Source organism: Neomonachus schauinslandi, chromosome 12, assembly GCF_002201575.2.
Source record: "Neomonachus schauinslandi chromosome 12, ASM220157v2, whole genome shotgun sequence".
Classification (NCBI taxonomy): domain Eukaryota; kingdom Metazoa; phylum Chordata; class Mammalia; order Carnivora; family Phocidae; genus Neomonachus; species Neomonachus schauinslandi.
Genome location: NC_058414.1, coordinates 52,813,533 through 52,957,711, shown reverse-complemented (window position 1 = coordinate 52,957,711; position 144,179 = coordinate 52,813,533). Strand labels below are relative to the sequence as shown.

At 38.0% G+C, this 144,179-nt stretch overlaps 2 protein-coding genes across 2 annotated transcripts in view; both read right to left on the bottom strand.

Moving 5' to 3' along the window:
- Positions 1–2,228, bottom strand: part of DNAH11 (dynein axonemal heavy chain 11) — a 329,965-nt gene extending 327,737 nt beyond the window's left edge. The window contains 2 exon segments of the mRNA XM_021689842.2: positions 344–487; positions 1,887–2,228. Of these exon segments, the coding sequence (XP_021545517.1) occupies positions 344–487; positions 1,887–2,228 (486 nt within the window).
- A 22,561-nt stretch (positions 2,229–24,789) lies between these two features.
- On the bottom strand, positions 24,790–111,969 carry SP4 (Sp4 transcription factor). Its single transcript, XM_021689663.2, has 5 exons — positions 111,843–111,969; positions 109,781–111,335; positions 67,614–67,842; positions 59,937–60,136; positions 24,790–28,260 (listed from the first exon to the last, which is right to left on the bottom strand). Exons 1-5 carry the CDS (start codon positions 111,912–111,914, stop codon positions 28,013–28,015), a joined length of 2,304 nt encoding a protein of 767 aa, XP_021545338.1. The 5' UTR covers positions 111,915–111,969; the 3' UTR covers positions 24,790–28,012.
- Between the last annotated feature and the right edge of the window lie 32,210 nt (positions 111,970–144,179).

The following is a 144,179-nucleotide window of genomic DNA, read 5'->3' as shown; positions in this document are numbered from 1 at the left end:
GACACAGAAACTAAGGGAAATCTGAAAAACTTATAATACTCATTTCCAAAGTGTCAGTTTGTCTCTAATCAACGTGAAATCTAAAACTACAGCTAATTACAAAAGCCTATTCAAGCTGCTTTTTACTTCTGTTATTTAGAAACAGAGAAGAAGGATGATCCTACAAATTACCGTCCGTTGAATATCAGCACCAGTATCATCTCATTTCAGGAACAGTCTGTTATCACATTCCATCTACTTGGCTAAAGAGACTACTGGCTTCTACAGTTTTTTAATAGCCAGAGTTTTTCTGAATAATGCCAAGCGTCATAGAGATAAAGACTCAAATATTAAAGACTAGCACCTCATCTAGGAAAGCAGTTACATGTCCAAATGATGACGCAGTTAACTCTCCAAATAAAACCGTCTGAGAAAAATCATTTACTCCAATGTTTTCGGTAATCTTCTTGGCAATATAAACAAGTTTATGTTTTGCATCTCTTGGAATCTGAAACAAGAGCAAGATAATTAGTTTAAGTTCACAGTATAGTTTCCATGTTAACAAACAGGATTTGCTGTATCTAACTTGTAGCTCCATCGCTAGAAAAAGAAAAAACCCTGGCATCTTGCCTACCTTTATAAATAAGGTAGTTCTGCTTCCCTTCCCCCCTTTCTACAAAATGTATACAGTTTTCTTTGTTCTTTTATAATGCTAATTTAATGGCATTATTGGTGTGGAAGTATTGCCTTTAAAGGGCATGTCAGTTACCCAAGATCATTACATCCCATAACATCTAGTAATTAAAAACAAATTCAAGGAGAATTTAGAAGTTCTCTATCTCAGGAAAGGTTTAATCCTTTTTTAATCTTTTTGTTGTTGTTGTTTGGAAATAAGCCAAACTGAAATGAAGACCAGGCACAGGAGGTTAATTTTTATTTCTATTCTCAAGATAAAGTGGTTAATGAAGATATTCTACCATTTCCACAACTACTGCGTTATTTCTTCAGATATAATCATTTAACTTGGGTAATATTGGAGTTAAGTGTCCTACTTCCTTGACAAATTTTTTAATTAGTTATAACTGCAAAAGTAGGAGAACAAAAAATTTCAAAACTCAAAATCCTAAGGCAGACTCCTGTTCTCTGGGATTCCATTTCCCAACTATTAAAGTGACCACATCTAGTGATGATGAAAAACACTTGTATAACATTACACTGAGGCACGGTACAACACTGAAGACTGTAAATCATGTTCCAAACTTTTCACTTAAAAAAAAAAAAACTGAATACAAATGCTGTACTTGTGATACCTTAACCTTCAAGCGGAGGAGCAGTCTAAATTTTTTTTAAAAATTTTAAAAAAGGGGGGGGGGAAGGAAGGAAGGAGGGCAAAGAAAAAGGGAAAAAGATGGAAAGAAAAAAAAAATTTACCATGGTTGCTAAATACCATGTATGCGCAGACTGCCCGGGGAACTCCTTTAAGGACTATTTTACTCGAGATGAAATGTGACAAAGCAGTCAGAATGAGGACAGAACCAATTATTCAGACTCTGCTAAACATTTTTTAAAGACAGGCCCCCAGACTGATCCAAGAGCGACTGAAACGGAAGTTATCGGGAACCGAGAACCCACCTTGCACCTAAGGCCCAGGCAGCTAAAGAAAGCACAGCTTTTCCTCCTTTATCCCGGTCGAACAAGCCGACCTTCTAGAAAACTAAACTACAGCTGCTTAACTGCAGAGTGGGCGCACGTGGGGGATTTTGCAGACTCCAGGGCAAGAGCTCCAAAGAGAGTTTTTTAAAGCGCCCGAGTGCGTGCCCCACGGGAATCCAAGAAGGCGCGACTGGTCTGTCCCCGCTATGCAGGGCAGGCGGCGAGAACGGGTCCCTTTGCCTGCCGCCCCTTACCTCCCGGGAGACCGCGAGCGGCCCTGCGGTGGCGACTCTGAACACAAGGCAGGCGGGGCTAGGGCTCTCCAGGAACTCCCCCAGCACCTGCCGGTGGTCCTCGCTCTCCAAATACTGGCTCCATTTCTCCGCCGGGAGCCCCAGCATCAGCTCCAGGCGGTCGCCGAGAAAGCGCACCCGCGCGTCTCGGGCGAAACTCCGCACTCTTCTGGCAGCCGCCGCCTCCTCCTCTTCCTCCTCTTCCTCCTCCAGCTCCATCACGCCCGCCACCTCCAGGCCAGCGACCGAGGTTAGGCGAAGGCCCGGGACTTCTGGAAAGCGGCGCGCCTCCGGGGCAGCCATCCCGCAGGTCCGACAGGATGCGGGACCGGTCGGCTCCACGCACTCGCCCCTGCCCAACCTGGGGTGGGCGAGGACGCCTCTTCCCTCCCACACGCGTCGCGAGAGGCGCCCACCTCCTCCGGCGATTGCAAGCAGCGTGGCCCCTCTCCCCCACCTGCTGCTACTTGGCTTGAGGGCTTTGCTCGCAGTGCGAGACCTGCGGGCGGAGGCGCTGGCGGGAGAGGAGCTGCGCGTCCTGTTTCCCGGGAGACGGCGTCCCCGCCCCAGCCTGCTGAGGGCGGAGTCAGCGCCGGGGGTGGGGCCTTCGGGCTCCGGGCTCCGAACCCCGCGGGAGAAAGGGCCTGTCCTCTGTGGGTCTGAGCCGCTGGGTGGGGGCCGCCGCTTCCGCCCTCCGGCTGCTTGGCCTACTGGATATTCCATGAGGCTCCCAGCAAGCGAGAGTAACAGCCCAGCATTGATTAATCTTGGCTTAAGAGTGCTGTCTGGTGCCGAGCTCCATGCTAAATCCTTCACCTTGATTATTTCATATAATCCCTAAAAAGTCAGGGCTCCAACTGGTCAGCTTGTTTTATGGGCAAGGGAACTGAGTCACAAAGTGGCTGCCTAACAAGGAGAAAGTGGAACAGGAATTCAGGCCCAGCGCTACGGGCTTTTATTCACCTTGCTGAAGGTTGTCCAAATATTACCAGAAAAGAGCTAACCGGGCAATGCAACTTTCCCGGTTGTGGAAATAGAAGATCTAGGTATTCAAAGTCCTGATTCTGATCCTCACCGGCCGCTTAACTAGAATGTTAATATGCCCAATAAGGAAATGCATACCGCTCTTTGTACACTACAACGTAGTACTTAGAATTATCACGCAATCCAAGAGTAAAAGGTTTGGGGAGAAAAGTTCCAGATTAAAGACAGTCTCCGTGATATTGCAATGGGATTTCAGTATGGCCTATTAATGACATCTGTTGAGACTATTAAGGAAACTCCGATGACTGAAGTAGCCAGAATTTTGAGGGGGGTTCCTCAAACTAAACTTTTTTTAATGGGTCCCCTTTACTTGTTCATTTCAAAATAAAATCTTAAAACCCCAATTCTCTCATAGTAGCTCTGAAGGAGGGTTGCCCTCAATAATCCATTATAATAACTGATTATTGATAAATAGTTATTTCTAGCAAGATTTGAAGCCTCAATAATTTCTCTTTTTGGGGATCTGAGTCTGATGACAATCTGTAAGCTTTTCTAGTGACATGATCAGATTCTTGAATTAACACAGGCTCCTGGAAAGCCTTTATAACAACTTCAGGCCATCAAGGGTGCTGGGTATGGGCCACAGCAATCCTTGATCCTCCAGTGGCTAGGGTGCAAGTCTGGGAATCACAGCAAACACCTTACAATGGGCTTCTTCATCTCTACTCTCACCCCTGCAGTCCAGCTTTGCATCCCCTACCCCAGAGAAACAGAAATTCTGTAAATAAGAGTTGACTTAAATTAAAAGTGAAAACCCACTTTCAGATTCAGGGAAAAAAACAAAACTCGATTACAGTGCTAATATTAAAGTACAAATTTCAAGAAGTTAAATAACTCAATACAGAGAATGAAGACATGTCAAAGATATACTCAACTCATTATTGAGGGAACAAAATGGTGAAGTTGTTCCACAGGGAATTAGAGAAAAAGATTTCTCGTCCGTGGAGGAAGACTGTTAGATTACTAGGTTAGATACAATACTCCTTAATGTCCTTCAGAACACTATAACATTAACTTTTGTTTGGGGGCTTTTTAAAAAATAATTTGATTTTAGAAATATTTAAATCTGTAATGAACAAAAATCTGTAAATAAAAATATAACTTCATAGAGTTCAGATCTGTAATCAGTAGTAAATAGTGAGTCAATGATCTCAGGGTCTTTAGATCAAGCCCCACCGGGTTCCACGGAGTCTGCTTAAGATTCTCTCTCCCTCTTCCTCGGCCCCCACCCCTCAAATAAACAAATAAATCTTAAAAAAAAAAAAAAAAGAGTCAAAAGAGGTACATTTCCATAGATAATTAAGTAATCTTCTGGTTAAATGATGTTCCAATGTGACACTGAAAAGACAGGCTGCCTTTCCTTTACCTTCTTCCCAAGTTTTGAATAATTTTTCTTAATAATAGCTAACATTTATCAAGTACCAACCAATCAAGGGCTATGTACTGTGCTGAGTTCATTTATTTGCTCCACAAATATTTATTGAATGCCTTCTAAGTGCTAAACACTGTTCTAGGTGCTGAGAATAAAACAGACTAAGTTCTTGCTCTCATATCAGTGGTATAAACTAGAGTTATATTGGCTAGACGAGAACTATTCCACCAGTATTGAGTATGTGACCTTGATCAGCTACCTACCTTCCTAGGGGTCTCAGTTTCGTCATCTAAAATAGGAATAATAAAATGGCAGATTTGATGATTTTTCAGTAAACATCTCCTTCCCCCACCTTCATGACTGAGTATACTTTTCGGTTCCTTTCAAGTTGTATTTGGCCACATGACTTGCTTTGGCCAATGGGATGTTAGCAGACATGACACAAAGGCTTGAAATGCGTTTGCATGGTGGGGCTTGCCCCCTTGTGCCCCTGCCATTGTCATGAGCAGAACATCCTCAGCTAGTTCTCTGGTGCAAGGAACCAACTTGGACCCAATTTGAGCTCAGAGGCAAGTCCAGCTAAACCTGCTCTCAATCAATCTACCCTTGGTCAACTTACAGATACAGGAACGATAATAAATGATAATTGTTTTAAGCGTCATAATTGTGGGAGGTTCATTATGTAGCAATAGCATGGCAAGAGTCAATGAGGGGGTTGTCCTGAGAATTAACTCAGTTTAAATATATAGAAAGCATGAGCACTTAGGTCAGTGCCTGGTACACTTAAACATTACAAAGAGTTTATCATTAATTAGGGAGTGCAAAACATGAGAAACTGAACAAGCAAAGGTGGAATATGTTTATTACGTCAGATAATGATAGGTTCTAAGAAGAAAAGCAAAGGAGAGGCAAGAGTTGGGAAGGACAATGCTAATTAGTATCAATGCTCAAGAAAGCAGAAATTTAAGTGAGGAAGTGAGCCATGGATTCTGGGAGAAGACTGTTCCAGGTAGAGGAAAAAGCAAATAGAATCATAGAGATGATGCTTGGTTTTTAGAGAAACAGCAAGACCAGTAAGAAGGAAAATAGTAGCAGATGAGGATAAAGAAGAAACATGTTGGGGCGCCTGGGTGGCTCAGTTGGTTGTGTCCGACTCTTGATTTCGGCTCAGGTCATGATCTCAGGGTTGTGAGATTGAGCCCCTTGGTGGTCCCACATCAGGCTCCACATGGGCACGGAGTCTGCTTAAGATTCTCTCTCTCTCCCTCTGTCCTTCTACCCCCGCCCCTGCTCCCTCTCTAAAAAAAAAAACTAAAAAGAAGAAGGAGAAGGAGAAGGAGAAGAAGAAACATGTGACCAAATCATGTAGGGCAATGGTGATGGCTGGGTTTTTCTTAAAATGAGATGGTGTGGTAGAACTGTCCCCACCGTCCACTCACCCTTTATTCCTTCAGGTAATAGAACACTTACCCCATTCCAGGTTTTAATGGAACTCATGGTCACCCAACTGGAAATTTCACTTCCTAGTTTCTCTTGTAACTAATAGAAAGTGAAAGTTACGAGGTACAACTCATGTGTCATGTTCTTAAAAAGAATCTGCCAACCCTCCATTTCTTTTGTCTCTCCAGCTTGCTCACTAGTATCTGAACATGGTATACTGAGTCATATTCATTCACACAAATGATCCTTAAGCATATGAAAAGATGCTCAACCTCCCTCACAAAAGAAAAATACAAGTTCAAACTATAGTACAATACTATATTTTTTTTTGGTTACTAGCTTTAAGATTGACATATTCTTGGTATGAGTAGGGAAACAGGCACTCACATCACTCCTGGGAATTCAAAATGATACAATCCCAGAGAATTAGTCAGTTTCTAGAAAAATTATCTATGCATTTGCCCTTTGACCCAGCAATCTTTCCTCCAGGAATCTATATACAAAGCTAGTTATCACAGCACTACATTTTAAGTAGAAAAGACTAGAAGCTACCTAAATGCCCAGGAATAGTTGACTGGTTAAATAAACTACAGAACATCCAAATAATGGAGTAATATGCAGCTACAAAAAGAATGAGGATACCTCTATACGCTTTAGTGGAATGATTTCCAAGACATATTTTCTTTTTTTTTTTTTTTAAGATTTATTTATTTATTTGAGAGAGAGAGCAAGAGATCACGAGTGGGAGGAGCTGAGGGAAAGGGAAAGAGAGAATCTCAAGCAGACTCCCCACTGAGCATGGAGCCCGACTCGGGGCTTGATCTCACAATCCTGAGATCATGACCTGAGCAAAAACCAAGAGTCAGAGGCTTAACTGACTGAGCCACCCAGGAGCCCTTCCAAGATATATTAAGTGAAATATGAAAGGGAGAGAAAAATGTGTATGTTTTGCCACAATTCATCTATGAAAGTGGAGATGGTACATCCCTGCTCTCCCCACAGTATTTGTTTATGTGAAAATATAATTACCACAGGGGCGCCTGGGTGGCTCAGGCATTAAGCGTCTGCCTTCGGCTCAGGTCATGATCCCAGGGTCCTGGGATCCAGCCCCACATCAGGCTCCCTGCTTAGCGGGAAGCCTGCTTCTCCCTCTCCCACTCCCCCTGCTTGTGTTCCCTCTCTGGCTCTGTCTCTCTCTGTCAAATAAATAAAGAACATCTTGAAGAAAAAAAAAAAAGAAAAAAAAATATAATTACCACAATGGGAGAATAAGCCAAAAAACTTTTTAAATGTTTACACATGAGAAAGGGTGGAAAAAACAGGGACAGAAGCTAGACTTCTGAAAATATACACCATTTTCTATAGTTAATGGGACTCATGTAAATATTTTACACATTAAAAAATAAGTTTAAACTTAAACCTTGAAAATAAAAAAAAACAATGAACCAAATGAACTTACCTAATTATTGAGTTCTTGTCATAACCATACAGAGAGGAACTATTTCAAGTGATTTTAAAATAGTAATTAGCATATCCCTAAAAAGATAAAACCTAAGAACAAAAAGAAGTACACAAGATAAAATAAAAATGATATAAACAAATCATTTTAAATTGTTTTCAGTAAGTATGTTGCTAGTAATAGTATGGGTAATATTACTGTAAAAATGACTGTGCATTGTGAGTACAAAGCTGCCATAGACTGGATTCTTAGATAAATAGATTCTAAGACTCTGTGGAATTTGCATGCAGATCATTTACTAGGGCGTGTGCTCAGGAAAAAAAAATACCTGTAAGGGAATAGAAGCAGCAGGACTGGGCAGAGGGAGCAGTTGAATTGTCAGGCAGTTGCAAGAGAAGCTTTGGTTGATCCCATGGGGAGCTTTTTTTTTTTTTTTTTTAGATTTATTTATTTATTTGAGAGAGAGAGAGTAGAGGGTGGGGGTCAGAGAGAGAGGGAGAGAAGCAGACTTCCTGCTGAGCACAGAGCTCAATGCGCAGCTCAGTCCCATGAGCCTAAGATCATGACCTGAGCCAAAATCAAGGGTTGGATACCTAACCAACCGAACTACCCAGGCACCCCCCATGGGGAGCTCTTTTTTTTTTTTTTTGAGAGAAAGAGAGACAAAACATAAGTGGGGAGGAAGGGCAGAGGGAGAGGGAGAAGCAGGCTCCCCACTGAGCAGGGAGCTCAACACAGGGCTCTATCGCAGGGCCCCGGGATCATGACTTGAGCTGAAGGCAGACGCTTAACCAACTGAGCCCCCCAGGCACTGCCCCCCCCCCCCCCCCCACCACCACGGGGAGCTCTTAAACTGGCTCTTTAGAGATGTCCCAGATTGAGGCAAGAGAACCACACCTTTGTAGCCCCATATTGTACGGGGAGGAGGTATAATCTTGGCCAAGTCAACATCCTCTGGCTGAGGGCAATTCCTGGGGAAATTCTCAGCATGATGCTTCAACAGGACTCTCACCAAATGTTTTTAGTAAGAATTCTGCCATGTCCATAGAAAAAAGCCTATGAGTGGGTGGGTACACATTCCCCTTGTATCTGTCTCTATATTCTTAAAATGAGATTATTATTGATGGAACAAATAAGTAAATAAATAAGTACCCTCTCTTGACCCTCCACAAATAATTAATTAAGTGATCAATCAACACCCCTTCTGTCCAGAACATGTAGCCTAATTCCCCTCTCCTTGAAGGTAAGACTGGATTTAGTCACTCTTCTATTGAATGGAATATGGCAGAAAGACCTAAAGGTGAAGCAGACATTGAAAAATACTTTCTGGCAAATCAGCTCCATCGTAAACACAAACTAACGTTATAGGAATTTGAAGCTTGGGGTGCCCTAAGCGTAACCATAGCAACAATAAATCTCAAACCAGGTCAATCACACACACCATAACAGAGATGAAGAATGCTTATAAGTGCATCAGAAGACTCAACACATCTGAGCAAAGAATCAGTAAACTTGAAGATAGGTCAATATAAATTACCCAAAATGAAACATGAAGAGAAAAGAGTATAAAAAGGAGGACTGGGCGCCTGGGTGGCTTAGTTGATTAAGCATCCAGCTCTTGATTTTGGCTCAGGTCATAATCTCAGGATCCTGGGATGGAGCCCCACATTGGGCCCTGCACTCATTGGGAGTCCGCTTAAGGATTCTCTCCCTCTGCCTCTCTCTTAAATAAATAAATAAATCTTAACCTCCCCCCCCCCAAAAAGAGGACAGACATCCAAAAGCTGTGGGCCATTATCAAAGAGTCTCAAACATGTAGTGGGAATCGCAGAAAAAGAGAGAGAATGAGGTCAAATAAATATGTTTTAAATCATGGCTGAAACTTATTTTTCAAAATTAATGAACAATACCAACCACAGTGGCAGGAAACTCAGAGAACACCAAGCAGAATAGATACCAAACAAAGCAAAACAAAACAAACAAAATCCCACATACACACCTAGGCATATACTATTCAAACTGTTTTAAACAAAAGATAAAAAGAGAAATCTTAGAGGCAACCAGAGGGGGAAAATACACACGTGGTATAAAGGAAAGAAGTACAACAGATTTATTTTCAAGCCATAAGATAGTGGAGTGACATCTTAAAGGACAGGGGAGAAAAAAGAGTTAAATCAGATTTCTATAGCTGGCAACAATATCTTTCTAAAATGAAGGAGAAATAAAAAACTTTCTCCGATAAACAAAAACCAAGAGGATTCATTATCAGCAGATCTTCACTACAGGAAGGTGGCAGAACAAGATAGACGAAACCTGGCTTTCAGGATCAATTGATGGAGCAGCGCTGCTCATCCTTCTGGACTTCCCTCATGGCTTTGAACTTCTACAAAAAAGAGAAATAACTTTTTTTTTTTTTTACTGTATTTGGGTCTCTGTTAAAGCATTTTAGCCTATATTCTAATTTGTACAGATGAGAGCCAGCTAGGCGGTTCTTTAAGCAAAAGAGTGACATGATCTCAGGGCGCCTGGGTGGCTCAGTCATTAAGCGTCTGCCTTCGGCTCAGGTCATGATCTCAGGATCCTGGGATTGAGTCCTACATTGGGCTCCCCGCTCAGTGGGGAGCCTGCTTCTCCCTCTGCCTCCCTCTCCCTGTCTCTGATGAATAAATACATAAAATCTTTTTTAAAAAATTAAAAGGATGATTCTAGCTGTTTGCTGTGATGATACAATAAAGAATCAGGATTACAGCAATAACCCAGATGAGGGATATTGGTGGTGATATTTAGTAGTGGAAGTGGTGAGAAGTTATGAGAAGTGGTTAGATTTTTGAGTATCAAGGTGAAGCCAACAGGATTTCTTGAAAATTTGGATGTGGAATATATGAAAAGAAATAATTATGGATTAATAGAATTTTTTTTTTGTCTGAGAAGATGAGAGATGGATTTGAGATGTGCTGAGATAAAGAAGCCCGGAGATAAAACACATTTGAGGAAGGAAACCAGAAGACTGGCTTTGGACATGTTAAATGTGGGATGTCTAATAAATGTCCCACTGGAGATAATGAAATGTCAGTTGGATATATAGTCTAGGTTCAGGGGAGAGGTGAAGCTAGAGAAATAAACTTTAGAATTATTGGCATAGAGATAATATTTAAAGTTATGAGACTGGGGAACCTGGGTAGTTCAGTCAGTTGAGCATCTGACTCTTGGTTTTGGCTTAGGTCATGATCTCAGGGTCACAGGATCGAACCCTGGGTCAAGCTCCATGTCCAGCAGGGAGTCTACTTCAGATTCTCTCCCTCTGCCCCTCCCCACACTCGCTCTTGTGCTTTCTCTCTCTCTAAAATAAACAAATAAATCATTGACAAATAAATAACGTTATGAGACTAGAGGATATCACCTGGGGTTATCTGAGGAACAAACCCCGGGACTGAGGAGGAACCAGCAAAGGAGACTGAGAAGGAGAATCTAACAATGTAAGAGTAAAACCTACAGAAAGCAGAGTTTTAGGAGCCAAGACAGAAAAAAAAAATGTTTCCAGAAAAAGGGAGTAGCCAACTGTACAAAATGTTTCTGAGAGGTTGAGGTGAAGACTGAGAATCAGCTGTTGGACTTAGTCACACAAACGGGTCATTAAAGACCTTGAAAAGAGGTTTGTCAAAAGAGTGGTAAAGTCAAAAACCTGGTTGGAATGAGTTTAAAAGAGAATGGAAGAAGAAAATTTGGAGACAGTGAGTATGGAAAACTCTGTTTAGGAGAAGCAGAGAAACGGAGTAGGAAGTAGGTGTGGGAAGAATTTTCTTTTTCTAGATGTTTTCTTGTTTTCTAAATATATCAATGCATTTTTTTTCCTGATGAGAATGGTATAATAGAAAGGGAAAAGTTGCTGATGCTGGAGAGAAAAGGAAAGGATTGCTGTCTTTGAGCAGGTAAGTAGAGGATGGATTCTAGCTTTAAACAGGGGTTTGCCTTAAAGAGTAACACAGAGATTTCATCCACAGAAGCAGAAGAAAAGGCAGACGTAGCCTGATACATGTAGGGACAGGAATTGATAGAGGTTGTCTTCTGATTGTGCCTATCTTCTGATGAAGTAGGAGCAAAGTCGTTATTGGAGAATGGCAAATAGGGAGGAGGTGTTCAAGGTTTGAGATCAGTGAAGGTGTGAAAGAGTGGCTCGGGAGACTGGAAAAGTGAATAAACTATCCAAGTATAGAGGGTTTGCAGAGCAGCACTGAAGGCCCACTTGAGTTTAACTGGTATCAGTTTGGGGGTTTTTCTTCAGCCATATTCAGCTGCATGGTTTGTGAAACTAAGTTGGCTGGACTTAATCTTAATTGGTTGGTTTTTGCCAGGATAGTTTGATGAAGGAGACTGGGGCAGGACAGTTGAGGGTGTATGGAAATTAGTCATTAATATTTTACTACGAATGCAGTATCACCTTATATCTGTTAGAAAGTCTATTGTAAAAAAGACAAGATAACAAGTATTTGGGAGAATGTGCAGGAAGGAGAATCCTTGGGCGCTGTTGGTGGGAATGTAAATTGATGCAGCCACTATGGAAAACAGTATGGAAGTTCCTCAGAAAATTAAAAATAGAACCACCATATGATCCTGAAATCCTACTTCTGGGTATATATCTGAAGGAAATGCAACCACCGTCTCACTATCTTGAAGAGATATCTGCACCCTCATGTTCACTGCAGCATTATTCACAGTAGCCAAGACATGGAAACAACCTAAATGTCCATCTATGGATGAATGGAAAAAAAATCTCAGATGTATATATATATTTATAAACACACACACACACACACACACACAGAAGGAAATCCTGCCTTCTGAGACAACATGAATAGACCACGAGGGCATTATGCTGAGTGAAATAAGTCAGACAGAGAAAGATAAATACTGTATAATACCACTTGAATGTAGAATCTAAAAAAGCTGAACGCATAGAAATGGAGAGTCGAATAGTGATTACCAGGGCTGGGGGTTGGGAGATATGACGAGATGTGGTCAAAGGGTATAAATTTCCACTTATAAGATGAATCAGTTCGGGCGCCTGGGTGGCTCAGTTGGTTAAGCGACTGCCTTCGGCTCAGGTCATGATCCTGGAGTCCCGGGATCGAGTCCCACGTCGGGCTCCTTGCTCGGCGGGGAGTCTACTTCTCCCTCTGCCCTTCCCCCCTCTCATGCTCTCTCTCTCTAATAAATAAATAAATAAATCTTAAAAAAAAAAAAGATGAATCAGTTCTGAGGATTGGGCATGATGAGCATGGTTAACAATACTGTGTTGTAATCCTGGGCTAAGAGAGTAGATCTTAAATGTTCTCACCACACCTAAAACAACAACAAAAAAGGTAATTATGTGAGGTGCTGGAGGTGTTATCTAACCTTGTTGTGGTAATCATTTCACAATACATACGTGTATCAAACCATGACATTGTACATCTTAAACTTACACAATGTTATGTGTCAATAAAGGTGGAAAAACTATTTTATTATGGTACCTAAGCTGAGTAAGGCGAGAAATGAGGGGTGATGGGGCAGTAAAAAGGTAACAGAATCAATGGATTCTGATGGGGAGAAACATGAATAACTTGCCTAAAGCGTGTAAATATTCAGTTTCTCCTCTGGGAAAGTAGGATTTCTGCTAAATACGTCCAAGGATGAATTCAGACTTAGCCTTCAGGACCAGCCTCATAAGTAATAGTATGCGACTATTTTCAGTGTCTCAAAAAGTTCTCCTCTACTGTTTGCTAATGCCCTAAATCCCCTCAACCCATTTGCTCCAATCACACAATCATTCTGTGAGGGTAAGTGATCCAATTTCACAACTTTTTTCAAGCGTGATGAATAGAGTATTTAAAAGAGCAGGAGGATACCCAACAAATGAAGGAGAAAAGAGTGTCCTGAGGAGAAGAGTAGAGGAGAATGACAGTGAAAATGAAAAACAATTTAACGATCCCGTCACAAGCGATATGTCAGGGAGGATGCCTCACTTCCAACTGCAGTTAACCAAAACCCCAGCTGGTAGTGGCACATAATAAGGACATTTGTAACCTCACAGAAGTCTCATTGTAGTGACGTCGTTGGTTGGTTAGTTCAGGGACTCAGGGATGAGACTTTGCTCGTCACTCTTTTCTGTGGTCTCCAACAGGTCAGTGATTCTCCTAGCACACTGCTAGGTGGCAACTGGGCTTTTTAGCACTCCGTGTAGGTGACAATATCCAAAGGAAAGCAAAGGGAACATCTTCATTTCTGAGTGGAGAAAACTTTCCAGAGTCTCCCAGAAGACTTCCCTTTACATCAAATCAGCTAGAATTACATCTCATGCCCACGTCTCAACCTTGCACTTCTCAAGGGAAATGAGAACTCCTCAGTTAGTTTAGCTAATGAAGATCTAACTCCAGTCTCCTCTCAAGGATTTGGCCACTAGGAGGAGCCTGAGCAAAATCTGGGTTCTGTTGGCGAGGTAAAAGGGAAAAGTAAGTGTCCGTTTGGTAGTTAACCAAGAGAGGTATTGAAGGTGTTTTTTTTCCTCAGAAGCCACTAATCACCTAAAACATCATGAGAAATACCACCTTACGCTAACACAGTTTCTCATGAATTACAGAGATGTTATCACCTTTTTTTTTTTAAGTGCAGCTAAACATTTAATGAAATTAATTCTTCTAGAATTCCTTGACTGAGGCCATCTTAAGATTTTGGAAGGAGAAAAAGAAAAACAGGGTAAAACTGAGAAAACCATGCAATTTGAGGAATTCTATTATCTGGGTTTTCAGAGATATCGCAACATTAAAACAAGCTGGTGAGAGAAAACTCTAACAGGGAGCTGCCGTCTCAGCCCTAACATATGTAACATAGGCATAGAGAATGGTGACTCGTGGGTGAAGAGACATGCAAATCAGACAGGAACAGAAACTCATACAGTCAAGATCATTCAAAGCAGATCTAAACCAACAGTTCAGGGCGCCTGGGTGGCTCAGTCGTTGGGCGTCTGCCTTCGGCTCAGGTCACGATCCCAGGGTCCTGGGTTGGGTCCCACGTCGGGCTCCCTGCTCCGCTGGAAGCCTGCTTCTCCCTCTCCCACTCCCCCTGCTTGTGTTCCTGCTCTTGCTGTGTCTCTCTCTGTCAAATAAATAAATATAATCTTAAAAAAAAAAAACCAACAGTTTATTTTCTTACCACTGTTGGGTTTGATTGAAAAAAAAAAACAAAAACACAAAACCACTTAAGGCATCTTTCCAGAATATAAGCCTGAAAATAAGAGCTAAAGGCAGAAATAACAGTAGAAAACAAAAGGATTTACAGAAAGAATAATTTCATAATACTTAGAAAATACTGAGTTGTACTGGAAATGACTGACAAAAGCAAGTGAGGAAGCAAACAAGAACCACAAGTCTCTCAGGAGAGGAAATCCTCACCCAGTACTTGGTGTAATCTCTTCCTGTACCATTGATCATGCGCTCCACTTGACATTATAGTTATCTGTGGAGGTTTCTTATTTTTTTTCTTGTTAGCAACTAAGCCCTTTGAGGGCAGGAACTATCAGGGAGGGGCCATTTATTAATTTATTTTATCCCTTACAGCATCTAGCATAGACCTTCTAGCAATACTATTGTTCAAATATTTGTTGACTTGAAACAAGCCCTTCAAAAAAAAAAAAAGCCAGCAAAGGGAGGACTTCTGTTCCCTAAGAAATTTTAGTCAGAGAAAACGTTAGTCTTTGAAGAAAAAAATAAATCTGTAAAAAGAGATTAATTCAATTACAGGTGATCAGAACAAGAAAGCAGCTTTATGTGAGGAGCACTAGTTCCAGAGGAGGAAGAAGATTTAGAGATTAAATAAGCTCATCAAAAGAATATGAAAGGCAGTGAAGTTGCAGGGGGTATAAACACAATTATTTCTGAATATCTTCTAAATCATATTAAACATTATTATTTCTATTCCTGTTAGTTAATCTTTCCTTGAAAACAGAATAAGGAGAAAGCCCCGAGAAAGTGCTCAGCTTAGGGCGCAGGTGGGAATTAAATGAAGATTGGTGATCCCTCCCGGCGTGGAGGCAGCAGACATGTATTAATTAAGCCTTACGCTCAAGTTTAGCGCTCAGCAGTTTACAAAGCCCTCTCATATAAGATATCCTATTTAGTGGAGAGAGATTTAAGGAGGAGAGCACTGTGCTTAGGTCAGATAAATCTCCTTTTTCTTTTCATATTTACATTGCTGATGTACCTAAGGTTTGTAATGTTGCTGAGGTTTCTCTCTGAACCAGTAAGCAATTGTTTGCTTTTCTCCCTAAATAAATATTTATATTCCTAATAGGTTAGTAGTGAATTGTTCCAGGATACAGAATTCCTCGTAAAACTAGAATATTCCCAAATCTCCAAGGATGGTCATGCCCTCTTAAAGTGCCCAAATTTTGCCAGCACCAAAAAGCCCCTATCACTTTCCCAGCAATTCCTGCCTCTTACAAAAAGGGCATCCTCTGTGACTCTCCAAGGGTTGCTGGGACAGGTTAGAGTTCATAAAGTGTTCTTCCAGGTCACACCAGCAGCCCCTTTCTCAGCCACCCAAGCCCTTCGTTTCCCATGTAAACAATGGTGCAAATACAGCAACCCCCCACCGTGAAGCTCAGTACTTTTGTCCTGAAATGGTCAATAAAACTGCCATTGGCAAGATCAAGGTCTTCGAGAAGAAAGGGGGTGGATGAGAGCAGAAGGCAAATCACAAACATAGCTTCAAGTGTATTTCATCAATTGTGTGGTGCATATGTTTTCACGTCTCTGAAATTGGGGTGTGTGAATTTGTGGACTGCCGAGAACCATGTCTGTTGTTATTAGTGCCCCTACCATCCATCTGCAGCAAAGCTTGCAGAGAAATTCCTGGAGATAAAAGTGAAGCCTTCTTTTATAGAATGCTGCATCATTGATGCTGTTAATGTCACAGAAAATGATATTGGTTGAAAATTCATGATTCTTGGTGTATTAGTTATCTATGGCTGCAAAACAACTCCCCAGTGTAGCAGCTCGAAACAACAAACACTTGTTAGCTCATGCAGTTCCTGTTGGTCAAGAATCTGAAAGGAGTTTAGCTGGGTGCTGCGGCTCAGAGTCTCTCATGAGGTGTAGTCAAGATGGCGTCGGGGCCGGTAGTCATCTGAATGCTTGACTGTGCTGGAAGATCCACTTCAGGCTCACTTACATGGCGGTTGTCCAGAGGTCTCAGTTCCTGACAGTGTGGGCCCCTCCCTAGGGCTGCTTACAACATGGCAGCTGGTTTCCTCTGAAGTGAATAATCCAAGAGAAAAACTAAGAAGGAAGCCACAGTGATTTTCTATGTCCCAGTCTTGGAAGCCCCACACTGTCACATCCACTTTAGTCTGTTCATTAGAAGCAAGTCACAGAGTCCAGCCCACACTCAAGGGGAGGGAAGTAGGCTCCATTTACTGAAGGAAGGAATATCAAAGAATTTATGGACATAGTTTTAAAACTACCACTCTTGGGCACAAACGTGATTGAAAAGTGAGTCCCTGCATATGAAGAAACTTTCATTTAGATTCTTTATTTTTTTTTAAAGACTTAATTTTTTAAAGTAATTTCTACACCAAATGTGGGACTCGCACTCGCAACCCTGAGAACGAGAGTCACATGCTCCACAGACAGATCCAGCCAGGAGCCCCTCATTGAGATTCTTAAAGTATGTACAGGAGTGATATATGAGAAAATATCTAAATAGTCTAAGAGAGCTCTTTCATAAGTGTCAAATGAAACTTCTAAGTCATATTAAAGCATTGTGTTGTAGTGTTATTGGCAGGGATTTTTTGTGATATATAAATTAATATACATAAAATAACCGATGTGTCTCAGATTCAAGATAGTTAACAGGCTTTTAAAAACCAGTGAAAATAAAGTTTAGGAAGCAATCGCCTTTGTTGCTGTAACAAACCCTTTCTCTGACTTGCCTTTTAAAATTATTTAAGTCGTCATAACCCCCAGAAGCTCTATCTTACACAAATATTACAGCAAGTTTTTAAATCAGTCTTATCTTTAAGTGAAATGACTTTTCCACTTGCATTCCTCTTTGATTTTCATGTGTCTTAGTAAAATGCTTATGTAACTGCTTGAGCTTTTTCATGAATTCAGCAATTAAAAGGATAATTTTGGGACTGGGTTTTCTATCCATACATTTAAAGTTCGGAGGATAAATGCACTGTCCAGGGCTCACATTCAGTGGTATAGCCACAATGGTTATTAAGAAATTGAGATAATTCCACACCAAGAAGTACATAGGCACTATGGTTCCTGATCCCTCTCTTACCGTCCCATGACCTCCCTAGGATCCAGCAACCGAAAGAGTACTGCCTGGCACCAAGGGGTCGGGTAGGGGTATGGGGGATGGAGGGACAGGAGGGACTCTGGAACCTTCCTCCATTACTATGTCTAGCATCTTTTCTGACTGATGCATGCTGTGCTGTGACTGTTATAAATACTTGGACCATCAAACCAGTACCTATGGTAATGAGAACCAATAATTACTTTTGTATTTGTGTTTAAGAGGAATGCACTGAACTTGGAACAGGGTAATTCTTAGTCTGACATCTAAATATGTCTGAATTTTAATTCGATGTTGTAGATCCCTGAAAACAAAGCACTGTCCTCTGGATTCACTAGCTGGATGTACTTTAGGTCAAATTATAGCTCAGCTACAAAAAATTAAAGCAGGAGGGTTACTTGATGTTTTTACAGATCATAATTATTTTGGAAGTATTCTGAACAAAGCCAGAGTTTAAAAACATCTTATAATTTTCTAAGTAAGAGATATAAGTACTTAAATCATAAATCTGACCAGCATTTCTATTAGAATGCAATATATAAACTCAAGACGAATATTTTATTTGAATATATTCTTTGGTGATTCTCAGCTCTTTTCTCATACCAATAATTCCTTAGAGAATCTTTCAAGATCATGGATTCAAATAAGGATAATATTTAAAAGAAAATAAATATTTAAAAAACATTTTACAAACAAGGTAACACTTCTCCTAAACATACAGAAAATGTATTTTATATCTGCAAAATGGCCAATTTAATAAAAATTCTTTAGGTAGGTTTGCCCTTCCCCCCCATTTTTTAATAGATTTTATCCCTAAGAAATCTCTACATCTAATGTGGGGCTTGAAGCCACAACGGTAAGATTAAGAGTTGCACACTTCACTGACTGAGCCAGCCAGATGCCCCCTTTTCCTTTTTTTATGTCAAAGTCTACATTTACAATCTGATGCAAGGATAAAAGTAAAATAAAAGGACTTGGTGGACATACTTACAAAGAATTTTAATACAAATTGGCATCCCCACTGTTCTGAAAAACAAAACAAACAAGAAAACATATGAAGAACTGAGGCTCTTTCATAGGTCCCAAAACCCCTTTCTAGTCATGATTTATTCCATAAAAGTGAGGATTAAAATAAGGTTATATATTATCATCAGAAGAGGGCTTATTTTTTCTCACAATCTTTTTGTCCACATAATTATAGAAAGTGAGAGTAAGCAGCTATAATACAAAACCACAGGAACTTATAAATTTACTTCTGACTTCTGACTGTATTTAGAAATAGACATGATGCTTCACCAAACATGCATGCACACACACACATTTTGTATATACATATATAAATTCGACAAAGAATAAGCTGACATAAAGGGAGCTTCAAAGATGTCAAACAGTTAAGTTACAGTTGTAACCATTTACAATATTCCTGAACTGAGGTGGAATCTTTTTTCCAGTTAGCTTATTGTTTGCCTTCAAATTATTTTCCTCAACATGTTTTCCAAACTTGTTAGGGTGACCAAACTCTTGGAAGCCATGATGCCCTTTACATAGCACCATGAATTACTGATGTACTTAATTCTAGCATAAAATTATACAAGCTGGGAACGATTTTACCAGCAGAAGATATAACCTTTATAATGGCTCTCACATCTCAAAAATGATACTACTACCAATAAAATATTTATTAAACCACATTTCATAGCAAGATAATAAATAACACAATTTGAGCCAAGCCAACCATCTAGAAATGCATGATTCAAAGACAGATGGGTGATTGAGACAACTGCTTATGCTTAATTTCTTCCTCTTCCCTGTAATTTGCTTTTTTTCTGATCTTTGCTTCCAGGGTCTGATTTCTTGGCTGACTCTGACTTGAAACCTGTTCATCTTAACCTGGCCCAACATGATCTGAACCTTGGCTCCTCCCTGAAGATGCAGGCTATTTTAATACACTCCCATTTCTGCAAGTGCTGCCAGCAGGTCCCTAGGATTGTGGCAAGAGGATCTTGAGGTGCTCTAGAAATCTAGCTGAGGTACGGATCCAACGAGACAGGGTTAGTGCAGAAAAGACGAATAGCATTCCTTGTGCCTGAACGTGGCATGCAATAGGTGCTCAATAAAGTACTGGCTGATTGGAAAAAGCATCTCCAAAAGTCAGCTTGGGAATGGAAGGGGCAAGTCAGAATTAAGAACAGGATCTGAAGTCAAGGTAAGACAGTAAAAGAACAAGGCAGGGGAAATGGAGAGCAGGAAATAGCCCGAGGTGCCCCCTGAGCCTGGCAGGACACTAAGCCAGTTTGGACAATTTATTTATCTATATCCTATCTTATTCCACAAATAATCTGAACAGCTAAGTGAAAGTAGCTTGGAGCTCATAAATGTAGAGCATCCTATTATTCTTTTTCTGAGTCAAGTCTGAAATGTAGTTGTCTAGGATAGAAAACCTTTGGACACCAAATTGCACATTTTCTTTTTGTGGCTGTAATTTGGTAGGGAGCTGAAAACACAGGAGTACTTTTGCCCTGTAAGCTCGGATTCATTTTGTCTATTTAATAAACGTAGGGAATGATTTTAAATATAGAGCATTTTCCATACATGTCTACAAAATGGTTATTGAATACATGGGCAGCTGCTTTTGTTTTTCACTAATTGGTTCGCTTCTGTTCACTTGTTTGGTTGTCTGCTATCACTTTGGAGGTAGGCAAATTGTAGTTGGAATTAACATTTTAAAATTAGGAAAAAACTAGGGGTGTCTGACTCTTAGTTTCGGCTCAGGACACGGTCTCAGGGTCGTGGGATCGAGCCCCACGTCAGGCTCTGTGCTCAGCAGGGAGTCTGCTTCTCTCTCTCTGCCCCTCTCCCCGCTCGCTCTTTTTCTCTCAAATAAATTAATAAATCTTAAAATTAGGAAAAAACGACTTGAAACTTTAATTTTGTTTACATTGGGAAAACATGACTATCCTCTAATTTTGAGATAGAGCATCCCAAACTAGCTCATAGGCAGACAGTTTGAGAAAAATATACAATTGAATCAAGAAATTCCCACTGAGGGGCACCTGGGTGGCTGAGTCATTAAGTGTTTGCCTTCGGCCCAGGTCATGATGCCTGGGTCCTGTGATCAAGCCCCGCATCGGGCTCCCTCCTCAGCAGGAAGCCTTCTTCTACCTCTCCCACTCCCCCTGCTTGTGTTCCTGCTCTTGCTGTCTCTGTCAAATAAATAAAATCTTAAAAAAAAAAAGAAATCCCACTGAATTTTTTCCCTCTTTCCTTTGTGGGATATTGAGAATTAACTTTATAACATATTATTGTCCACTTCCAAAGCTTTTCAGTATTGGTCCAACTGAGAAATAGTCCATGTCCCCTCCCCCACCTTTTGGATTAATTTATAATTAACGATAACTTCTATTGAACACTATCGTCTCAGGGGCTTGGTACAATTACCTTATTTGATCCTTTAACAGATCTGTGAGGTATTATCCCCATTGTGCAAAGGAGGAAAAGAGGATGCAGAAAGGTTAGTTTGCCCAAGGTGGTGCAGCGAGTAAGCGGCCAAAGCGGGAATGAAGCCCACGCCCGTCTGGCTCCCAGTTGGTGATCTCTGGAGCACAGGGCTTTGCTAGGACCAGGGTCATCAACCCACTTGATTGTCAACAGGCCTTTACACTCGGGCCCTGCAGGATGCTGCTGTTCTGACGTGTCTTCTCTCTCTCCTGCTACCTTTTGGCCCCTCTGGACTGCCGTGCTTTCGCCACAGTCCAATCTTAGGGTTCATCCCTCCGGCTGGAGTCCTCTTCCCCCAACTTCTCCTCACATGCTCATTTGCAAGACTCGCTTCCTCACTTGGTTTTGCTCTGACATCACTTCAGGAAGGCTTTGCTGACTACCCTAGTTACAACTGCAGCCTTAGCGCTCCTCACCTTTATTCTGCTGGTCCTCCCTCACCCTTACCACTCTGCAATATGTGTGGTCTCCAGGAGGGCGGTGATAGGGCTTCTGGTTGCTCTTGGTCTCTCTCTGCCACCGGCATTAGTGCCTGGCACAAAGTAGACAACATGGGTTCAACGAGTGGAGACTCAAAAACTTAACCTATTAGCCTTTGCTATTGTTAAGTCGTATAGCAAATTAATGTTCAGAAATACGGGGACTAGATAAAAAGGTAGGTTCATGGAAACTGTTGGTGCAAATCTTCATATAGCATTCATTTTAGGCCATGTGTGTGCGTTTAGGCCTAACTGTAATTTCTTATGGTTTTTCCTAAAGCATCTTTAAAAACAAAAGTTTTATTCTGAAGTTTTAACTTTTTTTTTTAAAAAAGATTTTATTAGCGAGAGAGCGTGCGCACAAGCAGGGGGAGCAGCAGGCAGAGGGAGAAGCAGGCTCCCTGCTGAGCAGGGAGCCCGACGTGGGACTCGATCCCAGGACCCCGGGATCATGACCTGAGCTGAAGGCGGACGCTTAACCATCTGAGCCACCCAGGCATTCCTGAAGTTTTAACTTCTTAATCCAACCCAAATGTTATATCTCTACAATGTTACACATAGCATAATCTATATACATGTACTTTTTATTAAAATATAGGGAACATCGGGACACCTGGGTGGGGCAGTCGGCTCAGGTCATGACCTCAGGGTTGTGGGACTGAGCCCCAGGTCGGGCTCCACGCTCAGCATGGAGTCTGCTTAAGTTTTTCTCTCCTTCTCCCTCTGCCCCTGCTCTTTAATAAATAAATAAACCTTTTAAAGTATATATAGAGAACAAAAAACCCCTATGAATTATGTTTACATTGAACAAAAATTTTAAACAGCGCCAGCTATGCAATGACAGTATTGTTAATTGGGGAAAACCCAGCTACTGTTTCCCTGAATAAAATTTTTTATTATGGTACTTTGTTTTGGAATATTTCACACATAAGGTTACATGAAAATTTTGCTTGACTGTCACCCAATTTTCCTGGTTGACTTCACTAAGCAATGTACAATGTACTTAAGGCTTCAGTATCTGCACTTGATTGTGGGCAGAATAGTGATACATGATTTATCATAAAACTACCTTTTCTGTTTAAAGAGAACAGATTTTTACGTCTGTATGGTCTAGTACATGTACTGCTAATTCAAATCCTTATTGTAAATAGTTGCACTGTATGTACATGCATACTTAAATTGCTTTTCTGGGCCAAAGTATTACAAGCAGCATATATATATTTTTAAATACATGAAAACTTGGGGGTATTATTAAAATTCTGAAATCTAGTAACCTAATCCAATTGGAACATTTTTTCTTCCTGGAGAAATTATCCAAACTATTACCTTAGACAAAAATAGAGGTTTACAAGATCTATCCTCTTTCCTCTCTTCCCCTCTCCTTTTATTTGTACTTGAGATTACTCGCAGGTATCCAAAAATAAATTATTTCATTGCCACCTATTAGGAGGAACACAGCCCAAGATGCTAATTAGCAAATCTGAAAAGAATGAAAATACGTACCTTAAAAATCCTGCTACACAATTACAAGTTGGTTGTGTGTATATCAAACAGATATTATTGCTTGGGTAATAAATACAGTTAACACGATTCAGATGTATTCAAGAATAAACTTTCGCGTTTCTTGCACACACCTTAAGTCTCTGCACCCCTTAAGCATGTGAACTTTTTTTTTTTTTTTTAAAGATTTTATTTATTTGACAGAGAGAGACACAGCGAGAGAGGGAACACAAGCAGGGGGAGTGGGAGAGGGAGAAGCAGGCCTCCCGCTGAGCAGGGAGCCCGATGCGGGGCTCGAACCCAGGACCCTGGGATCATGACCTGAGCCGAAGGCAGACGCTTAACGACTGAGCCACCCAGGCGCCCCAAGCATGTGAACTTTTAAATACTAAACAAATGATACTATCTCTTTCCCTGCCTTGAGGTTATCCTCCCCAACAGCACTGTGAACCACACCATATTATAGTACGGTCTTGCTCTCAGCACTGCTTCAACTTCCCCAGCTTATTATACTCATGTCCACAATCTAGGAGAAAGTAAAAAGCATTACTTTCGTGGTCTTTTCTTTCACTCAGTCTTGTTCATAGTTATGTGGCTGAAGTTCCTAGAAGTCCCAAGAATCAAACTGGTACAATCATATTAATAATTTAAAAAACACAACAAAATTTTAATTCTCTTTCATTATCACCTCTTTTATGTAGTATCCTGAAGCTTCCAAATGTGAATTTTTCTGGTAATTCTATCATCTTTCGTCTTGATATCAATTTTTTGAAAAATTTCTTAATGGTCTTGTTTGGCAGAATAGCATAATTTAACTGTTTCTCGATTCAGTCATTGTTATGAACACATATTACACGACACGGAGTTCTGACATAAACATAACGTTTACCTTCGGGCTTTCCTGTACAAGGCAATCTCCCCACACACTATTTAGCTCCTGATTACTATAGATGTAAAAAGACTCTGTGGAATCTTCTATCAGTGAGTCAGTGTACTTCCCCTGCTGCATAACATCCCCAGCCCCTCGTGTGGCTGTATCATCTAATCTGGCCTGGGCTTAGAAATCTGATAACTAAAGTTGTTACAATAATGTATTCATTACGTTAGCAAGGTTCTTCATGGTATTTGCTGGGTTCTCCCCTGAGGAAAAGACAACAGCTTTTGCTTACAGATTTTGTGGCATTTATGTGGCACACTCTGCTTCTCAGTGTTTCTGTGAGCTTAAATATTTTAATTATGTTTTCATTTTTAGCTCTTCCTACAATGTCCTAACATTTATTGCTTAAAAATATTTAAGTAAAAAATGTCCCTAAATCGGGGCGCCTGGGTGGCTCAGTTGGTTAAGCGACTGCCTTCGGCTCAGGTCATGATCCTGGAGTCCCGGGATCGAGTCCCACATCAGGCTCCCTGCTCGGCAGGGAGTCTGTTTCTCCCTCTGACCCTCCTCCCTCTCATGCTCTCTGTCTCTCATTCTCTCTCACTCAAATAAATAAATAAAATCTTTAAAAAAAAAAAAAAAAAAAAAAAAAGTCCCTAAATCAAATTTTAATTTCCATAAATGTCTAGAGCAATGGCTATACAAATTAACATGAAATCTGCATTGGTGTTCTTTGGCAGTATGTTCAGAGAAATGGTGACCAGATCTTAATACCAGGAATTATGAAGAGTTGCCAATACATTTTCTAGTGAGAAGCATTTACTTCCTAGTGTTCATCGTGATAAGAAGGTTGATACTTCAAATAATTTATTGCTGCTTTATAGTATACATAATTAAATGAAGAAACATGTTAAACTCAAGGGAATTTTTAATAGTTACTTGCAATTGTTATTGCAGGCAACAACTTGTACATGATTTTATTTCCAAATCCACAAAAAACAAATTTTATACAAATCAGCACTGTAAAAATGTCAATTACAGCCCCAGAGGCTTTGCTGGCAGAATAATTGTCTAAATTCTAGGATATGGGGAACAGGTTTTTTCTGGATTCATCCTTTTTTTTTTTCATTTTCATTTTTTTTACAAAAAAAATTTACAAGTGAAATGTTACTACAAAACTTTTTATAAGGAATTTTTGTAAAACATTTACATTTTACCATCAACTATTTGTTTTAAAATCATTATGTAGATTTAATACCCTATGCTGCACATCAATTTATGTGGGATGACAACTTAGTGACATGCATAAAAAAACACCACAAGGCATTAAAATGAAGACTTAAATACAAATATTGTTGCAATAAAACAGTTATAAAATTGAAAAATAGGACCTAAACATCATGCTTATCTAAGTTTGACAAATTAACTTTTTCTCCTAGATTACACACTTTTATTACTGCTCTCATGAGTGTGATAAATAATGACTTAACATCAAGTTCTAATGTAATCAGCAACACATACACAAACCTAACCAAAGAAAGTATACTGTAAGAAAAAACTATTCTAACACTGGAGTTCTACCATGATAAATACATATCTTTGCACTGATAATTACAATAAAGAAAAGTTTTATAACGGTGGCAAAGGGAATGAACAGTGAAATGCCATTAAATATGACTCTACTGCACATCTGTGCCCTATTACTTATAACAGCTATATCCCACTGAGTCAAATAAAGGACACTGAAATTTACGATTCTTATAAGACAGAAAAGTGGATTCAGAATGGTATGCAGAACAGACTGTCAAAATATTTCTAATTTCAGTGGTGAAATGTGCACCTGCTAACACAAATTAATATATTTTATATGCTATAAAGCTATCCAGATTCAGTTTGTTAAATTTATAATAGGCCTCATTGTTGATTAAAAAATAACTTCCATTTCTGATGAGCATACACAGGTATGCATTAAAACTGGTTCATGGAATAACGGTGCAGAGAGCTCATACTTGGTATTAACAACAACAAAAAGTGTCACTTTGAGGAAACATGATTCAAACGTTAGGAAAGTTTCTTTGCATAAAAAAATTTATAGCACTGATTGTGTAGCATAATGATAGATAAAATATATATTTGATGTTTCAGCTCCTATATAATAAAATTAAAATTAACACTACCAAATGCTCCTCTGTACCAAACAAAACAACAAACTGATTCTGATGTTTTAAAGCCAGATACATCAGTTGTTAAGAGTACATTAAATAAAATATACAAAACAATTTACAAAATCCAACTAAAATTAAAGACTTTGTTACAAGTCTACAAAAGCTTTAAGAAACTTGAAATTTATAACCACAGTGTAAAAATTTTTTTTCCTTTAATCTCAAAGCTTTTTTATACAAACTGAAAGCACAAAAGACCTTCAGTTTTATATAACGCTACAAAGGGCTGGCCTAAAGTGTACATAGTGTAAACAGTGATCATTACAGTATTTCTCCTTCATCAAAAATACAAGAAACATTACAATTTTGGAAGAGAATTCGCATGAGTAGTACTTTTCCTGAAATAATAGAGAATGCACAAGAAAACACGTACCTTTATTCAAACGGTTCCCAAACAAATGTTAATAAACCAGGCAGTTAAAAATTTTAGTTTTCCAATTGTCAATTCCAATTCCATTAATGTTTCCACGTAAATACACTTTTAAAGTAAGAGATATCTTACTAATACGTAAGCTGTTGGTATAATCCAAATTTTTTTCATGAGACTTTTGGCCATCTTTCCTATAAGATCCTTGCATAAACAATAAAATACAATTTTTTCCTTTAGTCACTTATTTGAACATTATTCTGATTTTTAAAAAATAACCTGCTTCGTAATATCACATTGTTATATATTTGTTAGGCTGTCTTTTTAGGGAAAATTCAGTTATCGGCATAACATAAAGACATTTCTATGTTATAAATTCGTAACCAGCCTTCTAACAGAGTTCTAGAAATAAATGAGATTGGCTAAATTTTAGTAGAGAGGAAAACGGAATTTGTAATGTAGTTAAAAGATAATTTTCTGCTGGCCTTAAAAAAAGGTGTGATAATTCCTTCTTTGGCTACCAAGTCAAAGCATAAAGAATTCTGCACATTGTCAACATAAATCATATTTACAGAATATGAAACTACAGAATGATTTATACTCTATGCAAATATTTCCACTATAAACATTTAAAATGAATTTTGTGGTTTAACCTAGGGTTAGGAATATAATCAATCCTAACTTCAAAACCTTACATGTTAAGTTGCCTCATTTTACTTTTCTGAAGCTATTATGAGTTTTGTTTTAACCACCCTCCCCACCCCAGTATTTTTCTAAGGTCTCAATCTAAAATTTAACCTAAAGTTTAGCTCTAAGTTCCTCTTGTGTCTCCAAATGGAGAAAGTAATTGGACTTCACTGATTGTCTGCATACACACTACTATAATGTAGTGGTAATAAAGATCTGAGCTGCATCTCAGATTACTTTTTTGGAACTTACTCTAATTCAAATGTTGAAGAATTTCTAACATTTAGAAAAGACGGCCAAAACTATTTTCAGTTGACTTTCCAAAAACAAGCTAAGGAAATAAAGTATTATCCCTATCATTAGTTAACTGTTTTCTGTGCTACAGGGGGGGGGAAAAAACCTACATAAAAATATTACTGACTGAATTTGTAACAAAGTACTTCCAAAGAAAACAAGTCCAATTAAGGTCCAGCCTGCAAACACTGAGGTCTGTCTTTTTAAACATATTAACACATAATGTTAAGAGAGGGGGAAGATTCAGTTTAAGGATTATGTGATCTATTTCCAAATAACTACAACTTATAGTATGGAGGAAATACTTTTCTGTTTCTAGTATATCAGTTTGCTTTTTGTATTTTTAAAAATTCAACATTTTATGTGTTGACCCAAAATCTTGGAATACTTAAAGAAGCCAAGAATGAAAACATGATTTCCTACTCTGTAATCCACTTGACCAGCCCATTTCCAGATTTTCAAAGGTGTGTAAACTTAAGTGCAGCACTAGAGGTCTCTGTTATAAATAACTTTTCAGAATTCTTCCATGTTGGTTGAAACATTGGGAGTTGCTGGGTTTGAATCTTGAGAAATGGCTGCAACTGTGACAATTCTTGGGGAGCCAAGCACCTCTGTAACAGATGAGTCCAGTTCTCCCGAGGTAACAATGGCAAGAGCTGTCCCACCACCTTTCTTATTCTGGTGCGTTTTCACATGTTTGGAGAGATGATCACTCCGCATAAACCTTTTGGAACATTCTGGGCATTCAAATCTCTTTTCACCTAAACAAAAAAAATAGTAAATGAAGTCATACACATTTTATTTAAATGAAATTATAATTTTAAATAATTTCTCTTCGGATCATACTTTGCTTTTGTTTAACTTTTGACTAGTTGCAAAATACCTTCTTTCTGTTTTTATTTGAAAATGCCATCAAACAAGGGGCACCTGGGTGGCACAGTCAGTTAAGTGTCCACTCTTGGCTCCGGCTCAGGTCATGATATCAGGGTTTCTCTCTCCCTTTCCCCACTGTGCTCCCTGCTCTCTCTCTCTCAAATAAATAAATCTTAAAAAAATTAAAAATAAATAAAATGCTATCAAACAAGCAGTGCAGTATAGAAGAGCATGTGATGGGGAATAAATGACCTGAGTTAAAGTCCTGATTCTACTAAGGCCTGGAAGTAAAGGCTGGAGCAAGTTAAGTACCACTCAGTTTCCCCATCTACGATACTAGGGGATTTCTAACAGATGATCCCAAAAATCTCTTCCAGGTATAATAATATATAATGTTCGAGGCTTATGTCCACTCTTCCTTAAAAACTACTGTCTCCAGGGCACCTGGGTGGCTCAGCTGGTTAAGCGACTGCCTTCAGCTCAGGTCATGATCCCGGAGTCCTGGGATCGAGTCCCACATCGGGCTCCCTGCTCAGCGGGGAGTCTGCTTCTCCCTCTGATCCTACCCCCTCTTGTGCTCTCTCACTCTCTCAAATAAATAAAATAAAATCTTAAAACAAAACAAAAAACAAGCTATTGTCTCCATTTTAAGTATAATACCTAGAGGCATAAACTATCTTAGAACTACTTAAAATAAAATCAGTTAACAATTTAATACTGTACCAAGTTTCTTCACAAGGCAAAAACAAGTTGGGCAAATACTCCATTTCAGATTTAACAGAGTTCTGAGGTGTCACAGAATAAGGCGGTTAGGTTCTTGTATACAAATTGATCCTTAAATATGCTCTCCTTAAGATGTAAGATAATTCCACTGGAACTAACTACTTCGCTATTTTGGAATAAAAACTAAATGTTAACTAAAAAGAAAAAATGCATTTCACTTCTGTGTGTAACGGGTGGAGTGCACAAAAGTTTGGTTAAGTGGTATACCATCATGTTCACAACAGATCAACCATTAGCTTTAGTCCTTCCCTCTAAAACTTGTTACTTAAGGGAAAGAAATGTTTTCCATCTAATACTAGAATTTGAATCCTAAGAAAATTGAGTTTGGCTGACTTCTTTTCTTAGCCCTACTTTTGACTTATCAGTAGAAAATCTATAGGCTCAACTTTGTATCAGATAATCCCCTCTTCGTGTTTGCTTTTATTTTAAAAAAATTACACTGACAGTATTTCATTAAACTTTTCTTTTTCAGTCTTGAAAAATTAAATGAAAGGATAAATATATGGTTTAAGCAAAATTCTCAAAAACATTTGCGCATTTTCTGAATGCTGATACTTAGACAAGGGCAAAAAATGATTAAATGAGGGTTTTAAGGTTAAGATAATCTTGAATTCCTCCAACCTTTCAAGTCTCCCATTTTATTACAAAAGAAAAATTCACAGCTTACAAATTTTAAAGTTAAAAGAAATCTTAAAGATCTTATTTTACATTTTTCATTTTATAAATGAGTAAGCTGAGGCTCAGAAATTAATTAATCTTGGGAATCATACAACTTATTAATATCACAGCGGGATTCAAGGCACTGTACTTGTGGTTTGGGCTTTTTATTCTAATCATCAAAGTGCAATTATAGACCTCCTTTCTTTATAGCAACAATGGCCAGGTGGGCGCCGTGGCTTAGTTGGTTAAAGCGCCTGTCTAGCAACAATGGCCAGGAATAATCAGAAAAAAATCAGGTGGTGATGGCTCGAAGACACATCATTTAGTAAGCACTGAATCAACTGGATGATCAACCTGCACATAGTAGCTGTTTAGTAAGTCTTCGTTAGCTGTGATGCTCATGAACTCAATCATTCTGAACAAATATTTGTGCAACATCTACAATGTACCAGGCACCAGTGATACAAAAATGAACAAGTGAGAGTCTGACACTTTAAGAGGATTCTATTATCTTGTGATAGTCATTTGCAACCATGTGGAGCTATCAGTACCAATTAAGAAATTTAAGTCCCAGCCAATCTAGTGGCAAACTGTGTGGGATATCATGGTGACAGGGTGTGTATGTGGACCTTTTAGTCTGTCTATTCCTAACTGATGTGGGTGTCAATTAATTTTAAGCAATAAAAGCTGGCTAGAGGGGCGCCTGGGTGGCTCAGTCGTTAAGCGTCTGCCTTCGGCTCAGGTCGTGATCCCAGGGTCCTGGGATCGAGCCCCGCGTCAGGCTCCCTGCTCCGCGGGAAGCCTGCTTCTCCCTCTCCCACCCGCCCTGCTTGTGTTCCTTCTCTCGCTATCTCTGTCAAATAAATAAATCTTTAAAAAAAAAAAAAAAAAGATGGCTAGAATCTTAAATTAAGTAAATTACATTGCACAATTAAACTAACATTATGGAAATGACATTTCAGTTTGCTACCCTTTTCCACAAAGAAGTGTGTTTTCTTTTTTAAGATTTTATTTATTTATTTGAGACAGAGAGAATGAGATACAGAGAGCATGAGAGAGAGGAGGGTCAGAGGGAGAAGCAGACTCCCTGCCGAGCAGGGAGCCCCATGCGGGACTCGATCCCGGGACTCCAGGATCATGACCTGAGCCGAAGGCAGTCGCTTAACCAACTGAGCCACCCAGGCGCCCAAAGAAGTGTGTTTTCTGTAGTGTCAGACAATTTCTAAATTTCTTACTGTTAGCAAACATTATTATCCTTTATCTCAAGGAGGTCAGAATTCTTATACTAATAGAGTATCTTCCTTATATTTATAATTATCTTAATTATTTTATAATTATTCTCAGGTTAATACTTCCGTAATTAGTATAACTAATTATTGAAACTTGGTATTAGTTACTTATGATAAGCAAGAATGGCCATGCCTTAATCCTTGGAATTTGTGAATACGTTTTATTACATGGCAAAGGGATGTAATGCAGATTTCAGGTGTTAATACAGAGAGATTATTCTGATTTATCTGAGTGGGCCCAATCTAATCACATGAGCTCTTAAAAGCTGAGTTTTCTTCAGCTGGAGTCAGAGCTGCAGCAGGAAAAATCAGAGAGATTAGAACTGAAAGGGACTTGACCTGCTATTGCTGGGAGGGTGCCACATGGAGAATATGACAAAGAATATGGACAGCTTCCAGGAGCAAACAACAGCCCCCAGGTGAAGGCCAGCAAGGAAACAGGGACCTGTGTCCTACAACAGCAAAAACAATTTGGTTGACAGTGTCGATGAGTTTGGAAGCAGATTCTCCCCTAGAGCCTTTGATAAGGAATAGCCCAGCTGATACCTTGATTTTGACTTTGTGAGATGCTAGGTGGAGGACCCAGGCCAAGCCTACTCAGATTTCTGACTTAAAGAAATTGTGATATAATAAATGTGTGTTCTTTTAAGCTGTTAAATTTGAGATAGTTTGTTATTGTTATGGCAGCAACAGAAAACTAAGAGATATATAAGCTATAATCTTGAAAAAAGTAAGGCCTAATAAGGAAATAAATGATAAATGATCTATCACATGATCCAAAATCTGTGAAGTATTTTCATTACAAGTATCCAAAGCATGTCAAGGACAAATCCCAAATTTTACTTCTGTAAGAAAATATCAAGAACATAACCCAAACAATTTTGGTTTAATAAACTGAGTATAGAAAAAAAGAACTGCTTGGGGTGCCTGGGTGGCACAGTCAGTTAAGCGTCTGACTCTTGATCTGAGCTCAAGTCGTGATCTCAGCGTTGTGGGATTGAGGCCCAAGCTGGGCTCTGTGCTCAACGCGGAGTCTGCTTGAGATTCTCTCCCTCTCCCTTTGTCCCTCCCACTCATGCTTTCTCTCCTTCTCTCTCTCTAAAATAAATAAATAAATAAATAAATGAATAAATAAATCTTTAAGAAAAAGAAAAGAGAATTGCTACTTTGACCTAGGTTATCAAGAGAATGCCATGTTGTATTACATGACTGTTAAAATACAGTAGTCCTGAGGCGCCCTGGGTGGCTCAGTCGTTAGGCGTCTGCCTACCGCTCAGGTCATGATTCCGGGGTCCTGGGATCGAGCCCCGCATCCGGCTCCCTGCTCCGCGAGAAGCGTGCTTCTCTCTCTCCCACCCCCCTGCTTGTGTTCCCTCTCTCTCTGTGTCTCTGTCAAACAAATAAATAAAATCTTTAAAAATAAATAAAATATAGTAGTCTTTTAAAAGGACGTAAATAGAAGACTCATATTTAGAAACTATTTTAGATTACTTCCTAGCATAATATTAAGAGTAATTTCTCTCAGAAAAGCTGAGATTGTCAGTGGAATCACAGATTTGAATAAATGCAATAAATGAGATCTTTTAAGCTTTATTTGAAGTACCATCAAGAGCCAACTATCTTGCTGTCACAGTTCTGCCTGTAATCTGGTTTTCAACATGTTGCCCTCAAATAAAGCTAATACAATGTATAAAACATACCTTATGAATTAATGTTATTTCTGTTTGTCATGGTAACATATTTATAAATTAAAATTAATTTTTAATATATTTATAATTAAAACATACAAACTAAAATTAATTTCAGGAGCAAGCTAAATGACTGTATTAATTTCCCTGGGTTTTTTTTTTTTTAAGAAAGTAACACAAATTGGGTGGCTTCTAACAACAGATATTTATTCTCTCACAGTTCTGTATGCTAGATGTCCAAAATGAAGGTGTCAGTAGGACAATGCTCCCACCAGACTCTAGAGAAGAATCTTTCCATGCCTCATCCTAGCTTTGGTGACTTCTGGGCAATCCTTGGCATTCAGTGGCTTGCAGCTGCATCTCTCCAATCTCTGCCTCTGTCTTCACATAGCCTTTCCCCATGTCTCTGTGTCTTCTTCCCTTCTTACAGAGGTATCAGCCATTGGATTTAGGGCCCACAGGTCCTAAATTTTAGGCACTAGGCATGGTAAGACCTCATCTTTAATTTTATCTGCAAAAAACCTATTTCCAAATAAAGTCATATTCATCAGGGATTAGGACTTTGAACATCTCTAAGAGACACAATTCAACTCACTACACAGGAACACTTTTAAATATCTCGCATTTGTTACAGCTAAGTAAAAAACATACCCCTTGGCTCATGAATAACTTTCACCAAATATCCATGTGTAGTATATACAGGTGACCTTGGAACAACAAGGGGTTAGAAGCACTGACCCCCTATATCTGCAGCACAGTTGAAAATTTGTGTGTAACTTTTCACTGCCCCAAAACTTAACTACTAAATAGCCTATTGTTGACTGGAAGCCTTACCAACAGCACAGTTAATTAACACATACTTTGTGTTACATATATTATATACTATATTCTAACAATAAAGTAAATCAGAGGAAAGGAAACATAACTAAGAAAATCATAAGGAAGAGAAAATGCATTTGCAGTACTTTATTTAAAAAAAAAACAAACAAATCCACGTATTAGTGGACCTGAACAGTTCAAACCTGTGCTGTTCAAGGGTCAACTATACAATTTTTAAGTAACAATAACAACTTTTATAATCCACATTAAATAATTTTTTTTATTTGTTCTAAGAAGCCTAGTTACTCAAACTGTGAGGCTTGTTGGATCCCTCAAACCCTCCCCTCCAACACCTTCAACTTATTAGTCTCTCCTGGACACTCTTCTTATACCTACCCAGCCTAGAATATCTAAATGAATCTTCTCACGAGTACCCTCAATTCTATCTTTACCTGTGGATAAAAGTAAATTAAAAGGGGGAGCAATGATAATTTCCAAGAAGTTACATGGCTTATATTCTTGACGTAGAAGAAATGGGAGTAAAGGGAGATTGAGTGGGAAGGACAATGGACATAAGACTTAAATATTTTTAAGTAATCTCCACCCAACACAAAGCTCAAATTTACAACCCCAAGATCAAGAGTCACATACTCCACCAACTGAGCTAGCTAGCCAGGTGCCCCAACAAAATTTAGATAATTATTAAAATAATGAGGAATCTGACCAAAAAAATAAGAATGCAATGCTATTCTGATTGATGGGCTGAGATGTGAGACTATGACTTTATAGGGACATCAATTTGCATAATGAGTAATTTTTCATTTACTTCTTAAGCAATTATCTATTTGAATACACAAATCATTTGATCAATTTTATCACAAATGCTTTTTAAAAGTAATCTTATCTACTCTAGTAGTTTTAACTATGATCTATAAAATGGATAATGGCATCAAGATTCAGATTCCTAAATCAAACTGTGAATTCCACATCTCTTAGATGTGCCATACACATCATTCAATGTGTCACAAACAAAATTCACCACTGTTTATTAAAGGAAAATGGCTGAATCTTGATTAGAACAGCAAATTTTATGGTATTTTAACTTCCCTAATTCCATTTTAAATTCCCCAGAAGCCTAGCAGCTACCAAAGGGAGAACAGAGCTGGAACTCTTTCAAAACCTCATTTCCAAGGAAATGATAATGGGATCTGTCTGTGGTTCTTCAGAAGACCTCACTTAAAAACCTACTGTATTGACCCTGACTTGGAGACAGCCCAATGTAAAAAGTCTTTTTCCAGGGATGGAAAGGAATGTGTGTTTGTCTAAAACAATTGTAGGTAAGTGTTTTAACTTCATGGAATCCCAGGGCAATGGATAATACTTGGGACAAACAATAAAAAGACTTAACAAAAAGCTTAAAAGGAAAAACTGGGAGATAAAAATATCCATAGTGGCTCTGAAAAGTGCTGGCATACTCCCTGGAATCTAGATGCAATATACATGCTTTAAAGCTGTGAGCATGCTCAGGAAAGACCTGAGAAGGCCCAAACTCTCATGTGTGCTTAACTGTTGAGGGTCTGCATAGGCAGGAAGTGAAAGCTAAGGCAAAGTTGTCAATTGAGGGCTGAAGGGCATTCCAACATACACACAAAACCTCTCAGCAAGAGAGAGATATTTATTGATCCAAGATATTTAAGAATATCTGCGGAATATTTACGAATATTTGCAGAAAGGATAGCTGAATACTTCTCAAATCGATGAAAAACATTAATGTGCACATCCAAGAAGCTCAATAAACCCCAAGTAGGTTAAATGCAATGAGATTAACACTGAGACATATCATAAACTGCTTAAAGTCAAAACCAAAGAGAATCTACAAAACAGCAAGAAAAATGATGCATCACCTACAAGGGATTGTAAAAAAATAATAACTTATTTTTTATTGGAGTTCATAGAGGCCAGAGGCAGTGGGATGATACCAGATGAAAGGAAAATCTTGTCAACCAAGAATTCTACATACAGCAAAACTATCTTTCAAAAATGAGCATGGGGTGGGGGGGGTTACCTCGGTGGTTCAGTCAGTTGGGTGTTTGACTCTTGATTTTGGCTCAGATCATGATCTCAGGGTCATGGGATCAAGCCCTGCATTGGGCTTCTCACTCAGCAGGGAGTCTGCTAGAGATTCTCTCTCTCCTTCTGCCCCTACCCCAGCATGCTCCCTCTCTCATAGAAATAAATCTTTTAAAGAGATGAAGAGAAATTCAGACATTTCCAGATTAATAAAAACTGAAAGAATTTATTGCTAGCAGATTTGCACCTAGATTATTTTAAGATGTGAATTGTAATCCCCAAAGCAGGCAACCACTAAGAAAATAAAATATTATATTAGTATTATAGAGAAATCACAAGGGGATTAAAATAACACACAAGGAATATTTAACACCAAATGCCAATAACAGAGGAATACAGGAACAAAAAAGAAGATACGTAGAAAATAAATACCAAAATGGCATTAAGTCCTCATCAGTAATTGTATTAAATGTGAATGTATTAACTGTGAATGTATTAATTCCTTCCAATTAAAAGGAAGAGGCTGCCAGAAAGAATTACAGAAAAATATGATCCAACTATACACTATCTAAAAGAGGTTCACTTTAAACTCAGACATGAATAGGCTAAAAGTAAAGGATGGAAAAAAGATACAGCATGCAAAAGAGAGCTGAAATAGTTGTATTAATAACAGACCAATATGATAAAAAGTTACTACAGACAAAGACACTTTACAATGATAAAAGACTCACTCCATCAAGAAGATATAGCAATTATAAATATATATGCACCTAACAACAGAGCCCCAAAACAAACAACCATGAGAAACAGAACAGACAACTGAAGAAAGGTAGACAATTCTACAATATACTTATCCTTCTCCTGTAGTCTCCATTTCAACTGGAAGCAGTTATCACTGGTACCTATTATCTCTTTTCTCACATTTAATAATCACCAAGTCCTGTCAATTTTATTACACAATCATTTCTTGACCTGGTCCCACATACTCTTAAAACTTTAAAAAAGAAAAAAAAACTTTTGTTCTAGTTAGGATCTTGTCAACAATAGCTACTGTCTTTGGCTAAATGGTCTCAAAATTATTCCCTATAAATCTATTCTTCCTACATATACCAAATGGTCTAAAATAAAAAGATGACCAAGCTGATTAACTGCTGAAAACTTTCAGTGGTTCCCATTTCCTAAGGCTGTGAAAAAAACAAAGTTAAATAGTTTATAAATTACAATGGTAACTAACCTCTGCCTATTTTTTTTTTTTTTTTAAATCTATTGTCACAAATATTATGGTTCCAAACACTGAACTGCTTGCAGGTCCTCACATATGATACTTTCGTTTTTCGTAGGAATTGGATTCTTGTTCAGGATAAAAATCTTGACTCTGCTCTACCTACCAGCCATGTAACTTTGGGCAATTTCTCTCTCCAATTCTCAGTTTCTTCATTTCTATTTTTTATTTTTTACTTTTTAAAAAGATTTTATTTATTTATTTGACAGAGAGAGACACAGCGAGAGAGGAAACACAAGCAGGGGGAGTGGGAGAGGGAGAAACAGGCGTCCCGCCAAGCAGGGAGCCCGATGTGGGGCTCGATCCCAGGACCCTGGGACCATGACCTGAGCCAAAGGCAGACACTTAATGAATGAGCCACTCAGGTGCCCCAGTTTCTACATTTTTAACTAGGAATAACAGGGATACCTATTTTGTGTTACTGTTCAAAGGATTAAATGAGAAAATGAATGAAAAAGAGCATTTAGAAAAATCCCCACACAATGAAAGCCCTCAGAAATGTTATCTGTGACTGTTATTGCCTGTCTGAATTTGTTTACTCTACTAATCCAATGGCTCATTCTGACTCATCACTAATCACTCAACTTAGTTCAAGAACTAAGTTTGGGCCTTAGTAAAGAAATCAATTGGGGCGCCTGGGTGGCTCAGTCGGTTAAGCGGCTGCCTTCGGCTCAGGTCATGATCCTGGAGTACCGAGATCGAGTCCCGCATCGGGCTCCCTGCTCAGCGGGGAGTCTGCTTCTCCCTCTGACCCTCCCCTCTCTCATGCTCTCTGTCTCATTCTCTCTCTCAAATAAATAAATAAAATCTTTAAAAAAAAAAAAAATCAATTAACCTCCTAAAACTTCAGTTTAGTCCTTATTTACAAAATGAAGGGCTGCACAAAATCATTTTTAGGTATTCCTCTGGCTCTAAATACTATCATTCTTGGAAGAGTTAAGAGACGTGCTGTATGTTACTGAGGCATATGTATGAGGCTGAAAAGAAAATGGTTTTGGATTCTCAAAAAAAAAAAAAAAAAAAAGAAAGAAAAGTCTCTCTCCCTTTTTACATTAGAATTTCTCAAAAATGAGTTTGTCTCCCACTTTAAAACCTTATGTTTTCATTTATACGAAGTAAAATTATTCTTTTTGGGACACAGCTCTATGAGTTTTGACAAATATATTAAATCATTTAGTCATCACCAAAATAAAAATATGCAAGTTGCTATGACTTTCAAAAATTCCTTCACGATGCCTCTAGTTGAATTCTTTTCTCCCTTATGCCCTAGAAAACAATAATCTATTCTCTGTCTCTATGGTTTTTATTTTTTCATATATTGTCATACATAAATGGAATCATACAATAGGTAGACTTTTGACGCTGGGATCATTCACTTAACAACGCATCTGAATTTCATCACTGTGGTTGTGTATATTAATAATTCATTCCTCTACGTTGAAGAGCAATACTCTGTTGTATGTATCTATATGTTGGTTCACCAACTGGCCCTGTACACAAAGGGTAAGGAGAAAACAAAAGAGGCAGACCATTCCACATTGGTAGGTGGCAATTTTAACTTATAAGAAAAAGGAAACTTATGAGGCTTGTTTTGGATGGCCACCAGACGAATATGTCTCTACATCCACCTGCCAAATCTTAAAAGTTTACAAAGAGGTCTTAACTGGGTTCAGTCATATATACTGTCCAGATGGTTTCAACATCTTTCTCTCTCAAGGCTACATCCTTCTAACAGCTCCCATTATGGGAACAGTGGGCAGAAAGTATATTCTAAGGACAGGGGAGGGGGTGAGAAGCCTCTGATTACCCAGGTCCAACCTGCAGGTCAACCAGCAGTTAAGTTTGTTGGATTACCTCCTCCAGCAATATACCACAGTTCTTTAGCCATTCAACCAGTTGAAGAATATATGGGTTGTTTCCAATTTGGGGTGATTAAATAAAATGTGCTATATATATATTCATTGCTTTTTGTGTGAACATACTTTTTATTTCTTTGGGGTGAATACTCAAGAGTGGATTGCTAGATCATAGCCTAAGTATATGTTTAACTTTTACAAGAAAATTCCAAAATGTTTTCCAAAAACGCTGTGCCATTTTGCATTCCACCAGCTTGGCATTCTTGCCGGTTCTTCTAATTGTCAGGATTTTGGTGTCCTTGTTTTTAATTTTAGCCATTTTAATAGATGTGTACTGGTATTTCGTTGCAATTTTAATTTGCATTCCTCAAATAAAGATGATACATGTTTTCATGTGCTTGTCAGATGTACATCCTCTTCAGTGAAATGTCCAAATCCTTTGCCAATTTTTTAAAAATTGGGTTGTTTACGAATTGTTGAGTTTTGAGAATTCTTTATAGATTCTGGATGAAAGTACATTGTCAGATATGTTTTTGAAATGTTTTCTGTCTCTGTCTTATGTTTTCATTTTCTTAACAGAATCTTTAACAGAGCAAAAGTTTATAGTTTTTATCAAGTCCAATATATCAGTTCTTCTTTTATGGATTGTGCTTTTGGTGTTGTATTAAAAACTCTAACATACCCAAGGTCACAAAGATTGTTATATTTTATTAAAAAAGTTTTATACTTTCAGGTTTTAGTCTGAGTAATTTTGAGTCAGTTTTTGTAAAAGATATGAGGTATGTAGCTCAAAGTTCTTTTCTTGCATGTGGCTGTCCAATTCTTCCAAACCATTTATTGAAAATAATTTCCCCAAACAATTATTTTTGCATGATATGTGTGTGGGTTCATTTCTGAATTCTCTATTTGGTCTTATCTATGTGTCCTTTTTTTCACCAAAACCTCATAGCATTGAAATACTGTAGCTTTATAGGAAATCTTAAAATCAATGTCAATCGGCTGACTTTTTGTATTTCTTTCAAAACTGTTTTGACACCCTAATTGCTTTGCCTTTCATATAAATTTAGATCAGCTTACTAATATCTACAAAATACTGCTGTAATTTTGAGAAGAACTGCACTGGATTTGTATATATATCTGGGAGAACTGACATCAAAACAATATTGGGCCATGGAATCCACTAACATGGTATATGTCTACATGAATGTAAATCATCTTCAATTCTCTCATCAATATTTAGTTTTCAGTATACATATCTTGCATATATTTTGTCAGAGTTACAGCAAAGTGTTTTACTCTTTTCACCTTATTAAAAATGACAGTATTTATTAAGCTACTTGTATCCAGTTGTTCATTGCTAGTACGCAGTAAGACAATTCACTGTGTATATTAACCTTGTAATCTTACCAAACACTTATTAGTACAAACAGCTTTCTTGTAGATGCCAGGGTGTTTCTAAATAGACAACCAGGTTGTCTGCAAATAAAGACACTTATTGCTTTCTTTAGAATCTGTGTTGTCTTTTTTTTTTTGCTTTATTGCACTAGGTAGGACTTCCATACCAGTGTGAAGAGAGTGATAAAAATCAGTCATCTTGAGGCACCTGGGAAGCTCAGCTGGTTATGTGTTGAACCCTTGATCTCAACTCAGGTCTTGATCTCAGGGTTGTGACATCAAGCTGTGTATTGGCTCCATGCCAACTTAAAAAACAAAAAACAAAAAACAGACATCTTTGCCTTGTTCCTGACCCTATGGATAAGTATTAGGTCCTTCATCAGTAAGTATGATGCTAACTGTAGTATTTTAACAAATGCCCTTTACTTGGTTAAGGACATAACCTTCAATTCTTAGTTATGTGAGAATTTTTATCAAACTGAATGCAGATTTTCCCAAATACTTTTTGTATATATATTTAAGTAATTATGTGATTTTTTTTCCTTCTCTTGTTCGTATGATAAATTACATCAACCGATTGATTTTGGAATGTTCAGACTTCCATTCCTGGAATAAAAACAACTCAGTCATGATAAATTATTCTTTTAATATATTACTGGACTTGGTATGCTATTTTGTTGGGGATTTTGAAATTTGTATTTTTGAGGATACTGATCTGTTAAGTTTTTTTCTTTTTCCCTAGGAATGTCTTTGTCTGGCTTTGGTATCATGGTAATGAAGGCCTCATAAAATAGTTAACAAGCGTTCCTTCATTTATTCTCTAAAAAAGATTGTGCAGAATTGCTATCATTTATTACTTAATAAAGAATTTTCCAATAATTCGATCTGAGCCTAGAGTTTTCTTTGTTGAAAGTTTTTCGCTAAAATTCAATTTCTTTAATAGATATAGTACTATTCGTGTTATCTATTTCTTCTTGAGCAAGTATTGGTCAATTTTGTCTTTTAAGGAGCTGGTCCATTTCACCTAAGCTCTCTAATTCAGAGTGTAGAGTTATTCATAGCATTCCTTTATTATTATATTGTCTAAAGGGGCTCTAGTGATATCCCCCTCTTCCATTCCTGGCATTGATTGATAAATTTTCTTGGCCAGTCTAGCTAAAGACTTATTAATTCTATCTTTTCGAAGAAAAACAGATTTTGGTTTGACTGATTTTCTCTATTAGATCATTTGTCTATTTTCAATTTCACTTATTTTTCCTATTTATTGCTTCCTAACTTCCTGTTTTGGGTTTAATTTGTTTGTTTTCCAGTATTTAAGGTAGAAACTTATTCTACTTAAGAATTACTGACTAAGGGATGCCTGGGTGCCTCAGTTGGTTAAGTGTCTGCCTTTGGCTTAGGTCATAATCCCAGGGTCCTGGGACTGAGTCCTGCATTGGGCTCCTTGCTCAGTGGGGAACCTGCTTCTCCCTCTCCTGCTGCTCCCCCTGCTTGTGTGCTCTCTCTCTCTCTCCCCCTGGCAAATAAATAAAATCTTAAAAAAATAATTATTGACTAAAACCTTTGTTACTAATAAAAGCACTTACTGCCATAAATTCCAAGCACTGTTATACCTACATCCCACAAATTTTGATATGTATTTTCATTCAGTTGAAAATATATTTTCTAATCTCCCTCAAGATATCTTCTTGACCCAGAGGGTTAATCAGAAATGTGGTGATTAATTTCCAAAATACGGAATTCTCAGTTTTTTTTGTTACTGACTTCTAGTTTAATTCTATTGAATGATCTGAGAATATACTTTGTTAAGGTGTAACTTATGGCACAGAACAAAAGTTCGAGAATGTTCTATGTATTTATGAAAAAAATTAAGTATTCTGTTGCAATTGGCTTGAGTAGTCTATGAATGTCAATTAGGGTAAACTGATAATGTTCTAAACCCTTTCTACTTTTCTACTTGTATCAATCACTAAGAAACTGTGGATTGCTTTATTTTACCTTTTAGTTCTGTCAGTTCTTGCTTTATATATTTTAGAGCTCTGTTGTTAGGTGCCTATTACATTCAGAATTGTTACCCCTTCATGTAAGGTGAGCCATTCCATCATTATAGAATGTCTTGTCATATCTAGTACTTTTCATTGTTTTATGAAGTCTATTTTGCCTGTTATATTAATATAGCAACTTTGGTTTTCTTTTATTAGTCTTTGTATGGCATGTATGTTTTTTTTTTCCTTTTTAATTTATCCATATAATATTTAAAGTGGGCTTTTTGTACACAATATATAATCTGGTGTTTTTTTAATGCAATTCAACAACCTATATCTTCTAATTGTTAGGTTTAGACCATTAACATTATATAATTACTGATTTGTTTAGATTTAAGTCTATTATTTTGTTGTCTGTTTTCCATTTGTCCTCTGTTTTTTTCATTTTTGTTTTTCCCTTCTCTCCTTTCTTTTGGATTATCTGAATATTTTTTAGCATACTATTTTAATTTATTCCCCTTTCCCCCCTGAATCTCTGTATTTTTGGTAATTGATAAAGGGATTACAATATACATAGCTAACTTTTCACAATACATATATACTGTGTTCTATATTTTCACCTGAAAACAAAGCAGCTTTAAAACCATACAGGTTTCTTTACCCTCCCCACTTTTTTTTATATTTTATATTCACATACATTGAAAATCCACCACTACTAAAATTTTTACTTTAAAAAACGTATTTTTTAAAAACTTAAGCAGAGGATTAACAGCCTGCTATATTTACCCAGGTATTTACCATTTATTTTGTTCTTCCGTATTAAATTCCCAATTTCCCACTGGTATCATTTCCCTTCAGCCTAAAAAACTTCTTTAGCATTTCTTTTGTGGAGTAGATCTGATGACAAGAAATTCTTAGTTTCTCTTCATCTGAAAATCCCTTTGTTTTGCCTTTCTTATTGAGGACACTCACTGGATATAAAATGCTGAGCTGGCAATTCTTTTCCTTTTCTGTCCTCCATAGTTTCTGAAGAGAAATGATTCATCATTCAAATTTGTATTCCTCTATACATAATGTGTCATTATCTTTAGGCTCCTTTCCAAATTTTTTCTTTACCTTTAATTTTTAGCAGACTGATTTTCATGTATCTGGGCATGACTTCCTGTCAATTCCTGTATGGGATTCAATAAACTTCTTAAATCCATAATTTACACCTAATATAGGAAGTCTCAGCCATTATTTTGTGAAATATTTTTCTACATCGATCTTTTCCTCCTTTTCTTCTGGACTCAAATGACACTAATTTTTTAAGTTCCACAGTTCCCTGAGACCCAGTTAATGTTTTCCTCCTGATCATTTTCTTCTTTGGTCTTCAGACTGTATAATTTCTAGTGATCGGTCTTCAACTTCAGTGACCCTTCTATTATCTCTATTTGCTCTTGAGCACACATAAGGAATTCTTAACTTTGCAATGATGCATTTTTTTTTTCAGTTCCAAGATTGCCATTTAGTTCATTTTTAGAGTCTCAATTTTGCTTCTGAAAATTTCTGCCTTTCTTTTTATTTCAAACATGTTTACCTTTACTCCATGGCTGATGGTTATAATAGCTGCTTTATAGTCACTGGTTGATAATTCCAACATGTGGATCATCCTGACACAGTCAGATTTACTTGGGTTCATAGTATGTTGAATAATTTTGGGTTGTATCCTAGATATTTTGGATATTATGTTGTGGTGACTCTGGGTTCTGTTAAAGAATCCTCTGGGAAATGTTAAGTTTTTGTTTTAGCAGGTAATTGACCCATTCAGTTTCATACTAGTTCTATCTTGCCTTCTTTGGGGATGAGTTCCAATATTAATTCATTTTCAAGGACTCTGTTATGTTTATGTCTGCTCAGCATATGCTGGCAATCAGGTGATGGTTTATAAGATAGTTGAGTTCTTGAAGCCTTTACTATGGTTCTTTGGGTCTGTTCTGTGCCTGTGCAGCTCAGGAATGAGCCCTGTATTTTTGTTCCGTTAATGAAATTAGGGATCACCTTTTACAGATCTCTGCAAAATTTTCCTCATGCTTTCTCAACCTCCAGGTATCCCTTCTTGGTTCCTCTGGCCAGAAAGAATTCTTGAGGCTTCCTATACCATTCTGCACATACATATGACTGCCATAACCGTTAGAGTAAAATGGCAAGAGAAAAATAATAGTGATTCCCTCACATTCAATGGAAAAGAAGGTTCTGGTTCCTTTGGCCAGAGATATGGGTATTTTCTCAGGTTTTTAGGTGTCTCTGCTGCCACTACTGCAGTGGAAAGTACAAAGAGGGCTGGCCTTAGAGCAAAGGGGCCTCTTTTCTCAGTCCTCTGGCTGGATATATATGGTGTTTACACCTGTTATTCAGGGCCCACAGGGTCAATGCTAGGAGACAAAGGAGGAAAAAAATCCTGTGAAACTCACTTGTGTTATACAATGTTATACAAGTTTTGATTGCATCAAATTTCTGCAGACTAGAACAGAGATTATTAAGAGGATATATCTAAAGAGAGCCAATCTGTCTTCGGTAGAATTATGTAGACGTCTCAGACTCAAAATGGTGAGAGGGAGATGTAAAACATATAATAGTAAATTAAAGTCTGTACATGGATTATTAATCCTATCAAAAAATTGGGTCGGAATATTTGATGATTTGTATCCACAGAAATATGGTCCCACAGTTTATTACTGTATTTTGGTAATTAGGTATCTTGCAGCATAATTCACAGTGTCCCTGCCCAATTGTCTAAAATGAAAGTCGCCAGTTCATAAAGCTTTCTCCTTTACTTAAACATAGTTATCAATCATCATCATCAACTTGAATAAAAGCCAAGGACCACTGCACAATTCAGGAAAGCCTATAACTTCAGGAAAAAGCAAGGTACAGAGAAAAAAATTACCTTGGAAGAAACATAAGTATTAAGAAAAAATATCTAGCTGGAAAACTCAAGAGATTTTCAGTGAGCTCCCGCATCTCTACAATGAGAAGAGTATGCTATAAAAAAGGAAACAACAGAAAGCACTCTTGGAAATTAAGAAAAAGTTCAAAAGAAATATCTGAATATAAAGTTAAGAAATCTCACAGAAAATAAAAAAAGTAAAAAGACAAAAAAAAAAGAAAAGCTGTAAGATATAAAAAAAATCAATATAAGCAGTTCAACTTACACAAAGTAAGACTGCAAAAAGAATAGAGAATAAAAAAGGGAGAATGGGGAGGTAGGAAGGGGTTGGGGGAGAAAGAGTTGAAGAGCCCAACCAGTTTGCACAATAAATGAAAAACTATGTAACATACATAATTATGAAATCAACAGAACATAAAGATTAACAGAAGCTCTTATGGTTAAAACAAAAAAAAACCCCAAGAGTATGTCAAATGGACAGAGGAGGCAATCTAAAACAACTTCCAAATGGCCAAAGATGGAACAATTTGAGCAAGAAAATAATGACAATATTGAACTGTAACCCCCAAAATAAAATACTCATGGGACCATAATGGATTATAAATAAATGATTAAATAAACAAATAATTGGGGAAGAAGGTATAAATCTTCCCTGCACAAGAATCAAAACTAAAAACTGTACAAGCAAAGAGGGAAACAGAAAATGACCTTTAAAACAACAAGGTAATTGCTGTAGGCAGGATAACAATGAGGAACGCTAAAAGGGAAACATTAGAATTATCTTTACAGAGAAACAGGATATTTGCATAGACTCAAAGAATCCACCCTCTCCACCCTGCCCCACACATTTACTAATCACAGTGGTTGTTTTACAGTACATCCATAAATTCCTTGCCACTCCTCCCTCCAAGAGGTGGAGCTTACTTCACTGCCCCTTTAGTGTAGACTGGACCTTACTGACTTGCTTCTAATAAACAGTGTATGGAAAGAAAAAAATCAATAACTTCAGTGGTGATACCTGGCACACATTATCTTAACCAATTCACCAGCAGTAAGACACACTACATTGTCTACTTCCTAATATGATGAAATGAAGAAGGGCAATGGTGTCTGTGATATTCTTCCTAACAATTCATAATGTCAGTCTAATCATGAGAAAATAAACCCAAATTGAAGGATATTCTACAAAGTACCTAACTTTCAAAACTGCCAAGGTAAGAAAAAACAAACAAAACCAATAACAACAAAAAGAATAAGTAAAAAAAAGAGTAAGGCAATTTCAGATTACAGGAGACTAAACAGCCATGATTAATAAATGCAATGTGGTATTCTGGATTGAATCCTGGAAGAGAAAAAGTATTATTTGTGGAAAAGTCAATAATTTAATTACTAGTATTATACCAATGTTAACTTCTTAGTTTTCATAAATTATGTGGATATGGAAGAGGTGTAGTATTAGAGGAAGCTGTGTGAAAGGGATAGATGAACCCTCTATACTATCTTTACAACTTCTTCTGTAAATGTAAAATTATTTCAAAGTAAAAATATAAATAAATAAGTTCTTAAAAGTTGACAGGGGAAAATTAGGTCACCTACAAAAAATGAAGAAATGGACTTCATATTAGTAAAAGAGCTGCAAGAAAATTATAGAGCACTGCCACTAATATTTTGAGTATCATTTTCAACCTAAGATTCTGTATTAGCCAAGCCATCTACTAAGTTGGAAAGCAATATAAGGCCACTTTCAGACCAATTTACTTCCTAGAGCTTTACTGTAGGAAGTATTTCAGAATGTTTTCCAGCAAACAAATAAACCAAGAAAAATGAAGGCAGGAGATCTTGAGAACAGTGGATCAAAACCAATACAGCAGGGAAGAGAAGTCTCAAGATTATACCTATGCAGCAGCCTTAGAAAAGAATCAGACTGATTAGAAAGCTGGAACCTCCAAAGAAAAGGAAAAATTGGATGAAGCTGTTTTTATTCCTTAAAAGGCGAAATAACAAAAGGAGGTGATAAAGTTAGCCAATGCAAGGGGGAAAAAGGCAATTAGAAACTTCAAGAAAAAAGAGGAAAGGATATGTAATCACACTCATTACATCAGAGTCATATTGTAATTACTGTTTATTGGTTTTCCATTTTAAGAACTAAGCTACTAGGGTGCCTAGGTGGCTCAGTCAGTTAAGGGTCCGCCTTCGGCTCAGGTCATATCTCCGGGGCGAGTCTGGGATCAAGCCCCAGCCCTGAAGAGAAGCGGGGCTCCCTGCTCAGCAGGCAGTCTGCTTCTCTCTCTCCCTCTGCCCCTCCGTCCCCCCCCACCCCCCCACCCCCGCCCATGCTCTCTTTCTCAAATAAAATCTTAAAATAAAAAAGAACTAAGCCACTAAAAAAAAGGAACAGTGCTTATTGGAGAGAAAGTAAACATTTTAACATCAAGAGAAAGAGAAGAGAGATAGTAAAATTTATCTAATTCTCGAGAAGTTAAGAGGTGAAACAATATGGAATGAAGGACATACATGCTAATATCTGTACCACAGAGTGGTGAGTCAAGAGATAGTGTTAGGCCTGCACTCAGTTAAAAAAATCTGAATGTTGTCAGATGGTGTAAATTGAGGTAAATTCTTAATTTGCAACGCAGGAAGTCAAGAGATAGTGTCTACTATTGATAGATCAGTAACAATAAGCATATTTAGCTATATAACAATCATCACAGGAAGAACACAAATGCAAAAAGTTACAAAATTAAATATGGTTCTCTTGGGTATTAAAACAAGGGATGGGGCAAAGAGTCCCCTAAATATTTATAAATGACATATCTAAAATATATAAAGAATTCTTAAAATTTAACATCAAAAAAAAATCTGATTTAAAAAATGGGCAGAGGACAAGAATAGACATTTTCCCAAAGACAACATACAAATGGCCAACAGATACATGAAAAGATGCTCAGTATCACTAATCATCAAGGAAATGCAGATCGAAACTCCAATGAGTTATCACCTCACAACTGTCAGAATGACTGGCATCAAAAAGACAAAAAATAATTCTTGGTTAGGATGCAGAAAAAAGGGAATCCTCGTGCACTGTTGGAGGGAATGTAAACTGGTGTAGCCACCGTGGAATATAATATGGAGGTTCCTTAACAAACTAAAATAGAAATAACATACAATGCAGTAATTCCTCTTCTGGGAAGAAACGGAACATTAACTTGAAAAGACATACGCTCCCCTACATTTACTACAGCATTATTTACAATAGCCAAGATCTGGAAACAACCCAAGTGTCCACTGACAGATAAATGAATAAAGAAGATGTGGTATAGACTGACAATGGAATATTACTCAACTAAAAAAGGAATGAAATCTTGCCTTTTGCAAAAGATGGATGAAACTAAAGGACATTACACTAAGTGAAGTAAGTTAGCCCAAAGACAAATACCATAGGATTTCACTTATATGTGCAATCTAAAGAACAAAACAAAACAGAAACAGAATCATAAATCCAGAAAACAAACTGGTATTTGCCAGAAGAAGTGGGGTGGAGAGAAATAGGTGAAGGGGAGGCAAAATAAGTGAAGGGGATTAAAAGGCACAAACTTACAGTTATAAAATAAATAAGTCACAGGAATGTTAAAGTATAGAACAGAGAATACAGTCATAACTGTACAGTGACAGACAGTAACTACTTATTGTGGTGAGCATTTCATAATGTATACAAATGACAGATCACTGTGTTGTACACCTGAAACTAATATACAATGTCAACTATACGTCAAATAAAAAAATTAATTTTAAAAAGCAAGCCCCTTAACATTGTAACCTCTATGATTTAAATTTTTTTGTATATTTTATTTTTTGAAGTAAACTCAACATGGGGCTTGAATTCATGACCCTGAGATTAAGAGTCCTGTGCTCTACTGAATGAGCCAGCCAGGTGCCCCAATGATTTGATTTTTAAATACCAGGTACATGTATCACTTGGAAATTCAAAAAAATTTTTTTTCTCAAAAGCAAAAAAATTGGCATTATTTTCAAAAGTGAATAAAAATAATTCATATCTTCATTCACAGTAGGTACTGAGTTTTTACTCAGTGTAGTGGTTGGCCTTTAAATAAAACATCATTCTTGCAATGAATGGCCAAGGCTTTCAATTTAACATTTAAATGCTTAATCAATACTTATTTGTTTCAAAAGATACTGTTTCCTATTCTCTTCAAAAATTTTAATAAATACTTAGAAGTTACTGTATTCAGTCACTAGAAGTAATTTAAGTATACTGGTATTAAGCTTAACAGTTTTCAACGTAATATGTTTAATTACACAATTTTGTGTATGATGTATTCAAGATGTTTGAAACACTGAAAGTAAGCTTAAAATACATTCAATTCTGAATTATTCCAGCTTGTAGAAGATTATAATGGTGTTAATCATTAAAAAAAAAAGAAAATATGCCTTCAAATCATTAGTAATTTGATTTTGAAGTATATGTGTATATAAATCCTTGGATAAATTTGTTTTGTGTATCTCTATGAGTGTGGACAGGTGATAAGAGAGACTTTAGAGTCTCATATTTCTCAAATAAAATGATGAAATCACTATGTGAGTTTCCAAATCAAAGAAAGTGGCAATTTTTCCTGTCTTCCTTAACTTGTCCCACTGCTAATCCAAAGTGGAAATACTGCATCCTAACATACTGACATAAACAGCAGAATATTTTTTTTAAAACAGACATCAATACTGTTATGGGATTAATCACACTATATTTGCCAATATCAATGGTGAGGTGGCATTATTAGAAGCCCCAATGCAATACCATAAGGAAACCTTTTAAAACTTAAAAAAAAAACCCAAAAAACTAAAATTCTTAGTTTTAGTATTATGCTAACTCAGGACTTCAGCCAGTATACTAAGACTCATTTGCCTATTAATTTATTTACATATCAAACTAAACTTTTAATAAATTTAACATCTATTTTTTGTTTTCTGAGACAATTTTCTGATCTGTAAAATGAAGCTAATTATCTACCTCACAGTGTTGTTAGAATTAAAGGAGATAATTTATTTGAAACATGTAATGCATAGTAGCTGATCAATACATGTCAATTCTATTTCCTCTTCTATCCCACATGTACCTTGGTATAAGTTAAAGGTTAAAGTCTAATTAGAAAATTTATCTCAGGGGAGGAGCAAGATGGCGGAGGAGCAGGAGACCAAAATTTCGTCTGGTCCCAGGAACTCAGCTAGATAGGTATCAAACCATTCAGAACACCTACAAACTCAACAGGAGAGTGAAGAAAAGAATAGGAGCCACTCTGAACAGAAAAGCGACCAGTTTCTGGAAGGTAGGACGATCGGAGAAGTGAATCCGAGGCGATATTCAGGAAGACAGACGGTGGGGGGAGGGAGCCTCCAGCTACTGGCAAGTGACAGAGCAGCAGAGCACAAAATCGGAACTTTTAGAAGTTTGCTCTACTGAGGGACGTCGCTCCAGTGGCTGAGGGGGGGGGGGGGGGTGGAACATTCCCCGGGACAGTGTGGTCTCAGGACCCTCAGGGTCACAGAAAGACCGGGGGTGCCTGAGTGTGGCAGAGCTCCCAGGTATCGGAGTGGGGAAGCCGGCTGCAAAGACGGAGCCAAGGCGCGAGCTCTCAGCTCGGGGTTGCCATAAACTGTGATCCACGGCACAGTCGGGCCACTGCTCTTCCAGCAGGGACCCAACAAGCAGCAGATCTGGGGAGACTCCCCTGGGAGGAGCAGCGAGGGAGCGCTATGTAGGAATCTGCTGGGTTTGGAGACTCCAAACGGGGTCATGTGCCAGAGACAGAAACACTCAGTCACAGGCCAGGTGAGCATGGAGTGCCACCAGAGACCAGGGAGACAGGAGTGATGGACTGCTTTTCTCTAGGGGCACACTGAGGAGTGGGGCCCGGAGCTGTCGTCTCCTCCGGGACCAGAGATTGGGAGGCCACCATTTTCACTCTCGTCCTCCAAAGCTGTACAGAAAGCTTTCAGGGAACAAAAGCTACTGAGAGCAAACCCGAGCAGATTACTTAGCCTGGCCCCTGGCAAGGGCAATGCAATTCCGACTCCAGCAAAGACATTAGAGAATCACTGCAACAGGCCCCTCCCTCAGAAGATCAGCAAAAATATCCAGCCAAGACCAAATTTACCGATCAATGAGAATGGCAAAATCCTAGCACTAGGGGAATATAGCACACAGAATTCATGGCTTTTTCCCCATGATGCCTTAGTCTTTCAAAGTGAATTTTAAAAATTTTCTTTTTCTGTATTTTTTTAGTTGAATTTTTCTTCTTTCCTTTTTCAACCATCTTATCAATTCCTTTTTAAAAATCTTTAATTTTTCATTTTTACAGTCATATCTCTTCATTGTATTCAACCTTACTTTTTGTATATATGTAAGTTTTTCTTTCTTTAAAATTGTGGGATACAGTTTCTTCTAACAGACCAAAATATACCCTAAATCTAGTGTATGACGTTGTCCTAGTCTCCTGCCTGATCACATTCTTTTTTAAAAAAAAGTTTGTTTTTTTTTTAAAGATTTTATTTATTTATTAGAGAGAGAGAAACAGCATGAGAGGGGAGAGGGTCAGAGGGAGAAGCAGGCTCCCCACTGCGCCGGGAGCCTGATGTGGGACTCGATGCCAGGACTCCAGAATCATGACCTGAGCCAAAGGCAGTTGCTTAACCAACTGAGCCACACAGGAGCCCCTCTCTTTTTAAAATTTTTTTTCTTTTTTCAACTTCTTATCAATTCCTTTTCTAAATTCCTTTTAATTTTCATCTTTACAGTCATATTCCATCTCTTTATCGTATTTACCCTTATTTTTGTATATATGTAAAAGTTTTTCTTTCTTTAAAATTTTGGGAGGCAATTTCTTCTAACAAACCAAACTACACCGAAAATCTAGTGTGTGGCTCTGTTCTATTCACCAGCCGATCATATTCTCTCTTTTTTTTTCCCCCTTTCTTCCCCCAACGCCCTGTTTCGGGTCTCTTCTGATTTGTTTAGTGTATATTTTTCTGGGGTTGTTGTTACCCTTTTAGCATTTTTTTTTTGCATTTTGTTCTCTCATTCATATATTCCCTTCTGGATAAAATGACAAGATGGAAAAACTCACCTCAAAGAAAAGAATAAGAGGCAGTACCAACTGCCCAGGACATAATCAATACAGACATTAGTAAGATGTCGGAAATAGAGTTCAGAATAACGATTATAAAGATACTAGCTGGGCTTGAAAAAAGTATAGAAGACACTAGAGAATCCCGATCTGGAGAAATAAAAGAACTAAAATCTAACCAAGTCAAAATCAAAAAGGCTATTAATGCGGTGCAATCAGACATGGAGGCTCTAACTGCTAGGATAAATGAGGTAGAAGAGAGAATTAGTGATACAGAAGACCAAATGACGGAGAATAAAGAAGCTGAGAAAAAGAGAGATAAACTACTGGATCACGAGGGGAGAATTCGAGAGATAAATGACACCATAAAGCAAAACAACATTAGAATAACTGGGATCCCAAAAGAAGAAGAAAGAAGAGAGAGGGGCAGAAGGTATATTGGAACAAATCACAGCAGAGAACTTTCCTAATTTGGGGAAGGAAACAGGCATCAAAATCCAGGAGGCACAGAGAACAACCCTCAAAATCAATAAAAATAGGTCAACAACCCGACATCTAACAGTAAAACTTACGAGTCTCAGAGACAAAGAGAAAATCCTGAAAGCAGCTCAGGACAAGAGGTCGGTAACCTACAACATTAGAAACATTAGATTGGCAGCAGACCTATCCACAGAGACCTGGCAGGCCAGAAAGGACTGCCAGGATATATTCAGAGCACTAAATGAGAAAAATATGCAGCCAAGAATACTATATCCAGCTAGGCTGTCATTGAAAATAGAAGGAGAGATAAAAAAGCTTCCAGGACAAACAAAAACTAAAAGAATTTACGAACACGAAACCAGCCCTACAAGAAATATTGAAAGGGGTCCTCTAAGCAAAGAAAGAGCCTAAAAGTAACACAGACCAGAAAGGGACAGAGACAATATACAGTAATAGTCACCTTACAGGCAATACAATGGCACTAAATTCCTATCTTTCAATAGTTACCCTAAATGTAAATGGGCTAAATGCCCCAATCAAAAGACACAGGCTATCAGATTGGATAAAAAAACAAGACCCATCAATATGCTGTCTGCAAGAGACGCATTTTAGACGCAAAGACACCTCCAGATTGAAAGGGAAGGGGTGGAAAACCATTTACTATGCTAATGGACATCAAAAGAAAGCTGGGGTAGCAATCCTTATATCAGACAAATTACATTTTAAACCAAAGACTATAATAAGAGATGAGGAAGGACACTATATCCTACTTAAAGGGTCTATCCAACAAGAAGATATGACAATTGTAAATATCTATGCCCCGAACATGGGAGCAGCCAATTATATAAGCCAATTAATAACAAAAGCAAAGAAACACATTGACAGTAATACAATAATAGTAGGGGACTTTAACACGCCCCACACACAAATGGACAGATCATCTAAGCAAAAGATCAACAAGGAAATAAAGGCTTTAAATGACACACTGGACCAGACGGACTTCACAGATATATTCAGAACATTCCATTCCAAAGCAACAGAATACACATTCTTCTCTAGTGCACATGGAACATTCTCCAGAATAGATCACATCCTGGGTCACAAATCAGGTCTCAAACAGTACCAAAAGATTGGGATCATTCCCTGCATATTTTTGGACCACAATGCTTTGAACTAGAATTCAGTCATAAGAGGAAAGTCGGAAAGAACTCAAACACATGGAGGCTAAAGAGCATCCTACTAAAGAATGAATGGGTCAACCAGGAAATTAAAGAAAAATTAAAAAAAATTCATGGAAACCAATGAAAATGAAAACACAACTGCTCAAAATCTTTGGGATGCAGCAAAGGTGGTCCTAAGAGGAGAGTATATAGCAATACAAGCCTTTCTCAAGAAACAAGAAAGGTCTCATATACACAACCTAACCCTACACCTAAAGGAGCTGGAGAAAGAACAGCAAATAAAGCCTAAACCCAGCAGAAGAGAAGTAATAAAGATCAGAGCAGAAATCAATGAAATAGAAACCAAAAGAATAGTAGAACAGATCAACAAAACTAGGAGCTGGTTCTTTGAAAGAATTAATAAAATTGATAAACCCCTGGCCAGACTTATCAAAAAGAAAAGAGAAATGACCCAAATCAACAAAATCATGAATGAAAAAGGAGAGATCACAACACCAAAGAAATACAAACAATTATAAGAACATATTATGAGCAACTATATGCCAACAAATTAGATAATCTGGAAGAAATGGATGCATTCCTAGAGATGTATCAACTACTAAAACTGAACCAGGAAGAAATAGAAAACCTGAACAGACTAAGGAAATTGAAGCAGTCATCAAAAATTTCCCAACAAAAGCCCAGGGCCAGATGGCTTCCCAGGGGAATTCTACCAAACATTTAAAGAGGAATTAATACCTATTCTTCTTTTTTTTTTTTTTAAAGATTTTATTTATTTATTCATGAGAGAGAGAGAGAGAGAGAGAGAGGCAGAGGCAGAGGGAGAAGCAGGCTCCCCGCGGAGCAGGGAGCCCGATGCGGGACACGATCCCAGGACCCTGGGATCATGACCTGAGCCGAAGGCAGACGCCTAACCGACTGAGCCACCCAGGTGTCCCATCTTTTTTTTTTTTTTTTTTTAAAGATTTTATTTATTTATTTGAGACAGAGAGAATGAGAGAGACACAGAGCACATGAGAGGGGGGAGGGTCAGAGGGAGAAGCAGGCTCCCTGCTGAGCAGGGAGCCCGATGCGGGACTCGATCCCGGGACTCCAGGATCATGACCTGAGCCGAAGGCAGTCGCTCAACCAACTGAGCCACCCAGGCGCCCAATATCTATTCTTCTAAAGCTGTTTCAAAGAACAGAAATCGAAGGAAAACTTCCAAACTCATTTTATGAGGCCAGCATTACCTTGATCCCAAAACCAGACAAAGACCCCATGAAAAAGGAGAACTACAGACCAATATCCCTGATGAACATGGATGCAAAAATTCTCACCAAAATGCTAGCTAATAGGATCCAACAGTACATTAGAAAGATTATTCACCATGACCAAGTGGGATTTAACATCTGCAAATCAATCAATGTGAAAGAATACATTAAAAAAAGAAAGAAAAAGAACCATATGATCCTCTCAATAGATGCAGAAAAAGCACTTGACAAAGTACAGCATCCTTTCTGGATTAAAACTCTTCACAGTGTAGGGAGAGAGGATACATACCTCAGTATCATAAAAGCCATCTATGAAAAACCCACAGTGAATATCATACTCAATGGGGAAAAACTGAGAGCTTTTCCCCTAAGGTCAGGAACACAGCAGGGATGTCCACTATCACTACTGCTGTTCAACATAGTACTAGAAGTCCTAGCCACAGCAATCAGACCACAAAAAGAAATAAAAGGCATCCGAGTCAGCAAAGAAGAAGTCAAACTCTCACCCTTTGCAGATGATATGATACTTTATGTGGAAAACCCAAAAGACTCCACCCCTAAACTGCTAGAGCTCATACAGAATTCAGCAAAGTGGCAGGATATAAAATCAATGCACAGAAATCAGTTGCATTTCAATACACCAACAACAAGACAGAAGAAAGAAAAATTAAGGAGTCGATCCCATTTACAACTGCACCCAGAACCATAAGATACCTAGGAATAAATCTAACCAAAGAGGCAAAGGATCTATACTCAGAAAACTATAGAATACTCATGAAAGAAAATGAGGAAGACACAAAGAAATGGAAGAACGTTCCATGCTCATGGACTGGAAGAACAAATACTGTGAAAATGTCAATGCTACCTAGAGCAATGTACACATTTAGTGCAATCTCTATCAAAATACCATCAACTTTTTTCAAAGAAACGGAACAAATAATCCTAAAATTTGTATGGAATCAGAAAACACCCCGAATAGCCAGAGGAATGTTGAAGAAAAGCAAAGCTGGCGGCATCACAATTCCGGACTTCAAGCTCTATTATAAAGCTGTAATCATCAAGACAGTATGGTACTGGCACAAATACAGACACATAGATCAATGGAACAGAATAGAGGGCTCAGAAATGGACCCTCAACTCTACGGTCAACTACTCTTCAACAAAGCAGGAAATAATGTCCAGTGGAAAAAAGACAGTCTCGTCAACAAATGGTGTTGGGAAAACTGGACAGCCACATGCAGAAGAATGAAACTGGACCATTTCCTTACACCACACACAAAAATAGACTCAAAAGGAATGAAAGACCTAAATGGGAGACAGGAATCCATCAAAATCCTTGAAGAGAACATAGGCAGCAAACTCTGACCTAAGCTGCAGCAACTTCTTCCTAGAAACATCGCCAAAGGCAAGGGAAGCAAGGGTAAAAATGAACTATTGGGACTTCAACAAGATAAAAAGCTTTTGCATAGCAAAGGAAACAATCAACAAAACCAAAAGACAACCGACAGAATGGGAGAAGATATTTGCAAATGACATATCAGATAAAGGACTAGTATCCAAAATCTATAAAGAACTTATCAAACTCAACACCCAAAGAACAAATGATCCAATCAAGAAATGGGCAGAAGACATGAACAGACATTTTTCCAAGAAGACATCCAAATGGCCAACAGACACATGAAAAACTGCTCAACGTCGCTCGGCATCAGGGAACTCCAAATCAAAACCTCAATGAGATACCACCTCACACTAGTCAAAATGGCTAAAATTAACAAGCCAAGAAAAGACAGATGTTGGAGAGGATATGGAGAAAGGGGAACCCTCCTACACTGTTGGTGGGAATGCAAACTGGTGCAGCCACTCCGGAAAACAGTATGGAGGTTCCTCAAAAAGTTGAGAAGAGAGCTACCGGGCACCTGGGTGGCTCAGTTTGTTAAGCGACTGCCTTCGGCTCAGGTCATGATCCTGGAGTCCCAGGATCGAGTCCCGCATCGGGCTCCCTGCTCGGTAGGGAATCTGCTTCTCCCTCTGACCCTCCCCCCTCTCATGCTCTATCTCATTCTCTCTCAAATGAATAAATAAAATCTTAAAAAAAAAAAAAAGAAAAGAAAAGAGAACTACCCTATGACCCAGCAATTGCACTACTAGGTATTTACCCCAAAGATACAAATGTAATAATCCGAAGGGGCACATGTACCCCAATGTTTATAGCAGCAATGTCCACAATAGCCAAACTATGGAAAGAGCCTAGATGTCCATCAACAGATGAATGGATAAAGAAGATGTGGTATATATATATATATATATATATATACACACACACACACACACAATGGAATATTATGCAGCCATCAAAAAAATGAAATCTTGGGGGGTGCCTGGGTGGCTCAGTCATTAAGTGTCTGCCTTTGGCTCAGGTCATGATCCTGGGGTCCTGGGACTGAGCCCCACATTGGGCTCCCTGCTCCGCGGGAAGCCTGCTTCTCCCTCTCCCACTCCCCTGTTTGTGTTCCTACTCTCGCTATCTCTCTGTCAAATAAATAAATAAAATCTTATAAAAATTAAAAGAAAATGAAATCTTGCCATTTGCAATGATGTGGATGGAACTAGAGGGTATTATGCTAAAAAAAATAAGTCAATAAAGACAAGTATCATATGATCTCACTGATAAGAGGAATTTGAGAAACAAGACAGAGGATCATAGGGGAAGGGAGGGAAAAACGAAACCAGATGAAACCGGAGAGGGAGACAAACCATAAGAGACTCTTAATCTCAGGAAACAAACTGAGGCTTGCTGGAGTGGAGCATGGTGGGAGGGATGGGGTGGCTGGGTGATGGACACTGGGGAGGATAGGTACTAATGGTGAGCGCTGTGGATTGTGTAAGACTGATGAATCACAGACCTGTACCCCTGAAACAAATAATACATTATACGTTAATTTAAAAAAAGGAAATTTATCCAAATTATTAATCTATTCAACAATTAAATACTGAAACCCAAATGTATATCAGACACGTTCTAAGTAGAAGGTAGTTGTTCTATGTAAAACTTAGAAAAAGAGACGAAACTTACAAAAAAGAAAACTTTAAAGCCATTAGAAGAAAATGTTTTTAAAAACTTTATGATCTTGAGGGGCACCTGGGGGATCAGTTGGTTAAGCATCTGCCTTCAGCTCAGGTCATGATCTTAGGGTCCCGGGATCTAGCCCCGAGTCAGGCTCCCTGCTCGTGCTCTTGCCTGCACACATTCTTTCTCTCTCTAAATAAATAAATAAAATCTTTAAAAAAAAAAAAAAAAAACTACTTTATGATCTTGGGGTAAGAGAGGATTTCATTAAAAATAAGAAAAGCAAAGGATAAGAAAACATATCTGACTAAAAAAAATGTACAAATTCCATGTGGCAAAAAATAGCAAAAAGACTAGCAATATAGGGGGAAATTACAACATGTAAATCAGTAAGAAAAAGGAAAACAACCCAAAAGAAAAGTGAGCAAGGAAATAATCAACAGAAAAAAAATATATAAATGACCAATAAACATGAAAAGATGCTTTATCTCATGGATAACCAGGAAAACTGCTACTTTAAAAAATGAGAAACCATTTTAGAGTTACAAAAACTTTTTTTTTTAAGCAATGCGCATGTTTTCATTTATTTGTTTTTTAAAGTAGGTTCCACACCCAACGTGGGGCTTGAACTCACCACCGTAAGAGTTCCATGCTCTACCGACTGAGTCAGCCGGGTACCCCAGACAACAATTTTCAAAGCTAACACTACTGAGTATTGGTGAACACACAGCAAACTGGAAACTCTCAGTCATTGCTAGTGAGGCAGAGGTGGTAACAGTCATTTTAGAGATTCTTTAGCAATTATCTAGCAAAACACATAAATTCTCTGTGATCCAATAGTTCTACTTCACATACATGTTCACTGTATGTTCACAGCAGCAAAGTTTGTGATAGCAAAAAGCCTAATGATAATTTAAGCAGTAGAGGGAATGGATTAATACAGTATGGTAGAGTCATGTAATAGCATACCATATAGCAGTAAAAAAGTACTACAAACATGTATATATTCATTTATACACACATATATGAACTCAGATCTTAAAATACAATGGTAAGTGAAATTATACTGTATCATTTTGGTAAAATTTCATAACACATAAAATAATATTTTACACATATGTCTATGAACCATATATGTAAGAGTATTAAAAACTGTACTAAAAACTTACACTTTAAATTCATGGTAGCTATTTTCTTTGAGAGGACAAATATAATGTCAACTTTGTATAATTTGCCTTATCAAAAAATAACACATAGATTAACAGCTCTCAGTTCTAAGTGAGAGGTATATATTTGCTATATTAATCTTATACTTTAGTCAATTTTCTAAATTATTAAAAAACCCCAAAGCTAATAAAGGTCACCAATAACATTATAATTCAACTCTCTTAACCTTTTTAAATACTGACAAAAACAAATATATGTGAATTCAACCTGCTAATACAAGATAAGCAAATGGAAATGAATATAATTCATGTTACATAATTATGCTGATAAACCTTACAAAAAGTAGAATAAAATATATCTCAGAAATGTAAAAAAATTTGATCTTAAACATCTTTCATATAATCACTAAAGTGAATTGTCTTTAATTTGTATATTTCCAATTTGATAGCTAAACTATCCTACAATTTTCATTTAAACACTAAAAAATAAGTAAAATGTACAAGCCCTAAAATAAAACAACTAACCTGTATGGGTTCTTCTATGTCTCTGAAGCTCATCACTCCTTGTGAATCTTTTGCCACAAAACATCCAGTTGCATACAAAAGGTCTTTCTCCAGTATGCCAGCGAAGATGTGCTCGTAGGTGAGATGTTTTGCCATAAACTTTTCCACATCCTTCAATATGACAGATATGCTGTTTCTTTTTTCCTGGTTCATTACTGCCTCTAACAAAAACAAAAACCAAACGTTAATTACACTCCCAAACACCAAGCTTGTAATTATGGCAAAAAAATAAAAGGGAATCAAGGTTCTTAAATGATGCATTTCTGAATGGGTTTTTAAAATCATGATGCTACAACTGTAGTTCAAAATCAGAAAATTTTCAATTAAAAGAAGAGTTATGTACTAAACTCAAAACTGCTATGAAAACATGTTTATCCCACAGAGTTCATGTTCTACCATGGACTTCATGTTCCTTCCCTAATAGGCTCTGCCCTTGCGGGGAAAAAAAAAACTCTAAGCTTTTCAAGACACTTGAAAATTCTTCTCTAAATACTCAAATGGTAATCCCCATTTAAAAAAGTAAGGTTCAGAGTTTCACTTCCAGCAAGCCTGAAGAGCTTCATGGGCCTACTCCCCAGTGAAAATTATTAAAAAACAAACAAAACAAACAATGAATCATGAAACACTACATCAAAAACTAACGATGTAATGTATGGTGATTAACACAACATAATAAAGAAAAAAAATTTTAAAAATTTAAAAAATAAAATAAAAAACAAACAAAACAAATACCATATACAATCTCTGGAAATGGTTCTATGAACATACAGCACATAAATAAATAAATACTCAAGAAAATAAGAGTAAGAATAGTGAGGGTCTGTAGTAATTGAACCAAAACCCAACCCTCTCTGAGCCCTCTGTCCCGTCACCTCCTCCGACATAGAAACACTCTAGACTGGTGCAGCCAAGAGCAGGGTTCCCTTTTCTCACCTCCCAGTTGGAGGGTTATCTCCCCAGGAAGGGGCAAGATGTCAGAACTTCTCATTCTACTCCCAGTTATCTGTTGCTAAGGCTAAGTTCCAGGCAAGTATGGCTGACAGGTAGGGAACTCTGTTCTCCACCAAACCCAACTCCTGAGACCTCGGCTCTGCCTTGGATAGGGCACAATGAGAATAGTGCAGTACAGATAATCCTTGACTCAGCTCATTTTTAGTGTATACAGTAGAACTACCAAGTCAGCAGAGGCAAGTCAAGAAAACCCGAGGCTACTGCTGCTCGCTTGCCACCACTCAGCTCCTAGAGCAGGGATGCCGCTCAGAGAGAAATGTGCCACTATCCCAACCCCAAGTTCAGGAGCCATGACAAAGAGATCTTGGCCAGGGAGAGAGCACAGCATAAAACAGAACTCCACATCTCTTCCCAAAGGAACTGAATTCATGTGCAAACAAAGTGTGAAAAAGTTTGAGCCTAAGGGCGCTCACAGCCAAGACTGTTGCAAAACACAAATGGGAGGAGACTAATAGATATGTTGGAGAAATAGGCAAAACTATAGGCTGACTAGGGTGTCAGAAAGAAGGGAGAAAAGAGGCAGCTGGGAGTGGCCCTCCAGAGTCAGAATAAATCTCAAACACAGACCTGTTGATCTAGTCCTTAAGAAGAATCTGAATAGATCAGTCTGTAGAGTAATATGTTACAGGGCACTGTGGAAAACAATAGAGCCATCAGCTGACAGTGGAGTTTAAAAGCTGGGTGTGGTCAGGGACAGGACAGTCAGAGATCCCTCCCAAACCATGTCATCCAGGGTCACTAAGCATACCCAATTCTGCATCCATTGAGGAGCAACATGCTTCATGGGGGTGGGGGGGGGGCGGTAGGGAGCATTCACCAAAATAACCCAGCCAGTCACTAAATAAGCAAACAAACAGTAATAATAAGCCAGGGGTCGGGAAAGGCAGGGGAGGCAGTACAAAGTTGCTACAATATATTAAACCAAACAGTTTCCAACCAAAAGTATGAGACATGCCAAAAGTAAAAGAGGGGAATATGACCCATACACTAAAAAAAAAGCAAGTGAAACTATGACAGCAAACAGATTTAACAAGACTTCAAAGTAGCCATTAATAAATATGTTTAAAGAACTAAAGGACACCATGATAGAAAAAGCAAAGTATAATGACAATGTCACATCAAATGGAGAATATCAATGAAGAGTTACAAATTATTAAAAAAAAAAAAAGGGAAACTGTGGAGACGAGAAGTACAAGTGAAATGAAAAATTTACTAGGGGGACTCAAAAGAAGAAGAAATAGCAAAATTCAACATAGATCCATAGAGATTATGCAATCCAAAAACAGATAAGAAAAAGAACAAAGGAAAATGAACAGGGTGCCTCAGAAATGTGGGACACCAAAGTAATGAGTGAGGGGCACGGAGAGGAGAGGAGGGGAGGGGAGAGGGGGAAGAGAGAATGCAGCAGAAAAAATATTCAAAGAAATAGCGACTGCCTTCGCCTCAGGTCATGATCTCAGGGTCCTGGGATCGAGCCCCGCATCGGGCTCCCTGCTCGGCGGGAAGCCTGCTTCTCCCTCTCCCACTCCCCCTGCTTGTGTTCCCGCATGTGGATCTACACATGCAGGAAGCTCAACAAACTCCAAGCAGTATAACTGCACAGATCCACAAATAGACACTTTATATACTAAAAATCCTGAAACCCAAAGACAAAATCTTGAAAGCAGCAAGGAAGAAATAACTCCTCATTTACAAGGGAACCTCAGTAAAAGAACTGACTTCTCAGCAGAACAATGGAGGTCAAAAGGCAGGGTGAAAACATGTGCAAAGTACTCATGAGAAAAAAAACTGAAACAAGAAGACTCTACCCAGCAAAACTACCTTTAAAAAATGAAGGTGAAATAAAGATACTCAAAGATAAACACAGAATTTGTTTTGAGCAGACCTGCTTTGCAAGAAACTAGACTAAAGAAGTTCTTCAGGTTGCATTAACTGAACCCAGAAAGTAATTCAAATGTACACAAAGAAACAAAATAGCACCAGCAAGGGTAATTAAGTAATTATAGAGGACAGTGTAGTGCATATTTCTTGTCTTACCAGATTTAAAAAGTAATTTTATAAAACAATATGTGTAAAATGTATTGTCAAGCCCATAACATTATAAAAATGTATATATTTAATGTATTTGCAGTAACAGCACAAAGCAGGGAGATGGGAGCAAAGCTGTAGTGGGCCAAGAATATGATGCCATAAAGGAACTCAAATATCAGGAACAAATAAAAAGAACTAGTGATAAAATTAACATAGCAAAAGTTATATATACTTGCTCATCTTCTCAACTTCTTGCCCCCCCCGCCCCCAATATCAGAGTTCTTGGTCAGGCATGAAAACACTTTAAAACAAGTCCTTGGCAACCTCCAGATTATTCTTGGTGATCCTATATCCCTCTGGCCTCTCAACTCCTTTTAAAGATACAACATTATATAAAGTAGTAATTTATAACAATATATTGTTGGTTCTGTAACACTTACATAATATATAACAATATACATAATATTATATAATATATAATAACATCACAAAAAGAAGCAAAAGGGAATACACTTATAAAGAAATAACTTTTCTATAATTCACTGGAATTAAGTTACTATCAGCCTTAAGCTGATTATGACAAGACATATATGGTAAGGTCAAGAGCAACTACTATGGAAATAACTCAATATAGTGAAAAAGTCATTAACAAAAATAAAATGCTACTTTACAAATTAAAGTGTTATATTATATTCACCTAACGCAAAAGAGGGCAGTAAAGGAGGAAGAGAGAAAAAGACATGAGACACAAAAAAACAAAAAGCAAAATGAAAGACATAAATTCAACCATATCAATAACATCAAATGTAAATGGATTATACAATCCAATCAAAAAACACATTTTGTCAGACTGGATTTAAAAAAAAAAACAACAGGAGCACCTGAGTGGCTCAGTCAGTTAAGTGCCCATCCGACTCTTGGTTTTGGCTCAGGTCATGATCTCATGGGTCATTGGATTAAGCCCACATGGAGCTCCACACTCAGCAGGGAGTCTGCTTGAAGGTTCTCCCCCTCTGCCCCTCCCCCCACTCTCATCCTCATTCTCTCTCTAATAAATCAATCTTAAAAAAAAAAACAAAAAACAAACTAAGATCCAATTCAAAGACAGAAAGATATAGGGAGATTCAAGTATATCAATTAGGCAGAAAAGCAACAAGGAGACAGAAGACTTGATAAACTTGACCTAACAGACATCCATAAAACACTCCATCAAACAGTAGCAAAATATACATTCTTTTCAAGTGCACATAAAATGTTCTTTCAAGATAAATCATACACCAGGTCATGAAACAAACCTCAACAAAAGACAGAAATAATGGCACAGTATGTTTTCTGACCGTAGTGTCATGAAAGTAGAAATCAATTATAGGAGGAAACTGGAAACTTTACAGATATCTAGAAATGAAATACACTCCTAAATAACCAGTGGGTCGTAAAAGAAGTCCAAAGGGAAAGCAGGAAATACTCTGAGAAGAATGAAGATACATCATACCAAAATTCAAGGGATACATGTAAAGGCAATACCTAGAGAGAAATTTTTACCTGTAAATGCCTACATTAAAAAAGATCTTAAATCAATAACCTTCCATCTTAAGACAATGGAAAAAGCAAATTAAATCTAAAATAAAGCAAACGGAAGGAAATAAAGAATAGAGCAGGAACTAATGAAACTGAGAATACAGAAACAACAGAAAAAAATCAATGAAACCAAAAGCTGATGTGACTTGATTTTTGAAAAGGTCAACAAAATTGAACAAGCCTTTAGGTAGACTGACCAAGAAAAAAAGAGAAGACACACATTACTAGAATCTGAAATGAAAGAAGACTCATTACCAACCTTACAGAAATAAAAAGAATTATAAAAGAATACCAAGAATAATTGTATGCCAATTACTTAAACAACTTAGATGAGATGGATAAATTCCCCAAAAGACACAAAGTACCAAAACTGACTCAAGAACAATCAATCAATCAGAAAAAACCCTTACCAGTAAAGAGATTAAATTAGTAGTCAAAAAAACACCCGTAAGAAAAGCCCAGGACCTAGACAGTTTCATTGGTGAATTCCACAAAACATTTAAAGAATTATTACCAGTTCTTCACAAACTTTTTCAAAAAATAAAACTGGAGGGAACACTTCCCAACTCATTCTATGAGGCCCATATTACCCTTACCAAAAGCAGACAAAGACATTATAAGAAAACTACAGACCAATTATCTCTCATGAACACAGATGCAAAAAATCCTTAACAAAATACTAGCAAACCGAATATAGCAATACATAAAGAATTATGTACCAAGACTAAGTTGGATTTATTCCACAAATCCAAGAGTACTTTATCATCTGACAATCAATTAATATAACACACCATAGTGACAGAATAAAACACAGAAACTATGTGATCATCTCAACAGATACAGAAAAGCATCTGACAAAATCCAACAACCTTTCATGACAAAAATACAATGAAGTAGGAATGGAAAGGAGCTTTCTTCATCGAGGGCATATATGAAAAGCTCAGAGCTAATATCATACTTAATGGTGAAAGACTGGACCCTTTTCCCCTAAGATCAGGAAGAAAACAAGGATGTCCACTTTTGCCACTTCTATTCAACGTTATACTATAGGTCTGGACAGAATAATTAGGTAAGAAAAAGAAATAAAAATCATCCAGAGTGGAGAGGATGAAGTGAAACTATCCCTATTTGCAGATGACATGATCTTACATATAGAAAAACCCTAATGAATCCACTTAAAAACCATTAGAACTAATAAAAAGAGTTCAGTAGGTTGCAGGATATAAGATCAATAAACAAAAATTAACTGTATTTCTATACACTTGCAATGAACAATAAAGAAAAAGGTTCCATTTACAATAGCCTCAAAAATAATAAAATACTTAGGAATAAATTTAACAAAACAAGTACAAAACTTATAAGCCGAAAACTACAAAATAGTGTCAAAGGAAATCAGAGATCTAAATAAACAGAAAAACACATACCATGTAAAAGGATCAGAAGACAATAGTGTTGAGTTGGCAATATTCCTCAAACTGATCTAAAGATTCCATACCACCCCCATCAGATCCCATCTGCCTTCTTGGTAGAAAGTGACAAGCTCATTCTAAAATTCACATGGAATTATAAGTGTCTCTGTCACTATCAAGAAAGTAAAAAGACAACTCTCTGAATGGGAGAAAATATTAGCAAATCATGTAACTGATAAGGGACTTGTATCTAGAATATATAAGGAGCTATTACAATTTGATTTAAAAAATCTAATTTAAAATGGGCAAAAAAAATCTTTTTTTTTTTTTAAAGATTCATTTATTCATTTTAGTGAGAAAGAGAGAGCACCCAAGCAGGGGGAGGGGGAGAGGAAGCGAAATCCTCAGGCAGACGCCCCACTGAGCGTGGAGCTCCACACGGGGCTCAATCCCTGGACCCTGAGATGATGACCTGAGCTGAAACAAGAGTTGGATGCTCAACCAACTGAACCATCCAGGTGCCCCTCTTTTTTTTTTTTTTAAGATAAAATGAGCAAAAGATCTTAATAGACATTTCTCCAAAGAAGATATACAAATGGCCAATAAGCACATGAAAACATACTTGACTAATGAAGTCATCAGGAAAATGCAAATTAAAACCATACTGAGATACCACTTCACATACACACTAGGAAAGCTGTAATCAAAAAGCCAAATTATAACAAGTGTTGGCAACAACTGGAATCCTCATACACTGCTGGTGGGAATGCAAAACAGTACAGCTACTTTGGAAAATAGTCTGGCAGTTCCTCAAATGGTTAGACTTAAGAGTTACTATATGGACCATTAATTCCATTCCTAGGTATACACCCAAGAGAAATGGAAAACCTATGTCCACACCAAAATTTGTATAAAAAAGTTTAAAGCCAACAGGTGGAAAAATTCCAAGTGTCCATCAACTGACAAATGGATTAAGTAAAATACTGTATATCTATACAATGGAATGTTATTTGTTCATTTAAAAGAATGAAGTACCAATACCTAATACATGCTATAATATGGATAAACCTTAAAAATACTATGCTATGTAAAGAAAACCAGTCATGAAAAAAAATCACATATTACATGATTCCACGCATGTCCAGAATGGCAAATGCATAATGAAAGCAATTTGTTTAATGGCTGCCTAGAGCTGGGAGGACTGGGGGCGAGGGAGTGATGGCTAAGAATACAGGGGTTTCTTTTTGAGGTGATGAAAATGTTCTAAAATTGTGATGATAAATGCACAGCTATGTGAACATACTAAAAACCAATGAAATGTAGATTGAGGGAATTGTATGGTATATGAATTTTATATCAATAAAAATAAAATTTTTACATAATAAATGAAACAAGAAAACCATTAAAAAAAAGTATAAGGTACATGGTAGAAGACCACTAAAACTCCATTCCTAGACTAGTTCAATTTAATCCCTGTCAAAACAACACTGTATCTCAACTTTGCACTACAAAGCTAGTGACATTCTAGTGATCAAAGTACCCAGCCAATGGCTTGGTTTTAACTATTTTATGCCTTCCAGAGAGATAAAGGTGGTAACAGAGCATTTACCTTCCTTCTCCTTCCCTACAATTAGGACAGGAACAGGCAACTCTTCGAAGCCTCTTGCCAGGCTGCACCTCTTGATCAGAAGCTTGCTGGCCTTGCTGCAAATGCACTTGTGTGAGTTGGTCAGGACTAACAGCACCTATCGTTGCGTTAGCAATTCCTCCAACTGCTACAGTTACAGGAGCTATTGTGGCTTGTTGGACCTTTACTCCATCTTGTCCTTGCTGCTGACCTAAAAATTGGGGGGGGGGAGGGGGAAAGAGTATTATAATATTTTCTATTTCTAAAGAAAGGATTAAAAAAAATTCCATGTGGACATTTTAAAGCTAACATATTTGTTCTAACAGTTAATCTGTGTAAAATACAATAGCAAAGGGGTTAATGATTTTTACTATGCAAATCCTCCTAAAATATAATATTCTCATTTAAGTAGCTCAGGCTGCCTCTATATCGGGTTGGTGGGACTATACATAAATCATTTAACCTCTGGTGGCTTCAATTTCTCCATCTGTAAAATGAAGATAGTAATACTTGCCACCTACCTACCTCACCAAAGTGCTGTGAGCATTCATGAGATATTATTGAAAAGCACTCTGAGATCCTCAGATGAAAGATGCTGTATCCACTTCCACAGTAAGCAGCATATCTCATTCACTTCAAGAATATATAGGAATGAAAAGTAACTAAACAAATTATTAAGTTTTATAGATATTTCTCATTCCTCCATACTTTAAAATTAAGCAAACATCTCTTTATTGAGGCATCTTTTTTTAATTATGCACAGTGAGTTAAGTAGTTTTTTAAAATGTAAAACCATCCATGATTATTACATACTATCACTATAATCATAAAACAGACATTTACGGTATTACTACTTCATTCACTCATGTTATGTAGCTTAGACTTACTTTACTTCTCAGGTTAGTATATATACCAACTTGGCATCTTCACTTAAAGAAAACTATGATAAATAATACATAATATAACCAAAAAACCCCATCTACTTTATCTATGGTTTAAATTGATCTGAAGTGCAAGTGAGTATGCCTTATAATGATCCTTTCTTTCAACATGGTTCTTTCTCTACATCAGGTATGGAATAGCAGAAAACACCAATTTATAAAGTAATGCTCCCACCTCTGAGAGTTGATGTAAGAATTAAACAAGTTAATTTTTACAAACCCCTTACCACAGTGCCTGGTACAGAATTGTTCATTTGTTAGCTATTATTGCTGAGTCTCCACTGAGTTAGGCGGCAACACAAGAATAAAATATGGTAGCAGAAATAAACACGTGAGTACTGGGTGTAAAACAAAAGGGCTTATTTCAAAGCTGCATATGTAGTACTTTAAACATGGAGAGCAACCAAGAAAAGAAAAAAAATTAACGAGTGAGGAAAGGGTACACATTTTCTAAACAAAACTAAACCTCTGATTGTCTCAGCCAAAGTCAATCTCATTCTCCTCTGTGTATTCAAAACACTCTGAAACCTTTGGAATAGCACGAATAACTATAATACAAATAAAAAATGTCTTTTGCACTGTTTTAATAAGGATACATATTTTAGTTTTTCTACTAAAATTTAAATTTCTGATCATCTTTGAATTAACATACTGTGATAGGTAAAGCAATGCAAGTAAAGTCAGATGTGAATTCATGTGCCATTCAATGACCACGCACTTGAGTATCCTCAAGTTTCCTCACTTCTTAATAATGATGACTTCCCTAAAATTCCTGTCTCCTATCTACTTCAGAGAGTTCTTTATGAAGATCAAGGTGATTTCCTAAAGGGTAAAGACTCTGTAAACTGTGAAACAATACACCATGTAAAGTGTAACTCTCATACCCCTATGTATCTTCTGAATACTTAATTTTTCCAGCTGTTGTTCATACAATACTAGGTCATTCCTTTCAGGCTGCAAAGGTATTTAAGATGTCCTTCATTATGTCAAAGAAGTGCTAGGAATCCCCGATCACTGGCTGATCATTCTCAGATCCCTTGACCATTTCCTTCATAGACTCCTCAACCCTTCACATTATGAACATTTATTTGTTCAATGCCTAAACAACTTGGCAAGTTATTGCAATGAATAATACCAAGCCAATCATATTTGAATTTATATATTTAAGCCTGACAACTCTCTTGACTTCTTCACCTAGCTGTCCTAGACAGTTCAACATAGCTCAGTATTACTTTTCTTTCATTTCCACTGCTACCAGTCAAGTATAAATCACCAAATTCTTTTTTTATTAAAAAAAATTTTTTTTTAAAGATTTTATTTATTTATTTGGCAGAGAGATAGAGAGCACAAATAGGCAGAGCGGCAGGCTGAGGGAGAGGGAGAAGCAGGCTCTCAGCTGAGCAGGAAGCCCAACGTGGGGCTTGATCCCAGGACCCTGGGATCATAACCTGAGCCGAAGGCAGCCGCTTAATCGACTGAGCCACTCAGGCGCCCCTAAATCACCAAATTCTTTACCAAGGCTTCCAGGCCCTGCTCAAGTTTAACCCTACACCCTCAAACCTCATCACGTATTATCAGTCCCCCCCCCCCCCCTGTTCACGCTGCTCCTGACACACTGGCCTTTTTCCCTAGCCCTCAAACAAATCAAGCTCATTCCTTTCTTAGGGCCTCTGCACATCCTCTCCAGTCTGGGTGGGAATGCCTTGGCACCCAAATCTTTGCACAGCTGATTCCTTAGTAATATTCTAAGTTCAAAACTCTCCTCTTTAGAAATACCATTCCTAATCACATCATCTAAAATGGTACCCTTTAGTCCATTTCTGTATCATCACCAAGTTTTGTCTGACTTGGATTAAATTATCTTGTCCTTTTTAACTTTTTTGTCTTTGCCTCACTTCTGAATGTTAAGTTCCATGAGAACAAGCATCTTGCCTGTTATGTTCACTGGTGTCTCCAGCATGTGGAACACTACTCAACACACAGAAGCCACTCAATAACATAAGCTTAATAAAGGAATGTTTAAAAATTAATTCATCTTCAAAACTTACTCCTATTAATGATTCTGTTTTGGTAAATGCTAACTACTACTCTCCCTATTAACTACACTCGAAACATTAAAACGTCAACTTTTCGGCTAAAGTTCTCCTTTACCCATTAATTACAACCATATGATAGCCAAGTTAAAAGGTACATAAAAGCATAATAGCTCTTGCATTCATCTTATCTTTCTGTTGCCAGAACCATCACCCTGGTCCAGGTCCTTATTACTTCATGCCTCTAACAGCCTACATGGGACCCACACCTCCTATCTCATCCTTCAAACTGTTGCCAGAAAATTTTAAAATGCTGTTCTGATCATATCACTTCCATGCTCACTAACTTTCAGTCATTCCCCATCAGACAAAGTCTAGCATTCAACTCCACCACAAAGACCTAACTCCTGACTCGCAGACTTCCTCCTTATGGCCAAATCCAATGTGTACTTTCTCATTGCTGCATGTGACACAATCAACCATTCTGTTTTTCCTAAAACTTGACTGAATGAGCTATAACTCCTTACATTCTGAGAAACCCCGTCCTCTCTGTTAGCCATTATCAGCATTTAAATCTAAGCTTGTATCACATTTTTAGTTTTTTGAAAGATTTTATTTTTAAGTCATCTCTACACCCAAAATGGAACTCAAACTCACAACCTCGAGATCAAGAGTCACATGCCCCACTGACTCAGCCTGCCAGAAGCCCCTGTGTCATATTTTTAAAAGATTTATCCACACCGGTTGCCTTTACTCCACCTTTCCCATTCTTTCCTCAAACTACTAAAATTGTATGTCCAACCCATCACTCTACTAAAATCATGACAGAATTAACAATTCGTCTAGGAATCAGACCAGTTATCCCACTCTCCTAAACTAGTTCCTTCTCATTGCCCAAGCTGAAAACTTGAAGCCATTCTTAACTGTCCTCCATCTCCTTTTTGCCCCCACAATAGCAGCTATCATTTTATACTTAGCTACTGGATGTCTTACATCTGTTATTTTACCTATTCCTCACATCCCTATGGATTGAGTACTGCCGTCCCTATTTTAAGTTAAGAAAACTAAAGTTCTGGGGGAGCCTGGGTGGCTCAGTTGGTTGGGCATCTGCCCTCGGCTCAGGTTGTGATCCCGGAGTCCTGGGATCAATCCCAACGTTGGGCTCCCTGCTCAGTGGGGAGCCTGCTTCTCCCACCCCCTCTGCCCATTCCCCTGTTTGTGCTCTCTCTATTGCTCTCTCTCTCAAATAAAAACTTAAAAAAAAAAAAGAAAAAAAAAGAGAACTAAAGTTCCGAGAGGTACATAAAACACCCAAGGTCACAAAATAGCTAAGTGACAGAACTGGGATTTGAATCCAGGTCTAGCTAACTCCAGAAGCTATTCTCTTTCCACTGCATGTATTACTTATATTGATCAGTAGTCCTTGTTGAGTATATCTCTTCAAAGTATCTCAAGTTTGTCCATTTTCTCCATCCTTATTGCCTATACATTAGCACAGGTCCTTTTCACCATTATGCCAAGTCTGCCCTTTCCAATCTCATAATGCAGATACAAATCTGGTTCCCCCAAAGTCAGTAAGTCTTCAAAGCATTCACAGTAAAGTCAACATTTCTTGGCACAGGATGTAAAAAGCTCTTCATAATCTAGCTTTTGCTTACTTCTATAGCTTCATCTCAGTAATCCTCCTCCATCCCCACTCTCAACACCAGCTACACTGAACTCCTACTTCCTCTAATGTTCCATGCTTGATTGTCTCTGGGCCTTTGACTAATGTAGCCAGTATCCAACATATTTTCCCATTCTAAATCTCCGTCTCTGTTGGTCTGACAAAAGCCAATTCATCTTACAGAACTCAGTTCATGTGTCATTCCCTTTGGAAAGTCTTCCTGAAAGGTGTCTTTCTGAATCTAGGTCAGAAAACTCTTCTTTCTTTTCCCATAGATATCTTGTGCATAATTTTATTATATCAACGGACAAACTATATAATGAACACATACTGTAAATGCTTGTTTTGTCTTTCCAAAAGATCATATACTCTTGTCTCTGAGGGGCTAAATACACCTCCCTTTTTTTTCCATTCCTAAAAATGGATTGCCTCAGTATGTTAAGACTTAAGAACAGATGTTTGGCCCATGTGCTAGTGGATGCTGTCACTGTGTTGAGTTGAAATTATGAGTACAAAAATTTTTCAAGTGTCATTTACAGGGTAAGCTGGGTATAGGATGACTTATAAACGAGACAATGAAATTTGCATCAATGAGACCACTATTTTACTTATAATTCAATCTGGAAAGTTAGGACTATAATAAAAAAATAAGCACAGGAAAAAGCTCTTATATAGGAAAAATAGTTGGTTTGTTGCAATGACTTTGTGTTCAATTTGTCAAGGAAAAGTTAATAATAAAGATGCTCAAAAATATAAGAAGCTGTGCTGATGATATTGCTGGTGAAAATGGGAAAGACAAGTAATTATAGAAACAAACTACACATTTACAGTTATTAAAATTCTGAACGAAAAGTTATTAATGCTCTTTTGAAACTCTAGTCTCTAACCTCTGTGTTACCACTTAAACTGTTTTATAACATAATCTTACAAATAACTCAAGATTTCTTGGTCCTATAACTATGCATCATGATGGAACATAGAATGACCCTTCTTTTCTTTTCCTTACATGCTGTCAGAGGTAAAAAAACATTTCAAGGCTGCCTGGAACAACCAAGCCATCTTTCCTATTTCTTTCCTTTTTTGTTCTGCTCCCATTTTTCAAATACAAAAACTGGGCCAAGGGTAATGGGGCCAGATGGTTGGTAGGTGACATGATATTAGATCGCTAGATACTCAAGAACATCTAGAATGGGTATTTAGGAGAAACTCTGTTTCTTGCACATTTTCCTTTAGCAACAGCTGGAGTGGTCTTTTGTCTCAAAATGGTACTAAAAGACTTGACTTTAAGCTTAGAGGAAGAAAGGAAAAAGGAGATTTAACGAGTAAAGAAAAACAGCATGTTCCATATAGACTAACCTAGTTCTCTGAATTTTGAGACGGGGGGCCTACACCTAAGACAGTAATGTATTACTCTGACTTGAGTTTCAGTATATTTAGCTCCCTAAGAGACCTTAGGGATTGAATGAGAATCTGAGTATTCCTGGTTTCTCTTAACAGATACCCTCTCATTCCATCACCGTATTAATCACAAATTATTTCTAACAAAAGCTGCTCAGGACATAGGGCCTCTGTGTGGTTTTATGTCCTTTGGCTAGCAAAGTTCCTGGCACACTAGAAGTACTCAATGAATGTTTCTTAAATAAAGTGGACGGCAATCTAAAATCCATATAAACACAGCAAGCTTTCTTATTAAAGTAGGCCAACATCAGGGCACAAGGCTACTAGATGATACCAAGCTTGCAAAAGACCTGTAACATGGGTGGCAAGACAGTAAGAAACAGAGTAAGTGTACATTTACCACAATCATCTCCTGCTTCATTGATATAAAATTCAGATCATTTAGGAGTATATCCCAAAGTATAAGTCACAACCTGCCACTGAAACTACTGTTTCTTTTCTCTCACATATATGCTTTACCCTATGATAGGTGTTACCCACATTCAGCAAAACCTTTTTTTTGAAGAGTATATAATAAGAGTATACTTTAAAAAATAATTATAACCAATCTTGACATTTAATGAAATGGGCTAAAATTTCTTCCGTTCCACATTATTTTGAAGAGAGTAAATACAGCTTTGTATTACAGATATATACACTTTAAGTTTTTCCTTCTGATTTTAACAATGCATACTCACCACAGAAAAATATTAAGAAGAAAATAAAATCATCCATATATTCATTATTCACAGATTATTACTATTACCATTTTGATGTATCTGCTTCTAATCTATTCTGCATTTTGATAATGATGCAACTCTACTACATACAAATTCTGTTGTATTATGTTCTTTTTTACTTATTTAATAATATAAATGCCTCCAAGTTATTATAAATTCTTTTAAAATAGTATAATGATTGTATAATATTCCATCATACACATATACCAGAACTTACAAAACCATTACCCTACTATTAGACATTAAGGTTATTTTGAAACACACAAGTAACCCATAGCAATATAAATAATGAGCAACTTGAACAAAAATATTTGTTCTTATTACTTCCAAGAGACGGAGGCCTAGAAGTGAGATTACTTGGTCAAAGGATATGGAAACACTCTTAAAACTTTATATACAAATTAAAAAATCATAGGAGCATATATAAAGAGCTGCAGTCATTTAAATTTCCACTAGAAGTATACAAGAGTACTTCTGCATCTCATGCACAAGAGAAATTCAGTAAGATTTAAAAAAAACATTTAATATAAAAAAATTGGTATCTCACTGTGGTTTTTAACAGAAGTGATTCCTACTCTTGTCTTTAATATTCTATATATTGTGAAGGTGCAAGTCAATGCAATAAGATAAAGAAATAACAAATCTATATGAGAAAAGAAACTCTAGAAAATCAACAAATTATTAGAACAAATAAGACATTTCAGCAAGATGGCCAAATACAAGATCAATATAAAAAATCAACAGCTTTCCTCTATAACAGCAATAATCAATTCAAAAAAATAAAAGAAAAAATAAACCATGAATACCCAAGAATCAATCTAATTAGAAATGTGCAAGTTTCATGTGGAGAAAGAATGGGGAATCCTCTTACACGATTGGTGGGAATACAAGCTGATGTAGCCACTCTGGAAAACAGAATGGAGGTTCCTCAAAAAGCTAAAAATAGAGCTACCCTATTGCACTATTGGGTATTTACCCCAAAGATACAAATGTAGTGACCTGAAGGGGTATGTGCCCCCCAATGTTCATAGCAGCAATGTCCACAATAGCCAAACTGTGGAAGAATCTGAGATGTCCATCAACAGATGAATGGATAAAGATGACGTGGTATGTATGTATATATACACACACACACGCACACATACATATATACATACAATAGAGTATTACTCAGCCATCAAAAAGAATGAAATCTTGACATTTGCAATGACATGGATGGAACTAGAGGGTATTATGCTAAGTGAAGTACATCAGTTAGAAAAAGACAAATACCATATGATCTCACTCATATGTGGAATTTAAGAAACAAAACACTACTGGCTATCTGGGTGTGCTTTGGGGGTGGGGTGGGGTGAGGAAGTTCAGATCTCAATCTTACACCATTGACAAAAGTAAACTGCAAACAGGTATTTAAAAAAAAAGCAACTAAATATAAAAGCAAAACGAAACTACAAACAAAAAATATTAGAAGAAAATACAGAACTACAGGGTTTTCTTAAAATTCCAAAACAAAGACAAAGGAAAATATTGATAAATTTGATCATTATCAGAGTTTTATATAAGACAAAAATACAACTTCACCTATGTAACTCCACCTTTGCTTAGATCAAAACCTGTGGAATAATCCTTATTCTTGATTCCTGTCTTTCTCTCATACTTTATTCCCTACCCTGCAGTGTGCTCCTTCAAATCAGAGCCAGGATCCGAGCACTTCTCCACTACCTCCACTACTTGCACCTTAGTCCAAGTTAAAGTTAGTCCAAGCTTTTCTCCTGCTTGACTACTATTGTTAACTGCTACCACTGCCCTAACTCTATAAATTCATTCTTAACATAGTTCCCAGAAACAGCAATGTTGTATACTGGTTAAAAAGAATGAGAAAAATCTTTACAGACAAACCTAAGACAGACCTCTAAAAAATATGATTGAGTGAAACAATCAAAGTTCCTGATGTTTACATTACAAGCATTATAGATTTCCTACAATGATATTCACATGTAACAAACTGGAAAAGGTCTGAAAGGACATGTAACAAACTGATTAAGAGGGCTTACTTCAAAATGGAGATCTGAAGAATGGAATGTAATCAGCAGGAGCTTGTTTAGCTTTACTTATACTAGGTGCACTTTTTTTTAAAAAAACAAGGAAAATGTTTCCATGTATTACTAACATATTAAAGATTTATTTTAAAACGAAAAAAAGTTGGTAATTCATAAACCCAATATGGCATTTCATTATTGTTTTATCTGCATTTTTAAAAATTCCTAATGGAGTTGAAATGTTTATTGGTCATGTGAATATTCTTTCTGAATTAAGAGCTCATGACCTTTGCCATTTATCTACTAAGACTCAGGCCTTTCCTTTTGTGTAGTTCTATTTATTAAGGACCCTTTGTCTTATTTGTTGAAAATATTTTATGTAAGTTGTAACCATATACATGAAAACCAAAGGAAATGTGGCTTGGTCAACCTCTGTGAAGTCAGCTATAAATGACATTTTAAAAAATTATGATCCCTTAATAACATTTAAACGTAATAGGAAAATGAGGGGGAAATAGAAATAAAAAATGAAGGTACAATCTTACCATCCACTTCCTTCAACTATTACTGATTTGATTCTTTTAGCATTTCAGACCAACCCTTTGAGGTAAGTAGGGCACTTATTAATATTTCCACATTAATGATAAGAAACAGACTCAAAATAATCCAACTGGCCCTTACTTCTTATGGGAAAAAAATGTTTTACATGTTTTTTTTCTCGTGAGTACCAGGTTAACATTTCTGTGTAGGTAAAACAGACCCACAAATACGGAAAACAAACGGATCTATCTTTTTAAAAAATTAACCCAATTACCAATTCACTGAAAATAATCTACTTAATAATAGTGAAGCAACAGGTTCACGATGCTATTTTAGGTATATGCGTTTCATAGTTGTGTTTTTTACACATAGACTAGGAATAATGTTTATCTACTAGAACTGATCAGGAGAAACAAAACTGTTTATTTCTATAACATAAAACTTGCCATGGAGGGCCAGGGAGACTTCTTACTTTTCTGAATAATACTAAAATGATTCTTAACTCAGCCTATTTAAGGTTTATTTCCTCTAGAGATTAAACTTGGAGTCTACCTAAATAAATCTAAGGGCCTCTAAAGGTATACACAGGAAAGAATAGAAGTCTCTGTACCTTTCAAATGATTTTCACTAAATACACTCTGAAATAGAAGTTGATTTGCTTTATAATGACTTAACACAGACAAGGAGAATGTATATTCCTAAACATAAAAAGAAAACCAGGTATGTCTAGGGCTGGAGGACAGGAGGGAGAGATGGGAGGTGACTACTTATATGCTTGGGGTTTCTTTATGAGGTTAGGAAAATGTCCTAAAATTACATTGTGGTGATGGTTGCACAACTCTGTAAATATACTAAAAACCAATGAATGTAATCTTTAACTGGTTGTATTGTATATGAATCATACCTCAATAAAACTATTCTAAACAGGGAATAACTAGAAAAAAATGTACTTTTTTTGGTTCTAAATCTCTTCAAAATAGTGTTCTCAACTGGAGGTAATTTTGTTTTCTAAGGGATATTTGGCAATGTCTGGAGATATTTTTGGTTGTTGCAACTTGGTGGATCATTACTGGTATTTAGTGAGTAGAGGCCAGGGATGCTGCTAAACATTTTACCATATACAGGACAAATCTCCAAATCAAAGACTATCTAGCCTGAAATGTCAATAGTGCTGAGGTTAAGAAACTCTAATTAAACTGAGCTCCCAAATAACTAATGTTCATGGCTCTCATATATTTATATCATTATAAACAACTATAACCAAAATTGGAATTACAAAAAAGTAAAATATGGGACATTTGTATGATACCCATAAAAACTATAAAAAACTACATGAGTCTCCACTTAAAAAACAACAACAAACTACATGACCGAATTAAAGCCTTTACAAAGAGAGTAATATAAATTTTGGAATGGGCTTTGACAGCTTTGACAAATGACTTGGATAGATTCCATAGTACAGTGGCAATACAAAGAATAATACCCTAAGTTTGGTAATTTTGCTCATTAATTACAAAATGCTTCTTTACTTTATTCAAGAACTGTAATAAGTGTTTTCTATAGAAGAACTATAACTTGAGAATATTAATAACTTAGTGCTCTCTACATTCTTTAAATGAAGATGAACCATATTAGCCAATGACTTCTGAGACTACACATCATGGAACATGTATAATTTTTAAACCAATACTGAGTTTCTGAGTAGGCACAACAGACAGTTTAGCAGAGCATATAAATTTAACAAAGCTTTGGAGTCAGGCAGACCTGTCTTTGAGTTTTAATTCTCTCTACAGTTTCTTTTTTTGAGGACCTGGGAGTGGTGGGAATTAACTGAGATAATGTATGTAACACACTTAGCACAATGCCTACAATAAGATGAACACTCAAGAGGAATGTTAACTCCAATACAGTTGAAATTGCGTAATTTATTAAGTACAAATAACTAGTAACAGCCATCCAGATTTTTATAAGTCTTAGATCTTTGGATAAGAACTTAGGGTACAAGTGAGATTTATTCATTCAACAAACATTTCCTGAGTACCCGCTGTGTGCTTAACACTGCTGGGTAAATAAAGATGAATAAGATCTGACCTGAAACTCTCACCTATAGGGGAGACAAGCAAGTAATTATAAAATGTACAACAACAACAAAAAGCATAAGATGCTTAAGTAGGAGAGAAGAAAGCAATTCACTGTCAAGAAGAAACATGAAGGCTTCATGGAAGAGAAGAAACCACTGACTGGTGGAAAGAGTAAAGGCAAATAGGAAGGCCACGGGAAGAGTATATTTAAAGGCGTAACTCTAAGACAACATACTGCCAGAGATTAAAGTTCAAGGAAATGAGCTAAAGACAGAGTTGGAGAGAGAGGTCAAGAAGGACCTTATTCAGTAATTTCTTAAAGCAGTGACTTTTGCGTGTAGGTGAGGAGTGGGTTCTTATTAAGGTATCATGCTCATCCCTCCCATTCCCCAATTCAGATAATACCTGCCATATAATAGTTACTTATGTTTACTGAATTTAAATTAGGCCAGAACTGTACTCAACTACTTTACACTTACACTTTGTCATCTAATGCTCTCTCCTAAGGCTCTGAGAGGTTATATAAACTTCACTATCACGTAGCAAAGCCAAGGTCTGAACCTAGGTCAGCCTAAATCCAGAGCCCTCCACTCTTCTATAGGCTATACCACCCTCCCTAGGAACCAGGGATATTATTTGGGCTTTGGAGGCAATAGAATTATAAATGGTTTTAAGTAGGAAATTAATGGGTTCAAATCCACATTATAGATACAACACTGCCAATTGCTCTGAATAGAATGGAATATGGAAGTTCTATTCATCATTTTTAAATAAAACCTGTACGAGATCTATCATATCCTCTACATTACATTATAGACATGATTAAATCAGTGTGCTAATATGACCTTTACTTAGATAGGAAAGTTGCTTTGACCAAAATATGCATAAATTTAAGATGTGGGATTTTCATTATCTTTTATTAAAAAAGTGACTAGGTCAAGCTTGATTTACAGGCTAAACATCTCTTAAAATTAAGGATCAGAAATTCAATAATGCCTAATACACAGTAGGCTGCATTTCTAGAGCAAATATCTCAGAGGTATACATAGGCAAAACCTGCCTATCAATTCTGATTCTTGAAGATACTGCTCTATTGAGCCTCGAACAGGAAGGAAAGGCAATTCCAGTCACTTAGAATCTGCTACTGATGAGGGGAGGTAGGTGGTACTTAAGCTTTTTCTTCCCATTTAAAGTCCCAGAGAAGTTGCCATTATTCACAAAGAGCAGATGTGGACGTTTTTGAAAATGTAGCCTAAACTTCATGAATGATCTGATACCTATCAAATTCAAGAAAGTTTAAGGAAGGACTAACATATTCCTAACAGAATAGATACACTTACAAGGGACATCTAAGCAGAATTAAGAAGCAAGCACAGAGAATGCTGATTTTAAGAAAATAAACACCAGTGGACTCAAAACTTTCTTTACTATATAACCCTATCGTAAAGATACCTTAACTTTACAACCTAATATATTTATTTATTACATGCATATAGTAAGTGCATATCAATGCATACATTATAAAATAAACACAAGCAGCAGACATTCGCAGTTATGTGATTAGAAAAATAAACTCTAGCATTTTCTTCCTACTTTCTGTTTTGGAGATCAACATCTTTCAAAACAACATGAATAAGATATAAACAGAGAAGTATTAAAAAACAAACAAAACCCAACTAGACACACACTGGCAAAAGTTCACCCAAGGAAACTGCTAAAAGCTCACAGCTAAGTTTGCTCAAAACCAACTGTACTGATATGGTTTGAGATGGTTATGATTTGATTTTGAGATCTATCTAAAATGCTTAGGGAAAATAAAGCAGTGTATCCATGAATACAGAGAACAAACTGGCGGTTGCCAGAAGGGGGGGGGGTGGAGAGACTGGCAAAATTGGTGAAGGAGAGTGGGAGGTACAGGCTTCCAGTTATAGAATAAGCCATGGGGATAAAGGTAGAGCATAGGGGAATATGGTCAATGACACTGTAATAGCATCGTATGGTGACAGATGGTAGCTACAGTTGTGGTGAGCATAGTATAATGTATACAGTTATCTTGAGAGCTGCAGGAATCACCTTGTTGTACACCTGAAACTAATGTAACATTGTGTGTCAGCTATACCTCAATAAATAAGTAAATAATAAAAGCAGCCCACTCATCACAGGAGACTGTATATTTCCCAGAAATGTCACACCAAGATTTGAGGGCACTTGGCTAAAAAAACATCAGCATGTAAAACTGCTTCTGACAAGAAGAAACATTAGAAGAGTCAATGTGAAAATAATTTTTCCTACAGAATTTCATATATAGCATTATAATAAAGTTTAATTTTAAGATGTTTTTCTTGAGGAAATCTAATGACATTTTTAATGTTTGATACAGAATATGGGAAAAAACAGTAAGAAGAATTTATGACTATCACTGGAAGGCAACAATATTCTAGTTATTAGATGTAGAAAGATGGATACAGCTTCAATCCTGAGGAAAATCATAACCACGTCAGGCACTGTGTTAAGCACTTCCACGTATTTCACACATAACCTGCTGAGACAGGTTATTACTCCAAAAGACTATCTACCCCCCTAATGCTCTGATTCCATGCTCACCAATTAATTCTGATTATTACTTGGTTTCTCAGGTACCTTGACACCAGAAATAGATTAACAGCATTCCAGTAATTGGAGAGATTTATCTTAGCTTATATTAGAAAGAAAAAACAGTGTTGTACTTTATAAGTCAGCCTCTTGTCAATCCTGATTTTATAAATCAATTTCTCTAGGATCCGAACCTAAAAACCAGTTCTTGAAATTTCAAAGCCACAAACTAAATCATAGACTATTTTGACTCTATCACAGAACACTTTAGGAAGCCATACACTAAAAGGGGAAAAGTACCTAATCATCTTAACTACAAATAATTACATGCGTGTGCGCACACACACACATACACACACTCTTCAATAATGCAGTAATAATAAATTAGTTTAAAAGCAGGCTGACAACTTTTAAAGTTTATATGGCCAAGTATAGTCTCCAAATTATGCAGAAATATACAAAATACATATTGAGTCAAAAGGATTCAATGTGCCTAACAAAAGAACTCTGGGAAAACAATGGTAGAAACCCCCCAAATTAATGCCTCAGGGACTAGCAATACCCTAGTGTCATGAGAAAGTTAAAAGACCTCCCTAAATGCCTAATTTAAAAAATATGACACTGGCTTTTAAATAAATTTAAGTATTTAAGTGTGTCCCACTCATTTCCTAAAGCCCATGTTTCACAGAACACCTTATGTATTTTCTTATATTTAACTTGTAGCAGTACTGTTCCTACAATCTACCACTGAAATGATTTTTTAATGATAAAAATATCTGATGTTAGTTTGTAATAAAAATTCACATTTTCCAAAAAAAAAAAAATCACATTTTCCTCTAAATTTACTTGATTATAGAATATTAGGCAGTTCTTAGGGTTACAAATTAATAACTGGCACACAAACAAAAGGACTCAATTTGTATTTTCCCTCTTCATAATTTAGAAAGTTGACACACAAATAATCCAACATATAAAGCAGCTCCACTCCATGTATTCAGTTCAACTTATTATAATAAGTGTTTACTGAGTGCCTCCCCTAGGTGAGGAATACATAGATGAATAAGGCAGGAGTTGGGGAGAAAAGCTCAGTCAAAACAAAGACATACACTTGTCTTCAACTCCTAAGTTATTTCTGTTTATTCTGGCCTTAATCTAGATTAAGGGTCAACTCTTCTCAACTCTTTGTCTACACAGGGAAAAGTTTACATTATAGAAACCCTTCCCAAGAGGCAAGCAATTGATCCAGAAGGTTCTGAAGATTTCCTTTAAAATTGCAATAATAATAATAAAAAAAATCCAATTTCCTAGCATCTCATTCATTCATTATTGAACCATATCCACTTAAGAAAGTAGAAGGAAAAAAAAAAAATCAAAGGAAAATGTGACTCCTTCTACATGGAATTTTAAGAGTTTTTACAGATTTGAAGCTGTTTCAATTCTTCAGAGGTAAACTGAGTTACCATAGATTGTCCTGAACTGATATAGCCTCTATCACAAACTTTATTCCACATCAGGCTCTTTCACTTCTTGAAAATGTAATATACAAAAGTTTAATAACTTGAAAAGTCTACAACTGGAAACCTAGGAAGGTTTTGAGGAAGGGAAAAGGAGTACATGACCAAATCTGGGTTTTAGGAAAACTCTGGAATGTCAAGTATATGACAGAAAAGCTAGAGGCAGAGAAGCCAGTTAAGAAGCTATTCTACCTGGGGCGCCTCGGTGGCTCAGTCGTGAAGGGTCTGCCTTGGGCTCAGGTCATGACCTTGGGGTCCTGGGCTTGAGCCCCACATCAGCTCCCTGCTCCGCGGGAAGCCTGCTTCTCTCTCTCCCACTCCCCCTGCTTGTGTTCCCTCTCTCGCTGTGTCTCTCTCTGTCAAATAAATAAAATCTTAAAAAAAAAGAAAGCTATTCTACCTTCTAGATAATGAAGCCCTGAGAAAGGACACTGACAAGAGAAAGAACGAACTAGATATAAGAATAATAATTATAATAATAATAAATAGCTGCTAACACTTAGTGAAAACTTTTCTGTGTTCTAAGCACTGTGCAAAGCACTTTACATACATTATCCCACTAAAGCAACGTTGATTATCGCCATTTTACAAGTGACACTCATATCTAGAGAAACACTTGATCAAGATTTAAGTGGCAAAACCAAGACTTGAATCAATTGCAGGATTCAGACCTAAAACCAAAAATTTCATTTAAAATCATTGTTATGAAGATCAAATCAGTCTGTAAGAATTCTGGTCTGGATCACAAGAAGAGGATAAGCACTTCAACTGAGACAAAGAAACTCAGGAGGGAAAGCAGGTTAGGAAGGAAAATCGGTTCTATACTCAAGATGTCTCCCAAAGAGCAGAGCTCCAGCTCAAACTTCGTCACCAATGAGACTCCACCTCCAAGAAGTCAAGTTCAGCACTGCCTCCTCTCTGACTATCATTTAACCTTCTGCCATCTTTTCTCCCAATACTCTTGAACTTCACCCTCACTTTGTTCTACTGTCATTTGACTGGACACACACTCTTAATCCAGCAACCCTCCTGACTTCATTTGGCATCCTTTGCTAATCCCTTGCCTGTCTGAACTTTTGTCATATCGAGTGGCAATTCTCCTCAGAAATGCCTCAGGAAACAATACGATTTCATCTCCTACCACTGCCTCAGAAAACATACTCAGTTGTTCTCTTAGTCTCCACTCTCTCTCTCTAGTCCTTCCCTCTCCTCTCTGCTCCTACTGCACCAACCAACCTCCTTGAAACTAGATTAGCTTCCTCTCATCCATGTCCAAACTGTGCAATCCAAAATGTAGATTTGACCATGATATTCCACTTCTTAAGGCCCTTTGAAGGTTTCCCATTGCTTTCAGAATACCATTTAAATTCCTTATCATGGCAAGGGAAGAATCTCCCATCATGTGGTGCTTGCCACCATGACTACAGCACATGAACTCTTGGTCTGAACACATAAAACTGTGTTCCCTTCCCTGATCATATCTTGCTATTACATGACTCTGACCTTTTGCCTAGAATATCCTTTTTCTGCCAACCTGGCTAATTTCTAGTCATCCTACCTGAGCTATCCTGTATCAATCACCACCTCAAGGAAACCTTCCTCACAAATTCCCTCTGATTATACAATACACTTGTATGTTTCCACAGAAGATGGGTCCTGCTGTTTAAAGCATTATCACAGTATATCATAACTCATCTGATTTCTAACCCCCAACATTCCTGCTCCAATTATATGCCTATATACTCCTTAGTAACTTCTTAAGCATTGCGGTATCTATAACCTAGCACAGTACTTGGTAAATAATAGGCCCTCAATAAATACTTACTGTATGAATAAACATAAATCATAGTCTTACAAAGACTTTACCCGCTCCCAAGATACTATCCTCTTCCTGTTTTCATCAAACTTTTCCAAATGTATCCTATACTTGCTAGGTCAGTATTTTCACCATTCATTCACATAAATGCTTTCAGTTTTGCTGTAGCATTCCTTAAATTTTATAAAGTAGTTCTACCCTACAGAACTTTCTACAAGAATGAAAATATTCTGAATCAGGGCTGTCCAATATTGCAGCCTCTAGCCACATGTGGCTATTAGCTATTAAAATGTGGTCAGTGCCAAGGAACTCTCTTACACTGTTGGTGGGAATGCAAACTGGTGCAGCCACTCTGGGAAACAGTATGAAGGTTCCTCAGAAAGCTAAATATAGAACTACCCTACAACCCAGCAATTGCACTAGGAGGTATTTATCCAAAGGATACAAAAAACAGCAGGCACACGTACCCCAATGTTTGTAGCAGCATTATCCACTATAGCCAAAATATGGAAAGAGCACAAATGTCCATCGACTGATGAATGTATCAAGATGTGTTATATATATGCAATGGAATATTACTCAGCCATCAAAAAGAATGAAATCTTGCCATTTATGCTAAGCAAAACAAGTCAGAGAAAGACAAATACCATATGATCTTACTCATATGTGGATTTTTTTTTAAATGTTTTATTTATTTATTCATGAAAGTCAGAGAGAGAGAGAGAGAGGCAGAGGCAGAGGGAGAAGTAGGCTCCCCGCCTAGCAGGGAGCCCGATGCGGGACTCGATCCCAGAACCCTGGGATCATGACCTGAGCCGAAGGCAGACGCTTAACCATCCGAGCCACCCAGGCGCCCCTGTGGATTTTTTTTTAACATTTTTATTTATCCATTCGAGAGAGACAGAGAGAGAGAGAGAGAGAGCGCGCACAAGCGGAGGAGAGGGAAAAGCAGGCAGAGGGAGAAGCAGGCTCCCTACTGAGCAAGGAGCCTGATGCAGGACTCGATCCCAGGATCCTGGGATCATGACCAGAGCCGAAGGCAGATGCCTAACCAACTGAGCCACCCAGGCATCCCTCATGTGGAATTTAAGAAACAAAACAGATGAATTTAGGGGAAGGGAAGGAAAAATAAGATAAGATAAAAAACAGTGAGGGAGGCAAATCATAAGAGACCCTTAATTATAAGGAACAAACTGAGGGTTGCTGGAGGGGCGGGGGGTGGGTGATGAGTTAATGGGTGATGGGCATTAATGAAGACACTTGTTGGGGTGCCTGGGTGGCTCAGTCGTTAAGTGGCTGCCGTCGGATCAGGTCATGATCCCAGGGTCCTGGGATCGAGCCCCGCATCAGGCTCCCTGCTTGGCGGGAAGCCTGCTTCTCCCTCTCCCACTCCCCCTGCTTGTGTTCCCTCTCTTGCTGTCTCTCTCTCTGTCAAATAAATAAATAAAAATCTTTAAATAAAAAAAGAAAAATGAGGACACTTGTTGTGATGAGCACTGGGTGTCACATGGAAGTGATTAAACACCAAATTCTACCCCTGAAATGATTATTCACTATATGTTAACTAACTTGAAGTTAAATAAAATGTTGAAAGAATAAAAGAAACAAAGAGAGAGAGAGAGAAAGAGAGAAAGAAAGAAAAGAGAGGAAGGAAGGAAGGAAGGAAAGAAGGAAGGAAGGAAGGAAGGAAGGAAGGAAGGAAGGAAGGAAGGAAGGAAGGAAGGAAGAAATGCTGTCAGTGCCACTGAGGAAATGAATTTTTAACTATAATTAGTTACCTTAAATAGTCACATGTGCCTGGTGGCTTTCATACTGAACAGCACTGTTCTCAGGTCTTACCAAATGATCCAAACAAAATCCATGAACTTTTCCCAATGCTCACTCTCCAAGTCATCTTTCCAACATTCAACACTCTCTGAGATTTCTCTTAGCTGTTGATATACCATCCTGTTCTCTTCCTATCTCTGTTTTCACTTTTCTTGACTCAACATTCTCCTTTTGTCCCCAAATGATTGAGTGTTAACACCTAAGGCTAGGTCTCATCCTTCTGCACTTCAAACCCAAAACTAACTCCCTCATCAATTTCACACGCTGCCATAATTTCAATCACCACCTGTATGTACAAGATTTCCAAATCCAGATGCTGACTCTGATCCCTCTTCTCAGATTCACACTCTAAATACAAACTGGGCATCTCTATTGGATGTCAAACTTAACAAACATAAAATTCAGGTTCATCACCTTCTTTTTCTCAATGTCATTTCTTTTAATGAAATGGTGGGATCACTCTCACAGTGACCTAGGCTCAAACTCTTAAGAATTACCTTTATTTTTCCTCTCTATATTCATGAATTAAATCTTGTTGATTATTTTCTTAAAGTCTCTTGAGTCACATGCTTTACACCCAAGTTCAGATTTCCCATCACTGATATGTGAACTAACGCTATGGTCCCCAAACTGGCTTTCCTGTATCTCCTATGTCTGCTAGGTAGTAAAACTAAAACACAACTTTATACAAGAAACTTCCCTTCCCCTAACCCTCCACAAATATACACATTCACACACACCTTCAATGATTTGTCACCTGTCTTTCGTCTGACATTGTCATTCTAAAATCAGACTTTTACCAACCTTGCCAACTTCATTTTCTATCATTTCCCTCAAAGTCTCTACTAACTCAAACGGCCTACCAATTCTTTCTTAAATACGTAAAGCATATTTCAGCTTCCTCTTCTGTACCTGTTGTTTCTTGAGCCTATAATGCCTTCCTTCTTTATTCGTGTTTTTTTTTTTTCGGCGGGGGGCGCTTTCCTTTCCCTCAAGAATCATTTCATGCTTCCTAGGCTTCACAAAGCCTTTTATTTCTGCCCTGGCCCTCATTTTTCCTGCTCCTAATTTCAACACTGCTACCTTTTACCATTCAGTCTGCTTTTAGCATATATCACACTGCATATTACTTCTATGTACTATCTTTAATTTTAATGAATATTCTGTCTCAACTAGAACAGAAGCTTTTAGAAAGCAAACGCTGTCTTATACCACCCTTTTGTTCTAGGAACTTAACCCTGTGCCTACACTGAGTAGGAATTAAGGAAAAAGCACAAAAAAAACAAATATGATGTTGAAAGGTTGTAAGTAATAAGACAAAGAGAAAATCAGCAACCAAGGGCACTAACTACTAAATGGATAAAATAGGAAATAAGAGGGGAAATAAGTAACCTAACACAATAGCCGAGAATATGGGCAAAGGCAATCAGAGAATCAGGCATCAGTGTAATAACCACCTAAAAATAGCAAAATCTTATAATGGTCATCATTAAATGACTCTGGGTTTTTCTGTTTTATAGGCAGTTCCCTCAAGCAATGCTCAAAATAAATAGGTAAAACATAGGATTTGCGGTGTTTTTTTTCCTACAATGGTATTTTTTTTAAATGAAATCCTATATATCAAGGCAAGCTAGCAGTTTGTGCAGGTGGGTATGAAAATTCTCAAAATATCAGAATGATAGCCTTAACTGCATAGAAATTTATAGCTGATCTGTCCACCCCTGGAAATACAGAACTGGCACTCAGTGCTATGAGGGTATAGTATGCCCTGTCAGTTCTTAAGGTCACAGCTTAAAATAGTTACAGAATTCAGGGCCAACAGAGGCTGGGCCAACACTATTAGGCTGTCATGGATCAGTCTAACCCCACAGATGTCTATTTTAAGCTACATCTCTAAACAGCAAATTGAGCAACCAGGAAATACTAGTTTTCTACTTTCAAATGCAGATGAACAAGCCAAAGATCGTCTCTAAAAATGTGGATGGGATCATTCCAACCATATAAGAACCATACACTGTCTGCCATGCAATCCAGACCCATCTATCGTTGTGGGGAATTCAGTCCTAGTCATCTCTTTTCACTTTCAATGTAGATGAGAAAAGTATGAGCTCATCTTTGTGGGGAAAAGAGTTCTTAAAATTATACTGACTTTCTTAGATACAAATTTTGGCATATTTTTTTTTTGTGGGGGGGGAGGTTAGAACACCAGCAAAGAGAAAGTTTTATTTACTTACATGAATTCATAATCTTATTTAAAAGAAACCTCATTTATAGAAATAAACCTTAAGGTAAGACAACTATGTACATTTGATAGAAGAGACTAACTTAAATAAAGATGTGTGACAAGGAAAACAATACACTTCATTGTAAAATTACAGTCAAAGCCTAATACTTTTAACAAATGATCTTTATAGTTTCTCTTCAAAAGTTATAAGAACTCTTGGGGCGCCTGGGTGGCTCAGTCAGTTAAGGGTCTGACTCTTGGTTTTGGCTCAGGTCCTGGTCTCAGACACCTGAGATTGAGCCCCACATCAGGCTCTGCTTGTCCCTCTCCCTCTGCTCCTCCCCCCCCCCCCCACATTGTCACTCTCAAGAAATAAAAAATCTTAAAAAAGTTATAAGAACTCTTCAGTTTAACTACTTTGTCCTCTCAGTTTCTTCATCACAATAAAGCTCCAGAAGACCATGAATTTATAATACCTCTATTACTATTTTCTAAATTAGTGGTTTATTTCAGTAATTGCTCACAGCTAAGATTAGATCTCAAGATTATATCCACATATGTGCCCTTAACCATGATATATGGCAATAGACAAATTATTTAAAGCAAAAGAACTACTGAAAAGAAAAAACAGTGGATCACATTTGTATCCCTTTCCCCTTTATATAAGGGAGTTTATTATTTTATATTTCTATTCTGCTGTCCCTTAGAAAAATTCAATGTGCTTTATCACAGCTTGGGCAGGCAATAATCTATTCATTATCAAAGAATACTCTTTGCCATTATCAAAGAATACCCTTGATGATTCTGAAAAGGAAAGGAACATACACATTTCTAAACCTAGTAAATATTATATAAACTAAGAGAACAGCTTGAAAAAAACAAAACTACATTTAATTATTACTTAGCCTAAAAAGTTCTTAAGTTAGGTTCTTACAAAGGCTACCAGATTTGGATCATATTAAAATTTTAGTTTCAATTAATATGCAAAAAATTGTGAATGATTTTAAAATCCTCAACGAGAAAGTGTAAATTTTGACTAGATTTACAATATCTGGAGTACAGCTATCCAGCTGAGTATCTAATGTTTTAGTACAAAAAGGAACTAAATGCTAAAACACAAGAAAAAACTTAATGTAATGTTAACGTTTATTAGCAGTTATAAAACACAAGGTCAATTTAAAACTAATAGATACCATTATATAAAATCAGAGGATTTTACAGTAACAGAACACTGAGATTTTTAATACTACCAAAGAATAATTATCTTTTATTCAATTAACAAAAAAGGCAAAGCAGTCCAAAACGTGAAATCCAAAGTTTCTGTACACTACAAGTGAACTAAATATCAGTCCTTGAAATAACTGATAAATTTTTTTTTTTTTAAAGATTTTATTTATTTATTTGACAGAGACAGAGATAGCGAGAGCAGGAACACAAGCAGCGGGAGTGGGAGAGGGAGAAGCAGGCCTCCCCTCGAGGAGGGAGCCCGATGTGGGACTCGATCCCAGGACCCTGGGATCATGACCTGAGCCGACAGCAGACGCTTAACGACTGAGCCACCCAGGCACCCATAACTGATAAATTTTAAAGAATGCCCATATACTTAGGGAAAATGAAATCAAATCACTGAATATAAAGCAATTTTTTCAACAGCGCTATAAATATTTACCAAGTACCAACCATATGCAAAGCACTATCTAGGCACACTGGAGGAAGCCAAGATGATCACTGTACGATCAGAAGTAGTAGAGTGGACCATAACTTAGTTACCTCCCATTCAAAACTGTTTGTTTTCCATTACAAAAACTGAAAGCTATGGCAATAAGAGCATCTCAGGGCCTCTAGATCAGGTACAAGGGTTGCCAAGAAAAGGGTAGATGGGAAATCTGGCAGGGAATGGAAAACTTTTTTTGAAAATCCAAATGAACCAGATTATTCTACATCACTCCTCCATGATTTAAGGTCATACTATAAAGAAGTTATTAAGTGCTTTATTCTATGATAAAAAATATAATTTCTCTTATTCAGAAAATTAGAGGATCCCTGGGGAGTAGCTGACATGCAATTCTAGAACAAGCTAGAAGGCAGTAAGAATATGAGATTTTCATGGGCAGAGATTCAACAACCTTCCTCAATAAGTTATACCTTGTTCAATTACTTAATATACTTCCTTAATTTAACCTAAATTTCACCTCCCAACATAATTACACTTTGTTCAGTTTTCTAAGGAAATAGAGAACTATCATTAGTATCTGCATGGAGAACCAATTTAAAGCCACCTCTCATGCTTTCCTTCCTTTCTGTTTCTTTGATATGGAAAACCAAACTTGATCCAATATTTATATAAAGATCCAGTAAAACAGAACACAGAAAAAAAACTCTTTCACCCCAAATCTTGTTCATTTACCTCTTAATATTATGTCTACCAAAAAGCAAAAAAGAAACAACAAAAAAACGCTAAGAAAAACCCATGAAAAGCCCTAACTCATTCTTTGTTAACTATAATTCACCACTCTCAACAATTTCTCCCCATACTATTTTATGCACAGTATGATTATTTAACCCAGTCAAATGTATCATAAAAGTACAAATACTGGAAAATGTTTACAAGAAAGTAGCTACTAGCGTAAAGGCCATTACAAGTTTCTAAGTTTGTGACTCTAACACCAAAAATAAAATTAAGGGGGGGGGGAGAAAAGAGCAGAGATACAAAATGGGTGAATTCTGGACATAAAACATCTGGATTTGGACATAAAATATCTATTAAAATAGTTTACGAAATAAAATTTAAATAGAGTTTTAGTTTTGCTAGATGAAGAAATTGCATCAATAGGAACTACTTAGCAACCAAATCATTGCCACTTGGGACAGGAAAAAAACAAAATTAACTTTAAGACCTTATTCCCCTGAGAAAGGAATAAAAATTTGCCTGTAATTTTCTTTCTAATAAAAAAACTTACAATACTTGGATGTCTACTTAAGCCTCAAAGAGTTAGACCTAAGTTACCTGGGGTTTGCCACCAACTAAAGGTGTGATTTGGGTAAACTATCTACTTTGGGCCTTGGTTTTTTTACTTACAAACATAAAAAGCTGAACCAAAGATGATCTGTAAAGGTAGCTTGGAAATCAGATTTGTCATCTTTCAATCAGGTTAAAAAAAGTTGTATACACATACATACATGTGTGTATATATATACATACATACACATGCATACATTTAATTACCTATACACACACATAGCTCAGTATCATCCTGAATATTCAAGTTACTTCTAAAGAAAACTTCCCATTTAACAGTATTTAATACTATTTCTTTCTTTTTTTTTTTTAAGGGAGGAGGAGGGCATACAGGGGGTGAGAAGGAGAGAGAGAATCTTAAGCAGGCTCCACACTGAGCAAGAAGCCCGACACAGGGTTGGATCTCACAATCCTGAGATCCTGAGATCATGACCTGAGCTGAAATCAAGAGTTGGACACTTAACCCACCGAGCCACCCAGGAATCCCAATACTATTTCTTAGTAAGATTCTTTGCCATAAGCATTATAAAAGAAATCAGCAACTTACTGTTTTAAAATATGTATTAATAGAAAATGTGGGTATAGTAAGGCTGACAGATGAGAAGAATGCCTTGAAAAGACTGTTGTTCAATTCCCAAGAGGAGGGGGCAAGCCATGTCACAGGGGGCCACACAGGGAAGCACCAGCATTAATCAGAAGGCAGAGGAAGGGGGAACTGTGGACAAGATTCCCACAGGAAGGAAAAGACAAGACGGGGGCAAACAGGTTTAGGACTGGATAGTTTGAGTAATTTCAGAGGGTCCTGGGGCACTGAGGCTGTGTCCCTGGTTGTCTGGGCGGGTAGATGGTAGAGGCTAAAAAGGATAGACTGGGGAGTGGCTGGTTTGTATTTGAAAAGCACACAAAAGGGGGAGTTGTTTACTCTCTCTAGGAAATGATGAATCCTGGAAGGGGCAGTCCTTTCCAGGGCCAGCAAGGCCCCAGATGTCAAAACATCAGAAGACAGAAAATAAAGCCACAGTTTACATATCCAATTAAGGTGGTAACAGAGAAGTCTCATTTCTGCTGGGTATTTACTGACACTCAGTATATACAGCACTGCACTATATGCTACAGATACAAAAATGACCATGTAATAGAAAATGAGACTGCAAAATGCTAAATACACACACCTATTAATTTAGAAGAAAAGAGTAAGGGTAAATTTATAATAATAATACTTTACATCTATTTAGTGCTTTGGTATTTATAAAACATTTTCACATACTACTCCATTTAATCCTCAGAAAAACCCTGTGCAATAGGCAGTATAATCTTCATTTTACAGATGCTTACTAATCGCTCAAGAAAGCTAAAGGACATCACCATATCACATATAGTAACCGGCAGACCAGGGGACTGGAGCCTGGTCCTGATTCTTGTCCACTGCTACTTTCACCAGCATCACAAGGTCTCCTTCATTTTAAGTTAAAGCTATAGTATTACTGTGTAGAAAAGAATACTTACCTATTCCTAACCACTGAGAACTGACTGCTCAATGGCCTCTAAGACACAGAAAAGCATGTAGGATTCTTAATAACTAAAGAAACATAAATAACTTACTGGGGTACTTTTAATAGTATTTGAGGGCACAATTTGTGTGGGGTTTTTTTTTTTAATTTCTGTATAATAGTAGAGTGCTAGACCCCACATAACCTAAGAGATGATTTCCAAAACGGCTTTTATTTCTCAGTAATCAGGGGTAACTAAATACTTTTAAAAGTGTTTCTATAAATTTAAATTAACTTACCAAATGAAATCCAAGCAAATATCATAAGTGCTTTTAAAACTCATGTTTAAGAAAAATTCGTTTTATCACTATTTAATAAAAAAAAAAATTGGGGTGCCTGGATAGCTCCCTTGGTTAATTGTCTGACTCTTGATTTCAGCTAAGGTCATGATCTCAGAGAGATGGAGCCCCACGTCGGGCTCTGAGCTCAGTGCGGAGTCTGCTGGAGATTCTCTCTCCCTCTGCTTCTACCCCTCCACCCTAAAAAAAAAATCTCCACAGAAGACATTCTACAAATGCATCTTGACATTAGTACGATCCAGCATTTAAAGTACTTTCTTCCCAAGGTAGCAACTGGAATCTGTTATTAAACTCCAAGCGCCAGCAGTTGTGACGCCGAAAATGGTGTTTTCCTGCTATAATACTTTTAAACTTAAAATTCTAATGTTCCAGCAGATGAAGATATTACTGCTCTCATGAGACATCTTTGGACTACAAATCAGCGGTCATATCCTCCACCTTCCAGAATAAGCAGTAAAAAGTTTTCTCCTTTGAAACTGAGATATAAAGATCCACCTAACTCTTTTACTTCTATATTCCTAGATTTGACTCTATTATCCCTGGGGCAGGCTGACTAAAAGTCTAAGTCATGAGGTGATAAGGTAATAAAACAGGTAGGCTGGATGATCAGTGTTAAGTTGCAGAGCAAGAAGGCAACAAGGACTGTAGTAAAATCATTGGTCTGAAGATCAGGATCTAGCTTTTGGAAAAGTTAGGAGGTAATATTGGGTAAGAGAGCTCTCTGAAGTTACTGTGGCTGCAACGTTTATTCTCACAGAGCTAATCTATGCTGCTTGTTAGCTAGAGGAGCTCAGGCCTAAGCAAGCATACTCCCTGGCTTAAAGGGCAGCTGGTCTCTGACCAGGCATCTTCAATGTCTGTATCCACTGGCAAGGGCATTTTCAGGAGTAAGATGAGTTCCCACATGGCAATATGAATGCCCAAGGGTATAGAGCCCTGACTCTCATTTTTAGTGTTGCTGAAGGCTAGGCATGTGCTTAGTTTAAAAGGATGGTAGCTTATCATTTTCTATAAATTCTGCAAATCCTTAATAATGACTCAAACTTAAATGACTGACCTTTTTTTAAAGGACAACAGCATTAGACTCAATACTAGATTTGGCTTCAAAAATTTGCCACAAAAACAAAACCTTACACATTTAGAAATATGGACATATCTCATTCACAGTTTTACTCCCAAAAGTAATCAACTTGACTTAAAAAAGAGAAACACGGTTAAATGATATTTTTCCTGAGTTTTCCTCTTGGCTTATGGAAATAAAATAAAATCTAAGTCCAATTTGGTTTTCACATGCTTGTGCTTAAAATTTTAACACTAAACAAAAATCTCACATATCATACTTTACAAAATACATACATACACAAACATTTCATTGTAACAAAAGGAAAAAACCAAGACCTCCATTTAGTGGCAGAGTTAATCTGCTACCCAGCAACAGAGCTCTTTTCTTAAATATATCATGGTTACCTCTGCTCATCAAACTGCTTATGGAATGAAACATGTTTGCCTTCCAGTTTGAAAATTATACATAGGAATCATTATCTGTTCCGATAGCTACCAGAGAACCTTTTTAAAAGCACATGAAAGCTGTGAACATTTTGATTTTCAAGAATCAAGTTTTCTTTGTGATTTGGGGTAGGGGTGGGAGTGTGAGGAAGTATGTTAATTTTTTAGAATTACCCCAAAATGAGATGGTATCCTTAATTAAAAGACAGTGTTGGGGGCGCCCGGGTGGCTCAGTTGTTAACCATCTGCCTTTGGCTCAGGTCATGATCCCTGGGTCCTGGGATAGAGCCCCACATCGGGCTTCCTGCTTGGTGGGAAGCCTGCTTCTCCCTCTCCCACTCCCCCTGCTTCTGTTCCCTCTCTTGCTGTCTCTCTCTCTGTCAAATAAATAAATAAAATCTTTAAAAAAATAAAAAATAAAAAAAAAAAAGAGTGTTGGGAGAACAAGGAAGGTGATGATGAATAGGCCCACAAATATAAAATATAATCTCCTGAAGTTTTTACTCAATGTTTACAATGAGTAAATATATATATGTAAATGTGTACATACACACAAACTTAGAGATAGATGAAATGAACTCAATCATATCTTTTCAAAATACAGAGACTAAACTAAATTTACTCCATTCTCATAGACTATAAATTTACTCGGGTGTATCAATCTCTTCTAAAATGTAAACTGGTCTTTAATTTTTATTGGTAGTTACTTTATTTTAGTCTTTTAAAAAGATTTTACTTATTTATTTGTGAGAGAGAGAGAGAGGGCGCACACGCAAGCACGGGGGGGCGGGGCAGAGGGAGAGGGACAAGCAGACTCCCCACTGAGCAGGGAGCCTGATGTGAGGCTTAATCCCAGAACCCTGGGATCATGATCTGAGCCAAAGGCAGAAGCTTAACCAACTGAGTCACCCAGGTGCCCCTGGTAGTTACTTTAAAAAGGAGAAAAAAAAAAAAACTTTTAAAACTTTTCATAAAAACTAATTTTCCCAGCCACAAGGATTTATGATTAAACTGGAATAAGAGGTTTTTGGTGTTTTTGTTTTGTTTTGTTTTTTGGAATAAGAGTTTTGAAGCCAGATGGAATCTGGGTTCTTTTCCCAATATGCCCATGTATTAATTCTCTAACACTGGACAAATTATTTAACCTTCCTGAGCTGTGATTTCCTCATCTATTAAAAAGAGCAATAATCTAAGATTGAGATAAAACAAAATTCACCTAAAATAAAGAATAGGACCCATGATTACAAAACATGTCTGTTTTGTTTCCCCAGCATCTAGAACAATGTCTGGTATACAGTGGCAGATATTCAAATATTTTTTATTATTTATCCACGAGACAACAATAATAAAGTTAAAGCACCTGTCAATTGAACTAATGGTACACAAAAATGACTAAAGAATTATCTGAAGAACATAAATTCTATACATAAAATTCTTACTGTCTTTGGGTTCTCCTAAAAGTCATTTCTTAACATTTCCTTCAGATAGTAAATTCCTATCTACTGACATGTCACATGCTGATCAAGAAGTAAGTCATGAAATATAGGCCTCGTAAAGCATATACTTTTTGGCATGCCTGATAATTTTATTAATTTTTGTGTCAGTATAATATAAATGACATATAAAATTAATATAACATACTCATTACTATATATCAATTGTATTTAATAATGTTTAATATAAATACTGATATTACATATTAAATATTAATATATTATAATAAATATTAATATTACTGTATTATAAATATTGTAAGACTACTCTATGGTTTATATTCTTAGAATGTTTTAAAAAACTCATTCAAAATTGATTTATGGTACACATATATTTAATAAAGGAAATGTTCTTACTAACCTCAAATTCCCAATCAACACAGGATACACAAAGTAATAAAATCTTTTTTTCCCCCTAATCCTCTCTGTGGCATTTATGCCCTGTGCCCCTAAAGGGTGATAAAGAGTAGAGTGCTCAGCTAAAAATACAGGAATCAATGCCTTACTGAATATACTACACTAATTACAATAAGTTACTTAAAATAGTATCGCTTAGCTGTAAAGGTAGGTGATAGTCCTGTTCATCCAGACCAGCCTTATCAAAAGTACTTTAACTAACCAGCCGAATAACATTTTGGCTGTATAACCTTGGCCAAGATACTAACCTCTGATAACCTTGGTTTCCTGTTTTATAAACTGACATTACCTTTACCTTCTACATAGAATTGCAAAAATTAAATGGGTTAATATACATAAAATGTTTAAGCCCAGTGCCTGACACATAGGAAACAATGAATTAATTCCACAAATGATCACAGGAAACACACACTGTAGCACAAGGGGAGTGTATAGTGAGAGACAATTTAAGTGGTAATGGACAAAGTACAGGGTTCTAGAGACAAAATGTGTTTAGATTATGTGACCCTGAGCAAGTTATTTACCACTCGAGGCCTTAGTTTTTGCACATGACCACAATGCTTAACTTTACACAGTGTTCTGAAGAATAAATGAGTTAATATATCAAGTGCTGCATACAGTATCTGGCACACTACAAATATGCAGTAAATGTGAGCCAAATATAAGAGTTAAAGAACCCTTTTACTTGTTTCATTCATAAAAGAAAAATGAACTAATTTCTTTCCCCATTAAAACATTATGGAAGAGGAAGTTCAATCCCATGTTATTTGATCATATAAGGAACACATCAAGCCTCATGATACAGATGCTGAGTACCCAGCTGCTGAATTTATGAATGCAGTCTCCCAGCAGAGTCCATAAAATGAGTAAAAGTATATAAAGAGATTACCAAAACCATGTACCTGCCCTACCATTAGAATCAATATAGGTACTGAAATCCTGCCAGTGAGAACAAAGGGTGAGAGAAATTCTAGAAATAAAAATACAATGTGTTTTAATTTTATAAAACTATATTAATAAAACCACAATTGTGATAAAATTAAAATAATCCAATTACTGCTTCAACAAGCATATTATCATAATTTGTAGCATTTCTGACAAATACCTGTCAAACGTTAACACCTCAAATTGGTTCATATGTAGATTTAAATATATGCAAAAGTGTATAGGATTTACAAACCACTTTAAGTATAATAATTTCTCCTATATAAATTCAGTTAGTACTTGTCACCATATGCACCTACTCTTTTCTTCTTCCTTCTTCTTTCTCAACTCCTCAGCCTAGGCACCCTCAACTACAGCCAAAAAAGGATGTTCCACCCCTCCCACCCCCACACCAGGGACAGGTACCCACTTACCACAGCACAGATCACTATTTGGTTCCTATACTCCTGTGCAAAAGCAGCTCCGCTTCTGTGAACAAAAAGCTATGGTGACTTGACTCATTATTTACAGAACTATACTAAACCCTCTCTGGCTACATTATGAGGCACCTACATAATAAATTCAGAGGGACAGAAACAACCTGTAAACTTTAAATACCTTTGGATTCTCCTCAAAACTCCCCTCACTGCTAAGATTCTCACCTGTAACTGTCTACCACAACATATGGAACAATCAGATATAAGTTCCTTTTATTTCATTTTACTAATCAATTTTCCTTTTATGAACATAAACTCTCTCATTCCTTTTTTAAGTATGCATCTTGAATCTATTCCAAGGACCTATTGATCCCATTCTCCTATGAAATCAAAGTTCTCCACCTGTGTCCTTTTCCCTAGTTCAGTACCAGGATTATAAGGTACCAAGCAACATTCATCAATGTGCAAGTTGAAAAATACCATAATAGATAAGACACAGCCCCTGCCCATAGGTTTACAATTCGCCTTTCATGTGTGTTAATATTTCTTGATCCCAGTCCGAATTTTATAACATTTGTAGAAAACTCCTTAAATGGATCTCCAAACTGCATGTAAAATCCAACATAACCATTTAAAATGGCCCTCCTCATCCTGACCTGGCAAAACTTTAGTAATCCATTAAGGCCCCCTTAGAGGCTCAGTTATAACCCTCTCCATGAAAACATTTCTGGAACCCTAGAAGCAGAACCAGTTTTTCTTTCCTGTGGGCTTCTATAACACCTCACTCACAGTCTTTATAAACCAAATGCCACGCTGTAATTTAATTAACTATATATTCATCATATCCCATTGAGTCTAAGATGTAAGTGACTGTAAGGACAAAAAAATTTCTGCTAATTAAATTATGACATGCCTTTGACTGTAAGATGCATTTCAAATTCAAAGATGTTAAAATGTTAAAAAAAAAAAGTACATCTTAGAAGCAAAGAAATAAAATACAGTATGTCTCTGCAACAGATAATATATTCTGTGAAAGCAGCAAACATGTCTCACTTCATCTTCAGTTTCTTAATGCCTGTTACTATACTTGGTATGGAGTAGAGGAAAAGAACCAGCAAACGTGATGTTTTTACCTAATCCCTTACCACTTCTTTCAGGTCAACATTCTCGGTACTAAAGGGAAGTCTGACAACCTGTTTTTTGTATTAAGCAAGTTCACTGCCATAGCCTTTCTAAAGGCCATTGTGAATTCATGACTAAATTACTCCAACAACATGCTTGTTTACTGGCCTCCTGATTCTAACTTCTCCACACTTTTATCTATAAACACTTTAATAATATCATTTGCTCTGCCAATCCTTCCATCCAGTCTCTTCTATCCACTAGATTCAGGTTTTTCAAACTTATTTTTATTATTATTTTGGCAGAGTCCCTACTTCAAACAACACATTAGGAAACAATCCAATAAACACATAACTTCTCTGAAGCAGAGGTGACAGGCTGCTAACTTGGGATACTCTGAGCTACTCTATAAGACCACTGCACTACTATGGAGCTCCGGCGAGAGAATGCCGCTTGCTGTGTTAGCTCCCTGCTTCCTCGTGAGGACTTCATGCTTTTTACTTCAGCTGCTTGGCTCAAGACATCCACTCTCTTCACCTCTCTATCGTCAGTCTCAAATGTCCACTTTCCAAACCAATCTTCGAGGCCTGTTTTAAGTCTTCACCACAGAAAACCTGCCTTGTTTACTCCAATCCACTGATCTCAGCTGTCTCTGAACTCTTGTTAACTTGTTTTCCATATCTCAAAACCCAGTATTTAAGAATAAACTCTCATATGCAATTGTAGCTGCTCTGTAATTGTTTCATCCATGTAAGCCTCACCTCCCCACCATGAGCATCCTTTTAAGACAAGTGAGTACTTTCAGAGTCTAACACAGACAGAGCATGCTGCAGACACTTAGCTCTTTTACAGTGAAACACACTGCTTTTTTTTCCCACCTGTAGATTACCTCTCTCCATCCTTAGCTGAACTTCATAGGTTTCTGATAGTCCTTTTATACAACTTTCTCTTTTGCATCTGATATTTAACTCAAGCTAATATCCACATCTACAACTACTCGTTCTCCTACTGTATTTTCTCTTCCTTATGATTTTCTTAATAACATTTTTTTCTCTGGTTTACTTTAAGAATATAGTATATAATACATACAACATAAAAAATGTGTTAAGTAATTCTATGTTATCAGTAAGGCTCCCAGGCAACAGTAGGCTCTTAGTAGTTAAGTCTGGAGGGAGTCAAAAGTTACATGCTAATTTTCAACTATGTGAGGGTCATCACCCTTAATCCTCATGCTGTTCAAGGGTCAACTGTAGAATTTTCTTTAGAATATTCTAACTTTTTTTGTATGTACTATGTCATGTATCTTTGCTACTCTATGAGATAAAAAGGGAAGGAATTAATACTATTTTACAAATGAGAAAAGGACAAAACTCCAATTATAACATGTTTGCCCAGGATGGATAAGCTTATGGGGAGCAGCACCTGAGCAAAAACTTAGAGGAGTTCTAATTCTTAGTCCTGTTGTACTATAAATTTTAAAGTGTTTTCCTACAGCATATACATCTTCTCAAGCAAGCTGTAAGCACCCCGCCCATGCAATCAGGTGCACCAGCATGATAAGGGGACCTCCTGCAGCATAGTTTCCCTTCTTATCTTCCCCTATGACCTAGTAACATTTAAATGAAATCCCCTCCTGTCTTTTCTTGTGTAGTGCATCCTGACCCCCCAATAAAAGCATGTGGCCAGGGGTCCTCCCTCTCTCTGTTCCCCAGCTGCTTAGCTAAGCCATCCCCTGGCATTCCCTCTCATGTGACCCCCTCTCTCAGTGTACAGTGACAGTCTCTTTAGCACATGCGAGTATAATAAACTTCCTTTTTCCTCTGCCTCTCCTGTCTCTTTCAGCCACACCCGACTATCACCCAGAACACAAAATACCTGGGCTCTAGGAAGCCTCTCAGTACGTACGTCTGCAGAAGGAATAAACCTACTACTTGAACCGCACCTCTCTGATAAAGCAGATAGTCCCTACTCCTAATTGTACTACCATATCTAAGGAAAAGAGAACCTTCATATATCTCAGTTAATACTCTTTCTATTTAAAAGGGTCTCGAGTCTCAAATGACTTTTTTTTAAGCCTTTCTCCTTTTTATTTTAGCAATGGATTGTGGAAAACTGATTTTATCTTGATGTGAAAATACAATGCATGGTGATCTTGCCTGATGGGTTTAGTATTTTCTGCATAATTTTTTAAAAAACACCTATGTGCTACATATTCTGTGCCAAAAAGAAAGAGATATTGGATCTGTTTATTCCAAGGAGTAAATTCACAAATTCGAAGCTGTGAGTGCTTCCAGAGTTTGAACTCTGTAAGAATCCTAGATTTTCCAAATGTTCTCCAATTTCACTAAAGAAAAAGGAATCACATTGTTCATACTAAAGTGACAGTATCAGAAACATAACTAAACATGGTTAAAGAGCTACTGAGATAAAATATCTTAACTAGAAATCAATGTTGGACAATGAAATGTATGTTTAAAATACTAATGCTTTGGTAGTTACCAAATAAAAGTGCAAGTAACATAGAAAAATAGCATCTAAGAGTGCAGTAAGTCTAACAAATAGTGAAGAACAGAAATCTATTTATCAATTAAATTATTATACTTATTACTTAATAGAATTCACCTTAATTATACTCCAAGAAAAACTGTAAATGTGACCCTCAAAATCCCCACCCCCCAATCCGTAAATATTTGGTCAGTCATTAAGTTTAACTAAGACAGAGAACTCTCACCATATGCTGGATGGAAATACCCAGAATAGGACCATATAATCAAATATTCATAGAATCTTCAATTTTAGATTAGAAGACGTACAGTTTACCTAATCAAACTTTCTGTACAAGAAATTCTTCTACATTCTGCATTGTCTCTGAGAGATGGACATCCAGCCTCTAATACAGGAAGAGCACTACTCTCTGAAACAAACCATTCCATTATTTTACAGCACTAGTCCCTGTGTGTAAATATACATATTCTATTGGCTTCCCAGGGCCAAGCAAAACAGATTTAAAAAAAAAAAAGCCAAAGACAGTGGTCACACCTTCTCTTGTTTTAACAATAAAACCCCCCACTCTTTAATTATTGCTAATGAAATGTTTTCCACACTCTGCATCTCAGCAATCCCTCCTGATATGCTTGCCAGTTTGTCAGTGTCTCATTTAAAATGTGCCACACCTAGCAATGCATACAATATTGCAGAAATGGTCTGACAAACACAAAATAAAGGAGGAGCTTTACTCTACTTAGTTCATATTAAGCCAATAAATCCCAAATCACCTTCACATGTCCTGCTGCCAACCTAGGTTTTTCATCTTGTGGGTATACGATTTCCCCTACCCCTTTAAACAGAGGATCTATTGTATTTATCTTGATAATTCTGACCCAGCATTCCAGAGTATTAAGATCACTTTGAATCTCAAGTCTATCCCCATCATAATTATTAGCAAAGTCTCCCAGCTTTGCCTCACCTTTAAATTCATTAAATAGGCCATCTTTCACTATAGTATTTGTAAAAAATATTCAAATGGACTATATCAAGGATAGAACCTTATGCAATACCACCACTGACTTCCACTGAAGTAGACAATCATTTTTCATGTAATTGAGCAACCAGGTATGGGCCTTTAAAGAAATCATGACTACCAACGCTGATATCAAAATACATTGTGGCAACATTATTTCTTTTCTATACTCACCTGGACACCCTAGAGGAAGAATACATAAACCTAGTTTCTTAGTGAACCCATACGGGTTCCCAGTGATCCCTGAATTCTTTTTTAAATGCTCAGAAGCCAACTTCTGGATAATCCACTCAGGGACTCTGTTAAAGATGTTATCAACTCATCTGTCTGCAATATAGGATGTTTTCAGAAAATGAGGTACTTAATTCATGCTCAATTCTTCCATGCTGTGTAACTTTTAAGTTATTTATACTGGCCTGAAACTGAATTTGAAAGTTCCTTCAGACCCGAGGATGGCATTTATCTGGATCATTCTGACTCCCAAAAAGCAACTAAATGTCCCTTATCTTCTCACTTACCTTGAACAAAGAATCTCAGTGAATTACAGCTCTAGTCATTTCAGGTAGAAGTGCATTTTCCTTGCTGGTTAACAGAGGCACAGTAGAGTATCTCTGTCTTTTCCTCATATTGCACCATTTTGCTCAAGCAGTTAAGTGTCTTTTGCTGTGATCTGAAGCCTTATGAGTTGTTTAGAATTATTTTAAAAGCTTACTTTATTATGAGTTTCTGCTTTCCTGACATTATTCTTAAAATGTCAAGCTGCTCTTTGTTTTCATTCTTAATCCTATGTCCTTCCTTCTACCTTCCACTTATAGTATTGTAAAATGTGAGTTTAACACAGAGATCTCCATGCAGCCAAAATAGTTTCTATTCACCATTTCTTTTACCACTTTTAGTCATAATTGTCTGTCAGTGCCACAGAATGTTAGGACTAGAACAAACTTTAACTGCATAGTCAGCATTTCAATTTTCAAAACCACCTACCCTTCATGGGATGTAAGGACAGATCAGACACAAAAGGGTGAAAAATAGCCTTTACCTGTGAACTCATCCTTTTACCTTATGTCTCCTGAACAAAAACCTCAGAATCACAGATGATTTTAAATCATGGTTCTACCACTTACTGGAGGGCAAACTTTCTTAAATTAAAGCTCATGAGGCTATCTGTAAAATAGGCACAATAAGAAAATCTAACAAAGATATTATGGGTTTTAATGAGATAACATAAAAAATACCTATCTTAGCACCTAACACACTAAGGTAAACAATAAATGTTTTCTTCCTCCACAAGTCTCATTAAAAAAAAAAGCCATTTCTAAATATAGTTTGAGAAAAGATACAGTATCTGGACAGCCTAATGATTTGCTTACCTACATACAGAATGTACTAATCTCATTAAGTTCTGAATTTGCTCTTTTAAGGACAAAATAATACCACTAAGATTCCACCATTAAACTCAATAACAAGGAGACCTAGGGAATTGTGTTTTTACCAACACTATATTCAATATACTAAAGCTGAATATCCAGTGACAACAGACACAATCCATCTGGAGAAGACCAAGTCAAGCTACTCTCCTTGTCTGGTCCCTAAACTTCAACTACATGTACTCATTTACTAGCAAAAGATTTGGGTAACAAAGCCAGCAATAGAGCAGAAAGACAACTGGAGCGCCAGTCAAGATTCCAGTCCTCACTCTGCCAAAATGTCCAAGAAATTCATCTTTCTGGGCTTCAGTTTCTTCATTTTTAAAAATACCACTAAGGAATGAGGGAGAGGGAGAGACACTCAATTATATTTAAATTACATTGGTTAACTACAATTTCATTAGGCCTTTATCTCACCACATACATACATAAGCAATTTGTGGTTCAACAGGTTTCCCTTTGCCACAATTTGCTCATTCATTAAGTAGCAAACTGACAGGCATTATGAACATCCAATCTTAAAGTACAGAAGAGCCCACATGTCCCCCCTCAATTATTACTATGTCATCCCCAAGTACTTCATGTAGCACCCTAGAACCTCTTACCCATATTTCTGCTCTCACTTATACCAGAAACATACAAAATTCCTTTATAAATACTTCAGCAACGATACCAAAAGGCTACAACTGGTGAATGACAATCTCAAAGATCCTTTCAAACTAGAATTCTATCATCCTGTAAATCCATATTATTTCTTTAAGATCTATGTATGGCACTTTCCCATCTTCCTTCTTAATCAAGCTTCCTTCTTTTTCCTCTCCAACTTGCTTTTATGCCTGCTCCAATATTAAGTATTACTTATTATATGTTCCCTGATTCAGATTCAAAAAACAGGTAATTAAAACTATTTTCCCTTGCGCCCCTCTCTATCCTGAAATCCTTCTCAAAGATGCCCTCTAAAAATTAATGTGGCTTTACAACGGATATGTTTTCATCTTCCATGAAAAACTTAAAAATTAGTAATGATACTGTTATGTCATCATCAACAAATCTTAAAGGTCATGCTATACATCATCTAATGGGTAAAACCAACTTGGTAATTCAGAACCTAAATTACTTGTACAGGGTACAAGATATAAGTTCCTCATAACAAATTCAATATGTAATAAACAGTACTATAAGATTTTAGAGAAATAAAATTACAAGAGCAAACTGACTTTAAAAAAAAAAAATTACCAAACACAGGAGGCATTTGTATAGTTACACACACAAATGCGTGCATGTTTATATATCTGTATATATGTATGATACATGTATCTTATTTTAAGGTGCCTAAAAAAAAATCCAAATTAACAGAACATATATAGCTAAGAAAAATCATATCAGTATTAAAATTCAAGTCAATTTCTACTTTTAGGAGCTCTGTAAAAAAGTTTGGTGTAAGAAGTTGACTCTACTAGATAGGTTTCTAAATTAAATATAAATGTCAATTATATTGTTTGGCCCCCATTTTCCCTAATTATGAAGAACTGGCCTTCCCATTCCTGATTCTGCTACATCCCCAGGTTTCATACTTTAATCCCCCCAAAAGTAAAGGAAGGTTTGACAGTCAAGTTCTTGAAGGGCGAGCAACATCTTTTGAGTTTGAACTTCCTTTGTGTAGGAATTAGCCTAATAATGTGAACTGCCACTAAAATGAAAAAAAGAAATACCCATCCATCAAGCAAAAACATGACCTATTACAACAGATGGATGATTAAGGCCAAAACCAAATCAAATCCCCAGTCAATGCAAGTTAATTACAGATTTAGATATCAACGGTCCCTACATGTTCCAAATTTTTTAACTAAGGAGATGTAACTCCTAAAGTTCATTTTATCTAAGGCTCATTGGCTACCTGAGTACACTGTGCAAACAGGTAGTTCTCTTAGAGCAAAAATCTTACTTTTGTCACTTAGTTAAAACAAAGGATGTTCTTAAACCAGCAGTACGATGTTACCTTTGTTCTTAAAGAGGGAATTCTGCTTTTCCTTCCGTCAAAGTCAAACTCACAATTCCAACAAGAAATAAACACTAAGTATGTAGGAGGAACATGTACTTAGTTCCTACTACAATTCCAACTAATTAAATGCTAGATACTCAGCCTGGAAGTCAGGATTCTGAGAGGAGACCAAACCACAGAAACACATTATGCTGAATTCATTATCATGGAAAGAGATTCCCCCTGGGTTGTCACTAACATTCTCATTTCATAAAATCAAGTATGAAGCTCCCTAGCTTCAAGAACTGGTTTCATTTGATTATCATATAAATTTTTTTTTTCCTATCATCCAGACCCTTCCCATGTCTCTTGAAGAGTGATATGAGGATGGATGATAACTTTTAGCCCGTTGTTACTGAGCTAGTCATTACATTCTGTCAAAGCCAACTATTAATAATTTTTTCAAGCCTAGTAATAGTTGTCATAAATATTTAGAGCAAAAATTTTCCCATTAATTAAACAAAATTAAATAATACCATTTAGGGGGAAGGAACAGACATATGAAATAATTAAAAAGTACCAAAAGGTGGGGATACAAAGTAAAAGATCAGAACTTACAGGGTTCATTTATAAAAGGGATATATGTGCACTATATATCTAGGCCCAGATTAATTGCACTGACTTGTAGAAGTTAGTACAATTCTGGGCTTTATAACATGGCTATCTTCTTAAAATGATTGAGCGTATCTATTAGAACATAAACTCTTTAACATCAACGAAATTTTAAATCTTTGGTTTCAGGAGAAAAAAAATCCAACTTGGTAAAGTTTAAATTTCCTGATACACTTAAGTGATACCCAAATCATGTAAACTCCTTAAATAATAATAAAAAAAATTAGCTCTGAAAATGAAGACTAAACATACCTCTTGGGATTGCTCAGCATGTGGCTAGTCAAAATATGCTTGTGAAATAAAAACTCTGAGTTCTCTCTGCCATCAAAACCCATTCCATGAGGCACACATGAACTAGCTCCAACACCCATCTGCTTCCATATTTTGCTTTACGGTTCACTACTGATGTCTAGATCCTTGGTTCTCAAATTTCAATGAGATTTAGAATGACCTGGAAAGTTTATTTGAAAAGCAAATGCCTTGACCACACCCCCAAAAGTTATAGTTCCAGAAAGTGGATCCTGCCTTCCTAATAATGCATCATTCAAGTAAATCTGAGTTAGGTAGTCAGAAGACCACACTCTTATCAATGACTTGCTCTCACAATGGGTAAGGGGGAAACTCTGGGTTGTAACTGATACCAATTACAGTACAGAAGAATTAACTATTCCTAACCTAAATTATAACTCATTCAATTCTCTTAATCATAATTCACTAATGCTTAAAAGGCAAATCAAAATGTAACTAAAGTAACTTTTGATAATGCAAGCTGTCATTCAACCCATCAAAAAAAGACATTTTTCTTTAATACTTAAGATATTGTCAATTTTTAGAAAAGAGTATGAACAAAGCAAGCATGCTATGGATTGTAATCCAGAGAAATACTTATATAATTGTGCTGCAATAGCTTTAGGGGAGAAAAGTACCACACTCAAAATACTTTGATTAGGTTACTGTGCTATCAATACAGAAGCCACTAATCACATGTGGCTATTTAAATTGAAATTAAATAAATTAAAAATTCAGTTCCTCAGTTGCACTAGCCACATTTTAAACACTCAATAGCTGCACATGGCTAACACACTGGATAGGATATACAACACTTCATCATCACAGAAAATTCTACTGGATAGGTCTGGTTTAGAGGTAATGGGCATCTAAATAAAACACATAATCTCTGTTCTTCATCACAGAACTCTATCTGACAACATCCAATTATAAATATATACATTTACGTTAGGTATTAACTGTAAAACAAAAACCCTAGCATAATTTTTCTGAAACCTGTTTCAAGAAAGATCATTAAAAAGTGATGTGCTTATTCATTTCAGATATCAAAATAAAAATATTTAACTAAACAGATCTGACAGTATCAAAGGCGCTAAAACCACAACTAGGTTTTCACCAAATCAGAATCAGTAAAAAGTGTTTAATTACTAGAAAACAAAGGTATTATTAGGTAAAAAAAAAGATGAATCAAGAAAATTTAAAATAGTAAGACTACTTTTCCAAATACTTCAGAAATCTCCTTATATGCATAACAAACAACCGCTTTATAATTGGTTTTAAAATAACTTTTACTACAATTCAAAATAGCGACATTCTATTTCATTTTTAATTGTTTTTCAACAACTTCACACTAAAAATACCTGAAAATAATATAACAACCATAAGATTTAGGTATAATTTTATATGTAAGTAACTATTCAAAATCCTGGGAAAATCCTGGTTTTAGCAGAAAAACACATAAAAATTAATCAATTTGTAACTACAACTGTATCTCTAAACTGCATCAATATCTAGTTTAAAACAGTGTATAACAAAACGCAAAAGCATGAGCAACAAGATACTGAAGCAGAACTTCCAATTTAAGAAAAAGTTAGCCTTATTACAAAGTAGAATTTAAAGTTCAACAGATTCACAACTGTATACTAATTCAGCTTTAAATCTACTTTCTTTTAAAGAAGATATAAACATCATTTTTATCAGAGTTCTTTCTGAAGAGTTCAAGTGTATTCAAATATGATCTCTAAATTACAGAAGACAATTATGATTCTAATCAGGAAGTTTTGCTCCATGGAAGAATAACTTTTTAAAAGTGTCTAGCAAATTTTACACGGAAAATCTAATATTAAAATGTACAGATGTGAATGGGTCACACTGATGACGATATTCATGGCAGTTAATATAATATTCCTGTGATTTTAGATTCCTTATGATTATGTTTATTTCAGAGGTCTACATCAAATCTAAGAGTTAGCAAAGAAAAGCAGTAACTGTTATTAAAAACTACATGAAAGGATCTTACAGAGAAAAGACCATAGTAACTTACCTGCAACACTAGTGATTGTAACTGGAACTCCTTGCACTTGAACACCTGCAGCACCCAGGTTGGCAACACTCACTGTCTGAAGGTTAGGCACTGACGCAAGCTGAGCAGTATTCAAAGTTATGGGGGCACCAGCAACAGCCACAGGAGCAATCTGAGCAAGAGTTGTGCCACCACTTGAAGACACTGGGGTGATGGTTAATTGTTGGGATAACCCAGCATTCTGAACTTGCAAATTTGAAAGACTCTGAATATTCTGAACCTGTAGAGTTTGCCAACTGATTTGCCCTGAAGGTGTTAAAGTTGGAGCCCTGATAAGCACCTGAGTCGGATTTACTGCTTGAAGTTGAACATTCTGCAAAGGCTGCTGCTGGATGGTCTGAATTGTCTGCCCTGACTGCAGTTGAAATGACTGCGGTGGAATAGCTTGAATGATCTGTTGCTGAGGCTGTTGGATCTGGATCTGCTGTAAGATAGGTTGGCCTACAATTTGCACCTGCTGAAGAGAATTGGATTGATCCTGTGTATTCTGTATTCCATTAGACTGAAGCTGACTGGAGCTCTGTGCTTCAGACTCAGTAGCAGCAGGTGTTTGAGATTCTTCAATAGTGCGTTCGGAACTACTGGCTGATGTGCTTGCATACTGGCCCGTGTCTGCTGAGCTCACTAATGTGTCACTGCTCGTCAGAGATGTTGAAGCAGTGGTTGTGCAGGTAGTGGAGGAGGAGGGAGATTCCGGCATAGTACTGGCAGAAGCAGTGGTGGTGGTGGGTGTGGAAACTAACTGACTCCCATTGGAAGTCCCACTATCAGTAGTAGTAGCAGGCTGGCCAACCTGTCCAGTCCCTCCTCCAGCAGTCACGTTGTTTATCACTGGCAAAGCTAAAGTCACTCCTCCAATGTTAATTGGTAGGGTTGTTACAACTTGAGCCTGAGTACCAGGAAGGGTCTGTAATTGCAGTGGTATTGAAACACCAGGTCTAATTTGGACTGGAACGGTCTGATTTGCCAGGTTTTGAGCAAGAATATTCCCAGAAGCTGTCCTGTTAGCAGCTGTGAGTATAGCTTGATTATTACCTGCAGAAATGAGCTGAATTTGACCCTGCAAATCCTGTAGAGATGAACTACTAGTTGGATTGATTTGAATTTGCTGGCCTTCCACTGTCTGAAGTTGTGGGATCACTTGGTACTGTACACTACCACTTGGATTTTGTACTTGTATGACTTGAAATTGACCAGGGGTGGAAGAACTACCTGATTTAGTTTTTGTAGGAGATGCACTCCCGTTATTACTGCTGGAAGAACTAGATGAACTAGAAGCTGGCTGAGAAACGTTATTTTCTTTTGAAGCAGGAGGAGTGGAGGCAACAAGTTGCCAAGTGTTTCCAGCAAGTTGTGTTGTTACCAGTTCTAGCTGTTGTGGTTGATTTTGAAGTTGCACCAATCCTTGGCTTGGATCTATAATTATTTGTTGTTGTCCAGTTGCTTGATTTTCACCAGGAGTCCCTATTTTGCTGCAAGTAGCTGCCAGTAAAGCCAGAGGAGAGGGCTGAGAGTCCTACCCAAAATGAGATGGTAAAGGAGGGGGGGGGGGAAAAAGTGGGCGGATTTAGTGGAGGCCAGTAGTTGGAAGGGGTTTATTTATTTATTTATTTTGACAGCTCTACGTTTCAGAACTTACTCAGGAAGTGACAGAAATAAAAAAGAAATAGTAACAAAAGCAGTAAGATAGAAGAATAAGGAAGCAGATACTGTAATATAAAGTTCAAATAAAAGGAAATGTCTAACAAACTTTTCTAAAGTACATTCTCATGAATTCAAAATGCCCTTGGGAAAATACACACCGTTTTCTACTAGTCTGAGTTCCGAATGTAATTTTAAACAACGTTATAACCTCAAACATGTGAAATCTTTATGAATTTACAATTTAACTTCCTCACTCTCAGAAGGATGCTTTGAGTGGATGAACATTTGTATTCTGTTCTTCAGTTCTGGGCAATTAAAGGACAAAACTCCCTCTCTCCCCTAACGTTTCGTGATGAATTTTTTTTATGTTTGCTTTTACCTGGGAGCCTGAGGTTTTGGGTTTTTTATTGTTATTCTCTGGCTCAGAGGTTTTCCCTCCTTCTGTAGCCATCGCCGCTGCTGCCGCCGCCGCCGCCGCCGCCTCCTCCTCCTCCTCCTTCTTCTGATCTGCAACAAACCCCCCCCAACGACAACAGGTTATTAGGATTATTATTATTCGTCTTCTCCCCTCCTCTTCTCCCCCTCCCCCTGAACATTAATCTCCATAAACCCGCGATCCACGCACACCGGCAGGGGGTGGGGGAGAAGGAGGGAAGGGAGGAGGGGGATATCACAAAACGTGGTTTGAAACCCGACCCATCCGCTCCAGAGCAACACCCAGAAGGTTGTTCTCTCTCAGACATTAAGACAAAACACAACCCTCCTTCCCACCCCCTGATACCCTCCCTTCCTCTCCTCCTCCCCTTAAAGCATCTCAGCGGCCCCGGGGGAGGGGGGAGAACCGAGCAGGGTCTGGGGAGGGAGGGAGGGAGGCGGTGAAGGAGACCGAGGGGGGTGGAGAATACGTACCGCTCATCCCGCATTAACAGGACAAACCCTCAGACGGAGACACAGGGATAGAGGTGGGTGGGGGTGGGGGCGAGGCGGGAGGAGAGGCCGGTCCCGCCCGCCCGCGGTGGCTCGGAGGAGGCTGTAGCTGGCACAGGCTCTGCCTCTTTTTCCGCGAATGGCCGCCGCTGGGCTGTGGCGTAGCAGCTCCTCTCTCCGCCCGAGCCCGGCTGACTCGCCCTTGATTGACAGCGGCGGCGCGCGGCGCGGGCGGCGGCGCGGGCCGGGGGCGGGGCCAGGGCGGTGCGAGCCCGGCCGACTCCCCACCCCCCTCGGCCTCTCTCCGGCGGAGCCGCCGACTCTCCACCCCTTCCCCCAGCGGATTGGCCGCCGACCTGCCGGGGGCCGGGGCGCTGGGGCCGCCTCCTCTCCACCCCCTTTCTCGGGGTTAGCTTTTCAGCAGCTTTTCTTTTCCTCCGTTGGCTTCTCCGGTGCTCCTTCTCTCGGCGTTCTAGCTCAGGCTCGCTGCCGGTAGGCCCTCCATACAGCCAAACTTGTTGTCTCAGGATATCCCGCCCCCTACTCATTTCCCAGCGCCCTCCCCTCAAAAACCTGCTCCAGCATCCCTCGGAATTGCCACTGAAGAAAAAAGTAGGGCTGTCGCTCAAGGGAAGCGAGCGGGTCGGATAAGCGGGCTTGCGAACCACCGACTACTCGGCGCGCCGGGTGAACTGCCCGCTGCCCCTGCGCAGGGAGCATGGCTTTCCTGAGGCGCATCCGGACCCGGGCGCCCTTTTTCCCTGGCTCGGTCCCCATTGGCTGAGCCCCTGGTGACGCGCGCTGAGTGGTGGGAGAAAGGGGGCGGTTCGCTGCCGCAAAGGCTCTCGGCCCTTGTAGTTTCCGCTGGCCGCGGCGGCCCATCCCAGGCACCGCCTTCCCTCCCGCCCCCGACCGAGGCCTGGCTGCGGAGCGGAAAGCTGCCCGAGGGGGCGGTGGCGGCAGGGCGTGGCCGGGGCCGAGTGGGAGTTGAACTAAGCGAGGGGGAGGGGGAATGGGTGTTGTTTGTCTGGGCCTATCCGCCGCGCGGGGCTGCCCAAACCACCTCTGCCACCGCCTCCTCGGCTCCAAGCCGCTCCCCGCGGGGCGAGCTCACACCCGGAGCGCTTGGCGATTGAGCGGGCGGCGGCGTGGGGAGGCGGGGTTTGCTGTCCTCCGGGTTTGAATGAACCCGGTTTCTAGGAGCAGTGCCTTCGCCTTTCTTTTCTTTGCTCACCTCCCTCCTTCAGGCCTTCCGTTTCAAATAAGAGGCCTGCTTTGCCACAGAGAAGGATCTTCCATTTTAGTTGTTGTCTCTGGCTGGCTGCTGGAACCGAGCAGTGACCCACCTTCTAAGGTTGCATCGTGTTTTGGCAAATAGCCCCTGTGGTTGGCGGACCTCTCGCTCTTACCGGTCCCACAAGATTCTGGAGGCGAAGAAAAAAAGCCCAGCTCCGTCTGGGTCAGCCCCGGTCACAGTTCAGCATAAGCTTCTGGGCAGGTGGAATTGACATCTGGCTGCACAAAGCATTTTAATGTTAAATGCACTTGAGTAGTCTTCAAAGCTGTCCTTTAAAGTCCTGAAGTCAGGATGACACCATGGAATATAATAAGCGCCTGATTAAGTGTACCAAAGGGGGAAGTGAATTGCTAATAAACATTGGCCCTGGGAACAAGGCGCTCTTACACACCCAGGCTCGCAGTCACCCACTCCCTTTTTCACCTGGGCTCCACACACAGCCTTGAGCGAGTTTTGTCTCCTGCTTGAGGCCTAATGTGTTGCAAGGGTGAGGAGGTCCCAGGTGCTGCACTTGACTGGCATTTCCTTTGCTTGTTAAAGTAATTGCAACGTTGGCTGATGACAAAGCCAGCAGTGCAGAAAGACAAAGCACTTCAAATAAAGAATTACATAGTATTGTCTACCCCTTCTTTAAAAAATGAGACTAAGATCCTTAAATAACCTGCTTCCCCCCCGACCACCACCATGTGCAATATAGAAGCTCAAAAGTGCTTCTTGCATTTACAGATAAACCGTCTATTCTTGAGTCTTTTTTTTTTTTTTTCAATTCACTATGATAAATGAAGGAAGACATTTTGCAGTCTTATGAATTGGGGCATTCCTTGGCAGTTTTCTTACCTTACAAAACCTGCTTCAGAGGGACAGTGTCACTGGCTCTGAACCACAGATTTTAAAAAGAATGCTTATCCATTCAGTATAGATCTACAAAGTCTTTTAAATATTCTGTACCCTCTATTAGTGGTAATTCTGGTATTCATGAAACACACTGTAGAGGAGGAAAAACCCTCTGGTTTCTTAGTAAAGGCTTCTGTAATAATTGACAGCAACAAACCCCCCCCCAGAATTTTATTAACATGTATACGTCATGTATGCATGGGAGAAACCCAGGAAGAAATGAATAGCTCCCCAAAATGGCTTAAAATTCAGTGTTAAATATTTTTTTTTTTTTAGGGTTAAATATCCTAATAGGAAAAGGGGATGTAGACCTCTTAGGGGGACAGCAAATAACTTTTAGGAAGGACAAATTGGCCAGTAGCCAAATAGTTGGAAGGTATGATTGTGAAAAAGTTTTCTGGGTATGGTTTAGCTTGTTGTCTCCTCTTCTGTGAGTCTGTTTTCCCTGGTTGATGAAACTCCCTGAGAGATTTATAATAATTGAGTTCCTTTTAGAGGATCTGTCTTTAGACAGATAAGGTGGGTTGAGAGAACTCTCTGCATTTGCTGTTTTTCAAGTGCCTACAGCTCAAAATAATCAATATATGCCAAAGTGCCGTATTTTGGAATGGCATATTCTGCTACCCTTCAATAGTTAACCAGCCTTGCTTTTTGTGGTGAACCAAAAGCTTCTCATCCACGGCTGAGCCATAAGACCACGGCTGAGCCATTGGGGCTGGGGACCTAAATTAATCACTTCTCAGGTACCATCATTTTATCTAATTGAAGGTTTAGCTAGATGAGACAGTTTATTCTTATAGCACCTTCCTAATTTAAGCTATGAAACACCTATACTATGATATACTTAATATTTTCCTTTAAATCGTTATACTTCTAGTTTTAACATAATTAATTAAAGAAGTTGATATCACCATGGTAAATGGAAAGCCAGTATCATTCTCTATGTAGGTAAGGATAAATATAAATTCAATATAATTCTCAACCTTAGGCCTGTCAGAGTGGTCTCTTCTTGGGAGGAAGTAGTTGGTTTAAAAGGTTCCTTCCGGGCGCCTGGGTGGCTCAGTCGTTAAGCGTCTGCCTTCGGCTCAGGTCATGATCCCAGGGTCCTGGGATCAAGCCCCACATCGGGCTCCCTGCTACGCGGGAAGCCTGCTTCTCCCTCTCCCACTCCCCCTGCTTGTGTTCCTGCTCTCGCTATGTCTCTCTCTGTCAAATAAATAAATAAAATCTTTAAAAAAAAAATTAAAAAATAAAAGGTTCCTTCCTACGCTCATATTGCCTATAGAACAGTTGCTTTCACACCTTTTTTTTTTTTATCATGACCCAATGTGTATACACACACACACACACAGAGAAAAATGAGCATTTTTATTAAAAGTGTTTAATAACGGAGCCGCCTGGGTGGCTCAGTTGTTAAGCGTCTGCCTTCGGCTCAGGTCATGATCCCAGGGTTCTGGGATCGAGCCCCGCATTGGGCTCCCTGCTCAGCCAGAAGCCTGCTTCTTCCTCTTCCTCTCCCACTCCCCCTGCTTGTGTTCTCTCTCTCGCTGTGTCTCTCTCTGTCAAATAAATAAATAAAATCTTAAAAAAATAAAAATAAATAAATAAATAAATAAAAGTGTTTAATAGGGGCACCTGGGTGGCTCAGTTGGTTAAGCGACTGCCTTCGGCTCAGGTCATGATCCTGGAGTCCCAGGATCGAGTCCCACATCGGGCTCCCTGCTCGGCAGGGAATCTGCTTCTCCCTCTGACCCTCCTCCCTCTCATGCTCTCTGTCTCTCATTCTCTCTCTCTCAAATAAATAAATAAAATCTAAAAAAAAAAAAGATTATTTAAAAAAAAAAGTGTTTAATAACACTGAGCACTGACCACTCAGATAAAACACTGCCTCCATGATCTAACCAGTATCCTCAAGGTCCCCTGCCAGGCATTACCTACAGTTGCTGGGTAGAGTGCTCCAGAGGGTGGAGAAACAATGTTGGGCATGGGGAGGCGACTTAGACACTCTTTATTTGTCTGGGGCCAACAGCTTTTAGAGCCATATTAATATGTATTAGTTGAATATCAATTAATTATATTAACTGAAACAGTTTCAAGAAAAAAAATACTTAGTTCTTCCTACTCTCGCCCCTTAAAAAAAAATTCTAGTAGCATTCCAGAATTTGAAAAAACAGTGTCCTATAGACTTTTTTCCCCCTTCCCTATCACCTTTGTGGAGCAGAAAGTTCATATTTCCAATTATACTGCAGAACAAGTCTAGAATCTAGGTAGGTATCCTGTGCATTGCTCTGCATTCCTAAATAAAGTCTTAGTCTACATTTGGAAAAATGCTGCTGGAATTTTTAACACGTCTCTTTCAGATATAAAATATCTCCTGGTCCTCACTTTCTAGGACCTGGCATTTCTCAACTGACCATTCAATCAATAACCCTCGAATGCTCATACAATCACAATGAAACCACCACCCTCCTCCACGCCCCCTCCCCCACTGCCCCCAGGGTAGCCCTCAGCTCTCTGAGGGCAAAGGCCAAGGCTTTAAGCCCCTACAATGCTGAGGATACATTTAGTAAAATTTCAATAAGTATGCTTACAGATGAATGTGATAGAAGCAGCTCCAGAGGATATTTAAATATTACCGGAAAAGAAACCAAGGCCCAGACATGACAGGTGACTTGAATGAAAGAGAGCAATTCCAAATGTCTCGCTTCTTGTTGAAATAATTGTTAAACTGCTTCATTTTGTCTTTGGGAAGCAGAAAGCAAAAGTTTGGAAAGGCCACAAACCAGAAAAAGGTCCAAGTTTAACATGCACCTCTGCTTCAAAGTGTATTAACTGAGAATGTAGTCAATTAGGAAATAGACATAGATGCAATGAGCATATTTTGTTGAGAACAAGTAGCTTCATTAGTATATCTAGGAGACCATGGATAGTTGCTATCATGATAAAACCCTGGTAGTGTACGAAATAACATTTAAAAATAAATGTCTTAAATACCAATAATAATTGTTTTCAGGAAGCAGAGAAAGGTTTGGAAATTTAGTTGTAATGTAACTGGGACCTGGATATAGAACATTTATAGGGGAATGGGTAGAAGAGGTGACTATACACGTGTAGGCGTTTTAAAGACATAAGTAGTGTTGTAACTAACATTGTCAAATAGTGAATAAAGATAGATCTTCAGGGGGCGTCTGGATGGCTCAGTTGGTTAAGTGACTGCCTTCGGCTTGGGTCATGATCCTAGAGTCCTGGGATTGAGTCCTGCATTGGGCTCCCTGCTCCGTGGGGAGTCTGCTTCTTCCTCTGACCCTCCCCCCTCTCATGCTCTCTCTCTCTCTCAAATAAATAAAATCTTAAAAAAAAAAAATCTTCAGACTGTGTTTTCTTTAGCAAGAGTTGATGGCATTGCTGTTCCTCATATGCACTTACAACTATTTCATGGATTGCTCATATAAAATTTCAGATTTAACTTGATCTTTAAATGTGTAATGTTTGTGATTTTAACCAAGTTACATTTATTGTTAATTTATATGAGAACATAATTAATAGCTATTGGTAGTTAATGGGTATAGTATGAACATGTATTCAATTTTTATATCAAGTTGTATGTGTAAAGGAGTATAACAAGGCCATTGTTGCCACGAAATGAAAGATATTTGGTAAGTGTGGAAGTTAAGACATAGATAAATTAATTTTCTTAAGCCTTTATATAAACTTAGTGATTAAACATCATGGCAACACAAATGCCCAGTATGTTTGCAATTGTTAACTTTCCAAAGCATGCCAAGTCCATATACTCAATTTATATTTTTTCTTGGTATTTGTTTATTTACTTTAAGTAGGCTCCACACCCAATGTGGGGCTTGAACTCACAACCCCAAGATCAAGAGTTACATGCTCTACTGACTGAGCCAGCCAGGCGCCCCTTATATTCTTTTATTAATAAAAAAATCTTTCATTGGATTTTTGTTTAAAGAGAATAAGCATTGCAAAAAAAACTATGTGGGTTTAAATTCTGGTCGGCCTGTTACTAAAAGTGCAGCCTTGGACAAGTGACCAACCCCTCAGAGCCTCATTCCTTTGTCTATAAAATGGTGAAATGATAATATTACCATCCTAAGAGATTAAAAGCTCTTAGGACAGTCTCTGCCACATCTTAAACTCTCATTAAATGTTAGCTATGATATTAATCATCATTATTAATATTATTCCTAAGAGATATTATTTGCAACAAGCCAAACACAGAGTAAAACCCTCTTTCCATTCACCTCCATTCCAAACACTAAGCAGTAATAACTAATTGGCAAATACTTTCTCACTTTTATCTGGCTTACATGAGTTTTATATATTACACATATATGTTATACATATATAATGTGTGTTTTTAATGTAAAATTTCATGCATGAATGCAACATATAGATACATATATATGCAAACTTGCTCTTTTTTACCTTAATATATAATGATCATATCTCCAGTTCAAAATATAGAAATCAAAATCACTATTTTCATAGAATTTACTGCTCTGTGGTATGAATATATTTTATTCAATAAAAATATTCCTACTGGTATCCTCAAGTTGTTTACTATTTTCATCCCACCATAAACAATTTGCAAGAAACTTACTTGTACTGGTACTTGCAAAGATTGTCTCTTACGTTAGTATTTTTGTTTTAGTAGAAAGATTTCCAACAGTGGGAATGCTATCACTAGGTGTATGCATATTTAAAATACATACAGTAAGATCATTGTACAGAAAGTTATTTCATTTCACAAATGCACCTGTTAAGTGTGAGTACTCGTTTCCCTATAATTTCTTCAGCACTGATTATTCCTGACCTTGTAAATTACTACATCTCTAATGGGTGAAGAGTATTTACCTGACTGCTAGAGACGTTGAGCCTCTTTGCGTTTGCTTAGTGGCCATGTGCATGTCCCACTGCAGCAAATACTCCATTCCTACCCTTGCCTCTTTAATTTCCGATGGCATTGTTTTTCTGTTATCAATTCCTAGGAACTGAATATATATGATAATATTAAGCCTTTGCTTATCATTTATATTGCTAATATATGTCTTTGATTCTTCGCCATATATTCTGTATATTTTATACCCTATTTCAGAAAGGATAATACTAAATGAATGCTTTTCCTAGTTCATTAAAATATTCTTTATACATGGGATAAGATACCTTTTGTACTATTTAGGTAGAGTTGTTTTCTCCACTAAAGTAGGAATGGATTATTATCTCTCCACACACCCTCTACACCTCCATAACCCACCCCTCTCCTATCCGGTACACATAAGCCTAAATGTGCAGAATAATGCCTGGACAATCGTAAGTATTCAATATATATTTATTCAGTCAGTGAACTTTAAAGTTTCAGTACATGATCTGTAAAAATAAAATAAAGTAACCCTGCCACAGCAAAATGGCTGGAATTATTTTACATCAAATTTGGAAGATATTTGGAATGGTTTGAATTAAAACAGACTATCAAATTCACCAGGAGTGGGGTTAGAGATATGTATACCTCTGGGAGCAACCTAAATATTATAAGCGTTTATTCTCCCTGGTAGCTGCAAGCGTTGATTTTTAGTGATGATTATGGATTCTCTCAACTATCCCTAGGACAGCTAGCAATACTAATATTCAGCTCTATTTCCTTGTTTATATTCATTGATAACATTTTTCTTTTCACAAAGACCTGAGTCATATGTAATAAAATAGTGAAATATAAATTAAAATAAAAATCAGGGCCAATGAAAAAGAGAAAGCAAATATGATCATTAATAGTGTCAACAAATATGTTTTATCTGAGCTTTAATTTTGACATTGAACTTCCTAGCAGCCAGAGCATATAGAGAAACATGATTAGGTGTACAATTCTCATTCAGAAAAGAGAAAAATGCCAGTTTCTCAAGAAAGTAAAACCCTTCCTATCTCCAAAGATTGATAGCTGTTTTATAAACGCCACCTGCATGTTAGGGCTGTGAATTTGCCAATTTCAAGTATTTAAAATGCTTGGAAGGGGGTTGCCTCGCTGCTCGGTTGGTGGAGCATGCAACTCTGGATCTCGGGGTTGTGATTTTAAGCCCCATGCTGAGTGTAGAGATTACTTAAAAATAGAATATTGGGACACCTGCATGGCTCAGTTGGTTAAGTCTCGAACTCTTGATCTCAGCTCAGGTCTTGATCTCAGGGTCTTGAGTTTAAGCCTTGTGTTGGCTTCATTTTGCTATTCTAGTTCTAAAATATAGTGAGCAATCTAAGTGAGTAAAAAGTGTTTTCCATGAGCAAATAGTAGCTTCTGGGGTCATCAGTGGCCTTTTCGGGTCTCAGCATCTGTATGTATTTAATTTTGTTAAAGAAGATTTATTTATTCTAGAGAGCAAAGGAGAGAGAGGGAGAGAGAGAGCAGTTGGGGCAGGGGCAGAGGAAAAGAGAGAGAGAGAGAATCTCAAGCAGACTCCCCGCTGAGCACAGAGCCCCATGCGGGGCTGGATCTCACAACCCTGAGATCATCACCTGAGCCGAAATCAAGAGTGGGATGCTTAACTGACAGAGCCACCCAGGTGCCCCTGTATTTAATTTTTTAAAGCAGTTTGCTATAAAACTTACAGAGAGCAATTTAATTAAAATTTAATAGGGAAAAAAAATCTTCACTTATGTCCAAAAGACCCTGTCCTCTGAAGTTCTAACTTCTCTACCTAAAAGACACAGTGAGGAGTCTGTCTGGCAAAAATAAAAAGCATGAGAGAGATAGGAAGAAATCTTTGGGAGATATAAAACAGTGTGGAAGAAAACAGGGAAAAGGGCAACAAGAGTACCAAAGCTGAAACCCTGCAGGGAATACACTGTTTGGCTTCCCTCCAAAAGGGCATATCACCTGAGTGTGATGTGCTCACTCAGTGTAGGAGATACATGGGCCTGGGGGGCTTCTCTATCCCTACATCACCAGGACAGGACAGAGGGAATCCTAAAAAAAATAAATGAACGTGCAAAAAGATGAGAGAAATTCATGTAGAAAATAATATAAATGGCAAATGGAACTAAGAGGAAAAAAAAATCATAATTGTCTTGTTCAATCTTCCTAGAAAGATTTTTTCCAAATGTGACAAGTGGCTTGAGAAAAACCTAGATTAAGAGTGTGAACTTAGAGGGGGGAATGCCCACCAAGAGGTACAGACATGGTCGTATTATACACAGGGATAGCTGTAGGTGTGCTGTCTTCCCATAACACATGTCTGGAATGTGTCAGGAAGCCTTCTTGCTAAGTCCTGCTAAATCCAACTCCTGAAAGATCATGTGATGTGAAAAATATCACCACGAGAAAAGTAGGAAGCATCTTTTGAGAAGATGAAGCCTGGGGCGGGGTGGGGGGGGGCGCGGAGAAAGAGGAAGATGAAGCCTGGGGAAAGAAACAAACCAAGGGTACAACATGATTGGGCAAAGTACAACAAAGAGTCAAATATAACAGCAAAGATAAATTTCCACAGTGGGTAAATGCAAAGTCTTCAGGAAATAAGAGTATCAAGGAAGTTGCTTTGTTCTGTCAGTCAAGACAGACCTAGAATGCTCTTTAAGAAGGACATCAACAACTAGAAGAGAAGGTGGGCCAAGATGGCAAGAGATGAGAAACGGTTGTAAACTTTGAGGATGGCTTGGGAGAGGGTACTAGAACAGCCTTTAGGTACTGTCAGACCTATTATATGGAGAGGAATTAGATTTACTTTATGTAGTTTCAGAAGGCTGAACTGAGATCAATAAGTGGATACTGTCAGGAGGTAGATTTTGGCACGATATAAGAACTTCCAAGGAATGAGAACTATCTGAAACGAAACAAACTCCCTGCGGAGTGGTGAGCTCCTCTTAATTGGAGAAATTCAAGTACTGAACTACTACTCATTAAGAATGTTGTAAGAGATTTCTATATGATAGTAACAGAAGCAGATTCAGCTTTATGGGGCCCCAATTTTTTTAAGTTCAGGGAACCCTTTTTAAGAAAAAAGAACAGGGCACCTAGCTGGTTCAGCTGGTAGACCATGTGACTGTTGATATCAGGGTGGTGAATTCAAGACTCACATTGGGCATGAGTCTTGAATTTTTTTAGGAAAAAAAAAAAAAGAATACAAAACTGTGAATAAAAATTAGAGAGCCTTGGAAGGTACTTTTATAGGTCAGGAATCCTTGAAACTTAAGCTTCATTAGCTTTGTCATAAATTCACATCAAGTGAGTCCATTGATAACAAATGCGTGATTTAAATTTTTTAAATGACAATTCTCCTTAAATTTGAAATAATTATTTGTTATCTATGGGACATCAAGGAGGTAGTAGAAAGAGAGAAGAAGTGAAATTAGACTTACCTGGGTTCCTAGCCTAACTCTGTTTTCACAGCTGGGTAACCTTGAGCAAATTACTTAACCTCTCTGAGCCTGAATTCCTTCATCTGTCAAATGGAAGCGATCATCTCTATTTTGAAATATTGTTTGGGAAAAATCAAATAAAGTTCTGTATGTAAAGCATTGGTATACTGAAGTTGTGTATTTAATGACAGCTAAAATGGAGGATGAATAAGATTTGGGTAGTCATAATGAAAAGGTTTTTAACAATGACAGCTGGGGGTGTCATCTGTCATCCTGAAGATAATGATGTGATGATTGTGCCACGGCTCCCACTTTAAGGCTTGTGGACAGACTAGAAAAATTACTCACAGGACTGATTGGTCATGATAAACATCTTCGTCCTCCTTACCCCCTCTTCACTCTTCCAAAATTTGGGGTCAGAATGAAGGACTGGGACATTTCTTGTCACTCCATCCCCAAGAAGCAGTTTGGCCAAGTTCAAGTGTACACAGATGGGCCACACTATCTAGAGGGTAGTAACTTAACAGGAGTTCCTATGCATCACACAACTCTAAGTCACCATTCATCTAGAAGACTCTTGCTACTCAAAGAGAGGTCCTCAACCAGCAGCAATGGCATCACCTGGGAGCCTGTTAGAAATGAAGAATCTCGGGCCTACCCAAGATCAGCAGGTCATCTGATGCACAGCAAGTTTGAGAAGTGCTAATCTAGACTCCAATGCAACTGGCTTTCTCCCAGTGCTGTGAGGTTGAGGTCCTCTCCTTTGCGCTCTCGAATGCATTTCCTTTTATGAGGTCAGAGAGGTGAGAAGAAACAAAGAGGGCTGCTCCCCTCAATTGCTAGGGGCAGGCCCAGTCCACCTGATTTTCATTGACCTTTTATTCTTTGGATTCTCCTCCTTTCCTGTAACCTACGAGATCAAAATAGTTCAAATTTGAAATGGCAAATTATTCTGGACAGAAGGTCCAGCCATTTCTCTCTGGCTACCACATTTCTTTCTAAGAGGTGGAATAGAAAAGATGGGACCAGGGGTTGGCTCCCACTCCAGAGAGTCTCTAAACCACTTCTCCCCTCTTCCTTCTCATCTTTCTCCCTTCCACCATCACCCCCCACCTCTCCTCTACAAGCTGGGCAAAATAAGCCAGGGAACAAATTCTTTGGGAATGACTCCACTAGCCCTGGGAAGATCCAAGTGGCAGACCCAAGCAGCACTGGGACTCACTGTCTGTATCTTCATCTAATTGGCATGTTCTGGGTCTACCTTTCCTAGCCTTGGCTGTGGCCTTAGAGAAAAGGGAAAGAGGAGGAGTAGCCAGTTAGGCCTGTATTACTCATAAACCTCTGGCCTAGACAAAATGAGTCCTCCATCTGTCCCAGGGGTGCGTTGGTATTTGAAAAGGCTTCTCTAGTACCAAAAGACAAACTGCTTTTGTAATTTTGTAATACTGGGGCATCTGGGTGGTTCTTGGGGTTAAGTGCCCAACTCTTGATTTCGGCTCAGGTCATGGTCTCCCAGTCATGGTCGCCGGGTCTGTGGGATTGAGCCCCACCTGGGGCTCCAGGCTCCACTCTCAATGTGGAGTCTGCTTTAGGTTCTTTCTCCCTCCCCCTCTGCTCCTCCCCACTCATGCTCTCTCTCTCAAATAAATAAAATCTTTAAAAAATAGTTGATACTTATCTAGCACTCACTTATATATAAACACTTCACGTATATTTACCCACAGTAACCCTATGAGGTACATACTGTAGTTGTTCCCATTTTATGGATGTGGAATCAGAGGCACTCAGAGGTTAAGCAATTTGCAAGGTCACCCAGAAAATAAGTAGTAGAACTGGGATTCAAATCCAGGCAACAGAGCCAGAGACCTTGCTCTTAACCTGCCTCTGACACACGTCTCTCAGGAACCCTGGAGGGAGGGCTGCCTGGTTTGGGTGTTCTTACTCCCCCAGCCAGCTACTGTCCTAATCGCATTACCATTCCCTACAGAGCTCCTTTGTCAAAGCACAGCAACAGATTTTAAACCACAAAGATATGTATGACTGCAGTTGTTTGTTTAGTATTCCAACCAGATTTGCAAATGAGAAAAGGAAGCGTATCACGGGCACAGAAAGACTTCCCACAGCACTAGTAGTTAAAAAAAAAAAAAAAAAAAAAATGAAGGCCACATAAGATAATCAGGATAATCCAATCAAAGTGAGACAAAGAGTTATTCTTTTCCTGAAGCAAATTTTCTAAGGGTAAGATTTTCAAAACAGAACCAATTAAATTTGTTTCCTGTTCTCAACCACAGTTCCTTGCTTTGGGTAAAGCAAGCTGCTATTTAAAAAGGACTTTAACAGATGTTTACTCCTTGATCTTTATGACATCCCAAAGAGGTTGAGTGTCTTGCTTAAAATAACACACGAACTAAGTGGCAGAGTTTTAGACCAGAGCCTGGTCTCCTGAGGTGGACACCAGAGCCTTCTAGCTTCACCCCACCGTCGTTCCCTAGTGGTAAAAGTAGGGTGGAAAGAGGTATGAGAACCTCATACTTTAAATCTGGAAATTTCTAGTCACCCACAAAAAACAGTAAGTCCTGAGGGCTTTATCATGCACCAATGTCAACCTAAGAATGTCACATGGTATAATTTACTTAGTCATAAATAAGTCACAATAAATCAAAGAGAAACATATTATTATAATCCCCATTTTACAGATGAAGAAACTGAGGTGTGGAAAAGTTAAATACCTTGCTCAGGCTCAGCTTCCTAGCAAGTGGCAGAGCTCATAATCAAACCAGGACATATGATTTTATTTTTTTTTATTTTTATTTTTTTAAAGATTTTATTTATTTATTTGACAGAGAGAGACACAGCAAGAGAGCGAACACAAGCAGGGGGAGTGGGAGAGGGAGAAACAGGCCTCCCGCGGAGCAGGGAGCCCAATGCGGGGCTCAATCCCAGGACCCTGGGATCATGACCTGAGCCGAAGGCAGATGCTTAACGACGAGCCACCCAGGCGTCCCAGGACATATGATTTTAGAAACTCTTATCCACCAAGCTCTCTGGCCTCTGCTGAAAAATTAAGACCGAATTGTTCAACAGAGATCCCCACAGCATCAGTCCCCAGAATCATCTGTGAATGGAGAAGGGAGAGTACATAACACGTTTATGGTAAGAAAAAAATAATAATATTATAGTGCTGTCATGTTAAACAATCATTTGAAGGTAAGCAGAACTATCATTTGGGTGTCAGCATGGAATATTAATGATGAATAAATCAATATGCATCAATTTATATGATCTGAATATCTTCTTTGTGTCAGGTCTATGTCAGATAACGTGGGGGCTGCAAAGACAACAAAACGTGCCCTGCCTTCAAGAAGCCTGCAAGGAAGAGACAGAAAGGCATTATCTCACACACACACACACACACACACACACACACACCACACACACACACACAAAGTGCCACCCAGAAGGTGTAGATAAGAGTTCAATGCAATCATTGAAGAGATGTCACAGGGAGTAGGTGATTAAATGTTAAATGAATTCTACAGTCAATAAGCGCTACAGGAGTTCAAGGCAAGGAGCAATTCTCTAGGCTTGGGTTGTAAAGGAAAACTGTCCTGGAGATTGGGTTTGAGTTAGGTGTTAAAGGATGCCCAAAATGTGAGTAGTTCTAGGAGAGGAGAAGGACATTCCAGACAGAGAGGGCAGTGTGAGCATAGGTGTGGAGGCAAGAAAATGCTGGAAGGGCACATTTGCGGTCAGGACAGGAAACACAAAGCCTGCCAGCACCCGACATGACTTCATTGCCAACCTCTCATCCCTCAGGGCTACTGCTGTGGAGAACTCTGGTACTAACCAATTCACCTGCTCCCTGCCTGCCAGGGAGCCCTTAGTAACATATCCGTCCACAGGATGGGCAACTCCTTTCAACAAATCTTCCTTCCACGCCCCAGGGACTGCTGTTGTCCCTCACAAGGATTTCTTCAGAAGTGCACATCAATCCAGATGTACAATCCAAAGGCTGTTGGTTCTAAGTCTTTGGGAACTCTAAAGCCAGCAAATGTCACCACAGTTCCCATCCCTGTCATTGTCTTTGGAGACTTCCCAGAAGGCAAGTTCCTCCAATCATCCACCCTTGCTGTCTTTGTGTCCCCATACAGCTCCAGGCTTCCTCTCAATGACCTGTGCCCCCTGGCCCACCGACAATTCCCAGAGTTCCCACTGGAAAGCCATTGCATGGCAACAACCCCCCTACCCCTGACATACTCGCATGCTTCCCTCTACACCTTTTCCTGCAGTTCTCTCACATACATCCTTCTCACAACCCCCTGCCACTGCCTTCATTCAAAAAAATATTAATTTAGGGGCGCCTGGGTGGCTTAGTCGTTAAGCATCTGCCTTTGGCTCAGGTCATGGTCCCAGGGTCTTGGGATGGAGCCCCGCGTTGGGCTCCCTGCTCGGCAGGGAGCCTGCTTATCCCTCTCCCACTCCTCCTGCTTGTGTTCCCTCTCTCCGTGTGTCTCTCTCTGTCAAATAAATAAATAAAATCTTTAAAAAAGTAAAAAATATATTAATTTATACCTCCTATGTCATAAAGCAGTGAACAGAACAACCCCAAATCCTGCCTTCAAGTAACTTCTATTCTTGGGGGAGTGTGCTAGGGGAAAAAAAAAGTAAACATATGTCACGTCAGATGGTGATGAGTGCTCTGTAGGAAAATGAAACAGAGGTGGAGAATAGGGCCTTCCTGTAGGAGTGGGCACAGGAGAGCTGGAAGGCCTTGCTGAGCAAGTGACAGTTAAGCAGAGAGGGGATGAGCAGGCCCCTGGGAAGACCTTTCCAGGCAAAACCATGAGCAAGTGCAAAGGCTCTGAGGTGGGGACAAGTTTTGTCATGTTTGGAAACAGCAAAGAAGCTGGTGGGCTGGAGCAGGATGGGCAAGTAGAAAAGTGGTACTAGATAAAGTCAGAGAGGAAAGACAGATAGCCTAGTGAGGGCCAAGGTGGAGATACTGGAGTTACTCAGAGGGAGGTGGGGAGCCATGAGCAGAAGACCAACATGAGGGTGCCTAGGTGGCTCAGTCAGTTAAGCATCTGCCTTTGGCTCAGGTCATGATCCCAGAGTCCTGGGATTGAGTCCCACGTCGGGCTCCCTGCTCAGCAGGGAGTCTGCTTCTCCCTGCCTCTGCCTCTTCCCCTGCTCGTGCTTGCTCGGTCCTGCTCACTCACTCTCTATCTCAAATGAATAAAAAAAAGTCTTAAAAAAAAAAAAGACCAACATGACCAGAAGTGCATCAAAAAAAATTTAACCCAACTGTTGTGTGAAGAATAGACCGAACCAGGGAGATAGTTCCTGAATCACTCACTCTTCCATTCTTTTGTAGAAATTTTGCATCTTTAGAGGTCATGTCATCCAGTTGTAGAATCCTCTTCGCCAGACCATTACCTTCGTAACTCTTCTTCCTCCGCATCATTCCTGAAGACTTCAGCCTTTCTTTCTCAGTCTTCTTCTCCCTAAGACTTTCCATCAACCAGGGGAATTTAGCATACACTTGGATGCTCCATGCCACTCACTGGCTTCTCTGTTCGTTGACTTCCTTGATCCCAATTACCTTCACATGGTTTTCCCAATTAGTCACTCAGTCCCACTGCTAGGTCAAGATCTTAGCATCACCTGGGTTTGATCTGCTCCTGAAGGCAAAGAACAGCACATTCCACTCTAAAAGGCCAATCTCTTATCTTTGCAGTTTTCTTACTTATTTACTCCTAGGTTAGCTGTTCCCCAACTTCATGGAAAACACCAATGTGTTTGCTGTTCACTCAATCATTCCTACTCAGTCCTTCTGCAGTCGTTACAGCTACTTCAAACATTCTTCACACGCCGCAAACCATCTACCTGATTTGCCCTCTCACTGACTTTGCAAATGAAATCCATCAAATTCCTGCCATCCTATTCACCACATCCATCTTTGCTCTTTCTTCGAATCCCACAGAATGGGTCTGAAGGCTTCACCTTCTCAGCCTCTCTCACAGTAGACATCTTGCCCCAGAGCTCCTCCCCTCAACCTCTCCTGACTCTGGCTTCTTTCCTTCAGCGTTGGAACTTGTGCACATGTCTCTTATCTTAGAAACACAGACACATAATAACCCCAAACACTCCCTCTCTTTGCCCAGTCTTACTAAAGGGGCCCATGGGCAGGCCAAACTCATGGCTGGGATATTCTTCCTTCCACTACACTTCTCTGCTGTTAGTTTCAGAAACTTCCGGCCTCAGAAAAGCCATTTCGAACACCCTTTACCCCCTACCCCAAGTTACTGGGTAAGATGCTCTATGTGCTGGCATAGTGTCTTGTGCTTGTTCTTTATTGACATTTATCACATTGTATGGAAATTTCTTATTTACTCGCGAGCTTCCCTTTCTAGACCATGAGCTAGCTGAAGTCAAGGTCTGTATCCATATCACAATTTCTCATATATTGAATACGTGCTCTTTTGAATTAAATTTACAGAGGAAGTTGAATTATGAGTAACAGCATATAGAATTTGGGTTTTCACCTCTGCACATTAAATAATAATTGAGAGTTGTCCACCAAAGTTGTGACATGACCAAAGGGGTAATTTATTGAATCTATTTCATTTCCCTGTTCTCTTTGTGTCTATAAACCTCCCCATTTTGTTGGGCCCTATGAAACCACTACTCTGCTGTGTGCAAAACTGAGCTGACTCTCAAAGTCTTTCCCACTTTTCAGGATAGGGAGTAGAGGCTGATAAGCTGGATAGAGAAGGAACAATGTGGGGTGTTTGAGTTTGGGACATGTATGGGACAATCAGGTGGAAATGTCTAGTGGGCAGGTGAATAACAGGGGCTGTGCTCAGGGAAGGTCTGAGCTGGGGACATATACTTTGGACCCAGAAAATCTGCATAGCAGTTGAAACATGAGAGGGTCTGTGCTCACCAAGAGAGAGCATGCAGAGCAAAAAGACTAGAGAGCAGCCCCTGTGTCCAAAGGACACAGATATTTAAAGGATGGCAAGAGAAAGGAGACCATGGTCAGAGAAGAAAGAAAGAACACAGGAATTTTGCAGGGTCAGAACATTCAGCTTATAATAAGTTGTAACAGTTCTTTATATATTCTAGATACAAGCCCCTTATCAGATAAGATTTTTTTTTTTTTTAAGGTAGGCGCCATGCCCATTGCAGACCCCAGCATGGGGCTTGAACTCATGACCCTGAGATCAAGACCTGAGCCGAGATTAAGAGTCAGACGCCTAACTGACTGAGCCACCCAAGAGCCCCTATCAGATACTATTTTTAATATTGGGTTGTTTTTTCACTTTCTTGAGGTTCTTTGAAGCCCACAAGTTTTTAATTTTTATGAAGTCCAGTTTATTTTATTTTATTTTTTTGGTTGCTTGTACTTTTGGTGTCATATTTAAGAAATCATTACCTAATCCAAGGTCATAAAGATTACTCTTCTGTTTTTTTTATGTGTTGTTCTACTCTCATAATTTGGTAGTTAGGAGCACCTACTTCAAAGTAATGAAAGACTGGATTTGAGCTGTGCCTCCTCCTTTATCAGTTGTTTAACCTAAGGCAAAGCGTACTGAACTTCTCTAAGCCTTGTTTCCTCTTAAGTGGAGTGAGTGAATACAAGCAACGTACTTCCCAGGGAAGTTTTCAGGCTCCATTGAGTTCCTATTTGTTAAAGCTCCTAACACAGTGTCTGGCGCATGTAAGTGTTCTATCCATGTCAGCTGTTCATGACCACCAACTGTAGCTTCTCAATATTTGCTCACCTGCATCTTAAATGTCTCTGTTTTCCCTTCACTTTCATATCAGAACAAGGGTGTAATTGACTTTCAAGTTATTTATTGCTAATACTATATAATCACAATTGTATTGTTTAATGTGCATTCTTTTATCTAAAACTATGATTAACACTTTCCAAGATCTAACTTTTGGGTGCATTCCTATATTTTTGTTACGCAAGATGTCACATTATATTGATCATTTTAGCATTACCATACAAGCTGTGTTTTTCATGAAATGTAATTATGGCAATTTTACATTGCATTATATAAATCAAAATGTAATACAGCTATTAATTTGGATAGTAACAACAGCATATTTACACAGAATGAAAAAGAAAAAAAACCCACCAAAACATTTCGTTTCCACATAATTATACAGTACATTTATTTATGGAATAAATGACCAGCTAACAGTATAATCTACACTGAAGCCATGATAATTCTTCATGAACTTGGTTGGGAGTTATTTGGAATAATGACTCCATTTTCTTCTGACAGATCAATAATGTGAACCATAATAAAGTGTGTTTTAAGAGTCTGGCTAGTAATAAACAAAGGAGGCGTCTGGGTGGCTCAGTCAGTTAAGCGTATAACTCTTGGTTTCGTCTCAGGTCATGATCTCAGGGTCCTGGGATCCAGCCCCATATTGGGCTTGTCACTTAATGTGGAGTCTGCTTGTACCTCTCCTCCCCCCTCCCCCGCCCCCACGCCCCAGACTCGCTCTCTCTCTCTCTCTGGAATTAAAAGAAAAAAAAAAATCTTAAAAAAACCAAGTCTGGCTAATAAAGTTCATTTCCAGTCTGGTCTGGATCAGTGTTTCTCAGACTTCAGTTGCATTAGAATCAGCTGGAAGGGGGGCACCTGGGTGGCTCAGTTGGTTAAGCGTCCAACTCTTGACTTCAGTTCAGGTCAGGATCTCAGGGTCCTGGGATAGAGCCCTGAGTCAGGCTCCCCACTCAGGGGGGAGTCTGCTTCAGGATTCTCTCCCTCTTCCTTTGCCCCTCCCCTGCTTGTGGTCTCTCTCTCTAAAATGAGTAAATCTTTTTTAAAAAATTTAAAAAAGAATCACCTGGAAGGTTTGTCAAAACAGATGCTGGGTCCCCTCCCCAGGGTTTTTGCTTCAATAATCCTGGGTAAGGGCCTGAGAATCTGCATTTCTAACAAGTCCCCAGGTGTTGCTGATCCTGCTTATTAGAGCCCAGACTTTGGAAACCACTACCCTAGCACGTAGTTAACACACATTGGGAATATCTGGTCTACTACATTTCTAATTTGGCCAGCATCCACGGAATTCCATGGGTCTTCTTGACACCATCCAATCTATTAGAGCTTCCTAGAGGATCCATGGAACTCCAGACATCTCATAAATTCTTTGGACTTATTAAAAAAATTGGAGGAATAGCACTTTTTAAATTTCTAGGAAAGCATCAGGTCCTTGGAGACTCTGTTGACTCCTGAGTCCAGACCATAGTCTTCAGCCTCACTAATAATGTGCTTGTTCCAGTTGATTTTGTTCTGACTTGTTCTCCACTGCAGAGGAGATCCTACAACTGGCTTTGAGCCTCCTACCCCTGCCCAATTATTCCCTTGTAATATTACAGGTCTGTTATATACATTCCTAAATTTACAGACATTTCAGTGGGTTTTATGATGATTATAATTTGCTTCCTGATCCCTCTCATATTACATTTTTTGGCCAACAAGTTTTTATTCCTTTCGTCTTCTTCACTAGTTGTTCTGTTTTTTTTCTGCCAACAGAGGTTGGTGTGTAACTAATACTTGGGCAATTGCCTTGGTCATGTTTGGAGTTAGAGTACAACCACCCCAAGCAAAAACTAGCAGGGCAAGTTTATCTTTCCTATGGACTCCCAATGTGGAAAGGTATAACTCTGGGGCCCTCATTAACCATTATCTGTGTACCATGGAGATTGCTAATATACAAAGAAAAGCAGACCCAAGAAAACTTGATGATATTGTTTGAACCTTGATTAAGTCATGCCTGGGAACAGAAATCATTTCTGGGAACAGAAGCACCCTTGTCATTATGGATTATTTGAGCCCATATATTTCATTGCTAAAAAGTCCTGATCATATAGATCCTGAAATTAATTACCATAGAGGGGAAAAAACACTCCTATGTTTCTCCTCTAGTCTCAATACTACACTCTGTTCACAGAATACTTCACCTCTGACCCTTCTAGTCACCAAATGTGTGGGAATATTTCTGCATACCAAGCAATTCTCTGATTCTCCAAATACCAGCTCCGTGTCCTACAATTTAACTCAATTCTGACACTGTCTACACTATGCTACCTCGAGTTAGCATCAGATACCACACATTATGAGTTTAGTCCCACAGGACTGCTCCTTACCTCCCTTCAGATGCCAAACACAAGTCCAGATTGTCATCTGGGCTTCTGACCTATCAACTGCCTATGAACATGACCCCCTCCTCAGGTTCATTTATTTTCTAGAATGGCTCAGAGAACTCAGTGGAACACGTAACTTACTATTAATGATTTACTACAGATTAAAAAAAAAAAAAGGAAAGAAAAAGAAAGAACAGGCCCCCAATGGCATCACTTGCTCCTCAGACAGCAAACCAAGACTGAATTGAATGAATGTGAGCTTTAACCAGTCAACGTGGAATTTCCTGATCAGCCCCAGTGAGGTCATCTGCTTCCCCCAAAGGAAGGTGAACTTGCCTGAACCGATCCTTTCTTTCCTTTTACTAAAAACTTTCTTGTCCTGCCCTGTTTCTGCCCCCATTTTGTACAGTTCCCAGGAGCAACTTTCCACTTGCTACATGGGAGGATGCATGATTTATGAATAATTGAATAAAGTCAATTAGATCATCAAATTTACTCAGCTGAATTTTTATTTTTTAACATAAAGGATACTTCAAAGGATACAAATAAACATCCCAATGGAAGAGATGCATAGGGCACAGTATGGAAGAAGGGCATGAAAAATATTCTTTGCTTGACCAAATTTTTGGCTCTCCTGAACCTACTCTCCCACAAGGCCCATCCCTTGGGCAGTACTTCCTTGTAGAATCGAGTTTCAGCAAGAATCCTGTTAAATCATTTTAGTGAAAATTCCCCACTTTTGATATCTGATCAAACTCTAAACCCCCACTATTCTGAACCCCCCTACAACTTCCCCCTCCCCCCTCAACACACACACATGTTATCTGATCACTCTGGCCTGCCTTCAGCAAGAATCCCATTCAGAATTAATGCTGGCCCTTAGTAATTTCCATCCACCAATGCTCCTCCCCTCAACTAATTTCTTGGGTATAATTCTCCACTTGTTCTGGTTGTATTTGGAATAGAGCCCAGTTCTATTCTGAGGAATGTCTTTTTCTCTATTGCAATCCTTTTTTCTTTTTTTTTAAATGACATCTATCTCTACCACTTTATTTATTTATTTATTTTAAGATTTTATTTCTTTTCTACCACTTTAACTTCTATTCTCAGCTTAGGACATAGAACTCCCATGGCCTCTCCAGGCATGCTACCCTCTTAGCACCTCTCGGTTATCAACAACCCAGAAACTCCCTGAATCCTATCCTTTTGCATTCTTATGGAGGCTTCATTACATAGGCACGACGGATTAAATCTTGATGATTAATTCAAATTTCAGTCCCTTCCTCCTACCCAGAGGTTAGAGGGTGGGACTGAAAGTTCCACTCCTATAATCACGGGATTGGTTCCCCTGGCAACCAGATCTCATCCTTAGGGAATTTCCAAAAATCATCTCATTAACATAAACTCAGGTGTAGTTGAAAGGGTCTTGTTATGAATAACATAAGACACTTTCACCTTTATTACTTGAGCTATTTGGAGATGCTCCCATTGCTCTTATCACTGAAGAAATCCTAAATGTTTTAGGAGGTCGGTGCCAGGAATGAGGAATGTAGATCAAATATATATTTCTTATTATAAATAACAATATCACAACTACTAATGAAAGATCATTTTTCATGAGAAAAGGTTGAATTATGCACATATAATACAACCAGTTTACATTCATAGTCTTCAAATGAAATGCTGACCACCATATTTTGAGCCTTACTGAGTTACTACTATTACTAAAAACTTTTAAAGAAATCAAGTTGTGAGGCACCTGGGTGACTCAGTTGGTTAAGCATCTGCCTTAGGCTCAGGTCATGATCCTGGAGTCCGGAGATTGAGCCCTGCATCCAGCTCCCTGCTCAGTGGGCAGCCTGCTTCTCTCTCTGTCCCTCACCCTACTCTCATGGTTGTGCTCTCTCTCTCAAATAAATAAAAAATCTTAAAAAAAAAAAGAAGAAAAAGAAAAAGAAATCTAAGTTGTTTGACCATGGTATCAAGAGTCATAAAGAAGGAGCAAAAGAGGGGTGCCTGGGTGGCTCAGTTGGTTAAGCGACTGCCTTTGGCTCAGGTCATGATCCTGGAGTCCCGGGATTGAGTCCCACATTGGGCTCCCTGCTCGGCGGGGAGTCTGCTTCTCCCTCTGACCTTACCCCGTCTCATGCTCTCTCTCTCTCTCTAATAAATAAATAAAAATCTTTAAAAAAAAAGGAGCAAAGGATGTCAAGAGGGTCACTAATTTATTGTTAGAATTGTTAGGATAAATATTAATATGATTTTCCTAATTTGCCATTGAAAATTAATAATCCCAAATAGTGTTTGTAATATGGAATTTCTCATAATTTGAAAAAATTGTTTATCTCTACGAAGCTCTCAAATTTACATACCATTGTTTAACTGACATAAATTCATAGTACTCATAGAAGTGTCATTGGAATATTTATCTTCCTAATAGCTAGATGCTCAACTTTATTCTGAAGAAATCAGAGTTAAGCTACTTGAAACACTTGGAACAACCAAATGGCAGCTACGGATGGTTCATTGAAGACTGATGATGACATCTACCTTTGAATTTGGCTTTTCAAGTGCTTTCATGAATTACCAATTTTATATTTTACTCACATAATGAAAAAAATCAATGCAACTGTTTGTAGAGAATTTAGGTCTTAAGCTGTTTTGTTGTATGAGTGAATACTTTCCATTTTGATTTACAGGTCCTCTCACGATAACCAATCCTGATCTGAATTTAGTCTCAGAGCCAGCTGCAGACAGAGCTGAGTACTTCTCATCCTCCCCATGTGAGGCTGCCATAACTCTACCATGTGCCATCCACCCAGCAGTTCTCATCAATCTATATAAAAACTTTCCTCTGATTCCTGCCTCCATGGAGCTTCTGCTCTTCAGTTACCTTGATCTAGCATAGGGTATGAAGTAGGGGTTGTGGATAGCATGTTTCATAATTCCCAGACTGCTGTAAATCATCAGTGATGGGCTTATATTTACATGCTGGAGGAGGAACTGGTTAACCCAATTGAGGAAAGGTTATTTGAACCTTAAAAATGCAAGTAAATTAATTATTTTTAAAATTTAAAAATTAAAAATTCAAGTAAGTTAAAGTAATTAAACAAGGAGGCCATTAGACTGAGATGGTCAAACCAAAACTTAAGCCAGCAAATGCCTCAAGGTTAAGAAATAAAAAACTAAGGACAACCAATCACAAACAGCCAACTAAGCCTTTCTAAATAAGGCAAATGCTTAAACTATAGCCAATTAAATTAGTTTCCTTGTTTTGTTTCTGCCTTTTCTTTTTCTTTTTTTAAGATTTTATTTATTTATTTATTTATTAATTAATAAGAGAGAGAACACAAGCAGGGGGAGTGGGAGAGGGAGAAGCAGGCTTCCCATGGAGCAGGGAGCCCGATGTGGGGCTCTATCCCAGGACTCCGGGATCATGACCTGAGCCGAAGGCAGATGCTTAATGACTGAGCCACCCAGGCGCCCCTGTTTCTGTCTTTTCCTTATAAAATTCTTTCCTCTGGCTCTGGCTGGTAGAGTACTCTTAACCACTTCCGGTTTGCCCTGCCCAATTCAAATTAGTTTTTGCTCAACTAAACTCTTAGATATTTAATACACCTCAATTTATCTTTCAACACATGTTATCAGGCCTTTTTTTTTCAATTATGAGTTTTTGTTTCTTAAGAACACAAAATGTAAGAATAGGAAACAGAAAATAAGAAAAAAGATCAAAATGTCAACTGTTAAGATTTAGATAGGAGGTGAAAAAAATAAGGAAAAATGTCCATATAGTTGTCTTCTTTGATTATAAGACACTTAATAGTAAATGTGCACGTCTCTCTCCATTCACAAAATGAATCAAAAGCTTATTTTCTCTGGTGCATGATAATATGCCTCAACAGATAGCCACCTCTGGTTTTAAAGCCAAGGAGAATTTGTGATCTCAAGAATTGTACACGGAGTCCCGCAGAAAGGAAAGCTAAAAACAATAGTGCTTAGAGCTTGAAATAACTGAGCATTTATCCCTTACTCCAACCCCACCCAATGCTTCTCACTTGCAAAGGCAATGTGCTGAGTGAAAGGCTCAGCTTCAACAACTATGGAGCAAGGCTTTCCTATTTTCCTTCTTGACAGGGCAGAAAGTTAACCTAAAACCAAACCAAAACAAAAAACCAACACCTTAAACTTCTCAATCATTAATAAGAATTTATACCAGGAAGGGCGAAACTACAAAACTTCAAATAAGTTTTGTTCATTCTTTTGCCCTAATATCTATAATTATGTCCTGGTCCGCTTCATTGGGGGTGGCAGAATATTTTGAAATAAGCTTCCATTGAACTCCCTAGAACAAAGAGGAGAAGGGAATTTTGGAGTATAAAATTTTTACTATAGAAACCCTTTAAGAAGCAAATATCAAGTTTCTGTTGTCCATAATCTGATTGATCTGATCATGGTGTTTATAAATGCATTAGTGTGAGGTTTTCAAATAAACATCTGTGAATCACATACCAGTAGTGATTGTCAAAACAGATTGTGAGAGAAAACACATAAAAAAAAAAAAGCCTCACAACAATAAGAATAAAACTTTCTAGCATTACTTAAAACCACTTTATTAAACTTCTTTGTCCATTAGAGGCCATTGCAATACTTTCTATTTGAATATCTGCTTAAATATGTTTTTATTAATAAACAAATTAGGTAAATGAATGTTCTATGACATTAGTACATAATTGAAAAGCCTATTCTACTGGGCATTTGCTCTATGATGCTAATCAATGAATATTCTATGGTTAAATGTGATATACTTTTGGGTTAAAGAAAGTTAAACAGGATTTGTGTTTATCTTTTTTAAATAACCAGACCAAAAGAACATGCATTGTAAATCTCATGAAGTAGACTAATTTTCACTGTTTCCAAAATGTATTTAATTGCCAAACACTTTAGGAAATGTTGTATATTTTTAACTAGAAAAAAAAATGGATGGGTATCCACTATGTGCCAAGCTGTGTGTAAGATTGTGGAGATTCTTACAAATAAACTAGGTTCTTGCCCTCATGGAGCAAACATACATTTTTAAATAGATTCTCTTTCTTAAAATAGAGCTAGATAATCATTAAAGATTGTTAGATTCATTGCCATAGAAATCATTTTAAGTATAAAATATAACAAAAATTAAATTAATAGAAAAACAGATTGTATAAAATATGAGTACTGATAGGTTAATGTAATAATATATAAAAAATTAACACGAATTAAAGACAAATGTTAAGCCCTAGTAGCAAATGAACAAAGACTATAAGCAGATAAACCACATAAACGAAAATGCAAATAGCAAATAAGTATTATTAAAAAATCTATTGCCCCAGGGCACCTGGGTGGCTCAGCCGTTAAGCGTCTGCCTTCGGCTCAGGTCATGATCCCAGGGTCCTGGGATCGAGCCCCGCATCAGGCTCCCTGCTCTGTGGGAAGCCTGCTTCTCCCTCTCCCACTCCCCCCTGCTTGTGTTCCCTCTCTCCCTCTGTCTCTCTCTGTCAAATAAATAAATAAAATCTTAAAAAAAAAAAATCTATTGCCCCTAGGACTCAAAGCCAAATTTTAGTATCACTTAACATCAATGAATTTGTTCAAATTAAAGAACATCCAAACAAAACAGATAAACACAATATTGACATAACTGTAATCAAACAAGCTTTTTGGAAAGCATTAAAGGCAATTCCCATCAATATCCAAAAACTAAGTCCATCTGCTCACTGAGTAATATTACTGTTGGGAATTTTTTCTAAGGACATAATCCAACAGAATAAAACTATATTCATGATCCAATACATATTCACTCTGATTTTATTTATAATATTAAAAATTGGAAACCTCAATTATCGTAATAAGCAATGGTAAATTAAATATTGTTATGCTAATTTGGCAGATGATTACAATTTCTATTATGCATCTAATGTAGACAGCTTAGACTTTCTGGAAACAATGACAAAAATGAGGTTAATTAGGTGTGCTGCAATGGGTTTACAAAATCCTACATTTATGATGAGTAACACTTCATGCTTATGTGGAAAAGATTGTTACTGGATGATTAATTTGGGTGGTCTATGGCTGGCCTTAGGGGTTGGTGGCCAGGGTAACTAGCTGCGCTTCAACTGTGACCTAAATGTAATTTTGATAAATTAACATGGAAACAATATTTTCCTGTGCTGGATACTGATCTAAAGCAATTTATAAGCATGTTGCATACATCTGTGTAATCTGTAAGTAATCTATCATACTGTTAATAGAATGGCCATCAAATAGTGGTCAAAGAAATAGATAATGAGTAACATATAAAAAGGGTGAAAAAACTATGAAGGGGGTACGAAATTCAATTAACTCTAATAATTGAAGACAATTAGCTGGATTCCATGTGGGTGGTATAGAATTCCATCTATCTGAATCAGTCAATAAAAAGTTGAAAACATTTATATAAAGGTGAAATTTGAAATATACCCAGAGAATGTATTTTAGGAGGGCATAAAACTATATGGCAGGTGAAAACTATTTCTTTTGTGGTTCCCCTATTGATGTGGCAAGCAGCATTGGTTTGGAAAAAGAAGCACTAATCGGATCCCACATTCTCATCCTCAAATTCAGACTAATTACCCAGATCTGTAGCTGTATCTTAGTTTTGAATCTTTACCCAAGGAAACTCGTCCTGCTGGAGATAGTAATTTTCACTCTGTAGTTGGATAAATGACTTTGCAAACCCAGAAAATTGTAAAAATAAGTAAGGAGATGATGAAATAAATCTATAGAAAATATTAATACTGCTGTGGTCCGTTTATGTGGAACATATTTTAAGTCACAATAATAATGTATTTTTCTTATACATAGTTTTGAAACGTCCAAGAGATGTCATGTTAGAGACTGTCTGACATGTTAGAGGATCTAATTTTTTGCCTTGTTCCTTTAATTAGGAACGCCTGATTGCCACTTGTGACTTAAATTTGACATGCATTTGGGAATGTAATTAATTAAGCTTAAAAACAGTGTTAGAATGCTTACTAAAGTTGTAAACTCAATTTGTTATATTTCTAAAAGCTACTTATGAACTTACAAAGATTGCTTTAGTTTATAACCTGGCCTTATTAGGAATATGATGTACTTAAGGAAAAAAATTAAATTTGCATATGTAAGTTAAAATGTCTAAGGAAATTTAGTGAAATAAGACTTCTTGCATGGATTTTAGTAATGACATGAGCTCATTTAATATATTGAGTTTATTAAAAATTAATAAAAATATAAGTAAAAGTGATTGTGCTTATTTTTAATAAAAGTGATTTAATTCATTAATCAAGTAGCAAAAATTCTAAGTTGAATTTAGAGGTTTAAGTAAAATTCAGTCTTTTAATTAACTACAGTCACAAATTGCATATTTAGACAGCTCTAAGTGGTTCACTTTGCATATAAAAGCCCTCCCTTGGACATTAAAATATTCACTGACATGCTAAGCCCAATGATAATTGTCAATTGAACATGACAACATGACAAATGCATAAGTCACTCTGGAAAACCCATTCCATTATACCATTTGCATTTACACGGTGACATTGCTTGCATTTTAAATAAATATTAAATTGAAAAGGATCATATTTGTTATAGAAAATTTGTAAGTTAAAGAAATATATAAGAAACAAATAAACATTAGTAATCTGCCCAAAGATAATCACTGTTAATATGCTGGTGTATTAGCTCTCAGTCGTTTTCTATATTTTAAGCATTAGCAGCCTATAATACATTAAAGTAAATTAGCAGCCTGAAGTACATACTGCACATGTAGCTTTTTGTAGGTTGCTTTTAAAATTTTAACTTTTTACAATGGCAACATTTGCAGATTTTCCACATCCAGAAGAACGAGCCAGGAGGCTTGGGTGACATTTGATGCCACGTGATGGAGGGAACGTAGGATTTGGTGTTAGCGAATTAAATCCCGATCTCAGTGTTTACAACAAGGCAGGAAGGCTTTGGACAAGCTCCTTAGCCCCCCTTAGCCTCAGTTTCCATGCCTGTGGAGCGAGGATGATGATGGCTGCCTAATTTGCTCACTGGAGAACTGAAGCAGCTATATCTACAGGACACAGGGCAGCAACTGATACTCGCTAATAACAGTTATCTTGATGCTTAGAGTCCTAGAGATTGGTATCAGTAGTGATTTTTGGCTAAATTTGTGATCTGAGCTGCCTCTGAGGCCAAGGAATTTCAGAGACAGGGAAGGCTTCTTTGTGCTCTCAGTCTCACGTACAGCTAGCCAGAGCTGTTCAGTGTGACTGTCAGCAGTTGGGAGTGTGTTTTAATAGCTATGCAAAGGGAGCACAGACTGACTCATGGCAGGAAATTCAAAATCAAGAAACAAACCAAAGAAAAAACGGTTTAGGGTCATAACACCTGGGTTTGTAGGAACGTATTTGTCCCAGCTCCTTTTATGCATAGTGAGAGACGCATGATTCAGAAGGACAAAAACAGGTGCTTTGGAAACTCAGCAAGCACTTAGGACCCTGGAGAGCAATAGTTAGGCTGGAGAAATACTAACAGGGTGGCCCTCGACTTTCAATAGGAAACTCGGAAGCTGTGCTTGCGTGAGTCCAATTAGTGTAGCTGGTCAAGTCCTGTCAAAACGCGGAATTGTAAGCAGTTTTTAGAAAGAAATAATTTATGTAATCCTAACAATTGTCCATGTCCTGTTGTGGTTAGAAACAACGCTTTCTGCGAATGTTTCTTCTCAGAAAGAGAAGCATTTCACTTTATGTACAAGACATTCTGTCTTCTTAAAAGAAAAATGAGCCTCACAGAAAGACATCCTAGCAATGATCAGAAGCCAAGTTATTTTCCACATATACGTTCTGATTTCCAAGTATTCCCATCCACCTTTGCTTGGAAACCCTCCTGCCCTTCACCTGAGGCTGCCCTCACGGCCAAACTTCTCTGACAAGCTTTTTGCTCTTACTTATCCTTGTGCTGATATCCAGTGTCAGAACATTGTGAATTGTGCTGGGAACACCGTGTAATTATATGGGCTTTCTGTGCTCCAAGTTACTTCCCCGATCTCATCATGATACTTTTCTTTTTTTTTTCTTTTTTTAAAGATTTTGTTTATTTATTTATTTGACAGAGAGAAACAGCATGAGAGGGGATAGGGTCAGAGGGAGAAGCAGGCTCCCCGCTGAGCCGGGAGCCCGATGTGGGACTCCATCCCAGGACTCCAGGATCATGACCTGAGCCGAAGGCAGTCGCTTAACCAACTGAGCCACCCAGGCTCCCTCATCACGATACTTTTCTAACGGAGGAAAAGAAACCCAAGATATAAGACATCAGTGGGAAATTGGCACCGCAGATATTGGAGAACCAATGACGGTATATTAAACTTCAAAATGAAAGAAGGATACTGATGGCAAAATTCACTTGCTTCCACTTTCAAAGGTCAACAGGTAACATCCCGGAAATGGGAGTGATTTTTCAAGTGATGTGTAAATACTTCATGTGCTTAGAAATGAACGTTGTAACCTAATCATTGTGGTGACCATACATTTTCAGACATCATTGCTCTCTGTCTTCCCCCTCATATCTGAGAATCTGCACGATGCATAGACTACAATACGTTTCCAGCTAAAGTAGACTATCAAAGTCATGCTTCAGCATTTTTTTATTAAATATTTTAACACAATTTTTAATATGTTCAGATTAAAAGGACTGAAAGAAAGTGGGGTTTTGAATATAAATATATTCTGCTTTGTGATTTGAAAACAATATTTATCTTCACAAAGTCCAATAAGTTGTTTTCAATCAATTAGCATTTTATTGGCAGCGGGGCTAAGTGTTGAAAGAAAAAAATAGGAACAGCATTAAAAATTTAAAGCAATCTATTTTGGTATCAAATGACATTATTGAGGTTATCTGATGTCTGCACTTTTGAAACTTTCAAATTCAATGTCTTCTACATTGACATGCAAAGATTTATTATAGAAATTAGAGGAAAAAGAAAAACACTAAGAATTTCTGAAGTGTACAAGTCATACGATTTTAGTCTTTTAAGCAAGTATGAAGGGTGCTTTAAAAATGTTGCATAATAAGTAACATAGTAAAAGTAATGTTTTTTTCCTTGTGTAAAAATGCTTCGGGAATCAAGAGCTTTGTCTTCTCTTAGATCAGTAAAAATAATTTTCACTTCATTAGTTAAAGATGGAGAATTTATTATTCTTACTATTGTGGCTTTGTCAAAGGTCGCTTACCCGGGTCAACTCTTAGGTCATCAATTTTGATGGACTAGACTCTGAAGTTAATTAGGGATTCTGTTTTTTTTTTTTTTTTAAAGGTTTTATTTATTTGACAGAGAGAGCACAAGCAGGGGGAGCAGCAGAGGGAGAGGGAGAAGCAGACCCCCCTGCTGAGCAGGGAGCCCGATGTGGGACTTGATCCTAGGACCCTGGGATCAAGACCTGAGCCAAAGGCAGATGCTTAACTGACTGAGCTACCCAGGTGCCCCTTAATTAGGGATTCAAATCTTTTTTTTTTTTTAAGGATTTTGTTTATTTATTTGAGAGAGAGAGAGAGACAGAGAGAGCACAAGCAGGGGGAAGGGACAGAAGGAGAGGGAGAAGCAGGCTTCCCACTGAGCAGGGAGTCCGACATGGGGCTCCATCCCAGGACCCTGAGATCATGACCTGAGCTGAAGGCAGACACTTAACTGACTGAGCCACCCAGGCACCCCAGAGATTCTAATTTCTAAGAGGTCCTAATACACTGGATGCAGCCACTTAAAAGTATCTTCCAATAATAATACATATATTTTCAAATACTCATTTCTAAATAGGTTCCCTTTAAAAATACAAACATTTTTGTTTGCCTGGGTTTCTACTTTGAAGAATCAGGTTTGTCCTCAGAGGTCAACATTCATCATTGTCTTCTGGAGATGATCAACTCAAGGTCAGTTGACCTAATTGGTTAGATCAGAGTGATGACTCAAGGCAGAGGGTTCAGCCTGTGTGCTACAGCCCATCACCTTCACAAAGAGAAGAGTTCTGACA

What these genes read in the sequence shown, in the direction of transcription:
- SP4 (XM_021689663.2), bottom strand. Translation starts at nt 111,914, where the DNA reads ATGGCTACAGAAGGAGGGAAAACCTCTGAGCCAGAGAATAACAATAAA. An exon ending in CCAAAACCTCAGGCTCCCAG is followed by an intron (nt 111,336 to 111,842) that starts GTAAAAGCAAAC and finishes CATTTTGGGTAG; the next exon opens with GACTCTCAGCCCTCTCCTCT. An exon ending in ACATAGAAGAACCCATACAG is followed by an intron (nt 28,261 to 59,936) that starts GTTAGTTGTTTT and finishes TTTTTTGTTTAG; the next exon opens with GTGAAAAGAGATTTGAATGC.